The 144,179-nt window shown below is 40.2% G+C and overlaps 4 protein-coding genes and 2 pseudogenes across 6 annotated transcripts; 4 read left to right on the forward strand and 2 right to left on the reverse strand.

The window, feature by feature from the left end:
- Positions 1 to 33,349: 33,349 nt before the first annotated feature.
- On the forward strand, positions 33,350 to 35,474 carry TCEAL2 (transcription elongation factor A like 2). The gene is made up of 3 exons (XM_012758783.3): positions 33,350 to 33,529; positions 34,064 to 34,136; positions 34,458 to 35,474. The coding sequence occupies exon 3, from the start codon at positions 34,486 to 34,488 to the stop codon at positions 35,212 to 35,214; it is 729 nt and encodes a 242-aa protein (XP_012614237.1). The 5' UTR covers positions 33,350 to 33,529; positions 34,064 to 34,136; positions 34,458 to 34,485; the 3' UTR covers positions 35,215 to 35,474.
- Positions 35,475 to 45,310: 9,836 nt separating this feature from the next.
- On the reverse strand, positions 45,311 to 49,378 carry TCEAL6 (transcription elongation factor A like 6). Of its 3 annotated transcripts, none has more exons than XM_012758782.3 (3): positions 49,191 to 49,378; positions 48,579 to 48,651; positions 45,311 to 48,252 (listed from the first exon to the last, which is right to left on the reverse strand). In XM_012758782.3, the coding sequence occupies exon 3, from the start codon at positions 48,228 to 48,230 to the stop codon at positions 47,643 to 47,645; it is 588 nt and encodes a 195-aa protein (XP_012614236.2). In that variant the 5' UTR covers positions 48,231 to 48,252; positions 48,579 to 48,651; positions 49,191 to 49,378; the 3' UTR covers positions 45,311 to 47,642. The 3 variants fall into 3 exon arrangements, with proteins under 3 accessions (XP_012614236.2, XP_012614235.2, XP_075855494.1); XM_012758781.3 differs by having other exon boundaries at positions 45,315 to 48,257; XM_075999379.1 differs by lacking the exon at positions 49,191 to 49,378 and adding an exon at positions 49,078 to 49,099 and having other exon boundaries at positions 45,315 to 48,257.
- Positions 49,379 to 66,727: 17,349 nt separating this feature from the next.
- Positions 66,728 to 69,052, reverse strand: BEX5 (brain expressed X-linked 5). Its single transcript, XM_012758778.3, has 3 exons — positions 68,914 to 69,052; positions 67,757 to 67,821; positions 66,728 to 67,314 (listed from the first exon to the last, which is right to left on the reverse strand). The coding sequence occupies exon 3, from the start codon at positions 67,282 to 67,284 to the stop codon at positions 66,943 to 66,945; it is 342 nt and encodes a 113-aa protein (XP_012614232.2). The 5' UTR covers positions 67,285 to 67,314; positions 67,757 to 67,821; positions 68,914 to 69,052; the 3' UTR covers positions 66,728 to 66,942.
- A 15,114-nt stretch (positions 69,053 to 84,166) lies between these two features.
- LOC105868184 (E3 ubiquitin-protein ligase BRE1A pseudogene) lies at positions 84,167 to 87,216 on the forward strand (annotated as a pseudogene).
- Positions 87,217 to 88,534: 1,318 nt separating this feature from the next.
- On the forward strand, positions 88,535 to 94,434 carry LOC142865799 (rho GTPase-activating protein 19 pseudogene; annotated as a pseudogene).
- Positions 94,435 to 125,241: 30,807 nt separating this feature from the next.
- LOC105869383 (nuclear RNA export factor 2-like) lies at positions 125,242 to 136,430 on the forward strand. The gene is made up of 20 exons (XM_075999365.1): positions 125,242 to 125,412; positions 125,639 to 125,792; positions 126,094 to 126,177; positions 126,289 to 126,393; positions 126,514 to 126,594; positions 126,715 to 126,784; positions 126,932 to 127,020; positions 127,126 to 127,233; positions 127,412 to 127,521; positions 129,259 to 129,295; positions 129,765 to 129,833; positions 129,919 to 129,974; positions 130,114 to 130,221; positions 130,341 to 130,399; positions 130,523 to 130,638; positions 130,734 to 130,776; positions 131,358 to 131,430; positions 131,974 to 132,156; positions 136,054 to 136,114; positions 136,252 to 136,430. The coding sequence occupies exons 1-20, from the start codon at positions 125,378 to 125,380 to the stop codon at positions 136,294 to 136,296; spliced, it is 1,686 nt and encodes a 561-aa protein (XP_075855480.1). The 5' UTR covers positions 125,242 to 125,377; the 3' UTR covers positions 136,297 to 136,430.
- Positions 136,431 to 144,179: the final 7,749 nt, after the last annotated feature.

Genomic DNA, 144,179 nt, shown 5'->3' on the forward strand with positions numbered 1-144,179 from the left:
AGGTACATAAAATTTTCAGAGTCAAACAGCTACCCCTTGCCCTCTGCACAAGCCAAACAACAACCTCCCAAAGCCATTTAAATGATGGCTTTCTAGAGTTTAAGGACTGATAGTTGAAAACTCCCCCAATATGGAACCTGGGATGTTTTATGCCTCCATTTGTAATCAACCACCTTTTGTTGGTGAAGAGGATGGTGTGGATGAAATTCTGCCCTCTGGGCCAAGAGGCTTGGATATGGTTGCCACATGGACTGGCTGATCCCTAAAATGTTGAATTGGACCCAGGAAGCAGCACAAGTTGTGGCCCTTCGGAAAGGGAAACTGAATGGTAGGCTATTAACATAGCCTAGTACATGACTACTATATGAGGGTGTTTTACATTTCATCTCATTTTAATCCTAAGAACCAGGACCAATAATTATCCCCATTACTTGGATAAGGGAACAGAAATTGAATATTACTTAACTTGACCTAGGAAAATCACCTTATGAATTATTGTTTCAGGATGCAAAATGAAGGATTATTCAAGACTAAGATTTCCTCCCCTCTGTCCTTTGAGTTGACATTTGATATAATTTAAGGAAGTATGATTCAGTAGTTCTTTTGAACAATGTGCTTAAGTACTTTTAAAATGCTTGCAATCATTATAAATGCCATGTTCATAGCAAAAACTAAAAATGTGTGTGAAAAGTTGGAAAAATTATTTACCACCTACATTCAAGCATATAGTTTACATTTTAGATGTACAAAATACTCTTAAGCAATAGAGAAAGGTCAATGATAACCAGAGATAATGCACATAAAAAGCAATATGAATGTACAATAAATACTTAGAAACATACTAAATCAAATAAATGAAAATGAATCACAGTGAGTGAAATAATGAAGTTTTAAAACGTATGTAGAATATAATCTCATTTCTATGAAAGAATACACATTAACTTGGGTGAATTGATATTTGTGTGTCATCAAATATGTTAGTGTGTTACATACAGAGAAAAATCTGGTGAATAGGCAGCAATAAATTAACAAAGATGATTTCTGTATTAAGATAGGCATAAAGTGAGGGCAAGATAGAATAATTTCAGCTTCTAAACATACATTTCTATATTGTTGTTTCTATATTGTTTGATACTTTTAAACAACAAGAGGTATTAACTGATAATCTGAAAATACTATTAAAATAAAGCTTTTCACCATCTGGGGGATGGACACACTTGAAGCTCTGACTCAGGTGGGGCAAAGGCAATATATGTAACCTAAACATTTGTACCCCTGTAATATGCTGAAATAAAAAAAAAAGACATAAAAAATAAAAAATAAAATAAAGCTTTTTAAAAACAAAACTCTATAAACCAAGTTATAAAATGATAATGTAGAAATATATTTATTGACTTAGAAACATGTTCATATGCTATTGAGTGAAAATAGCAAGTTAAGAAAATTTTTTGCTAATAATTCAAAGTGTGCATGTTGGTGATAGAGGATACTTTCATTTTAAAATTTTGCATTTCTACAGTGTTTTAAATAATTGTGAGCTGATTACAAATATGATGTTCATATATTCATTGATTTGGGAATATGTTCATGGTATACTGTTTTATGGGTAAAGGAAACATAAAAACAATTTATTTGACACTACTTATCTATGTGCATGTGGGTTTCTATATCTCAAACTTCTTTATGTCAATTATTCATACACTAACTCACACAGCTTTCCATTAAGCTCACATGGGGCTGAACTTCTAGACCCATCACTTGAAGATCCCAGGGTAGACATGAATATAGAAAGATCATCACCAGTGTATGGAAAATTCCAGAAAGCTGTAGCCTATAGGATGGAATCTATTCACCTCTCTCACCCTCCCCCATTACCTTACCGTTTCCCAAGCTCTCTAGTTGACATTTCCACACCTGCAATTCTGACTTTGACCATTAGGTAGTATCTTGTTCCATTTTCTATAAGTTACTTTTTTCCCATTGAAAACACACTATTCTTATAAACAGAAACAAAACTTTCTCAAAACAGATGATGAAACAATAAGTATAGTGTGACCCCAACTCTCTTGGAAAAATTCATACATTTATGAAAAGACTGAATGAATATATAGTTTTGTTTCCTGCTCACCCCTACATCTACAATTGAATTAATTTATTAAATATGTAATGGTTGTCTACTGTAATCTAGTCACTGTCAGTCCAATGCTATATGTCCATCCCACATCTTCCCTCTCAATCTCTAGACCTGTATAACTGGAAGTGTCCACAGCGAGCAGTATGGATACTGGAGCCCACCCTATGGTGTATGACCTCAAAAGGACTCCATTCCAAGCAAGTTTAGTCCAACTTTCACCTTGAGACCTGGAAACTCAGCATCTAAACAGGAAATAATGTGGTTGAGTGGAGAGAGGTTGCTACTTTGGGAAACTGAGGCACCTTGTGACCCACATCTGTCCTCTTGTATAGCACTAATGGGCTACTACCTTCTGATCAGATCTCACTGTCAGACACAGAGTGAATATTATGGTAACCCCTGTGTAGTTTCACTCTTGGTTCTTCTTATGGGTGTAAACTAGAGGTTTTCCTTGCTTTTTAGTTCTTGAATATGTTAGAGTGGTAGACTTCTGAACTGGTTTTGTATTTACCTTATCCCTATAAGGGTAGTCCCTCCCATTTAGTTGCCTGAGGGGTCCATCTGAGAAACTATGGAGTTTCTACTTCACACAAGACCTCATCTCCCAGTTACAGAGGTATGAACTCACTAATTCTTTTGATTTAGTGGAATGGTTTTTATATATGTCTTGCATGATGATCACCTCCTCTAAGGGTTCCCTTTATGTCTAATACCCCAATATAATCCAAATCTCTCTCCTGTACACCCTAGTACACCCACAGAAAAATTCCTCTATAACCTGATAGTGGAGAAAACTTGTCTAACAATAATTTAAAATCCAGAAGCAATAAAGGAAAATAATGATATTTTATTAAAACATTTTTAATAATATTTTATTTAAAGAGAGTGATTTTATTTTAAAAAATGTAGCAGAAGACAAACCCATAAGCAAATTAAAATTAAAAATTAGAAAAAATATTTACAACTTAGATAAAAAACAAAGGGTTATATCCCTAATATGTAGAAATCTTATGAAAAAGTGAATGCAAAACCCAACAACCTGAGATAAAAAGGGGCAATAAATACAAGGAAATATTTTACCAAAAAATCATCCTTAAACACAAGAAAAATGCTCAACCTAACGTATGGTAAGTGCTGTCAGGAAAAATAACTATAATGAAATATCTCTTCTCACCAATTACATAGTCTGTGAGAAAATAGGCATTCCCATTTATTGATGGTGTTCATGCAAAATGATACTCTCCTATAGAGAGGACTTGATATTATACTATCTAGCAAAATTAGATAGGTATTTACTCTTGGAATCAGTGATCTCTCTTTTAAGAATTTATCCCAAAGAAACAATTCAAAAATACAAAAAAGCTTAAGCACAGGCTAGTCCTGGCAGAACAATCTGTTTTGTTTGTGTTCAATAACACAAAACTAGAAATAAGACAAATGTTGGCTGAGTAATCTAAGGTACTCCTACATCCTAGAGTACTATGCAGCTATAAAAGCAATGAGGACTCCGTCTCTTTACTGCTATGAGTGATCTCTAGGATACGTTGTTAAGCGAAAAATGATATTCAGAGAAAAAGTGTTAGCTGTGGCTGTCCAATATAGTAGGTACACTAGACATAAGTGGCTATTTAAATTAAATTTAATTTAATCTAAATAAAATTTAAAATTTAGTTAGTCAGTCACACTAGCCATATTTTAGGTGCTCAACAGCCATTTGTGGCTAGTGGCTACCATGTTGGATAGTACAGAGACAGAACATTTTTATTTTTGCATAAATTTTTATTGGACAGCATTTGTGTAGAATGTGCCACTTTTTATAATACCTGTGAATGGAGAGAAAAGTAATATACATATTACATTTGCATATACAAATCTGGAGGCTTAAAACAAAAATTGACAAAAATAATTACCTGTAATGGGATGGAGAAGCAGCCCAGGATGGAAGCCAATGATGTACATTCTCTTAAAAATATAATACATATTTACTGGTTCCATGTACTGAAAAGAGCAAGACACAAAGACCAACCCAGTAGCAATGAGCAACTCTAGATCCCAGACTGGATCCTCTACAAACATTTACCACTAAAAAAAAAAAACAGCCTCCCTTGGAGAAATGGCTAATTCCAGCTCTGAGATTAGGATTGTACCAGATAAGTCTGAACCAAAGTATTATACAAGAGTGCATGTCAAAAAGACTCAGAGCCAACCTGAAGGGGATCCCAGAGGGCAAAGATGAAACAATTTGAAAATCAAAAATACCAATGACTGAAATGGATTAAAATACACAAAAATATAAGCATCAGTGAACTCAAGGTGACATCCTAAAAAGCAAACAAAATCAACTCACTGCTCACTTTTGGATACTCTAGGAAAACAATTCATTGTTCTGAAAAAGTTGAAATAGGGCAAAAGAATTAAACATTCATCCTATCCTTCTTATGTGTACCACAGTGCAGAATAACCTAATAGTTGATGAAAGGAAGTTTCTTTTGTAAAAGAATTTCAGCTTAAAACTGTAGAAGAAATTATAGAATTAGAACATCACCCTCTGCAACCTTTAATGAAATACAAATCCAGGCAGTGATCTTTAGAGGCTGCAAAAAAACACAAGATGAAAAGCAGATGGCAAATTTTATAATGCATGGATCAGGCTGACAGCACTTGAATGCAGTAATCAATCTCAACATCACAGGAGAGACAAGCAGATCCCATGAGCCTCCTGGTATAACACTATAGAAACAAACACTACCACATCTGAGATACATATGCCAAAAAACCAAAATCTAATTAAGCCTCTAAAGCTACTTACCAATTTAAAAGAAATAATAGGGGCAGAGGAATACAATAAGGATACAGTCAGCAACATCCAGAATGCAAACTACATAGGACAAAACATCCAGTTTCTTAAACAAATAAACTGAAAGCCTAGAAAAAGAGGGGTCTTCTTTAGATTAAAACAAACTTAACATTTCAGAAAAATTAAAAGTAAAACCAAATGACATATCACCACACAACCACTAGAACACCAACATGGAAAAGAAGAAAAATTCCCAGTGTTGGCAAGGATGTGGATGGAGCAAGTGGAACTCTCACACACTGCTGGTGGGAATATGGATTGGCACAACCACTTTGGAAAACTTCATGGCAATATCAACTGAGCTGAAATATACCCTATGACTCAAAAATGACACTCTTGGGTACATGTTCAAGAAATGAAAATAAATGTTCATTTAAAAGGTATGTACAAGATTGTTCATACCATCAGTATTCATAATAAATGAAAAACTGGAAAATACCCATATTTCCATAGAAGATAAAGATATTGTGAAATATACACACGATGCCTTTTGTTTTTATAATTACTACCTTTTTTTTTTCTTAAATAAATATTTTCTGATACATGGCAGAATGGCTACTGAAGCATAGTTTTCACAGAGTGAGATATGGCCCCACCTAATATCAAGCCACTATGGGCTGACATAGTTCAACAAAAGTCTTTTTCTTCTTCCTAATTTTACTGGTTATAAGTGGGGGTTCTGGAGACAGGCTAGGGAAAAGCCCTTAGTTCTTAAAAACTGTGTGATTTTCAACACTTTTACATCACCTTACAGTCACTCAAATGCCTCATTTGTAAAATCAGAATTATACAGTACTTACCACAGAAGAAAAGTAAGTTTAAAAATATCACTTTGTGTTAATATTCAGGATAAATGAATGGTCAGGAATCACATTATATTAAAAATTCTACTGCAGAGACATTGAGATATCTGACTGTGGTCTTGGAAGAGTGAAAGAGCCTCTTTCTGCCTTATTTCCTCTTCTTTAAAATGAAGAAAACAATTTTTCCTGTCTCATGAGTTGTTCTTTTGAAATTACTTGAATTCATGCATGAAAATCCTTAGAACAGTGCTAGGCACACAGTAAGAGCCTATAAATGCCAGGTGTTTTTTTCAAATACTTACAAGTTGAAATGTTTACAGTTTTGATAGTTTTATAGTTTGCATCTATCTTTATATAAAGTTTAATGCTCTTGCAATTGAATTCTTTTTTAGGTATTAAAAACTGTGGTTTTATTTCTTTTAAAAGTGGTAAATGCATCATTTTCTTAAATTTCCTTAAAGATTCTTTCTAGAACATTGTATTTCTACAAAAGAATGATTTTTCTTTTTTTTAAATTGAGGATATTATGAGGGTACAAACATTTTGGTTACATGTAATGCATTTGCCTTACCCAAGTCAGGGCTACAAGTGTGCCCTTCCCCCATTTCCACTTACAATTGAATTCTATTCATCAACTGATGCATTTTTAAAGATCACTAACTTTCACTATAACCACTGTTGGATGACCTAACTATTCAGAGAATGTCTCAAAAGCACTGGAAACAATTGATCTCAGAAAAATATTTCTCCACATGGCTGACAAAGAGCCAAGGAGTCACCCTTGACTCTTCCTTATCCTTGCACACCCCACACGCACAGCCACTGCAGGTCCCACCTGCGCTACCTCCAAGCACGTCCCTGTCCTGCTCCACCCTCCGCACATGGCTGTAGCTCCAACACCATCCACCCTCCCCTGGACTTCTGCAATATTCTCCTAATGGCTATCATCACATGCTATCTTGTCCTTCTCCAGTCCATTCTCCACACAGAAGCCACAGTCACCTCTGACAACAAGAATCAGATCATACCATTCCCATATTCTAACCCTCCACACTCAATATAAAATCCAAACTCCTTACATGGCCCAAACCATGTGGCTCCTGTTTGCTATTTGGACCTCATCTCTCACCTGTCGGCACATTGTCTGCCAGGGTCCAGTCACTACAGCTTTTTCTCTGCTGCTGGATCAACTGGTGCCCACTCACAGCACAGGGACACTGACAAAATGGCCTGTCCATGTCTGGCATCTTCTTGTCATCCAGAACTCGGCTTAAATATTACTTCCTGAGAAAGAGCTTCATGAAGCCATCTATGATAATCTCTCTTCTGGTCATTTTCTACTCTATTTACATGTTTATTTTCTTTAAAGCACAAATCCCCTTATGAAATTGTGTGGGTTATTGATTCGTTTACCTGCTTATTGCCAGTTTTCCCAAGCTAGAGTGATAGCTCCAGGGACCCTGCCTATCTTGTTTTCTGTGTCATTTTCCCAGTACCTAGTTCAGAGCTTCACATAAGAATCACCGAATAAATGTTACTTAATTGAAGGAATTTTTTTTAAAACTATTTGACAAACCAGAGAAGACACAGATATTAAAAGTTCCATAGCAGGAGCAACTGACAATGAAATTAACATCAAAGGATTCAAAATTTTAAGAAAACCTCTTTGCAAATCCTCAGCAGTGCTTCTCAAACTTGGATGAGTACCAGAAACAACTGGAGAAATTATTCAAAATGTAGATACCTCCTACCCCATCTACCTGGCTTTGATTTGGCAGACCTAGGGTGAGTCCAGGAATTTGCAATTTTAGCAAGCACTGGCTGACAATTTTGATGAAGTGGTCCGTAGACCATACTTGGAAAAAGCCTGACCTAAACTGCTTGCATTTGATTACTACTAACTTAATGCCTCCACGCAGGGTTCTGGGATATCTGAAATGTCTTTGTTGATGTAATTACTCTAAAGTGCACTGGTCCTTCCCTTCCACCTAAAACCACAGATTGCTTTCACACATGGGATCACATTTAAAATCCAAAGTATTCTAGTGGTTGGGAGGATTGGGTATTATTCTTTTGTATAGACAATACTGTCTATACAAATACTTGAGCATATGCTTTGCTCTCTGGTTAGTGACTTACCTAAAGTGTCCCCATGACGGGGATCTCTTCACTCTTATTCCAGTAACCTGTCTAGGATACTTCACATTATACATCATTCTTCTCTATCAGCTCCTGGTTCTAGGGTGCAGAGCCCACACTCTTCTCTGATGTTATACTAGAAGAGAGAGTAAGGGGATAAGAAAGCACATGGAACAGGGAGGTAAGTAAGAGGATGGGAAAGCACATGATACATAGGGGATAGGGTGATGATGTCTTGCCTATCCTTTCTCAGTTAACAGGAAGCTGTTCATTGACACTTCTCCTCTCCCCCAGCTCCCTCCCACAACCCCTCTCCAACACACAGCAGTAACACTGAAGCTCACACATAACAGAAACGTGGGCTTATTTCTCTTTGCTGTTACATCTCCAAGTATTCTCCCTCGTAACCATGCTGCTATTATGTTAATGTCAGGGACATTACATTGACAAAATGAAGGAGGTAAACTTTGAATGGGCAACCAATATTTGTTGAAATCCTACTAAATGTCACATGCTGTAGATTGTTATTTTTGAACATTTTCTCTTCAAATAATCAAAGCATCACTTTGAGGTTGGTATCATTACTTTCTTTCTACAAGAGGGAGAGTAATCAGGCTCAGAGAACAAAGCACATGCTCAAGTATTTGACAGCACAACAGGGTGACTATAGTCAACAATAATTTATTGTATATTTTAAATAATTAAAAACGAAATTGCAATGTTCCTAACACAAAGAAATAATAAATGCTTGAGGTGATGGATACTCCAACTACCCTGATTTGATCATTACATATTGTATGCCTGTATCAAAACATCACACATATCCCATAAATATACACACCTATTATGGGCCCATAATAATTAAAAATTAAAAAAAGAAAGTCTAGGGAGGTGTCAAAGGGACACTGAGGCCAACTTGAAGAGGCTTCCACTGGCCAATTCTGCGACAATTTGAGCATCAGAATACATAATGATGGTAACAGATGGTAACCCTTTGAGCAAATTCGGGATCTATGAGTCATATTGACATAAATACATGATTGAATAAATATAAGAAAAGAAAGTGCCATATTACAGTCAAGTGCCAACTAATAATTCTGGAAAGAGTAACCGAATTGGAAAAGCAACACTTGACAATTATGATAGTAATAAATGATTCAGGCAAGAATCATAAACAAATGCTCTGTCTGCACCAAGTCCTATAGCAGTCACTGAGTTACCATGGAAACCATGGTGGCCAAAGAAAGCTGGGAAAAAGAAACAATAACCCTGATTTGGTTCTTAATATGTGCTAGGAACTAAATAGGACTGACGCGCGCGCGCGCACACACACACACACACACACACACACATACACATATGCTCTCTCCCTATCTCTCACCGTTCAACAATCCGTCTTATCCTCCCACGCCCCAGCCTTTAGACGGAATGTAGCTCCAGGACACCCCCAGAATGGGACATCACACTCACTGGAGCCAGAAGGGACCACGGGGACCCATCTTTCTCCCGAGGCAGCCTGGGCACCGAGTCCCTACGCAGGAACGTGGCGACTTAGATCTGCGATCCCTTTGTCTGCCCCCACCCCAGGGAGGTTCAACCCCCACCAGGTCACCCGTACCCTCAGCTGAGTCCAAACACCTGAAGACGTGATCTTGCTCTTCTTGCAAGGCCACGTCGGTCTCTATTAAAAAGTCGTCATGCTCGCCACAATGACGTCATGTTTCTATGGCAACCGCGATGCGCTGGCTTTTCCTTGACACCGGAAATGTCTCTGTACGAGTAGTCCTCCCCTCCCCTTTTGCTGAAAGCGAAACACCTTTACTCTTCAGGAGACAGACTGAGAAAGCTTACTAATTAGAGGAACTAGTTGGGGACCCAGGCAATTGGTGGGACTCTCCCCAGACTGGTGCAACAAAACATGTCTTTGTAGTCAGGAATTTTGTTTTCCTTAAAAAAAGACAGTAGCAGGACCGAAAAAAAGAGACAAAAGGGGAGTATTATAAGTACAGAAAGACATAGAGGGGTATTCTAAGGCTCTTGGAGGTGAGCTAGCCCTCTGAGAGGGAGCATGTAAAAATCACATGCCATACAAGGTAGTTAGCCATCTGTGGCAGTAAACTAAGACTGTTTATAATCATGTGACTGAATAATCTAGGAACACAAAAAATGGTTTTGTGCTCTTCCCTTACCACAAGTCTCTCAGCAAACTCATCTTACAACACAGAAATAACTTCAAAGCTTCATCCATTATGGTAATGTGTGTACATTCTACTCTTGATGCTACATTTTCTGATGGTTTCTATGGCAGTCATGCTGTTTGGTTTATGTCAAAGTCAACACTTCTCTGGTAGGGAGGAGAAAGGTGGGCCACGACAAACATTTACTGCAGTCCTACTACATACCATCTATTCTGTACAGGATTTCTCATTTTACCCCTCACAAAGTTCTGTAAGTAAAACATCATAGGTCCTTATTTACAGATGACCAAGGGCAGGCTAATAGAGGCTAAGAAATGATTACCACATCAATTTGTTGCCTTCATTACAATACACCATGCATTCTTGATGGAAGCAACATCACCCTCATAGCATTGAAAATTGGCTCTTGGGGATGAAGAGATCTTAGAGTATCATGGTTTGTAGCCCTCCAAAAACCCATTTTACACTCCCTCATGGATGCTCACTTCTAAATAACCACTCTTGGTGTTGATGATGATGATGGAAATGAAATCCTGTCCCTTATGCCAAGAGAGCTGGATATGGACATTATGTGAATTGAATGTTTTTTAAGGTGGTAAATAGGGGCTCAGTTAGAAGAATAGGTGTTTCCTCAGGGAAAGATGACCTGGAGTGTAGGATATTAATGTTCACAAAACCAAAGAAAGCAAGTGGTAATCTAAATTATATTTCCTTTGATCTTAACATTTATTCAAGTTATGTAATTAAATCCATAATTCAAATCGAGGTATAGGAAGTTATGAGATAGTTTTAGGAGATGGTTGAGTAAATCACAGAAACCTCTTCGTAAATGCCTGATTAATAGTGAAAGCTGAAATAACTCTAAAGGTTTTTCCAGTGTATCCTGATGCCTCCAGGGCTCTGAATACTCTAATTTCCCTGGGAAGTTGATGCTATCCAGGATATTGCTTTATTTCTTATAGTGAATTACACTACTTTCCAATTAAGATAGCATTAAAAATTCAAAACACTGTGAATTACAAAAAATAAGCAAAGCTCATCTGATAAAACTAGAATCAACATTTGCAAATTATATAGAGTTAATTCTCATGTTATATGGTAGATGTATATGACAAATGTTGTGGCTGACAGCCTCTAAGATGACTCCCAATGATTCATAACTCCTGGTATTCACCCCTTTTTATAATACCCCATCTTTGTGTGTGGTCTGATTACTTAGTTGCTTCTAATAAATAGTATACTTGTGAAGTGATGGGATATCACTTCCAAGATTAGTTACAAAGAGGCTGTGGTTTTGTTTACAGTTCCCTCTCTTGCTCACTCTGAGGAAAGCCAGTGGCTATACTACATGCTGTTCATGTGCGAAGGAACTGATGTCTCTGGTTAACAATTATTGGGGCCCTGCAGCCTGCCAATAGACATAAGTGTAAGCTTAGAAGGAGACTCTCACTCAGTTGAGCCTTGAGATGACTGCAGCCTCAGCCTATACCTTACCTGCAGCCTTGTGAGAGACTGCCAGAATCTCCCTGCTAAGCTACATCCAGATTTCTGACTTGCAAAAATGATGAGATAATACATTTTGTTATTTTAAGCTACTTTTATTTTGAGGTATCTGTCATGCATCAGTAGATAACTAATACCTAAACAGAGAATTCATAAAAGGAGCAACATACATGTTCAATAAACATTTAAAAACAGTTTAGCTAATAAAATGCAAATGAAAATCTTGAAATATACTATTTTGTATAAAAAGGCAAGTTGAAGAACAATATGAATAATGTGATTTTAATATTACAAAAGGATATATGTATTTTTTTGTATCTGTGGCTATATGATACCGTGTTTCCTGGAAAATAAGACCTACCCATAAAATAAGCCCTAGCAGGATTTCTAAGCATTTGCGCAATATAAGCCCTACCCCCAAAATAAGACCTAGTGATGGGCGTGGCTACTCAGCATATCTGCACAACCCATGCATTTCATCGCAGAGCAGTAAAGAAGACTAGCAGCCCTTCTCATCTGCCCCATGAGAGCTCTATTGCTCAACATGAGAGATTGGAGCCAATGGTTCTAAAGGAAATAGAGTCAGAAGAAATTCAGGATGGAATTTGGGGTTTAGAGAGTTATGATGATGTTCCAGAAGAAGACGATTTAACTATATTTGAATAAATGTAGATTGTTGTACCGTACTTAAAAAAAAATAACACATCCTCTGAAAATAAGCCCTAGGGTGTCTTCTTGAGGAAAAATAAATATAAGACCTTGTCTTATTTTCAGGGAAACATGGTAATAATTTACCTACAAAGAAATGCATCTGCAAAACATGCAACAACCTATTGATACTGGACAAATTTGGGTCAGAGGGTGGGCCTCAGGCAGGAGGAAGACTCAAGGTAATTTCATTTTATAAATATACATTTCTATATTGCTTGAAATTTTATAAATAAGAAAACATATTAAGATACAAATTTAAAAACAGAAATTATATTTAAATGATTAAGAAATAATGTACTCCTGATTTTGTTGTTTTGGAAATATATGTAAAGAACACCATTTTATTGAGAAAAAGGGGGTTATTAAAATTTTTGACAATAGATCTGTGTGTGGGAGAATGTATCAGTGTGTATCCCCGTTGCTGATTCTTTTTTTTTTTTTTTTTGAGACACAGTCTCACTCTGTTGCCCAGACTAGAGTGCTGTGGCATCAGCCCAGCTCACAGCAACCTCAATCTCCTGGGCTCAAGCGATCCTACTGCCTCAGCCTCCCAAGTAGCTGGGACTACAGGCATGCACCACCATACACCTGGCTAACTAACTTTTTTTTGTATATATATATGTTTTTTTTAGTTGGTCAATTAATTTCTTTCTATTTTTAGTAGAGACGGGGGGGGGTCTCACTCAGGCTGGTTTCGAACTCCTGACCTTGAGCAATCCACCCACCTCGGCCTCCCAGAGTGCTACATTGCTGATTCTTGATATTATCTGTGTACTTCTATGTCTAAAACTCTATCATTCTAAACATTCATAGACTTGGAGCCATGCTGATTTAAGGTCAAATCCACAATGTGTCACTTTCTAAGTGTTCAAGCTTAGGCAAAGCACCTAATCTCCCTCTCCCTGATTTTCTTCATCTATAAAATGAGGGTGAAGCACCTCACAATATAGTCATTAAACTTAAATATGGTTACTTGATCCAAAATAAATGTTAGCCAATTTTAATACTTTAATTTTGTACAGGCATTAGTTTTCTTGCAGGTACAAAAATCTATGATTTAGATGGCTGTTTATTGACATTGAATGACATTTAGTAGTAGTAAATAAAAGCAGGTTACAAAATTATAAGGAAGGCAATATCTTGTTTTTGAAATAAACATCATGACAGTATTGTTGAGCCAAAGTAACAGAAATGGTAAATATCTGGGTAACTATAATAGAGTTATTTATTTTTGAGTATTAATTAAAATTTTTACCTGTTGAAAGAAAAAAATATAATATTGTTGAAAGATATTTCAATGAACATAGATAAAATAAATAAGAAAAATGAAAAAGGCAGTCAGAAAGAGCTTTTTAATTATTTAATATTTACTTTTAAATGACATTATATATCCAAACAAAGTACTAAATCCTTCTGATATTCTTATTTTAAAAACAATCCTTACAACTCATTTCTTTTTATTACAGAAAATGTATTTAACCATTTGCTACTTCTTTTTGTAATTAACAACTTTATTTTTTAGAGTAGTTTTAGGTTCACAGCAAAATGGAACAGAAACTACAGAGAGTTCCCATGTAACCCCTCCCCTCAACACAAAGCCTCCTCTACCAATCAACATTTCATATAAGGGTGGTATATTTATTACAATCATCAATACCTTATTATCAACCAAAGTTCAGAATTTACATTAGTGTTCATTCTTTGTGTTCTACCTCTTTGGCTTTTAACAAATGTGTGTTATGTCCATCATTATTTTATAGATAGTTTTTCCTAAAAATTATCTGTAAGCCATCAATTCATCCCTCTCTTCCACTAAACCCCCAGGAAATACTGATATTTTTACTGTCTCCACAGTTTTGCCTTTTCCAGAATGTCATATAGTTGGAATCATACAGTATGTAGTATTTTCATGTTATTTTCTTCACTTAGTAATTGCGTTTAAAATTCATCTGTGTCTTTTAATGGCTTGAGAGCTCATTTCTTTTAATTGCCAAATAATATTCCATTGTCTGGGTATATCACAATATATTTATCCATTCCCCTATTGAAGGACACCTTGATTGCTTCCAAGTTTTTGCTATTATGAATAAAGCTGCTATAAATCTTTGTATGCAGGTTTTTATGTGGATATAAGTTTTCAACTCATTTGGGTAAATAATAAGGATCATGTGGTAAGAGTATGTTTAACTTTGTAAGAAACTGACAAACTGTCTTTGAAAGTGGCTTTACCATTTTGCATTCCCACCAACAATATACAAGAGTTCTGATCCACATCCTCTCCAGCATTTAGTGTTGACATTGTTTTTGATTTTTCACATTCTAAAAGATATATCTTGTTATCTCGCTGATGTTCTGTGTTGCAATTCCTTAATGACATATGATGTTGAATACCTTTTAGTACATTTATTTGTCATCTGCATATCTTCTTTGGTAAGGTGTCTGTTCAGATTATGTCCATTTTTTAAATTGGGTTGTTCATTTTCTTATTGTTGAGTTTTAAGGAATTTTTGTGTATTTTGGATATCAGTCCTTTATCATATGGGTGGCTTAGGAATTTTTTTCGGACTGTCACTTGTCTTCTTTTTTATTTAATTCATTGACATTTTATCTCTCCTTTTGCTTCTAATTGCTTGCCCTTGTTAATTGCATTGCATACTACCTTCCACACAACATCAAATATTACAGGAGATTAGTTAGCATGTTCTCTTGTTCTTATCTTTAGCAGGAAAGCCTCTGGTATTTCCCCTATTAAGCAGAATGCTGGCTTTTGGGCTGTAGTGTATAAACATTTTCATGCTAAGAAAGTGTCCACTGACTCTTAGGTTATTGTGATTTTCTTAAACATGAATGAGTGTTGATGCTTTTAAATATGTTTTACTGCATCAGTGGAGGTAATCATGTTTTTCTTCTTGACTGTTATTACAATAGATTGTAGTAAAGGATTTCCTGATATTGAAACACCTCTACTCTTAGAATAAGCTCCACAGTGTCATGATTTACCTTTTTATATGCTTTTGGATTGTATTTGCCAATATTTTACTTAAAAATATTCCTCCATATTCATATATGAGACTTTTCTGTAATTTTCATTTTTGGTGCAATCTTTATTTCATTTTGATGCAATTATTTTGATGTAATCTCCTGCTGAAAGTATTCCTCCCTTTGAAACTAAGACTTCTATGAGAGAAAAGCATAAGGTTACAGGGACAGGAAGGAAAAATTTTGCTAATGGATAAGTAGGGGTAATAGTGTGTTGTGTCACTCCCATTTCCACCCCTTGATTCCTGGATCCATGGATACTAGCTTTGGGAGAAACAGCACCATACACTGGACACTGATTCAGAGCACATAAAGCCTTCTGGAGAACCTTGCTCCAGCCCTGCAAAATATTGACACCTAGTTGTAACTGATTCTTCAAAAGGCATTCTACCATTCTATTAAACCAGCTGCTTCAGGATGATAAGGAACATGGCAAGACCAGTTAATTCTATGAGCATATGACCATTGCTGTACTTCTTTTGCTGTGAAGTGAGTTCTATGATCTAAAGGAAGCTTGTGTGGAGTATCATGATGCTCGACAAGGCATTCTCTAAGTCCAGGGATGGTAGTTTTTGCAGAAGCATGCCATGCAAGGAAAGCAAGCATGTATCCACAGTGTCTACTCTGGTAAGAACAAAATTTTTATTTCCTTTCCATGATGAAAGTGGTCCAATGTAATCAAGCTGTTACTAGGTAGCTGGCTGATCACCCTCGGGAATGGTGTCATATCAGGGACTCAGTATTGGACTCTGCTTCTGGTGGATTGGGAACTCAGCAGTGGCCATAGCCAGGTTGACTTTGGCAAGTAGAAGCACATGCTGCTGGAACAATGCCTAATCTCTATCCCTGACACTCATTACCTTCTTGTTTTTGAACCCATTGGGCAATGACAGGGGTGGCTAGGGAAACAGAGCAAGTCATCCTATAGATTTGATTATTAAAATGCTCCTCTATTGAGTGCACCTTGAGTTTATACAAATTTTTGCCAATTATACCTCCATAAAGCTGGAAAAAATATGAAAAAGATGCTCCCATGTCGAAGTCACCCTTCAGTTAACATTCACATGAAACACAAATATCTTTACATCTTTTGTCAATTCAAAGAAGTCTATTCACATACCTCTTTTTCTCAATTTCTTTGTCACTGGTTTTCCAATTATATTTCCTCCAAGTCCCTGACCATCTAGCCAAACCACTGGCCCACAAATTGGTGCAATCACACATCTGGCCATTTTTCCTTTCAAGCAAAATGAGTAACTAGGTGCACTGCTTGAAGTTCTGCCCCCTGGGAGGATGTCTCCTCACCATCATTTTTCAGGAACGTCTCAGAAAGCAGCTGTAGTACTTCAGCTCTCCACTTTCAAGTGGTGCCTCCATATTATTTAGAACTACCTGTAAACCAGGCCCAAGTCTTCTTTAACTCCATAAACTGATCCAGGGAATTCCCCATGAGGCCATAAGTTAAAGCTCAGAGAGAGAAGGCAGTGTAGCAAGAGTAGGAATCAAGAGCATTTGGGCCACCTCTCCATGTAACTTACTTCTACCTTCAGGGCCTGCTTGAGACCAATCTTATATATACAATTTCCATTTGATGATGAAGTATTGTTGTGTACACTCAACTTTATGGCTAGATGGGTTAGATTACATGCAGTTTATGATAAGTAGCTCAGGATGCATGGTAACTTGGTGGCTCATGATTAAACATTTAGTCTCTACTAAGGCCCAATAGCAGGCCAAGAGCTGTTTCTCAAAAGGAGAGTAATTATCTGCAGAGGATGGAAGGACTTTGCTCTAAAATCTTAGGGGCCTATGTTGTAATTCTGTAATTCTTCTATAGCAGACTGCCAAGGGGTCCAAACAGCATCCTTATCTGCCATTGACACCTCAAGCACTATTGGATCTGATGGATCATATGGCCCAAATGGAAGAGCAACTTGCACAGCATCCTGGACCTCTTTATTGCAGAGCCTTTTCTTGTTCTAGCTCACTCAAAATCTGCAGCTTTTTGGGTCAGTTGGTAAATGACCTGGAGTAACATACCCAAATGAGGAATATCTTTCCTCCAAAACCCAAAGAAGCGCCCTAGGTCCTGTGCCTCTTTTTTGGTTATAGGAAGAGCCAGATGCAACAACTTACCTTTCACTTCAGAAGGGATATTTCAACATACTCCACACTTCAGGGCTCCCGGAAATTTCCCTAAGGTAGAAGGTCCCTGAATTTTTATCAGATTTATTTCCTACCCTTTGATATGCAAATGTCTTACTAATATAATAAGTCTAGAGTAGTTGCTACTTCTTACTCCCTAGGTCCTATCATCATAATGCCATCGATGTAATGAACCAGTTTGACATCTTTTGGAAGGGAAAGATGATCAAGATCCCTATTAACTAAATTATTATAGGGTTGGAGAGTTGATATAACTCTGAGGTAGGACAGTAATGGTGTATTGCTGGCCTTGCTAACTGCAAGCAAATGGCTCTGGAAGTCTTTATTAATAAGTATTGAGAAAAATGCATTTGAGAGATCAATAGCTACAACGTAGGTAATAATTTACTCAAGCAATAAAAACACATCTAGCACAGCAACTGCTATTAGAGGCACCATCTGATTAAGCTTATGATAACTCACTATCATTCTTCAAGATAGATTTGTCTTCTCCACAGGCCAAATAGGCTAGTTGAAAGGGAGTCTTTTGGAAATCACCATCCTCCCATCTTTCAAGTCCTTGATGGTGGCACTAATCTTTGTGATCCCTTCAGGAATGCGGTTTTACTTTTAGTTTGTAATTTTCTGAGGTAAAGCCAGTCCTAGTGTCTTCCACTTGGCCCTTTGTACTATTATAGCCTTTACACCATGGATCAGGAAACCAATGTTGAGATTTTGCCCGCTGTTGAGTATATCTATTTCAATTATGCATGCAAAAACTGGGGAAATTAGCACAAGATTAGTTCAAGGATATACTGAACCCACTGTGAGATAGACCTGAGCTAAAACTCCATTGATCATCTGACCTCCATAAGCCCTAGTAATATTTTGGGTCTTTTGGTATTAGTGTCAGTTTAGAGTGAGTGTCTTGTAGTCCCCAAAAGGTCCGATTGTTTTCTATTCCCCAATGTATTAATACAGTTATCCTAGTAAAAGGCTGAGGTCCCTTTGAGAAAGGATTGGAGATATATTAATAGTATAAATATTTGGCTGTACCCCAGGGTCTTTCTTCAAGGGAACACAGCCACCCCTTCATTGAAGAAGTTCTAGGTCTGCAAACTGGCTCAAGTTTGGGAATTGATTTAGGAATTGTGACTGAATGTTTTTATGTATTTATATTAGACTTTTGTTCACTTGGCACAGAAGTCTTGTGCTTATATAGATGAAGTAAGAATTTAGTAGACTTCCTCTCTATTTCACTTCTAGGAATACCAAGATCAACTAAGCAATGCCATAGTTGTGCACAAAGTGAAATTACTCTGATTGCTGCATTGGCTCTGCTGTCTATCATGGTAACCATACCTACTTTGCCTTTTGTACTTCAGTGCTGTCACTTGGCCTCTACTACCCCTGGATCCAATTACTCCCATTGCATTTAAGTTTCTCAATTCAGTGATTGCAGTTCCCACTGGTAGGTCTGGCCTACTAGCAGAGTGATCATAGAGCTCTTCAAGGATGTTCAGACTCCCCTCACAAATTTATTTCTTACAATAGTAGTGAAAGTTGTGTCTTCTGAACCTTTCCAGTGTGGGTGAGTAGGTCTTAAATGACAAATCTACTCTAACATCCCATTCTGCCCACAGGGGTCCTCAAACTACGGCCCATGGGCCACATGCAGCCGGCCTCCCAGGTGTTTTTGCCTCTGCTGCCTGTTCTGCTTAGCAGCCGACTCGTCCTGGGCCCACAGTGCGCATGTGTGGAATGTGTGCCGGGCACTCTCCAACAGCCCTTCAACGGTCTGAGAGACAGTGAACTGGCCCCTGTTTAAAAAGTTTGAGGACCCCTGGAACCTTTGAGTCCCTTCCTCTACATTAAACCAAGGCAGGTCCAGCATTTCTAATGTGTTTACTGAGGGTTATCTTTTGGTACATGTTTCAGCCAACCAAACAAATGAACTGTTAGAGTTCTCCCTAACTCCCCAAGCTGCTACATTAAATGTAGAATCTGTTTAGTAAGCTCATGTCCATAAATTCAGCCTGATCCAAATTTATGTCCCTTTTACCATAATCTCGTGCCCTCAATATCCATTCCCACATGTATTTCCCAGATTTCTGTCTGTATAAATTAGAAAACTCAAATTGTTCTTTTGGAGTATAGCACATCTCCACATGGACCATACTTTGTACCTCATCTTTGGGGGCCTGCTGAAACTTGAGTCTAATTATAGGTTTAGATGCAAAGAGGGGTGGTGGGAATCAGTCCTGAGAAGACTCAGCATTGTCTTCCATGGCAATTGTCTCAGGGGAGGCCATTACAATTTCTTCAGATGGTGAGGGGATTACAGTCTCCTCAGATGGTGGATGGAAAGATCACTCCCATTTGAGGTGGGGAGGCCACTTCCACTGAGGATAGGACGATGTCTTCCACTGCCAAAGAAGACTCATCAGGATTTAGCTCAAAATCTCCAGTTTCATTGAGATCTTCCTGCATGTCCTCATTCCAACTTATTGGATCACACTTGTTTTTCTAATCATTGGCCCCACTTTAACAGTAGACACCCTGTGAGGCTGAGTTCAACTTGTGTTGTAATTCAGCCAATTGTAGGTTGGGATTCTGCATTTGATTTTCAGCAATCACAGTCCTGAGGCTGCAGAAGGTAAAGCTACTCTCCAGTGAACACAGTCATTTATGTAGTGCTTGAACCGGGAATCCTTATCCCCGAGGTCATTTTTTCCTTTTACCACTTTGTCCAGAGATATTAGGAGCAAACAAGAAATGTCATTATATTCCTTAGTTTTCAAAAAATATTCAAAAGTGTCATATACAGGGTCACCCATCTTCTTGCTTCTTATAAGTGGTTGACTTACAGTATCCAATAAAGGTATTTTGCCTATTTCTATTTCCAGATCATGTCATGGTCTATCAGTGCTCTCTTTACAACTAGAAATAGAGTCATGAGCATCTCTAAATTTAATAAGATTAAAGAATCAATTCCAGAAAACCCAAAACCAATTCAGAAAACTCATCCTTAAAATTCTGTTCTTCAAGAAACACTATTGGTACCAAAAATGTGTGTGTGTATGTGTGTGTATACACATTTGCTACAGTCATGTGTCACTTAATGACAGGACTATGTTTTGAAAAATGCGTTGTTTGGTGATTTTGTCATTGTTCAAACATCATAGTGTGTACTTACACAAATCTATATGGTGTAGCTTACTGCACACCTAAGCTATATGGTATAACCTATTACTCCTAGACTATAAACCTCTACAGCATGTTACTGCACTGAATACTGTAGGCAATGATAAGTACTTGTGTATCTAAACATATCTAAACATAGAAAAGGTACAGTAAAACTATAGTATAAAAGATAAAACACCATACACCTGTATAGGGCATTTACCAAGAATGGAGATTATAGGACAGCAAGTTGCTCTGGGTAAGTCAGTGAGTGAGTGATGAGTGAATGTGAAGGCCTAAACCCTTACTGTACACAACTGTAGACTTTATAGACATTGTACACTTAGGATACACTAAATTTATAACAAGTTTTTCTTTATTCAGTAATAAATTAAACTTAGCTTATTGTAAGTTTTTTACTTCATGAGCTTTTAATTTTTCATGTTTTTGGTTCTTTTGAAATATCACTTAGCTTAAAACACAAACACATGGCACAGTTGTACAAAAATATTTTTTTCTTTATAGGCTTATTTTGTAAGTTCTTTTATAATTTAAAAATTTATATATATATATGTATTTTACTTTCTAAACTTTTTTGTTAAAAACTATGACAAACACACACATTAGCCTAGGCCTACCCAGGGCCAAAATTGCATATAATATGTTCTCAATTTTGCAAAACATGTATACATATATATTGTTATATGCATGCTAAGACAAAGTGATAGGAGGAAATGCCAGATAATAATATATATTTTTAATTAGGGAGCTGGCAGGATTACTTTTTTTTGTCCAAGAGACAAACACAGCAGGAAAGAAAATGTACATGGAGAGCAAATATACATGAACGTCTCAACAGTGTGACCTGCATATATGTTATCCTTGCAATGTGTATACTCTTTTAGAGCTTCTAAATTGGACACACTCATTTTCTCAGTTTATATGGTGTAGGTAGCACTAACAGAATCTGAACATACTATTTTTTATTATTTTATTTTAGTTTTTATTTCAGAATATTATGAGGGTACAAACATTTTGATTATACGGGTTTTTTTTGTACAGTTTGAGTCAAAGTTATACATGTGCCCATCACCAAGGTAGCATGCATTGTACCCATTAGGTATAAATTTGCCTGTCCCCTACTCCCCCACCTACTTGGTTTCCACTGAGTTTTACTACCATATGTGCACATGGGTGTTGCTAAATTACTAAGCAAAGTATCACAAGAATGGAAAAACAAACACCACATGTACTCATTATTAAATTGGAACTAATCTACACATACTATTTTAAACACTTTTTTCCTGCTGATATGTTCAAAGTCTTATAGTTGCCCTGGTGCCAGCTATCCCAAAACAATGTCTCAGTCAATCTTGAATATGAAACATTTTTCCATTTGCCTGGGCCTAATTTTCTGTCGTTTATTCACCCTATTACTCATCTACATGTGTACACCTGGAACCTCATCTGGACCATGCTGATCAAAAAAGACAACGATTTCTGTGAGTTAGTTTCCATGTGTCCAGGCCAAATTCTTGGTTCGTTTAGAGATGCATCATTTGGAACTTGATATGATTTTGTATTGCAAACGCTGGGCATGTGTATGTTTTCCTTTCCTTTTAATATTTTTAATTGCATCAGGAAGGGACGGGTATATACATACATAATGAGTGACATGTGCACCATCTGAGGGATGGTCATGCTGGAGAATCAGACTTGTGGGGGTAGGGGGGAAAGGGCATTTATTGAAATCTTAAAATCTGTACCCCCATAATATGCCAAAATAAAAAAAAAAGCAAGACACATCAACTTATCATGAAAATATGCTTATATCAACGATATCAAATAATAGGTCAATAGCCATCTTAGGAGTATTTGAGAACCTCTTTTCCTTTCATAGAACCTAACTCTTAATTTTCATAATTAAGCTAAATTACTAATTTGATCTTATAGAAATAGCAAAATAAATTGTACCATTTTTAAGATGCTAACATGGAGGAAATAAAACAGAGAATTATCAATGAAAAAAAAAAAAGGAAGGTACTTCGCAATTGTTTTAATTCACATGTGTTGCTTTTTCCTCTGGCCCTCAATTGAATGACCCTGACTCACTCAACTTTTCCCCTGAGTACCCCTGTGTCAGGATTCTCCCCCTCTGGAAGCTGTGGTGCTGAGTCCTGGACGATTTCATGCAGCTTGTCCCTTTTTCCTTCCCCTGTGGAAGTCACTGCTACCTAGATGGGTAAACAGAGTAGCCTACTGCAGATTCAAGGGGATTCATTTGAGAGAGTACAGAGAGAAGCATACTGTGAAACTACTTTCATCTCATGACCTTCACTAAAATCCTAGGCAATGGAAACGTCATCAGACTGCTGAGTGTAAGGTTCATTTGAGGGACCAGCCTGCCCTTCCCCTAGGCATCAGTAAGTTTCCTGAAGCTGCCCAACTGGGACTGTCATGTGGGTATACTCGTACATAAGTTTAGTGCTAGGACTACCCTATACTTAATTCCTTTGGCTTAGGGATGTTCCCCATTTGGAAGCTGAGCCACTTTCTTAGGGGAAGGGATAGTTATTTTTATTTCTTACTTTTTTTTCTCTTCCAAAACCAAGAATTGAAACCCTTAATTACTCTTGGATCATGGATAAACACTGTTAACAGTTGAATAAATATATTGTTTTTTAGGAATTCCAGTATGCAAATATAACCATCTATATTTAAAAGTAGCAATGAGATGATATCCTACTTACAGTTTTGTGAAGTCATTTATTTAGACAGACATATTATGAAGGCCAATCTATGCCAATCAGTACAAATCCACATAATTAAAATGACATTAGAAATACTAATGGTCAATTCAGGTATAAAAATAATGATAAAAAGATTAATATTTATTTCTGGCATCCTCTGTACCCAACAGGGTTGTGAGTGCCAACCCTGTACTTACTAATTTAATCCTCATCACAACCTATATGGAGGTTCTATTGTTGCCTGACTTTATAAATAAGGGAACTAAAGCACAGTGATGACATAGCTAGCAAGCAGTCAGAGTAAGACATACTGTGTGGCTCCAGAGCCCCTACATCTAACCAGGATATGCCATTGTCTCTCATATAATAATAGCTTCTATTTTAATGTTATTAAAGGCAAAGCAAAATAAAACAAACTGAGGTACCATGCTTTTTCCCAGCTAACTAGGCAGAAATATAAAATATTGATGATATTGAATGGTTTGGAATTTTGAAGAAATGTATCTTATTACACTGTGGAAGTTTCCCCCCTCTTATCTCCCTTCCTGTGCTTCAGAGTTGTTACCTATGTTAAAGCTGAATGACTTTCCTGTTGGCAGGAGTGAGAATATTTATATTTCACTGCCATTTATCATTTTGTATTATTACAAGACCATCAATGTTTATCATAGGTACAAACATATAACATAGAAAGGAAATAAAATAGTATTACCCCAAAACATTCCATATAAAGATAAGCCCTAGTATATTAGTTAACTAAGGCTGCCATAGTATATATTACCACAAACTGGGTGGCTTAAAAAACAGAAATTTATGTCTCACAGTTCTAGAGGCTAGAAGTCTGAAGTCAAGATATCAATAGGGCCATGCTCCTTTTCAAACCTGTAGGGGACTCCTTCCTAGCTTCTTCCAAGTTTTTATAACTTGAAGGCAATCTGTGGTATCCACTGGTTTACAGATGCATCATTCCACTTTTCCACAACCTCAGATGAAATTCTCCCTCTCTTCATATTACCTTCCTTGTGCGTGTGACTTTGTTTAAATCTCTTTTTATAAGGCCACCACTCATTTTGAATTAGGGCCCAATCTAATAACCACATTTAAACTTGATTACCTCTATAAATACCTTATTTCTAATTAAGGTCATGTTCTCAGATAGTTGTGGCTAATACTTTAACATATATTTTTTGAGAAACACAATTCAACCTATAATATCTGCTATTGTTTTCATCTGCATTATTTTATTCCAATAGTTTTCTTATGAAGATATTTATATATTTAAATATATATGCATACATTTATATATATGTATAAACATAAGATCACATCTTACATTTAATTTTATAACCTACTTGTCCACTAATAACATCCCTCAAAGTCATTGGCTATGTAATATCCCTAATGAATACAGATGCAAAAATTCTCAACAAAATACTAACAAACCATACTATAGCACATTAAAAGGACCATACGCCATGATCAAGTGAGATTCATCCCAGGGATGCACAGATGGTTCAACATATGTCAGTCAATAAATGTGACACACCACATTAACAGAATGAAGAACAAAACCATATAATCATTTCAATAGATGCAGAAAATCATTTAACAAAATTCAACATCCATTCATGATAAAAACTTTGAACAAATTAGCTATAGAAGGAATGTACCTCAACATAGTAAAGGCCACATATGACAAGTCCATGGCTAACATCATGCTCAATGGTAAAAAGCTGAAAGATTTTCCTCTGAGATCAAAAAAAAGATAAAGATGTCTATGCTTACCACTTCTATTCAACATAGTACCTGCAGTCCTAGCCAGAACAATTAGGAAAAAAAGATATAAAAGTCATCCTCCAGAAAGGAGGAACTCAAATTTTTTTCTGTTTGCAGGTGACATGATCTTATATATAGAAAGCCCTAAAGACACCACCAAAAAATCTGTTACAAATATGCATAATCAGTTGTGTTTCTATACAAAACAACAAACTACCTGGAAGAGAAATCAAGAAAACAATCTAATTTATAATAGCATAAAAATACATAGGAAAAAATTAACCAAGGAGGTAAAAGATCTGTACATTGATAACTATAAGCCACTGATGAAAGAATTGAAGAAGATGGAAATAAATGGAAAGATATTCCATTTCTTGGCTTGGAAGAATTATTATAGGAAATATGTCTATATAATTCAGAGTGATCTATAGATTCACTGTCAATCTCTGTTCAAAATTCCAATGTCATTCTTCACGGAAAAAAAAAATCCTAAAATTTATATGGAACAACAAAAACCTCAAATAACCAAAGAAATTCTGAGCAAAAAGAACAAAACTGGAGGCATCACACTTCCTGATTTCAAACTACATTACAAAGCTAAAGTAATGAAAACAGTATGGTACTGGCATAAGAAACAGACACACAGACCAATGATATAAAATAGACAGCCTACAAACTAACCCACACATACATGGCCAAAGGCACCAAGAACGCTCAATGTGGAAAGGATAATCTCTTCAATAAACAGTGTTGGGAAAATTAGATATCCACAAGCAAAAAAAAAAAAAAAAAAAAAAGTGAAACCGGACATATATTTTACACTGCTTACAAAAATCAGCAAGTGAAGTAAAGACTCAAACGTAAACCCCAAATCATGAAACTCCTAGAAGAAAACACAGGGAGAAAACCTTGGCATTAATCTTGGCAATGATTTTCTGGATATGACCCTAAAGGCATCAGCAACAAAAACAAAAATAAGCAAATGGGATTACATCAAACTAAAAAGCTCTGCACAGCAAAGGAAACAACAAAATGAAAAGACAACTTATAGAATGAGAGAAAATATTTGCAAACCACATATCTAATAAGGGATTAATGTCTAAAACATATAAGGAACATATACAACTCGACAGCAAAGAATCCAAATAATTTGATTTAAAAATGGACAAAGGACCTGAATAGACATTTTTCAAAGAAGATATGCAGGTGGCCAACAAGTTCATGAAAAGGTGCTCAACATGACTAATCATCAGGGAAATGCAAATCTAAACCACAATGAGACATCATCTCACACCTGTTAGGGTGGCTATTATCAAAAAGATGAAAGAAGTGCTGATGAGGATGTGGAGAAAAAGTAATTCTTGCACACTGTTGGTGGAAATGTAAATTAGTACAGTCATTATGGAAAATAGTATGGAGGTCCTTTAAAAAATTAAAAATAGAATTAACATATGATCCAGCATTTCCTTCTTTGAGTACATATCCAAAGGTAACAAAATTAATATCTTAAATAGATATCTATACTCCATGTTCATTGCAGTATTATTCACAATAGCCAAGACATGAACAATTTATGTGTCCACTGGCAGATGAATGTATAAAGAAAATATGGTACATGTACACAATGGAATATTATTCAGCCTTTAAAAAGAAGGAAATTTTGCCATTGCAACAACATGGATGAACTTGGGAAACATTATGCTAAGTGAAATAAGCTATCACACAATGACAAATACTACATGATTGTACTTACATGTGGAATTTAAAAAAGTTGAACTCATAAAACAGAGAACAAATGGGTGGGGCACCAGGGATAGAAATGGGGAAAATATGGTAATGTTAGTCAAAAAGTACAAATGTGCAGTTATAAAATGAATAAGTTCTGGATACCTAATTTACAGCATGGTGACTATAGTTAATAATACTGTATTATATACTTGAAATTTACTAAGAGAGTAGATCTTAAATACTCTTATCACAAAGAAGGTATGATGTGAGGTGATGGATATGTTAATTAGCTTAATTGTGGTAATCATTTCACAATGTATACATGTTAAGTCAATATGTTGTACACTTTAGATATATACAATATTATTTGTCAATTATACCTTCAGTAAAGCTGAGACAAAGAAAAAAGTCATTGGCTGTGAATAAACATCAGTCTATACCACAGGAATAATATATATAGTAATGCTTAATAAAGATATTAGAAAACAGATTTAAATGACTGAAATGTATTATGTGCCAAGTGCTTTTTATGTATTGAGTCATCCAGTGCTCACGGCACCCTTATAAGATAGATACTGTATGGCTAATTCCCATTTTATAGGTGAAAAACTGAGGGACAGAGAGAATAAGGAATTTGCCTGAGGCTGCACAGTTAGGGAATGGAACAGCTTTGTTTCCAGTACATCATGCTCCAGAGCCTGGGAAACTAACAAAGATTTGTTGTTCAGTGAAAGAAGTAGTCTACACAAGTGTGCGTATTTTAGAAGGTTATTAAAAGTGATACTCAGCATGTGTTGATATATTTATACAAAATAGCTAAACCTGGCAACAAAAAGATGGAGTATGACCTTGTTGAAATCACATTCACTGGGGACAGAAGCCATAGTACAGTGGGATAAGGAGCAGTGGGAAGTGAAGTGGAGAGTATTAACAGGGAATGTAAATAACTCTATTGGAACTTGAGTTTGAAGGCAGAGAGAGAGAGAGGGAGAGACACAGAGAGAGAGAGAAAGAGAGAGAGAGAGAGAGAGAGAGAGAGAGAGAGAGAGAGAGAGAGAGAGAGAATGACCAGGGCTGATTGAGGATAAGGGGCTCAAGGAAGAATTTTTTAAAATTTTTGATTCCTTGAAACTTGAGCAAGTTTAAAAGTTAATGTGAAGAAGCTATCTCATCTCAGATTTGTCCCTTGAATTTTTTCATGTACTCTTTTTATTTCTTATTTATTTCCACTTTGGGGTTAATGAGGCATCTCTAGTGAAATAGTATTAGTGAATGGAAGAGTGGAAAATTGTGTGTCAAAGAAATACTAGTAACTATTGAAGTTTTGTCTGTCTAGGAGGTAGCAGATGACTGAAATCCTGGCCTGATGGGGCTGGATAATGCATTTTCTCAGAGAAGCAGAAATGCCTTTGTTAATTTTTATTGCATATTTTTTTGTATTGCTGAAGTTTTGGGTTGCTTCTTGTTTTATTTCTTGTTTTCTATTTCACACAATATTGTAGTGAATGTCCTCTTACCATCTTAAATTTGCACATATGAGAAAATTTCCCTACATAACATGTTTAAATATATATTCTCTAGGACTTGATCTCAATAATTTAAACTTCTTCAAAAAGTATATGAGAATTCTCATTTCTTCACTGCACTTGAAATCATATTTAAATTTATTTCTAACTGATAGGTGTATTTCCATGTCCTTGATTCATATTGAAGTTGTTTCCCTCTCTCTTTCTCTCTCTCTCTCCCCACACACAGAGGCAATTTTTAAATTTTTCTGTTAATTTTTTGGCCATGTTATTGGGCTATAACCACACTTAATTTTTGTCACATATGATAGGTGATAAAAGGCTATTTAGATGCTTTTATTTACATTCATTAAATTATTAATGAGTTAGATCTTATTTTTTGTCTTTATTTACCATCTACATTTCTTCTCCTATACACTATTTACAAATTTGGGCTTCTTTTTGCTATTTTATATAGGGTCTGTTAATGTGTTAAGGCTTATAACTTTCACTGATACATAGATTAATTATTTCAACAAATATTTATTGGATGTACATTATTTGCCAGACACTTTAACCAAAATCTATATTCCAGATCATTCTTTTCAGATCTAGATGCTTATATTTACTGGAAATGTCCACTTGGAGAAAGAAAAATATTAGTAATTATCCATTAACGCATGAATTGTAAAGGAGAACATCATACATAGGTTAAGAACACTTGACCCTAAGAGTTAGAGTGTTACGTGGAAGTGTTTAATGAAAGGGAAATGTGCAAGTTCCCATTATGTATTAACTTTATCATTTTTCTGTGCTAATGTAATTTCTCAGATAATTTAGGAAAAAAGAAAAAAATCACTGAAATAGTTTCATAGAGTTCAAAAAAGAAAACTATCACCCCATTTCATTTTATTTCATATACTTTCTCATCCCAGTTTGTATATTTGATGTTAATTTCTCAGGAATAATGTGTACAATTGACCCAGAAAGAAGAGGCTTTGCAGAAAGACTTTGCAATAGAATACCGGGGGCAAGCACATTGTAGACCTTGGGTCACCTATGCTGACCAACTTTTGAATAACACCTCTCATATCTAGGTAGGGGTTAATGAAATCCCACCTGGGAAAGTACATGTGATAAAATTGCATGTAACTAATAAACACACACACACAAATGAGTGCATGCAAAATGGTGAAATCCAAATAAGATTGGTGGATTGTATCAATGTTAATTTTCTGTTTTGATACTGTACTGTAGTTATATAAGATGTTATCATTGGAGGAAAACAGGTAAAGGGATAAGAGAGATCTCTATTATTTCTTAAAATTACATGGAAATCTACAATTATCTAAAAAAATTTTTTTTAGAAGAGGCATAGTCTTCTTGTCCAGGAAACTAGGAAAACTCACCCAATTGAACCTTTGCTATTTTCTAGTCACTGTGCTAGTGACCTTACATGAATTACCTCTAGGATAAAAATACCTCCTGATTTTCCCTTAGCAGTCCTAATTATTGCCTATTGGCCTAGCAACCCATCTAGTTTAACGTTTTCCAAAATTATTCATTTGTAAGCAGTGTACTACTGTTACTAATATTTATGTTAGAGTAAGCCAGAATGTGTTTAGTAGACCCTACATTAGTTTCCTAGTACTACTGTGACAACCACAAACTTGGTGGTTTAAAATAATACACATTAATTATCTTACAGTTATGAAAGCCAAAAGTCCAAAATCAATTTTACTGGGCTAAAATCAAGGTGTTGGCAGGATCTTGCTCCCTCTGGAAGCTCTAGGGGAAAATCCATTTTCTTACCTTTTCCAGTGTCTAGTGCTACATTCCTTGGCTAAAGGACCTCTCTTTCATCTTCAAAACCAGCAGAGTAGCAACTTGCTCTGCCTTCCTTTTATAAGGATACTTACTATTTAATTTAGCACCTACCTGGATAATCCATGATAATCTCACCATCTCAAAACCCTTAATTTAATGACATTTGCGAAGTCCCATTTTGCCATATAAGGTAAAATAAGATTCACAGGTTGCAGGGATTAGGACTTGCATATCTTTGAGGACCATTATTCAGCCTACCACAGACCTTCACATTTTACTTCCATTTTTGCCATGGTTTTGTTCAGTAGTGTGCTAGATGCATTTGCAGTGGGTAGTTCCCACTTTAACACTTGGTGACACCTATATAACATGGCTAATTATATCCAGTCTTTTTTCTTCTGGCCCTTTCTTAATTCACCATGATTAACAGATCCCTTTCAAGGACAACATACAGGGTACTCATTGCTAAAATGAAGTAGATAATTTGGGAACAGCTAGACAACTTTTTTCTCATGGGCAGCGGTGGGAAAAGTACTTGATGCTACTACCTCTGCCAGTTGTGATTAGCTAGTTGGGCCATGTCCCATGCAATGGACATCCAAAATGCAGGAAAGTACCAGACCCCCAGACAGCAATGTCAGAGGCAAACAGGAGAAATTATAGTTTAAGTGAAATATGTGTAGGAAATATAGGCTTAGCTGTCCAGCACGAACATTCTTGCTACAATATATAGGGTATTTTCTTCAATATCAACAACCAATTCTTCAATTCTCCAAACACCGAGTTGTGCAATATTTAACACAATTCTATCACTAGCTGCCTAGAGTTAGCATTGTATTCATACTATCCTCCCAACAAGTTGATGCACTCACAAACTCAGAAGCTTTGGGGGATTTTATGGAGGTTCCATTATGTAAGCATGAATGATTAAATCACTGGCCATTGGGGATTGAAATTCCCCAGCTCCTCTTCTCTTCCAGGAGATCTGGCACTGGGATTGAAAATTCTAACCCTTTTATCACATGGTTGGTTCTTCTGGAAACTAGCTCCCATCCTGAAGCTATCTAGGTGACCACTAAGAGTCACCTCATTATTGCTCAGGAAATTCCAAGGATTTTAGAAGCTCTGTATCAAGTACTGGGTACAAAGATCAAATACATATTTCTTATTGTATCACTTAATGGTTTTACATTGTAAATCTACATCTATATTTATTTTATTGCTGGGAATGATTCTTTTAACTTTGTAATAACAAAAGTGCACATTGAATGGTAAATTAAATAACTTCTACTTTTCTAAGAAAGTTGATGATAAACATTTAACTTGCAAAAACATGTTTGTTGACACATACTATGCATCAAGGGGACTGTAATAATAATACTGACTTCATGAAACCCCAAATCTACAAACCTGCTAAAGAAGGATTAATACCTACTTCAGAAGATAGTAATTCATTTAAGAAGAATGTATCAATTTAGTACATGCAAATGCAGAAGTTCTGTTGACTTCTCATTCTGTGAACAGAACTTCTAATGAAGATAAAATAACATTTCTTCTAATTTAATTACACTAATTTTGAATTCCAAGTTTTTGTGTACATGTTTACAAATAGGAGTGACAGTTAATATGCTGGCTCCGTTAGCAAAAGAACTTAACAAACAATTATTGATGACAGCTTAAAATCAGTATTATCAAATGATTAAAACAGAAAATTGCTTCTTTTCAACAATGATTTGATATTTTTATCAAATTCATGGAATAATAATTTTATAAAAGTTTGTACTTATGAAAAAGAAACACTCAGCTTTGAGAATTCAGTTAAAAATTCAACATTGAGGATAAAATTATTTATGGGGTCATAATGCCAATACACATTTTGGTGAAGCAGAGTATTGTAGGAAGATTGATGTTTTACTGAATTAAGAAAGCTATGTAGCAGAAATATATCAGAATTGGTTGTATTGCTCACATAATCCATGCTCGTGCAATCAAGATACGGCATTTTGCAAATCAAAATAAAAATAGTAGTTGCCCAAATTTATACACAAATACATTAATATACACACATATATGTGTGCATGTATATATATATGTATAATATATGAATGACACTACACTGTAGAAACTACAAGAATGGTTATATTTTAGTTTTTGTGTTGGGTGGTGGTTTCACAAATATAAAAGTAAAGGGAAGAAGGGAAGGGAAGGGAAAGGAAAGGAAAAGATGGTAAGGAAAGGGAAGGAAGAGGGACGAGCATGGGTCAACTATAACGGTGTGTTATGAACCAACATTTATGATACCTCTGTGCATCTGAGATCCATATTTAAAAACGTCTTAATGCTTTCTTTTCTAGCTTTCTGACATTCTCTATGGAAACAGGTCAAATGTTGGAGGGTAAGTTTCAAGTGAGGAGAGAGGTCAATGGAAATGGTGAGAAGGAAGTTAGTGAAATCAGTTTGGGGTACATGGACTTTGAAGTCCCTCAGGGACATTCGAGTAGTGATGTCCAGTAGACAGTTGGCAAGGCTAATCTGAGATTTGGAGGAGTAAATATCCTAGAGATGTAGATTTGGGAGTCAGTGGTGTTTAGAGGGAGGCCACGGAGATCACCCAGGGAGAGTGAACATGGGGACTTAGGAGAGAGGAGGCCCAGGACAGAATCCCAGGAGCACCAGCACTCAAGGTGGCAGCTCAACTCTCTGGCTGGCAGGCACCAGCACCTGGGCTGGAGTCAGGCAGAAGCAGCTTTGAAAGAGGGCTGTGGGGCTCAGGAGCTGAAAGCTCTTGGCAAAGTAGGGTACCCTCTCTGATCAGCTGTCACACCTGGTGATAATGGGCATCTGAAAGGGATGTTGTGCGATGGGTTAGGTAAATCACCTGGGATCAGAAAGCCTTCCCCTCCTCCTCTTATTCTCGGTGACATGTCCCCCCTAGCCCCACCCCCCCACCCCCGCATACTAAGCCCCCCACATCCACAACCTCAGCTTCCTGGTCTCTCAGGGATGGGGGATGAAGTGGGTTGGGAAGTGGGGGCTGAGCTCCGGTGACGCGGTGCTCACGTGACCCACCAGGCACAGACGTGGGCACCAGCCCCCGCGCCCGCCCTGTGGTCCGGTCCCAGCGCCGGCGCCGGTGTGGAATCACCTCTCTGAGCTGTCCCAGCTGCGGGAGAGCATCCAGCGGGCTTCCGCGAACCCAAGGAGGCGCAGGCCTGTCCCGGGTGCCCGCAGGTCAGTGTGAAGGCGGGCGCTGCCGGCGGACCCGGGGCAGGGGGTGGAGTGGCTGGCAATAGGATCCAGGAGCAGCGGGAGGGGGCGGGGAAGGGATCTGGGGGACTGGTGAGGAGGGGGGCGGGAGGACCCCGCAGCGGCCCCAGCTAGCCTTCTCATCCCCCCTCTGAGCTCTCCATCCATTTTACATCTGGAAATTGGGGTGGGGGGGACGCCCCTGCAGTGCGACGGCGAAACGCAGACATATTCTGGAAATCAGCCCCTCTCACACTCTGCGCCTATGAAGACATGCTGACCTCCACGAAAAGGGGGTGTGATGGGGCAGGTTGCCTCCAGGAGAGGGGGACACAGGGACCCAAACGCAGTTTGGAAAGCATCCTGGTCTGGCGCCCAAGGCCTGGAGAGAAATGGCGGCTGGGGTGCGGGGGAGGTGGGGGAGGAAAACGCTGGGTGAAAAGGGCCTGGATTCAGGAAAGGGACACCTGTGAGCCCCCTGAGCGCGCAGCCCCTGCCCTGTCTCCTGTCTGTCTGCAGGTCTGCGTGTCTGTCGTTGCCAGCACTCTTCGAGGCCTGAGAAGGAGGAGCAACCTGTCCAGGATCCCCACAGGTCCGTGAAGGGGTGGGCGGCAGGGACAGGGACCCAGAAGGGTTGAGAGTGTGGAGCGCACAGCTTGTGCAGATTTGGGGCCCCACTGCCCAGGCGGAGGGAGTGTGGAGAAGGTGGCTGGGAATTCCCGCCAGGGAATGGTGGGCTCACGTGTGTGGGAGGACCGGTGGGGTAAGGGGCGGGCAGAAGGCACACTTGGAGGTCGGGCCAGGGTAGGGGAGCCATCAGCAGGGGCAAGATGCAAGTGTTATCCGGACCTGCTTTCCGCCCCATGCCCTCAGTCTCCCATGTCTCCTCTTTCCTCTACTCCTACCCACCCAGGACAGGAAAAAGAGGGGAAATCTCAACGATGGAAAAACTCTACAATGAAAATGAAGGAATGGCTTTGAACCAAGGAAAGATGGAATATGAGGAACAGCCACAGCATGAGGGAAAACCAGAACGTCTGGAAAATAAGAATTTAGAAAATGAAGGAAAGACAGAAAACAAGGGAAAGACAGAAGATAAGGAACTAGAGAATAAAGAAAAGCCAGAGGATGAGGGAAAGGCAGAAGAAAAAGGAAAGCCAGAGGGTGAGGGAAAGTCAGGGAGTGAGGGAAAGTCAGAGAGTGAAAGAAAGCCAGAAAGGGAGAGAAAGCCAGAGAAGGAGGAAAATCCAGAGAGCAAGGGACAGCTGGGGTGGGAGGGAGAGCCAGAGAGGGAAGGGGAGCCAGAGAGCGATGGAGAGCCAGACAGTGAGGAAGAGCAAGAGAGTGAAATAAAGGCTGCAGGAAAGCGCCCAGCTGAGGATGATATACCCAGGAAAGCCAAAAGAAAAACCAACAAGGGGCTGGCTCAGTACCTCAAGCAATATAAAGAGGCCATCCATGATATGAATTTCAGCAATGAGGATATGATAAGAGAATTTGACAATATGGCTAGGGTGGAGGAGAAAAGGAGAAAAAGCAAACAGAAGTTAGGGGCATTTTTATGGATGCAAAGAAATTTACAGGACCCCTTCTATCCAAGGGGCCCAAGGGAATTCAGGGGTGGCTGCAGGGCCCCACGAAGGGACACTGAAGACATTCCTTATGTGTAGTGTCCCTGACAGGCATATACCAGGCCCTTTAACCTTATGCTAATATTTTGCTTTAGGTGTCCCTCCTGTTACCCTTACCTGTAGCCTTTTGACCCAACTGCAGTGTTTGCTCTAGGTTTCAGTAGCAGATTTTCACCCATGTGCATTGCAAAGATGTTATGATTCTTGAAAAAATAAAGCAGCTTATACTATCATCTACAGAATCTGTCTGTTTTGTGGGAAAAAAACCTATAAATTTATGTAGTACATCTATACAGGCAAAATAAAAAGTTTTGTTCATGAAAAGGTTAACAGTGGTTTTCTGAGTTGTAAGATAGTGGATGATTTCATTTCTTTGTTTTCTTTCTGCTCATCTGTTTATTTATTTTTCCTAGAGAATACAGGTGAATCTTCACACACAAAAATATTTGAAAAGTCAAAAAACAATATATAAAAAGAAATGAGAAGAACTGTTCAGTGAGCTTATGAAGATAGTGGAGACACTTAAAATGATAGGTAAAATTCACATTACCTCTGGGATTCATATCTGGAGGAATCAACCTGTGGTTATTACAGATCCATTGCTCTAAGGAACAGTCTTTTCATCTGTCAAATGGAGGTAATCCTTGCTTCCTAGAACTGCTGAGTGGATTAGATGACGTACAGAGTATGTGAGGTGTGTTGGCATTTACCTTCTCCCCTGCACTAGCAGAAACAAGAGCTCATCACACACTTGGAGAAGGACTGGAGTACATCTTATCTGTACCCAGATTAAGACCAGGAAGGTAAAATGTGGGTGCCATCCTCCCCTGGATAATGTCATGTCTGCTGGGCACCATAAGGGCTCATGCCCTTGTCATAAGTCCTGCACCCTCCTAAGGCTATCACTTCTGCTGATATGCTGACATCCTCAAGGTGACAAAGCCCAGTTGATTTCACTGGAGTCACTAATGAGCCAAAATAACTCACCCCACCCCATAACAACTATAGAAGTGTAGATAAAGCCCTTTTCTTCACTTTAGAATTATATGTAACCAATAGGGTAAAAGCTCAGTGATCCTTCAGGCCCTGAGGGATTTCAGATTTTTTAACAAAACAATCGCTTCTGTGTTATTGGTTTGTAATTGTTTTTCTGCATACAGCTGTCTCTCCACCAGATTCAGATATGGGAAGCTGCGATAAAATTTGAGTGGCACTTTTTCCTTAGAGGAAATTCTCTTGTGGGCAACTCCTGACAGGTCCCACTTTACCAGTTTAACATATCTTCCCAAATTTGTGATTTTTACAGTATTCATTGCTACTCAAATGGTGGCCCATGAACCAGCTGCACTGGCATCACTTGAAAGATAAGTTAGAAATGTAGAATCTGAAGTCTCCACCCTAGATCTACTGGATCAGAATCTTTTCTGATTTTAATAAGAGCTGTAGGTGATTCCTGTGCACATTAAGGTTTGAGAAGCACATATTTGCAAGGAGACTCTTATCTTTCCCACTTCCACCTTTTCATGAAATATATGCCTAGAAGGATAAATATATGTGCTACATAGGATTTACATCACAGATTGTTAAATCTGTGTTTGTCAAACTGCAGTTTCACTTCTCTACATTAGTAGAGTTTAAAACAAATTCAGTGGGTCAAGACGTGTAATATTTTTTAATGAAATAGAATAGAATAAAATTGATCAGAACCGGATAGTAAATATTAGGTTGTCTTACAGGTAGGTAGAATGAGTATTGTTTTGTGAAATTTGTGTTTCAGTTATGTATATATGTACATGTATATACCTGAATTGTGATGACTATGGGCTGCAGTTTTTAAAAGTTGAGAAAAATTGGATTTTGCTTCTCAAAGCACAGCTTGTTCTTTTCCTGGTACCCCCTAATGCCTAGCACAGTTCCTGACAGGTAATAGGTTCTTAATATTAATAAATGTGTAAATAATGATAGCTGAGTCAAGATTTCTTGTCCCAGATCATTCTTTACATAAATAACTGTGGACTCTACTTCTCTGCCAGCATTTACTTGCAGTTCTAAAAGGAACACTGTGGAGAAGTGTCTGCACCACAAATTTAATCTTATCTCATTTTATTAATGAAAATTTCTTTAATTTTTTTATTTCAGGATATTATGGGGGTAAAAACATTTTGGTTACATGTTATAACTTTGCTACACCCAAACCATGCTTTGAGGCATGCTGTTTCCCCCCTACCATGCTCACTGTGTCCTTTAGTTGTGAGTTTACCCACCCTCAACTCTACAATCCCTAAAGAATATTACTGCCATGTGAGCACCTTAGTGTTGATCAGTTAATTCCAATTTGATGGCAAGTACATGTGGTGCCTATTCTTCCATTCTTGTGATATCTATTCATGAATTTTTAAAGTGTGCTGGTTTGCCACATATCAGAATCACCAAAGGACTTTGTTGAAAATGTGAACTTCTGACCTCCAACTTGGATCCACAGAGTGGAGCTCTAGAACCTCCATTTTTGACAGGCTCCCTAGGTGATTCTGATTCACACTAAAGGCTAATCACCACTGATTTATATATTCATTATGATCTTAGTCATATTAAGTGTAAACCATAAGGTAAGCAGAAGAAAAAGTTACAGTGTCTCATTTTTTTTTGGTAGGGGGAAATAAAGGCCTTTCTAAGTTATAAAACAAAGGTCAGGAGTATGAATCCATAAAGGTAAGGATTAATATATCTATTGCATATATCCTGAAAGTGTCTTTAGAGAAAATCATGCCTGTAAACAAAGGCAAAAGCAAGGTATCTCACGGTATGGTGTATTTCTTGCTCTAGATGCCATGATAACTGTGACAGCTATACAGTTCTATTGCTAAAGAAGACTCATGGGACCTCAAATGGCGATGATTGCAAATCTACAGTTTATTGCAAAAAAATAAATGTGATATAGTGACAGCATTAAATATGTATATCATAACCAAAACCTGTCTCATAGTGAGGAATCCAGAGTGGCCGGCTATGAGCTTCAGTTGTTTTTTCCTCTCTATAAGAGCTCTGACAAGATTCACTTTACCCTTCAGGTCAGGAAACATTAATGTATGTATAGAAAACCAGATGATGCAAAATGGAGTCTCAGTCCAGGTTTCTGGTATACTGCTGATTGTGTAGGCATATTCTTGCTCTGTAGACAGCCTCAGTAGCAGAATTCTTGGTAGACAGGTTCACCAAGACAAGATCAATCTCACTGTTATCAATGAAGTTGACAATGAAGTTGAAGTTGACAATGAAACCCCTCAGACCCATGGTTATAAAACAACACTCTTAACCAGTATGTTTTATGCTTTTACTATGGGTCGGTGCCATGAGGGTGCATTTCTTATTTCAGCTCAGGCAAATCTCAGTCTTGCTAGAGTTAACCCTCCTAGAACAATATGCCTTTTACCCTCCTCCTCATGTAAATAAAGCTGCAGGCACAATTCCTGGTCAGTACTACTAGCATGGCCCTCACCCATTTGCTGGATATCTCCTCATCTTCCAATCCTAATTCACTTTCCACACTTCTCTACCCTGCTCTGTGTCCCAGGGGAGTCTTACCTATATGGACCACATCAAAGGGCTCCTTTGTGCTCAGAAACCAGCAGTAAAGAATGTAGTCAGAAAATTTTGCCCCCCTCCAGCTTGTCCCCTGCTGTGTCATCAGATCCTGATGGAATCTCTTCTATCAAGGTTCCTAAAAGGTGGCCCTCTTCACATAGGCTCTGTATCTCCAAGTTTTAGTAACCTGTCTTTGCCTTTGTCCCTAGGCTTACTGCTGGCAATCCCACTTTTATTAGCCATGCTTTATTACACTATCTCTGTAGTTCTCTAATATCCTCCCCAATTTTTATGTATTCTCTTTTGTTAAAAACTCCCCTCATAATTTCCAATGTGAATGTGACCCCTTTTTCATGCACTTCTTATATACATAAGCAGACATAAGAAGTTACTCCAGGAATTGGGCTGCTCATTTATTTGAGAAAGGAAAGAATCACCTCCTTATAATGGAGGTCAGGAAAGTGGAAGGCGGGTGTTAGTAGGGGTTCACAGGTACATGGCATGTAGTAGCATCATGATTACTCAAACAGCACTGATGGCACGAGATGAAGTGCAGGTAGAACCCAAAGCTTTGGGAAATCAAGTGGCTATGTCACTTAAGCATTGAGGCCAAAATAATTATGAAAAAGGTTGTGGAGTCACCTGTGTTCATCTCATGACCTTAAAGAGTATGCATAGAAAAAGGACATTGGAAGCTATGAAAATAAAATAGAGAACACATATAGAGCACCAGAAGGCCTCCATGGCAAGTTTGAAGGAGTCCCTCATATTAGGGTAGATATGGCTGAGAACCAAGCCTAGGTCCTCATAATGTTGCAGTTTCACTGCTTATTAAATGCTCCACCTATAGTAGCTTTTGCAATCAAGTAAGACACTAGTAGGGGAGGAGTGAAACCCTTATATATGGTTTAGGGGCATTTGTGCAGACATACTCCAAGGCATTAAGAAATGCACTGGTGAGAGGGTCACCAGCATACTTGAAGATTTCTGTGGGCCTGTGCTCTGTAGGCTGGGAATGATAGAGGAGAATTCTGCAGTGGAATTTGACTACCTGATCTTAATGTGAATTATGCGATCTCAGAGCAGTGAAGTTCAGGTGACAGGGCTTAATTTTCTGAAACAAGGCAAGTGCAACTTACTACAATAAGCCACAGGAATTAAATGGTAATTTAAAGATTTTTGAACCACAGGGATCTTTGTTGATGGCTAATCAGAGCAATCCTAAAAATGAAATAATTGAGAAGCCTATCAGATGCTGCCTGCCATATCTAGGTAGAAAAAAATTCTAGGTCTGCTAGAAAGCCTAACTTGAGTTGCTATGGTGGGGTTTCTCAACCTATTGCCCAGCTTAAGGGAAAGTAGGCTACCTCTAAGGTATGATCCTGCAGCCACTGGTGTGTGCTATGAATCTTCCATCATACCTTCCCCAGTAGGACCTACAGATGCTTTTCAGAGTTTGCATAAGGAAAAGGAAATACCAAGGCTTCCTATGAGTTATTAGCTAAAGCCTCTAAAGTGATGCTAATCTCTGGAGACCCTGAACTGTATCATAACCAATAATCAGATTGAGGGGCTTATGGAAATAAGGAGATATAGGAAATAAGGCAACAATTGTTCTCTATTTAAAAAGTAGCTCCTAGGTGCTGGCAGGTACTCAATATTTGAATATGGAATTCCAAGTAACTATGTAACCCAAAATGCTTATCATGGACTGGGCACTATTTGATTCATCAAACCACAAGACTAGACATGTGCAGCAGCTTTACATTTTAAGATGAGAATTATAAATAGCAGATTGAACCTAAACATGACTACAAAGCACAAGAAAACTGCACAAGCAGACTCTCAAGGAGCCTTCTCCTACTGTTTGGCCACCTCTCTATCAACCCACATTTGTGGCCTAGTGGGACATTCTCTGTGACTGGAGAATAAAGGAGTGTGGGTCTGGTTTATAGATGGATGTGCATAGCATTCTGGAACCTAGTGGAAGAGGAAGGCTGCTGTACTGCAATCTCACTCAGGGGTAGACAGTGGCAAAGGGAAATCTTAATGGGCAGAAAATCAGATGACATATTGTTTACCTGGTATGGAAATAGAAAGCCTGATTCATGAGCAATGGCAAGTGGGTTGGCTGGCTTCTCAGGGTCTTGGAAGGAACAAAACTTGGAAACTTTGTCACAAGGAGGTCTGGAGGAGAAGTATGTGCATGGACTGCTCACAAGGTGGACAGAGTGTCAAAACATTTGTTTTTCACTTAAGTGATCGGCAGAGGGCATCTATTAAGGGAAATGTTCTTAATAATTAGGGGGACAACAAAAGTTAGGCTTTTAGTAATGGCAGATTAGCTTGTTTCAGAGCAAACCTTTCCATGAAGAACTACTAGAAAAGCTGGACAAAACCGAAACAATCTGTTTGAAGACATTGGAAAGATAACAAGGCAGTGAAGACTTGTGACACCAAAATCTTGAAGAGAAAAGTAGCCCACAGAGAGGAACCCTACTCTTGACACACCTTTTTGCCTTGAGGTATTCATTGATAGGAAAGTTGAGGGTATCAGGATGAGAGGTGAGTAAAGTTTTCAGCAGTCTCAAGAGGCTGGGACACAGAAATTGAAGTTCAGTTTCCAAATGAGGACGAGTCCTGGTATACATTCTTGAATTTCAGTTGGGAACAGATAAGGTTGTGCTTTAAAAATAAAGATGAATGGAAAATAAACCTTCCCTCACAAGGTCTAAACCCCAGCTTTAAATAAAATCAATCCCAAATTGGATTAAGGTGATCTGCTTCTATCCTAACTGGGGATCTCAGACTTACAGTACAAAACATGAATTTTGCCAACAAAAATGAGCTTGGTAGTACATTGTTTCCCAAGACCTCCAGATAAGAACTAAGTTCTGCTGACATATTTATTTTAGCCTTGTGAGACCTTGAACAGTGAATCCAGCCATGCTGTGCCAAATAAGTAGGTATTGTTTTAAGCTGCTAAATCTGAAGTAATTTGTTACATAGTAACAGAATACTATTACAGATTTTGGTACTGAAAGTACTAAATATCTAGAAAGGTGAGAGTGGCTGGGGAAATGGGCAGTAGAAGGAGGCTGGGAAAATTTTGAGGAACATGATTACTTGATCCAACTATAAGGAAAAATCTATGCCTTAAAGACCCTGCTGGTGAGGGGTCAGCAAGATGTGAGGAGCATATTACTGGAAACTAGAGAAAGAGAGATGTTTATGTGTAGTGGCATGAAGATTAGAGAAATTATTAATATCTCCTAAAGTTAGGTGGAAAGTAGAACTTGTTACAGACTTGAATGCTTAGCTGAGAAAATTTCCAAGCAAAGTTCTGAGTTGTAGCCTAATCTTGTTGCTTATAACAAAATGTGACAAGAAATATAAATTGAGGGAATATCTGTTAAACATAAAGGAAAGAGCTTAATGATTTGGGAAATACCCATCCTATCCAAATGGCAAAATTCACTGAAATTAAGAGATTCCTTCTGAAATTATGACATAAAGAAAAAGCTGAGAATGTGCTTGACACAACCTTTTGCTGAAAGCTCAGAAAGATAAGAAAGTGAGAGCATTCAGTCACACAAAGGTCATTTTCAAGATTAAATGTATGACTTACACATTCTCTCAATGAAACCAGAGGGGCTGAGTCTATAGGTCAGAGACAGGAAAATAAAAGATTCAAAGCACAGAAGGATTCAATGTGCCACTGCTGGTTTGGAGCTGGAGGGCACCATGTGGCAAGGAATGTGCACAGCCTATAGGAGCTGAGAACAGCCACACTCAGCCACCTCAGCAGAAGTCAAAAATAGAGAAAGATGATTTCAAAAATATTTTTGAGTGTGGATTTTCTTCAATGGAGTAAAACCCAGTGAAATTTATGCAAGACTCAAAAGATTCTTAAGAAAATTGTATCAGCAGAAATACAGTCAGCTTGGAATGAAAGAGACAGGACAGTATAAAATGAAAAGAAAATGCCAGACCCTTAAAATTCTCCTTATGGGAAATGGCCTGATAAAACTACTCAGCTGGGAACACATTCTACCTTTAATGAAAAAGGAAAGATTATTCAGATACTACAACTAAGAGCTCAGGGTATAGAACTGAGAGTCCAGAGGATAGAGCCAAGACCACAGAGGGTAAAGATTCCCAGGCCTTGAAACTAATAAAGGAATTTGGGGCCAGTGACCTCTTTTTATCTTCCATTTTACCCATTTTTTTTCTAAAATTGTTATCCTGTGTCTGTCTCATCATCATATTTTGGGAGTTTTGTGGGCAGAGAATTTGTCTCCTTGGTTTCACAGATTCACAGATGGAGAGGAATGTTTTCAGGAGCTTTACTTAGTGGATTATGCCCAAGATACTCATTCACATTTGGTTTAGCTAGTTTAGACAATGCTATTTTAACTTTTGAGATGATGCTATAATGGAGTGAGATTCTTGGGAATCTTAGGAGGAGTTAAATGTGTTTTGCATTTGAAAGGGACATAAATTTGGGGACCAGACTATGGTAGACAGAATTTTAAGATGACTTCCTCAAATCACCAGCCATGGTATATATATATATATATATTTCCAGTCACTCAATAAAATACTAATCTATGTCTTGAAGTGAAGAGATTTTGCAGATGTCATTATGGTCCCCAATCAGTTGATCTTAACATAGGAAGATTATCTAGGTGAGCCTGACCTAATCATATCATCTCTTTAAATAAGGGTCTAGAGTCAGAGACAAGAGAAGTCAGAAATTAGAAGCATAAGAAAGAATCAATGTGCCATTGCCCAGTGGACATTGGAGGAGGCCACATGGACGTGGACTCTAGGATCTGAAAACAGCATGGCTGACGGCCAGCAAAAAAGAAAAAAAAAAAAAGGACTGCAGTCCTACAGCTAAGGAACTGAATTCTGAAAATAACCTGAATGATCTTGGACGAAGATCTTCTCATTTTCCCCTAGAGCCTCCATATGAGAATTCAGTCTGGCTGATACACTGATGTCAGCTTTGTGAGACTCTAAGCAAAGAACACAATTATGGCATGCCAGACTTCTGGCCTACAGAACTGTGAGCTAACAAATGTGTGTTTTTTAAGGTGCTCAGTGTGTGGTAATTTGTTATGTAATAGTAAACCATTGCATTATGGGACACAAATATCTTTACTAACTGTGTCCTTCATGAGTGGTCTATCTAAAAACCTATTTCCCAGACCTCTTCATCATTAATTTTCCAGTTTAATTTTCTACAAGTCCCTGACCAGCCAATTTTTTTAGTTATTGCTCATGAGGCAGAGGAAATCCATATTTCTAGCCATGAAAGGTTTTACACAAAATGGATAACCATATGAACCACACAAAATCCTACTCACTGGTAGCTTGTCTCTTTTCCACTGTGCTTCTGGGTTATGCCTGAGTGAGAATACGGTGAAGCAACCATCCATTTGCACCTACTATCAATATATGAAAATAGTAACCCTGAAATCGAGACATTGTTTTACCCATCATTTTCTAACTGGGCATGAGGATGAAGAACACCCCACAAGGCCAAATATGATATATATAGGTTGAGAGGAAGACAATGAAATAGCAGGATTAGTATCAAGAGAGTCTGATCCAACTGCCCATTAAATTTACTTATGCCTTCTTTGCTTACTCAGGCCTGATCTTTTAAGACCATTTGCAATTAATGGTGGAAAGCTGATGCTCACACCAAATGTTATTATTCAACAGAATAGACAGAAACAAGTTCATTAAGTGTATCTCAGCTGTGCAGAAAATTAATACCTTGTGGTCAGGTGTTAAGCCTCTACCAAGGTCTGGTAGCACACCAGGAGCAACTTCTCAAATGTAGACTAGATGCCAAGAAAAGATAGCATAGTTTTGCTTTAAAACTCCAGGGTGTATACTTTAATTCTACTACTGGGGCTTTCTAAGACTTTATGGAGCCTCTCTATGTAGCACAGACATGATACAATTGTATCTACAGGGTCATGAGGCTGAAGTGTCAAAGAAGCTTGTGCTATAATCTGGACCTACTGTAGGCCTTCTTCTTGCTCTGGATACCACTCAAAACTGGAAACCATATGAATTCCAAGCAGAAAACAAATAGGATATATGTTGTCTCTAAAAGCCAAGACCTTAATTCCCTCCCCCCCCCACCCCCAGCTAAGTGGAGCAAGATCATCCCCCAGCTAAGTGGAGCAAGATCATTGAGGCATATACTCAACTGCTACCACTCTAGGTCAGCCCTCTATCCACTGTTCTCCCACCCTGGCAGGCATTCTTCTATTCCTTGTGAGGCTGTGCTCCTGTGGCATATACAGAACCCTCCATTGGGTTCTTTTACAACACAGATGCCACAGTTGTTTAGTTTGCTTTTACAGAGCCTGCCTGACTGGAGTTGAGAAGTTTCACCCTCTACAGCCCAGGAGCTCTCCTTGGTGCTGCTGACTATGTATTCTTTATTAATGGCAGCTTTACTATTAAGTACAACAGGCCCTGTTGAGCCTGTGAAGCCCTTGACTTCCCTATCCTTCGGGGACTGTAAGTAAAGCCTGCTAGATAATTTATTTGTTCAAGGTTATTTATATAGACAGGGGCTAAACTTGGAGAAGAACATGTGGTTCCTGACTCATTATTATTTACACTTTTATTAAGTATGTACTACTTGTCAGGTATTTGTATTGGGCACTAGAAATACAAGTATTAAATGGACAGGCTATACTTTAAGATGTAGAGTCTAATGTATGTTTGTCAATGTTTTTAACCACAGCCCACAGTCAGAAATACATTTTTTATCACAACCCATGGTATACACGCATACAAGCATACGTAACTGAAATACAAATTTCACAAAACAATATTTGCTGTAATTGAAATGCAATTTGATATTTTCTATTTGGCTCTATTCAACTCTATTCTATTATATCTCATTAAAAAATTTCAAGTCTTGACCCACTGAATTGATTTCAAGGTCTACTTTGCATGGGGGAAGAACAACTGCAGTTTGGCAAACATGGGTATATTAATTTGTGATGGGGCTTATACAGTGTATATATTTATACTTGAGGCACATGTTTTGCATAAATGTGGGGGTAGGGAGCCTGAAAAGAGTCTTCCCCTAAGCTGGTGCTTCTCAAATTTCAATGTGCATAGGAAACTCCTTGGGATTGTGTTAAAATAAAGATTCTAACTCAATAGGGCTGAATTAGGGCCTGAGATTCTGCATTTCTAGTTAGCTTTCAGGTGATGCTGATGCAGCTGGTCCATGGACCACAGTATGTTCACTACTAAGGATTTAAAACTCAAATGTATTGATAGGTCTGCTGAACTGCTAAGGTGGGGCCTGATGAGTTTCCTGAAAATGAACGCAACCTGAGAAAGTCTGCAGACAAAGTCTGCAGACAATTAATCCACGTGAACAGCACAGAAAAAAATATCACACAAATATGTCTAGCCTGCAATATCTGAATTTTGTGATGGGAATATTTATGTATGCAAAAAAACACAAATAAGAAATTACACATAAATGATTGTTTTGCAAAAAAAAAGCATCTGAAAGGTATTAATAAGGGGCCCAAGCAGCACTAGGGTGGAACCCAGGGGTAACTGGTGAAAGTAATTCTAAAGTGGGGAGAGAATTTTATCCACTTCTGTGAAGGAGGGATCCCTTCTATAGAGGAGGGATCAAGGGTTTTGTGGACATTGACTCACCAGTGACTCCAGAGAAATTGTCAGGGCTTTGGCACCTTAAAGGCTCTGTTAGTAAAGGGTGCAGGACACAGGAGAAAGGGCACAACACCCAGCAGACATGGCAGTACCCAGGAGAGAGTGGCATCTACCTCTCAGCTGCCTGGACTTGTTCCTGGGCATGAGTGAGACCTCCTTCAGCCCTCCCCCAATTGTCTGATTCCATTCATGTTCTTGCTACTACATGGGAATGGTGCAGGAGCCATTCCTCCCCCAAGTGCTGCTGGGGGCCAGCTCACAAAACATCTCACATATTCAGCACCTCATCTGATATACTGGGCAGTCCTGTGAAGCAACTATTATCCCCATTTCACAGGTGACAAGACTAACCCTTAAAGCAATAGATCTATTATAATTACCAAGTTGATTCCTCTAGCTATGAGTCCCAGAGATAATATGAGTTTTACCTGTCATCTTACTTTCTGAAAACATGAATTTTAAGTGTCTTCATTGCCGTCAAAAGCTCACTGCACAGTTCAAATGCTTATTATGTATTGTTTTCTGATTTTGTTTATTTTTATTATGACAAATGTAATCCATATCCTTTAGGAAGAAGCAGAGATGAATGAGTAGAGAAAAGAAAAAGAATTACACATAGGGGGAGTCATAAGATGGTAGAGGACTCAGGAGAAGGGGCAGCAGTGCCCGCTGACCTGGTTACAAACAAGGAAGACATAGGGATGGGCACAACAGCAGAGGCCTGGCATGGAGGTACCTACCCATCAGGTGATTGGACTCATTTTTAAGTACATGCTATACCTATCCTTGGCCACTATACAGGAATAACCATTGCCTACTTTTAAGCATACACACTTTCAGAGTTTTCTCTGTGCACAAATACATTATGCAAACATATTTACAGTTTTACAAAAGTGGGCTGATACTGTGTATGTGGTCCTACAAACTGTTTTTTCTTTATTGTTATTTTACAATGTACTATGAACATTCTTTCATGCACATGGGTGAAAATCCTCTACCAAAAGAGCGCTGTCATTGGATCAAAAGGCTGCTGGTAACAAGAGTGACATCTAAAGCAAATGATCAGCTTAAGCACACAGCCTGGCAAAATCTGCCAGGGAAAGCAGGGCCAGCAATATTCTCATCAGAGACGTCAGAATTGAAGGCCAAAGGCGTTAAATGTATGGAATATCATGTAAGCCCCTCTGGGCCCTACCTCCGCCCCTCACTCCCCTGATGCCCCGTTGGCCCCTTGTGGCAAACGGATCGGGTACATCTCTCTGCATCCAATGAAAACCACCCATTTTCTGCTTTTTCCTTAGCTCCTCCTGGGCCCTTGACAGGTCTCCATACTCTCTCATCATCTCCTCACTGCTCAAATGCCTTTCCTGCAAGTCCTCCTGAGAGTTCCTGGGGGAATCGTCCGTCGTCCCCCTGTCCGTTTTCCTCTTTGCTTTCCGGGGCACATAATCCTCAGCTGGGCGCTTTTCCGCGGCCGGCGGCTGGCTCTCTGGCTTTGCCTGGGATTCTGGCTTGCGCTCACCTTGTGGCTTGCCCTCACCTTCCGACTTTCCCTGCTTTTCTTGCTTTCCCTCATCATGTGGCTCTCCCTTGTCCTCTAGCTTTCCCTCATATTTTGGCTTCCCTTCCACGTCCGGCTTTTCTTCCTCTTCTGACTTTCCTTGATCTTCAGGCTCTACTTCATCTTCTGGCTTTCCCTTGTTTTCCGGTTTCCCTTCATTTTTATTGTAGGGTTTTTCCATGTTGAGATTTCCCCTCTTTTTCCTGTCCTGGGTGGGTAGGAGTAGAGGAAAGAGGAGACATGGGAGACTGAGGGCATGGGGAAGAAAGCAGGTCCGGATAACACTTGCATCTTGCCCCTGCTGAGGGTTCCCCTACCCTGGCCCGACCTCCAAGTGTGCCTTCTGCCCGCCCCTTACCCCACCGGTCCTCCCACACACGTGAGCCCACCATTCCCTGGCGGGAATTCCCGGCCACCTTCTCCACACTCCCTCCGCCTGGGCAGTCGGCCCCCAAATCTGCACAAGCTGTGCACTCCACACTCTCAACCCTTCTGGGTCCCTGTCCCTGCCGCCCACCCCTTCACGGACCTGTGGGGATCCTGGACAGGTTGCTCCTCCTTCTCAGGCCTTGCAGAGTGCTGGCAACGACAGACACGCAGACCTGCAGACAGACAGGAGACAGGGCAGGGGCTGCGCGCTCAGGGGGCTCACAGGTGTCCCTTTCCTGAATCCAGGCCCTTTTCACCCAACGTTTTCCTCCCCCACCTCCCCCGCACCCCAGCCGCCATTTCTCTCCAGGCCTTGGGCGCCAGACCAGGATGCTTTCCAAACTGCGTTTGGGTCCCTGTGTCCCCCTCTCCTGGAGGCAACCTGCCCCATCACACCCCCTTTTCGTGGAGGTCAGCATGTCTTCATAGGCGCAGAGTGTGAGAGGGGCTGATTTCCAGAATATGTCTGCGTTTCGCCGTCGCACTGCAGGGGCGTCCCCCCCACCCCAATTTCCAGATGTAAAATGGATGGAGAGCTCAGAGGGGAGATGAGAAGGCTAGCTGGGGCCGCTGCGGGGTCCTTCCGCCCCCCTCCTCACCAGTCCCTCAGATTCCTTCCCCGCCCCCTCCTCGCTGCTCCTGGGTCCTACTGCCAGCCACTCCATCCCCTGCCCCGCGTCTGCGGGCGGGCAGTGCCCGCCTTCACACTGACCTGCGGGCACCAGGGACAGGCCTGCGCCTCCTCCGGCATGCAGAACCCCGCCTGCAGCTCGCCCACCACCCGTGCAGCCCAGGGAGCTGGTTCCGCTCGGGCGCCAGGACCGGACCGCAGGGCGGGCGGACAAGCGGGCGGCTGGGCGCGGGGGCTGGTGCCCACGTCTGTGCCCGGCCAGTCACATGAGTGCCGCGTCACCCGAGCTTGGAACTTGGCCACCCCCGCCCCGCCCACCTCATCTCCCTATCCTGGAGGGGCCGGGAAGCTAAGGACACTGGGAGGGGTGTGTGTAACAAAGAGAGGAGTCCCAGAAGAGAAGGAGTGGCTTTCTGACCCCAGGTGCTTTACTTGGCACATCGCACAGCACAACATTCTTGCACAGCATCCCTTTCAGATGCCCACTATAACTAGGTGTGACAGCTGATCAGAGAGGGTATCTTACTGTGCCAAGAGCTTTCAGCTCCTGAGACCCACAGCCCTCTTTCAAAGCTGCTTCTGCCTGACTCCAGCCCAGGTGCTGGTGCCTGCCAGCCAGAGAGTTGAGCTGCCACCTTGAGTGCTGGTGCTCCTGGGATTCTGTCCTGGGCCTCCTCTCTCCTAAGTCCCCATGTTCACTCTCCCTGGGTGATCTCCTTGGCCTCCCTCTAAACACCACTGACTCCCAAATCTACATCTCTAGGATATTTACTCCTCCAAATCTCAGATTAGCCTTGCCAACTGTCTACTGGACATCACTACTCGAATGTCCCTGAGGGACTTCAAAGTCCATGTACCCCAAACTGATTTCACTAACTTCCTTCTCACCATTTCCATTGACCTCTCTCCTCACTTGAAACTTACCCTCCAACACTTGACCCGTTTTCTTAAGAATGTCGGATAGGTAGTAAAGAAAGCATTAAGACATTTTTAATATGGACCTCAGATGCACAGAGGTATCATAACCCTTGATTCACAACACACCCTTCACTGATTCTTGCTTCCTTAATTCCTTTCTTCACCTTTCCTTCTCTTTTGTTCACTTTTCTTCCATTCTTTTTCTCTTTCATGTTTGTGGAACCACCACCCAACCCAAAGAACTAGGAAACTGCCAATATTGTTGTTACTGCAGTATAGTACCACGTATTTGGGTTTTGGCAAGATGGTTATGATGTGTTTTGGTTTGATTCTCTTTGAGATTATCCTCCTTGGAGTGCATTGAACTTCTTGGATACACAGTGTCTTTCATCAAAGTTGAGTAATTTTCAGCCATTATTTCTTTAAAAATTCTTTCTGCCCCTTTCTGTTTCTCTTTTCCCTGTTGAATTCCCATCATGCATGTTAGTACACTTGATGGTGTTCTGCAGGTCTCTTCAACTCTGTTTATTCTTCCATGTTCTTCTGTTTTCTGCTCCTCAGATTGGATAATCTCAATTGACCTATCTTAAATTCACGTATTCTTTCTTCTGCCTAAGATCTAATGTTGTATCCCTCTAGTGGGTTTTTCATTTTAGTTTTTGTACTTTTCAGCTCTAGAATTTCTATTTATTTTATGATTTCTATATCTCTTTATATTTCTATTCCTCTAAAGACATTCTTCTCCTCCTTTCCTTTAGTCCCTTGTCTATGGTTTCCTTTAGCTCTTTAAACATATAAGATACAGTTGACAAAAAATCTTTATCTAGTTAGTCTAATACATGGACTTCCTCGTAGATAGTGCCTAGTAACTTATTTTTGTTCCTATGCATGGGCTATACTTTCTTCTTTGTATAGCTCATAAAATTTTGTTGGAATATGTAGATTTTTAATACAATGTATAGACTCTGGAAATCAGATTCTCCCCTTCCTTTCGGTTTTGTTACCACTCTGTCTTGTGGGTTATTGTTTACTTGCTTAGTGACTTTTTTATCTCAGCATATTATGGGGGTACAAATGTTAAGGTTACATATCTTGCCCTTGCCCCCCTCCCCCCTTGGATGAGAGCTTCAAGCGTGTCCATCCCCCATACTGTGCACATCACACTCATTATGTGTGTATGTACCCATCCCCTTCTCCCCCCTCCTATCTGCCCGATGCCTGATACATGTTATTCCTATATGTCCACTTAAGTGTTAATCAGTTTATACTAATTTGCTGATGAGTACATGTGGTGTTTATTTTTCCATTCTTGGGATACTTCACTTAGTAGAATGGGTTCCACCATTTCCAGGAAAATACAAGTGGTGCTATATCACCGTTGTTTCTTATAACTGAATAGTACTCCATGGTATACATATACCACATTTTATTAATCCACTCATGTATTGATGGGCACTTCAGTTGTTTCCACATCTTTGCAATTATGGATTATGCTGCTATAAACATTCGAGTGCAGGTTTCTTTTTCAGAGAATGTCTTTTGTTCTTCTGGGTAGATGCCCAGTAATGGGATTACTGGGTCAAATAGTAGATCCACTTGTATTGCTTTATGGTATCTCCGTATTGCTTTCTACAGAGGTTGAACTAGTTTGCAGTCCCACCAGCAATGTAGGAGTGTTCCTATCTCTCCATGTCTATGCCAACATTTGTTGTTATGGGACTTGTTAATACAGGCCATTCTCACTGGAGATAAGTGATATCTCATTGTGGTTTTGATTTGCATTTCCCTGATGATTAGAGATGTTGAGCATTTTTTCACGTGTTTGTTGGCCATTATTCTGTCTTCTTTTGGAAAGTTTCTGTTCATGTCCTTTGCCCACTTTTTGATAGGGTTGATTTTTTCTTGCTGATTTTCCTGAGTTCTATATAGATTTTAGTTATCAGCCCTTTATCAGATGTGTAGCTTGCAAAAATTTTCTCCCATTCCGTAGGTTGTCTGTTTGGAAAACAGACATGGAGCCATGTAGGTTCCATGTTTCCAAGTGACAGTTTCTTTGGCTGTGCAGAAGCTTTTTAATTTGATCAGGTCCCATTTATTTATTTTTGTTGCTGCTGTGATTGACTTTGGGGTCTTCTTCACAAATTCTTTGCCTAGGCCAATGTCTAGGAGAGTATTTCCAATGTTTTCCTCTGGGATTCTAATAGTTTCACACCTTAGGTTTAAGTCCGTTACCCAGCGTGAGTTGATTTTTGTGAGAGGTGAAAGGTGTGGATCCTGTTTCAGTCTTCTACATGTGGCTATCCAGTTTTCCCAGCACCATTTATTGAATGAGGACTCTTTTGCCCAGTATATGTTTTTGTCTGCTTTATCAAAGATGACATGGCTATATGAGACGGTTTCATATCTGGGTTCTCTGTTCTGTTCCACTGGTCAATATCACCATTCTTTTGCCAGCAAAAAGCTATTTTTAATACTATAGCCTGGTAGTATAGTTTTTTTTTTTCCTTTTTTTTTTATTTCGGCATATTATAGGGGTACAGATTTTAAGGCTTCAATAAATGCCCATTTCCCCCCTCCCCCTAAAAGTCTGAGTCTCCATCATGACCATCCCCCAGATGGTGCACATCTCACTCATTATGTATGTATACACCCGCCCCCTCCCCCCTCCCACCTGCCCAATACCCTATTACTGTAGTACCTATGTGTCCACTTAGGTGCTACTCAGTTAATACCAGTTTGCTGGAGAATATATCTGGTGCTTGTTTCTCCATTCTTGGGATACTTCACTTAGTAGTATGGGTTCCAGCTCTAACCAGGAAAATATAAGATGTGCTATATCACCATTGTTTCTTAGAGATGAATAGTACTCCATGGTATACATATACCACATTTTATTAATCCATTCTTGGATTGATGGGCACTTGGGCTGTTTCCACAGCCTTGCAATTATGAATTGTGCTGCTATAAACATTCGAGTGCAGGTGTCTTTTTTGTAGAGTGTCCTTGGATCATTTGGGTAGATGCCCAGCAATGGGATTGCTGGATCAAATGGTAGATTCACTTGCATCACTTTAAGATATCTCCATATTGCTTTCCACAGAGGTTGAACTAGTTTGCAGTCCCACCAGCAGTGTAGGAGTGTTCTTCTCTCTCTGCAACCACGCCAGCATTTATTGTTTGGAGATTTTTTGATAAAGGCCATTCTCACTGGGGTTAAGTGAAATCTCATTGTGGTTTTGATTTGCATTTCCCTGATGATTAGAGATGTTGAGCATTTTTTCATATGTTTGTTGGCCATTCTTCTGTCTTCTTTAGAAAAATTTCTGTTCAAGTCCTTTGCCCACTTTTTAATGGGGTTATTTGATTTTTTCTTCCTAATTTTCGTGAGTTCTAAGTATATTCTAGTTATCAGTCCCTTATCGGATGCATAGGATGCAAAAATTTTCTCCCATTCTGTAGGTTGTCTGTTTACTATCATGACTATTTCTTTGGCTGTGCAGAAGCTTTGTAGTTTGATCATGTCCCATTTATTTATTTTTGTTGCTGCTGTGATTGCCTTTGGGGACTTCTTCATAAACTCTTTGCCCAGGCCAATGTCTAGGAGAGTGTTTCCAACTTTTTCCTCTAGAGTTCTAATAGTTTCATACCTTAGGTTTAAGTCTGTTATCCAGCGTGAGTTGGTTTTTGTGAGAGGTGAAAGGTGTGGGTCCTGTTTTAGCCTTCTACAGGTGGCTATCCAGTTTTCCCAGCACCATTTATTGAACAGGGATTCTTTTCCCCAGCGTATGTTTTTGTCTGCTTTGTCAAAGATTAGATGGCTATATGAGGATGGTTTTATATCAGGATTCTCACATCTGTTCCACTGGTCAATATTCCTGTTTTTGTGCCAATACCATATTGTTTAAATTACTACAGATTTGTAGTATAGTTTGATATCTGGCATATTAATACCTCCCATTTTGTTTTTGTTGCCTAGAATTGCTCTTGATATTCGGGGTCTTCTTTGGTTCCATACGAAGCGTAAAATTATTTTTTCTATATCTGTGAAAAATGCTGATGGGATTTTAATAGGTATTGCATTGAATCTGTAGATCAGTTTGGGTAGTATAGACATTTTGATGATATTGATTCTGCCGATCCACGAGCATGGTATGGATTTCCATCTGTTTACATCCTCTGCTATTTCCTTCCTCAGTGTTTCATAGTTCTCCCTGTAGAGGTCTTTTACGTCCTTGGTTAAGTATATTCCTAGGTACTTTAATTTCTTTGTTGCTATTGTGAAGGGAATTGAGTCTTTGATTTGGTTCTCAATTAGATTGTTGTTGGCATATATGAATGCCTCTGATTTCTGTGTATTGATTTTGTATCCTGAGACTTTACTAAATTCATTGATCAGTTCCAGGAGTTTCTTGGTTAAATCTTTGGGGTTTTCTAGATACAATATCATATCATCAGCAAACAGTGAAAGTTTGATCTCTTCTGCCCCTATTTGGATACCTTTGATTCCATTTTCCTGTCTGATTGCTGTAGCCAAGACTTCCAGCACTATGTTGAACAGAAGTGGAGATAGTGGGCAGCCTTGTCTGGTTCCAGTTCTAAGTGGGAATGATTTCAATATTTCCCCATTCAGTATGATGTTGGCTATGGGTCTGTCATATATGGCTTGTATCATCTTTAGGTATGTCCCTTCTATGCCTATTTTCTTAAGTGTTCATATCATGAAAGGGTGTTGAATTTTGTCAAAAGCTTTTTCTGCATCTATTGAAAGAATCATGTGGTCTTTGTTTTTGCTTCTGTTTATGTGGTGAATTGCATTTATAGATTTACGTATGTTCAACCATCCCTGCATCCCTGGGATGAAGCCCACTTGGTCGTGGTGGATTATTTTTTTGATAAGTGTCTGGATTCGGTTAGCTAAGATTTTGTTGAAAATTTTTGCATCTATATTCCTTAGGGATATTGGTCTGTAGTTTTCTTTTTTTGTTGCATCCTTTCCTGGTTTTGGTATCAGAGTAATATTCGCTTCATAAAAGGTGTAGGGGAGGTTTCTGTTCTTCTCGATGTTGTGGAATAGTTTCTGCAAGATAAGTACTAGTTCTTCTTTGAAAGTTTGGTAAAATTCAGGTGTGAAGCCATCTGGACCAGGACTTTTCCTTTTAGGGATATTTTTATTGCTGTTTCTATTTCAGCTGTTGAGATTGGTCTGTTCAGGGAATCTATTTCTTCCTCGTTGAGCCTAGGGAGGCGATGTGCCTCTAGAAATTTGTCCATTTCCTCCACATTTTCTAGTTTGTGTGCATAAAGATTTTTGTAGTATTCATAAATTGTATCTTGTATCTCTTTGGGATCAGTTGTGATATCTCCTTTTTTATTCCTGATGGAGCTTATTAGAGATTTCTCTTTTCTGCTTTTCGTTAGCTTAGCCAATGGTGTGTCAATTTTGTTTATTTTTTCAAAGAACCAACTTTTTGTTTTATTAATCTCCTGAATAGCTTCCCTGTTTTCAATTTCGTTTAGTTCTGATTTGATCTTGTTGATTTCACTTCTTCTGCTGGGTTTGGGGTTGGTCTGTTCTTCTTTTTCCAGCTCTTGGAGTCGTTTCATTAGATTGTCTATTTGTGATCTTCTTGTCTTTTGGTTATAGGCATTTATGGAGATAAACTTTCCTCTCAGAACTGCTTTAGCTGTGTCCCAGAGGAGTTGATAACTTGTCTCTCCATTGTCGTTTTCTTCATAGAACTTTTTTATTTCCGTCTTGATTTCTTCATTTATGAAGTAATCATTTAGTAGGTGGTTGTTTAATTTCCACGTTTTTGTATAGAAATGTGAGTTTCTGTTAGGGTTGATTTCTACTTTTATTCCACTGTGATCTGAGAAGGTACATGGTATGGTTTCTATTTTTTTAAATTTCCTGAGATTTTCTTTGTGTCCTACGATATGGTCAATCTTAGAGAATGTCCCGTGAGCTGATGAGAAGAACGTATATTCAGTGGATTTTTGGTAGAATGTTCTGTAGATGTCTGTCAGACCTAATTGTCCTAGAGTTTTGTTTAAGTCCATTATTTCTTTATTAATTTTCTGTTTGGAGGATCTGTCTCGTGCCGTCAGTGGGGTGTTGAAATCTCCGGCGATTATGGAGTTGCTATTAATCCATTTGCTTAGCTCCAGTAAGGTTTGCTTTATGAATCTGGGTGCACCTAATTTGGGTGCATATATATTTAAAATTGTTATATCTTCTTGTTGGACTGTGCCCCTCACCATTATATAATGACCCTCTTTGTCTTTCACTACTTTTGTTGGTTTAAAAACTAAATCGTCTGAAATTAGAACTGCCACACCAGCCTTCTTTTGGCTTCTATTTGCTTGGAATATTGATCTCCACCCTTTTATTTTTAGTCTATATGCATCCTTGCAGGTTAGATGTGTTTCCTGAAGACAGCATATACTTGGCCTGTATTTTCTTATCCATTCAGCCAGCCTATGTCTCTTGAGTGGAGAGGTTAAGCCATTCACATTTATTGAGAGAACTGATAGGTAAGGTAGATTACGGATCATTCTGTTGTGTTGGATGTTGTTGCTATGATTTCTCACTTGAGCCATTGTAATATCTGGCCTTTAATATCTTTGGGTTTTGGTTGTTTTTATATTCGTGGGTTATTATTAGATGTTCTGTGCGTAACGCTGTTTTAAGTACTTCTTGTAGGGCTGGTCTTGTCTTGGTGAATTCTCTGAGCCTTTGCTTGTCTGAGAATGTTTTTATTTCTCCTTCATATATGAAGCTTAGTTTTGCAGGGAATAATATTCTAGGTTGGGCATTGTTTTGTTTCAAAAGAGTGAGAATGGGGCCCCAGTCTCTCCTTGCTTGTAAAGTCTCATTAGAGAAGTCTGATGTTATTCGAATTGGCTTTCCCTTGTATGTTACTTGCTTCTTTTGTCTTACAGCTCTTAGAAGGGCCTCTTTAGTTGATACTTTGGTCACTCTGATGACTGCATGTCGTGACGTCTTCCTGTTTGCGTTGAATCTCCCAGGGGTCCTCTGAGCTTTTTGAACTTGTATATCAAGGTTTTGAGCAAGGCCTGGGAAATTTTCCTCTATTATATATTCAAACAGCTTGTCCAATCCTTGAGTGTTGTCTTCTTCCCCTTCTTGTAATCCTATGACCCTCACATTAGGTTTCTTCACATAATCCCACAGCTCTTGTAGGCTTTGCTCTTTTCTCTTGTTTCTCTGCTCTATTTCTGTGACTGATTTATTTAATTGGAGGGTGTTATCTTCAAGCTCTGAGATTCTTTCTTCTGTTTGATCTACCCTGTTCCTGAGACTTTCCACTGTATTTTGTACTTCCTTGAATTGATTCTTCATTTCCAGGAGTTCGGTTACACTTTTCTTCATTGTGTCTATTTCTTTTCTCATATCCTGGAGGCTTTTTGTGGTTTTTTTGTGTTGGTTATTGAGTTGTTGTTGTAGCTGGGTGAGTGTTCTTATGATCCACATACGAAATTCCTCTTCTGTCATATTGGTTGCCTGATTTTGGTTGGTGTCCGTTTCTAGGGGGCTGGTGGTCCTCTTTGGGGGTGTGTTTTCCGTTTGGTTCTTCATATTTCCTGAGTTCTTTCGCTGATTTCTTCCCATGTCGATCAGTTGTTGTTTCTTTCCTTAAGTTATTGTTTGGGTATTCACACACCTTGTTTAGTTTCTGAGGCGTTAGGTGGTGTCTGTGGATGAAATTGGACCACTCCTTGCATATTGAGTCAGTGGGTGCCGTGGAAAGGTTGTGCAAGATGCCCTCCTTGTCAGTTGGTGGCGTTGGCTTGGAGGAACAGGCTATACTGTTGATTTTGTGTCCTGTTAACAGCTCTTGTTCTGGGTGGAGCTGGATTGGGTAAGCCTGCCCTCAGGCCATTAGCAGGGGTCAAAGTTCTGTTCTCTGCTTCCAAGGAAATCTGTCAGGGCGGGGCTGGAATGGTCCCGCTCAGCCAGGAAGTCTGCATGTGGGGGTGGGGCTGTCTGAGACCCGCAGTCTGGAGTGGGCCTCGCTTCTTTCCACCCTCCCCAACTCCGCAGCTACTCTTGGGCCTCTGCCAGCAGGCCAGACCACAAGCCACCAGGCCTCCCCAGACTGTGATACCGGCGCGGAGGTTCCCTGCACAAGAACACCACCTGGGTTGGGCGCACGGCCTCCTCCTGGGAGGAGGGTTGCCCTCTAGGACGCCGATCTGTCCCTGGAGGCACACACACCTCAGTAGGCTGTTCACGTATAACCCTTCTGTGCCCCGGGCAATGCTAGCCCTGAGTGCAGGGGATCTGGTCTGCAGGTCCGACCTCTGGGTCCCAGAGTTCAAGCTGTATCCCCACCAGGGAGAGGATTTCCGGTCCCAATTCACCCACAGGGAGCCCAAGCTGGGTCTATGTCTCTCAGCCTCTGAGTCGGCACCATTCTCCTGGGAACACTGTGCCAGCAGCACCGGGGAGGGCGGGCGGGTAGGTAGCTCACAGTCTGAGTTCCCCTGAGTCAGGTGTAGGGTCCCGAACGGGAAGGTCCTGTTCCTCGGAGGTGCCTCCAGCTTGTGGCTGTATTGTCTCTGTGGGCAACCGCGGGTAGGGTCGGCGGAGTGGAGGAGGAGGCAATATGTCGCCTGCTGCGCGGCTCGGGTCTGTGCACACGGAGGTGCCTGGAGGAAGTTGGGAACCTGGTGCCATGTCTGCTACAGGCTCACCGCTGGCTGGCAGCGGCGGTCTCTGGGCTGGTGTCCGCAGGTCTCTCCACCTGCTGGGGAGCCCACCAGCATTCCCAGATGCAGGGGAGGGGAAACAGCAAATCCACCTACCCTTGCCGCTGGTCTCCGGGCTGATCCGGTGGTCTCAGCCTCCAGTTCTCCTCCTCAGCGTCCTCCCGTGGAGTCTCCCTGGGTGTCAGGTACCCCTCCTTCCGGCCCTTGTCCGCTGTATGCTCGTCTTCTTGCTTATTTCCTCTAATTTCTGCTAGAATCTGTCTTTTCTGCAGAGACACTCTGTCTGGCGGTGTTATTCGTCCACCATCTTGCTCCGCCCCCCTCTAGTTTTAAGTCTGGTAAATTGATATCTTCCATTTTTTTCTTATTGCCTAGGATTACTTTTGCTATATGGGACATGCATAACTTTGGGAACTCAATATTCAGCCTGCTACACTTTTATATTTACCTATTAGGTTACCATACAGTGTCCTTTATTTCTTCATGTGGATTCAAGTTAACATTTAGTGTTTTCTAATTTAACTTTGAAGGACTCATTAGTATTTTCTTGTAGGACAATGTTGCCAGTTAAAAAGTATCTCCTTATTTGTTATTTGGGAATGTCTTAATTTATCCTTAGAGTTTTTTTTTTTTTTTGAGACAGAGTCTCGCTTTCTTGCCCAGGCTAGAGTGAGTGCCGTGGCGTCAGCCTAGCTCACAGCAACCTCAAACTCCTGGGCTCAAGCGATCGTCCTGCCTCAGCCTCCCGAGTAGCTGGGACTACAGGCACGAGCCACCATGCCCGGCTGATTTTATATATTATATATATTAGTTGGCCAATTAATTTCTTTCTATTTTTATGGTAGAGATGGGGTCTCGCTCAGGCTGGTTTTGAACTCCTGACCTTGAGCAATCCGTCCGCCTCGGCCTCCCAGAGTGCTAGGATTACAGGCGTGAGCCACCGCGCCCGGCCCTATCCTTAGAGTTTTGAGGAGAGTTTGCTTGCAAAGCAATCTTGGTTAACAGTGGTTTTCTTTCAACCTTCTGAAGATGTCAGCCTACTGTCTTCTGGCCTCCATGACATCTGATAATAAGCAAGTTGAAGTTTAGTGTTTTTCATTACATTTGAACATTTTTTGTCATTATTTCTTCAAATATATTTTTCTGCAACTTTCTCTTTCTCATATCTTTATAGAATTCCCATTGTGTCTATTCTGGTATGCTCAATGATATCCCAAGGGTACTTATGTTTATGTCTCTGTATATTTTTCTTCATTTTTTCCTTAGTGTTTTGTTCCTAAGACTCATTATTTCCATTTACCTATCTTCAAGTTTACTGATTCTTTCTTCAGTCACCTCAAATCCATTATTGATCTACTTTAGTGAATTTCTCATCTAGTTGTTTTCCATTTGATGGGGGAAAAGATAGTCTTTTCAACAAATGGGAATGGGAAAATTGGATATCCACATGCAAAAGAATGAAGTTGGAACTTTACCTTACACCATTTAGAAAAATTAACTCAAAATGAATCAAAGACCTTAATATAAGAGATAGAACTATAAAACTCTTAGAAGGAAATATAGGCAAAAGCCTTATGACATTGGATTTGGCAATGGTTCCTTCCATATGACATCCAAATTGTAAGCAACAAAAGAAAAAATAAGTTGGAATTCATCAAAGTAAAATGCTTTTTTGTATCAAAGGACACTATCAAGATGGTTAAAAGGCAAACTACATAATTGAAGATATATATCTTATGTGGGATTAATATCCAGAGTATTTATAGAACTCCTATAAATGAATGACAACAAAAACTTCCATACAACCCAATTTAAAAATGGGCAAAGAAATTAAATAGATACTTCTCCAAAGAAGATATACAAATGGTCAATAAGCATGTGAAAATATGCTCAACATCACTAATCATTAAGGAAATCCAAATCAAAATTATGATGAGATACTACTCTATACCCATCAGGATGGTTATTATCACAAAAATACATAATAAGTGTTGGCAAGTGCTATGGTTTTAGTTTGTCCTAACCAAAACTCATGTTGAAATTTGATCACCATTTTTGTGGTGTTGGAAGGCGGGGCCTAGTGGGAGGTATTTGTGTCATGGGGGTGGATCCCTTATGAATGGTTTGTTGCCATTTTCATGATAGTGAGTGAGTTCTTGCTCTGGTGAGACTGGTTCTCATGGGAATGGATTAATTCCCTTGAGAATGAAGTGTTACAGTTAGGCTGTCCCTTGGGTTTTATCTCTTTGCAGATCTCTGCTTCCCCTTTGATCTTCTCTGCTATGTTTTGACCTAGCTTGTAACCCTCACAGAAGAAGAGCAGATGTGTGTTGCATGCTTCTTGTACTTCCCAGACTGCAAAATTGTGAGCTAAATAAACCTCTTTTCTTTATAAATTACTCAGCTTCAGGTATTCTGTTACAGCAACACAAAATGGACTAAGACAAAGACAATGTGGGGATATTGGAACCCTTACACATTGCTGGTGGGAATGTAAAATTGTACAGCCACTATGGAAAAAAATATGACCTTTCCTCAAAGAATTAACATAAATTACCTTATGTCCCAGTAATTCCACTTCTAGGTATATACCAAAAGTAATTGAAAGCAGGGACCCAAATGGGTATTTGTACATCCATGTTCATAGCAGAATTATTGACAATAGCTAAAGGGTGGAAGTAACACAAATGTCCACTGAGAGATGAATGGATAAACAATATGTGACATATACATGTAATAGAATATTTTCAGCCTTAAAAAGTAATAAAATTCTGATATATGCTACAATATGGGTGAACCTTGAAAATATTATATTAAGTGAAATAAGCCAGACACCAAAGGGCAAATACTACATGATTCCACTTACATAAGGTACCTAGAAAAGTCAAATTTATATATACAGAAAATAGAGCAGAGGGTATGGGAGGGGAAAATGGAGAATGGGGAGTTATTGATCAATGTGTACAGAATAAATCCCACTTGATCATGGTGTATTATTCTTTTAATGTACTATTGAATTCAGTTTTCTAGGATTTTTGATGATTTTTACATCTATGTTCATCAGAGATATTAGTGTATTTTCTTTTATTGTAGTGCCATTATCTGGCATTAGTATATGTGTAATGCTGATCTCCTAAGATGAGTTTGAAAGTATTCCCACCTCTTCATTTTTTGGAAGAGTCTGAGAAGGATTTTCATTCGTTCTTCTTTAAATATTTGGTAGAATTCAGCAAAGAAGCCATCAGGTCTTGGGCTTTTTTTATGGGTGAATTTTATTACTGATTCAGTATCTTTTCTCATTGTTTGTCTGTTCAGGTTTTCTATTTGTTAATTTTTCAGTCATGGTAAAGTACTTGGTAAGTTGTATAAATTTAGGAATTTATTAATTTCTTCTAGGTTATTTAATTTGTTGATTAATAGTAGTCTATTATTATCATTTGTATTTCTGTGATATAAGTTATAATATCTCTGCTTTCATTACTGATTTTGTTTGAATCTTCTTTCTTTTTTCCTTAGTTTAGCTGAAGGTTTGTCAATTTGGTTTATCTTTTTTAAAAAGCCAATCTTAGTTTTGATGATCTTTCCTATTGTCCCATTGTTTTTTCTAGTCTCTATTTCATTTATTTCTGCTCTGATATTTATTATTTCCTTCCTTTAACTAACCTTTGGCTGAGTTTATTCTTCTTTTTCTAGTTCCTTAAGGTGTAATGTTAGATTGTTTATTTCAGATCTTTTAAAAAAATTGATGCAGACATTTATTGCTATAAACTTCCCTGTTAGAACTGCTTATGCTCCATCCCATAAGTTTTGGTATGCTGTGTTTCCATTTTAGCTTCTCTCAAAATGTTTTTAAATATTCCCTTTAATTTCTTCTTTCATTCATTGGTTGTTCAGGCATATATTGTTTAATTTCCATGTTTGTAAATTTTCCAAATTCCTCCTATTACTGATTTCTAGTTTCATACCACTGTGGTTAGAAAACTTAGTCCATATCATTTTAATCTCCTTAAATTTGTTAAGATTTCTCTTGTGGCAGAACATACGATTTATCCTGGAGAATGTTCTGTGTATACTTGAGAAGAATGTTGAACAACCTCTCCCCATCCATTGACCCCTACTTTTGCCAGCCTTCTACTCTATATTTCTATGAGATCAACTTTTTCAGGTACCACATATGAGTGAGATCATGTGGTATTTGTCCATCTGTGCTTGGCTTATTTCATTTAACATAATGCCCCCTAAATTAATCCATGCTGTTGTGAATGACAGGACTTCATTTCTTATGGCTGAACAGTATTCCATTGTGTGTATATACTACATTTTTATCCATTATCTGTTGATGGACACTTATGTTGATTCCAGATCTTGGTTATTGTGAATAATGGTGCAGTAAACATGGGAATGTACATCTCTATTCAACATAATAATTTCATTTATTTGGGATATATATTCAGTAGTAGGATTGTTGGATCATATAATAGTTATATTTTTCATTTTTTGAGGAACCTCCATACTGTTGTCCATAATGGCTGTACTAATTTACATTCGCATCAACAGTCTTCCCATTTACTAATTTACATTCCCATTTACAGTTTTACTTTACAGAAGATCTAATATGTTTTACATAGTGAATGTCAGTCTTTCTTTTGATGATTTAATCTTTTTATTATTTTTTGGTGTTCATATAACTCTTCTCCTTGATGATCTTTTCCCTGAATGCAGACTAACATTTATCTCTATTTTTAGTTACCTTATTGGTTTGTCCTTAATATACTCAAGGTAAAAAATGTGTGCACAAGTAATCCTCAAACTCTAGTGTGCAACAGAACCGTCTGTGAGCTTGTTAACAATGTAATTACCTGAGCACCATTGACGAAGAGTGAATTTTGGGTGTGGTGCCAGAATTCTGTATTTTAAACAAGCTCCACATGGAATTCTGAAGTATTTGATAGGCTAGCAAATTTGGAGGAACACTGGCATATATTATCTTAAAAGAATCTCATGTGCTGATTTTGGAGTACAATTTCTCCTTTGTGGTATTTCTTTCACAAGATATAAATTATAGATAAATGAACTGACTTGCTTAGTGTTGCAGTCAGAGGTAGTGTGGAGAAAATAAACCAAAGATATTTTAGCCACAAATTTCACTCAGTTATTCTCAACTCCACATGTATATAAGAATGACCATGGGATCTTTTACACTGTAATGATCCCTTGGTCTCACCTTTAATGAGTGTGATTCAATTGATTAGAAGTGGGTCCTGAGCTGCACTTTAAAATTTTCTCAGGTGACTCAAATCTGCAGCCATGGTTGAGAACTTATGCACTAAAGACACGAACATTAAAAAGCAAAAGACAGTTGTCTTTTAAAGAAGAGCACAGACTAGTGGGGAAATAATGCCTTGTGTAAGTAGATTAATTAAGGTCTTATACAGTGCTTTCACAGGTCTTAGATCTATCCAACTAACTGTTTATTTATCATCTATCTTTCTGTACATACTATGTGATGGGGAAGGGAGTGTCCAAACTTAAACTAAAGCTGGGGTCTCCACTTTAATTTATGTAAGTCCAGCGATGTCTTGATTAACTAGAATGCGGTGGGTGTAGAATGAAACAGTTTTCTGATTTTTTAGCCAGTTCTTTAGGTGATTTTAATGCAGCTGGTCTATATAGCACATGCTGATAAACACTGACATTTATAATACTATGATAAGTCTATGTGTTGAAATTGGTGTATGATACTTTCTCTGCTGCGTTCCTTTTTAAATTGGAAATTGCAGTCTGTAGGAAAAAGCAGTTACTTGCCCATAAATGATCAGAGGCAAACCTGAGTCTAGATTGCAGGACTATTGACTCAGCTGTAATTAACTGTTATGCCTTACAACTTACCAGGCCCTGTGGTAAACACTGAGAGTACCAGGATAAATGAGACAAAATATTTATTATGAGAAGGGCACAGTCTAGTGAGGAGCAGTGATGACTGTGGAAAATGTTCTAAAACCAGGATCTACCTACTAGGTCCCCAGTCTCATCCATTAGTTCTCATCAGTGTTTGAGTACAGGTTTATTTGGCACAGCAAATCTTGAAGCAAAGAAAGAGGGAAACTCCTCTGGATGGAGTGTTGGTTAGTGTGAATAAAGGCTACTGGGGACTCCAGGGGTGAGGATGGTGTGACTCAGAACAATCTTGGAGATATAAAGTCGCTCCTAGATCACATGTGTATGTACAGAGTGAAACCTGTAGCACTGTTTTCACAGAGAATGGAGAGTCAAGGAGACTGGGCCATATTCATCAGAGGACGGAAGGGATAGTCCAATTCTGAGCATAGTCACTCAGATTTGTCTAGGGGAGGATGAGAAAGGAAGTGTGAGAAAACCATAAAGGCCTATTTGCATCCCTAAGCAGCACTGGTAAAGTATACTTAAACCATTTAAACCTGGTATAACTCTAAAGCAGGGAGGGGCATTCTTTACATTTATGAAAGGGTAAAATGCAGATTCAAACCACTGAGGATTCCAGAGAAATCAGTGGGTTTTTGTCACCTTTAGGAGTCTAGCATATCAGCAGTAGTGGAGGCCAGTGGAGGAAGCAGAAAGGGAAGAAATACCTGATATTCACGGCATTGTCTACAAAAGGAAGGCAGAACAGCAGAGTAATAGGAAATCCCAAATCTGAAGTGCTCCAAACTCCAAAACATTTTGAACATGACATGATGCCATAAATGGAAAATTTCACAGCTGACCTGATGTACACAAACTTTGTTTCATGTACAAAATTATTTAAAACATTGTATAAAATTACTTTCAGGCTATAGGTATAAGGTGTATATAAAAGTTAAATAAATTTCATCCTTAGACTTGGGTCCCATCCACAAGATATGTCATTATGTATATTGCAAATATTCCCAAATTTGAAAAGATCCAAAATGAGAAACACTGGTCCCAAGCATTTTTTTTTTATTTCTGCATATTATGGGGGTATGTTTAGGTTATGTAAATTGCTCTTCCTCCTCCCCCCCTCGGAGCTTCAAGCGTGTCCATCCCCCAGATCAGGGGTCCTCAAACTTTTTAAACAGGGGGCCAGTTCACTGTCCCTCAGACCGTTGGAGGGCTGTTGGAGAGTGTGGCGCACATTCCACACATGCGCACTGTGGGCCCGGGACGAGTCGGCTGCTAAGCAGGACAGGTAGCGGTGGCAAAAACACCCGGCAGGCCACATGCAGCTCACTGGCCGTAGTTTGAGGATGCTTGTCCCAGATTGTGCGCCAAGATATCTCATTATGTAATACTCATCCCCTCCTCCCCCCTCCAATCTGCCCAACACCTGATAAATGTTATTCCTGTATGTGCATTTAGGTGTTGATCAGTGAAACCAATTTGCTGAGAGCATTTTGTGTAAGGGATACTCAACCTGTACCCATGTGACTGTTGATTGGATTTTCTGGTAGGCACACCTTTTGGAACCTTCCCCCCAAATGAAAGGCACCTAGAGGGTTGGGGCTTTGCATGTGTGGATACAGCCAGACACAGGGTTCACTCATTACCTCATTTGATTCCAACAGCAGCCCTGTAAGGCATATATTATCCTCATTTTAAACATAATAGGCTGACTTTAAGGAAATGTATCTATAATAATTACCAGATTTGTGCTTTTAAATAAAAAATCCAGAGGTAATACAAGATTTTTATGTCTTTAAATTGTGTTTTAAGTATTTCTTAATTGCCCCCATTCCATTTATAAGCTGATTGGCAGTTTCCTAGTTTCCTGTTTTTGGACACATGTAAAACACAATATTCATTTTGGAAAAATGAGAAAAACAGATAATCAAGAAAAAATAAATTAAAAAGTACCAATCACTATACTACATAGAAAAAAACATATTCTGTTTTTAATATATATATTTTGTATATATTTTATATATAGTAAAAATATGCATGCTTTAAAATGAGATAGTATACCTATAGAGTACTTTTTAAATTGCTTTATTAACTTTACAACATGTAGTAAACATCTTTCCATGCAAGTTGATGAAACTCCCCTGCTGACAAAAAACCTTACAGACTAGGTCAAAATGAAATCTTCAATCAGAAAATGGCAGAACACCAAAAGATTCACACTAAAGTTATACCAGGGAAGTACAAGTTTGGAAAGCAGGGGGCTTATAATTATTAACCTTAAGATTCAAGGCATAAGGCAAAATTCATCATGATGATCATGGTGAGGGGGGTCCCCTATGAGAATACGCAGACTGTACCTCAACTGAAGCTCCCTAATTTTCCTCCTTAGCTCTCTCATCTCCTCCATGAACCGTTCCATATCATCTGCATCTCCATCTATCATATCAATGTTATTGACAAGCCTATTAGGCACTTCCTCTCCAAAATCCTGTGCAGGTGGAACCCAATCCCCTCTAATATTTCCTCCAGGCTCCTGGCCTTCACCACCTTCCAAAGGACGTGCTGCTTCTTCATTCTGCACTGGGGCTTTCTCCACAACTTTGTTTTCCTGCGGGGCGTTTTCCATGTTGAGGGGTTTTCCCCCCGTTTCTTCCTCCTAGGAGATAAAAAGCAAGAAAAGTGATTGATACAGGAATCAGAGGTCTGTCTGGCAAGTTTTCCTACCTGGGAAACTTCGTTCACCCTCTAGGGGGCGCCCCAACCCAGCCTTACCCTAAAGCTCACCATTTTCCCTGAAAATCCTTTCCCAGGCCACTTCCTCCACCAAAATGTATGACAGGTGGTAGGCGGGGCAGCATTTGAGAGACCAGGCCTAACCTCCTGGGGATACTGATAAGCCCTCAAGGGGCGCACTAGACCTCGCCCTTTTACTCCCTCCTTCCTTCACCAGCCACAGGTTTGTTGTTTTGTTCAGACTCTGCCAGGTTTCTTCTGCACTTAACTCGGACGGGGGGGGGGGGGGGGGGGGCTGTGAGTCCCCCAGATTCTGCTTGAATCCCTGATACTCCTACATCACAGTGCCTCAGGGAACTTCCTACCTGCAGGGATCAAAGGCAGTCTTTCTCTCAGCCTTGAAATCTGCTACGCCAACGCACTTAAAGACCTGCAGACAAAAATATGACAATGGCCAGAACTGATCACTTGATTAAAGGGCTGGTACTGGGAGCACCAGGTCCGTTGTTGATTTAGTGCTCTCCTAGTCAAGCGTCACCACCTTCTGTTTCTCCTCCACCTTGTCTCACAGCTTCTTTTCTCACCTGTGACAGGCTACTCCACCTTCCAGAAACAGGCACTGTAATCAAAGGTAATTATTTCCAAACCATCTTAACCTCTTCTTTAGGACCCCTATCCCCACTGTCTCCTCCTACTCCTAAATGGTCACTTAATTACCATTTCTTGAACGTTGATGGACAACTTGCGGGGCGGGGTAGTTAGAAGATCTTGTTGGGTGGAGGCGTAGTTTACAAAGAATTTCAATCTGGCTATCCCCCAAGCCCCTATGGAACTCACTGCCCTCTCTCCAGCCCACTCCCTCCCTTGCCCACCATTTTGTGCATCAAGATGGTGGATGGGCGAAAAGGTGTGTGGGTACTGCATACCAGGCCCCGCTGTGATGTAAGCGCTTTGTCATTCTTATCCCAGGGTCCCAAGCTTACACCGACCTGCAGGGAGGAGAAACCGTTTCTCGCTCCCCGCCTCTATCCCTCAGTCAAAAGCTCCACTCGCTGCTCAACCGCCGCCATAGGAACCTGCTTCCCAGACCTAATCCCTGTTCCTGTCCTCTGCAGCAATTCCTCTTCCTGGCCCCCACAGCCCACCATTTCCGGCTCCAAAGGGACTGAAGGTGAAGAAAAGATACCAGGAACGCAGGCCTAAAACCGTGGCAGGGCCCGTCTTCCTCACTGGCTAGTCCGCAGCTGCATCCACTCCCGCGGCCCTGCAGGAATCAGGCCTTTTCCTCGCCATGCCCTCCCGCGGCCCCACTCCATCAGACATTACCCGATAGCTCCTTTCTTAGGAGATTCCTACTGGCACCCCTTCACAACCCGGGTCCCCTCTAGAGATCCTCCCCGTAAGCCCTCCATTTCTTGCACGAAACGGTGGGTGTTGGGGAAGGAAGGGGTAGATAATCCAATCTTGTACCCGCTCTGGTCTTTGCATTCTGCCATCCCCACCCCAGTCAGCGCCCACCAACCTGCCACGGATCGGATAGAGGTCAGCTTCTATCACTTTCCTCCTTTCCTGGGCAGCCGGCTCGTCCCCCTTCAGGGCAATAACTAGCCGGCGCACAGTCACCAACGACTACCAGACCGCAACCAGGAGAGACCAATCCACGCTTGGCTTTGGGTCTGGTAAGGGCCACGTCACTGTGAGCTCAGATTCCCAATTACCATTCACACCTGCAGTGCGGCAGGAGGGTGGGGGCGAGTGCATGGGCGGGGCCACCTTTTTCATTCTTGCCTTCTCCACCACTACCGCAGGCTACTGCACACCCCTCTATTTTTTTCTTATTTAGCGATCCCTAAAACCAAACGGGCCACATAATATTTTGTCGTTTGTATTTGTCTTTTCCTGGTTTGTGCTGGAGCTTTAAAAATATTAGTTCTTCCTCTTTTGTAATCCTAAACGCCGACTTCTCTCCTCTTCAGTTCCCAGCAAGTAAAACCCAGAATTTACACTAAAAGTCTTGCAGGTTTTGTCCCAGATTGGAAACCGGGTGTGGGGTGAAGAGCACGAGGCTAGGAAGTCTAGAAAATAGGTAGAAAGTAGCATTTAATTTTTTTCACCTTATTTTACTTACTTTCTTTTTTTTTTTTTTGAGGTTGAGAGGAGATGGTTGTTTTCATTTTGTCTCCTATCACCATATATTCATTTTTCGATGTTCTAACGAGACAACATAATTATTTAATTGAGAAAATAAGGTTCGAGTTGTAAAAACATGGCAACCTGTTTCTGCTGCTGAATCATATTATAAATATAGACCCTCCAGACGGTACGCCCCTCCCCCCTTTAAGGACGTTGAAATGTAAACCTTAGCCAGTAGTTCCCCTTGTGAAGGGTCTCTATCAGTGTGTCCTTCCATGAGATAATACGCTGAGTCTAATAAAGCTTGGCTGGTGGATTTTCAGATCTTGAAAGACTGTGACAAACCGATGATCTCCTCTAAATTGTATTAGCGTAACTTCACCTTACAATAACACTCCAGCTTCCTCTCTGAAGTAGAACACCAGTGAAGTCTTCCAATAATTCAGAACACTAATTTGAGGCAGCTACCCTGACAGATGAAAAGTATTATGAAACTACAATATTAAACCCGAATATAAACTACAATATTATACCCGAATAAATGTAGAACAAATCAACCAAAAGAGAAAGCCAATTGTCAAATCCAAATATGGAGAAAGGCTACTAAGCTGACTGAAATATTCTGAATCAGTGGGGAAAGGTTAGAATTATTTAAGAAATGGTGCCAGGATAATTGGCTATTTTGAAAACTAATGAAGTGTCTTCTTACTCTCATATACTTAAAATATAGACACTAAATGTTTAGATAAAAAGACATAAAACCATTAAAATAGAACATGATATGTTATTTTGTATATAATCTTCAGATGGAAAAGTTCTTTAAACATATATCCCCAGAGACTGACATGACCAAAAGTCAATCAGCTCAATCATGCTGGGGACCCTCTAAGTCAGTATATAATGCTCCTCAGAATCATCCCAGCTAGTGATGGGAAGCTGGGGTATCTGTTCTCAGACTTGGGTCCTTTATTGGTGGATGTTACCCTGGTATGTTAAAATCTCCGGCACTTCTAGGTTGTTCTAAGCCTGGTCTAAGCAAGATCCCAAGGTGCCAGAAAAAGCCATGAGCAAAATTACAAAATAGAGATAAGATAGAAGGATAATATCAGTGTCACCCACACCCCAAGAAATATACCGTTTTATTCTAAATCGGTCCAAGTATTTCCCTTCAAAACAAAGATAATACACATTCATTTCTGTTTTTATGGACATTTGGGCTGTTTGTAATTTTCACTATTATAGGAGATGCTGATTGAACTTCTGTGTACATAGAAGTTTGGTACTAATATCAGAGTTTTAAATTCCTAGAACTGTCATTGTTGTATATAAATGTGAATGTTTTTCATTGTTATAGAAATCAGTCTAGAAAAATATTGTCCAAATTTAGTGTCTATGATGTATGAACATTCCCATTTTCTCATATATCACCAATACTGAGTATTGCCTGGTTTATTTTATTTTTAAAATATTATTTTATTTTAATTTTTCTTTCATTTTGTTTTATATTTCAAAATCTTATTGTCAGGTCACCAGGTAATGTTTTCTAAACCTGCCATATCATAACAGATACCTGATGCTAACATGCCTAGACTTCTTCTCTAAAGATTCTAGTTTAGTAGGTTGGAGTCCGTTCTGAGAACCTGCATTGAGGAATTTCCTTGATGTAATTCTTAACATCAGATAGAACTTGGAAACCTTGTCATAGGTGAAAAACAAAAACAAAACAAAACAAAAAACCAAAGAAAAATCTCCCATTGTTATGTAAGTGGTCTTTTAAAAAAACGTTATTATAAAATAATTTCAAACTTACAAAATGGTTTTGAGAATAGACCAAAAAACCTTACATTCTCTTCACTCATTTCTCAGTTCTCAACATTTTGTTACATTTGCTTTGTCATTCTCTCTTCATATAGAAAGGAGGCATTATTATTTTCTCTCAACCATTTTGGAATCAGTTGAAAACTAAATGGTCATTTAAAAATATTTTGTGCAATTGATTCCATATAAAATTTTCTTAAAGATTAGTCTATTTTTGCCTTTAGAAATTTCTCATGTAGAATTTTAAAAATATATAAACATGTAACATATAAAAATAAATATTTTAGCATATAATCTTACTAAATATTCTTTGTTTCTTTTTTTGGAAACAGAGTCTCACTCTGTTGCCCAGGCTAGAGTGCTATGGCGTCAGCTTAGCTCACAGCAACCTCAAACTCCAGGGCTCAAGTGATCTTCCTGCCTCACCTGTCCAAGTAGCTGGGTCCACAGTTATACACCACTATGCCAGGCTAATTTTTTATATTTTTAGTTGCTTAGCCAAATTTCTTTCTATTTTTTTTTTTTAGTAGAAACGGGGTCTCACTCTTGCTCAGGCTGGTCACGAACTCCTGAACCCAAGCAATCCTCCCGCCTCAGACCAGAGTGCTAGGATTACAGGCATGAGCCATCACACCCGGCCTAAATATTCTTTACTTACTATCATACTATCATAATTTATTCATGCATCTATTTTAATGGAATTATATACCATAAACTGTTCTAGTTGCTTTTTATTTCTTGAAAATATTTTCAGGTTAGTGAATATTAAACTATTCTACTGTTTTTAATGTCTTAAGAGTGTTGAAATTATCATAATTTATAGCCAATTCCCAATTGATTCATATTGGCATTATTTCCATGAATATTGTTTCAATAATGTATATAAACATGCAGATTACCCCCCAGAAAGTCTGTTTGTTCACACCCTCATCAATACAGGTTGTAATCAATCATATCAATTTGTGAAATATTTCAATGATACAAAATAGAATAGCAAGCAACCATGTATTTATATATAGTATAAAATATATATGCATAAATGTATGTATGTGTACATATAAACAAATACAGAGTTATTTTGTGTTTTAAATGTGTGTATACATATACATATATATGAACACACACATGAACTGCTTTTCTTACAAATCATGTTTTTGAGATTCAGCTATGTTGATATATATAGATGTAGGTCATTTATTTTTATAGCAGTATAGTATTTCATTGCATAATTGCATCATAATTCATGTTTTGTTTTCCTATTGATGCACATTTAGAGTTTTTTCCTATTTCTTCTATTACAACCGTAGTTTCAGTGAATGTTCTATTGGATAGCTCCTTTGCATTTCCTTAACTTAAACAACAAATTTCTTTTTTTGTTTTGTTTTTTGTTTTTAGGGATTTTTCTGATAAGTCTCATCTTCCAGGATTTCCTAAACCTATCCTTTCTTGGATGACATACTAGATATGTAAATAACACTTAGATTCACAGGTTCATCCTCTGGAGGCTTTAATTTTGTAGGCATAGGCTGAGACATGAGAATTTTTACTTTTAAGAAGTACCCAAGATAGCAGCACAATTAATAATTGCAAGGCTGTGGAAACAGCCCAAGTGCCCATCAATCCAAGAATGGATTAATAAAATGTGGTATATGTATACCATGGAGTACTATTCAGCTCTAAGAAACAACGGTGATATAGCACATCTTACATTTTCCTGGTTAGAGCTGGAACCCATACTACTAAGTGAAGTATCCCAAGAATGGAAAAACAAGCACCACATATACTCACCAGCAAACTGGTATTAACTGAGTAGCACCTAAGTGGACACATAGGGACTACAGTAATAGGGTATAGGGCAGGTGGGAGGGGCGAGGGGAGTGGGTATATACATACCTAATGAGTGAGATGTGCACCATCTGGGGGATGGTCATGCTGGAAACTCAGACTTGTGGGAGGAGGGAGGGAAGGGTAATTATTGAAACTTTAAAATCTGTACCCCCATAATATGTCAAAATAACAAAAAAGAAGAAGTACCCAAGGTAATTTATAATATCAGGCAAATTCATGAAACACTTTTATGGGTTACAAAAAATCATCTTATTAACTTTCTGATTTATTTTCTTTAATTCTTAGTGTAGTTCAACCTCTATTTTAAAATATCTTTATTGTCTTTAATGATTGGGTTTTAAAAAGTAATATGTATATATATATAAAACGTAGAATGTGAATGAGTTTCCTATATATTCTTATGAAGATTTTATTTTGTGTTTATTTATGTGAAGGAATATTTTCTTAGCTCAAGCAAGGATGAAATAATAATTAAAATTGTTTTTTAATATTTAGCATGGTAAATAGCTTCTAAGCAGGCTAGCACTTAAGAAAAATATCATAAGGTGAAGAGAGAAATTTCAAACTGAATACATTTCCTTAAATTTTCTTCAAAAGCCAACAATCTATTTTGGTAAATCCTGCAATTAGTCAACACACACACACACACACACAAAAAAAAAAAAAAAAAAAAAAAAAAAAAAACACCCCTCATTGATCTGTAATTTTCATCTGTCCCATTTTTATTGCAATCTCTCTGTTGTTAAAAATGTTTTATTATTTTAGCAATTGAGTTGTTTTCCAAAAATAAAACAATAAAACCATCCATTTTGCTGTATATTATTATAAATTATTTTCTATGCATACACTTATGTAAAGGAAAACTTAATTAAATCAAGGAAGAATTGCATCATAAACATGAGTTTCTCCTTTAAGGATGGTACAGAATTATGCTTAGTAGCAAGATGAAAGTTTGAAAAAATGTTTTAAAGTCACTACACTTTCCCATTTCATCTACACAAGAAACTTTTGTTCACTACTCAACTAACTTTTTAAAAAATGCACACAATATTTTCTAATGTTAAAAATGGTAAAAATTTTATGGTCATAAAAGATCGTCTTTTAGTTATGTCTAATGTTTATGAGTCATAGCAATGACTAATGGGAAAATGATTGTTATTTTTAAAATTCTATCAAGTAGGCGGTGGAGCAAGATGGCAAACGAGAAACACTGCCAGACAGAGTGTCTCTGCAGAAAAGACAGATTCTAGCAGAAATTAGAAAAAAGAAGCAAGAAGACGAGCATACAGCGGACGAGGGCCGGAAACAGGGGTACCTGAGACCCCAGGAGACTCCACAGGAGGAAGCTGCAGAGAAGAACTGGAGGCTGAGACCACCGGAGCAGCCCGGAGACCAGCAGCAAGGGTAGGTGGATTTGCTGTTTCCCCTCCCCTGCATTTGGGACTCCTGGTGGGCTCCCCAGCAGGTGGAGAGACCTGCGGATGCCAGCCCAGAGACGGCCGCCGCCAAGCAGCGGTGAGCCTGTAGCAGACATGGCACCGGGTTCCCAACTTCCTCCAGGCACCTCCGTGTGCACAGACCTGAGCCGCGTGGCAGGCGCCATATTGCCTCCTCTTCTAATCCGCCGACCCTACCCGTGGCTGCCCAGAGAGACAATACAGCCACCAGCCAGAGGCACCTCCAGGGAACGGGACCTTCCCTTTTGGGACCCTACAGCTGACTCAGGGGAACTCAGACTGTGAGCTCCCTACCCACTAGGTCTCCTAGGTGCTGCTGGCACGGTGTTCCCAGAAGAATGGTGCCGACTCAGAGGCTGAGAGACATAGACCCAGCTTGGGCTCCCTGTGGGTGAATTGGGACTAGAACTCCTCTCCCTGGTGGGGATACAGTTTGAACTCTGAGACCCAGAGGTCGGACCTGCAGACCAGATCCCTTGCAACCAGGGCTAGCATTGCCCGGGGCACAGAAGGGTTATATGTGAACAGCCTACTGAGGTATGTGTGCCTCCAGGGTCGGCCAAGCATCCTAGAGGGCAACCCTCCTCCCAGGAGGAGGCCATGCGCCCAGCCCAGGTGGCTTTCCTGTGCAGGGAACCTCCCCACCGGCATCATACTCCGGGGAGGCCTGGTGGCTTGTGGTCTGGCCTGCTGGCAGAGGCCCAGGAGTAGCTGCGGAGTTGGGGAGGGTGGAAAGAAGCGAGGCCCACTCCAGACTGCGGGTCTCAGACAGCCCCACACCCACACCCAGACTTTCTGGATGAGCAGGACCATTCCAGCCCCACCCTGACAGCTTTACCTGGAAGCAGAGACCAGAACTTTGACCCCTGCTAACTGCCTGAGGGCAGGCTTACCCAACCCAGCTCCGCCCAGAACAAGAGCTGATAACAGGACACAAAATCAACAGCATAGTCTGTTTCTCCAAGCAAACGCCACCTACTGACAGGGACGGCATCTTGCACAGCCTTTCCACGGCACCCACTGACTCAATATACAGTGAGTGGTCCTATCTCACCCACAGACACCACCTAACGCCTCAGAAACTAAACAAGGTGTGTGAATACCCAAACAATAACCTAAAGGAAAAAACAACAACTGATCAACATAGGAAGAAATCAGCGAAAGAACTCAGGAAATATGAAGAACCAAATGGAAAACACACCCCCAAAGAGGAGCACCAGCCCCCTAGAAACGGACACCAACCAAAATCAGGCAACCAAAATGACAGAAGAGGGATTTCGTATGTGGATCATAAGAACACTCACACAGCTGCAAAAACAACTCAATAACCAACACTAAGAAACCACAAAAAGCCTCCAGGATATGGAAAAAGAAATAGACACAATGAAGAAAAGTTTAACCGAACTCTTGGAAATGAAGAATCAATTCAAGGAACTACAAAATACAGTGGAAAGTCTCAAGAACAGGGTAGATCAAACAGAAGAAAGAATTTCAGAGCTTGAAGATAACACCCTCCAATTAAATAAATCAATCACAGAAATAGAGCAGAGAAACAAGAGAAAAGAGCAAAGCCTACAAGAGCTGTGGGATTATGTGAAGAAACCTAATGTGAGGGTCATAGGGTTACTAGAAGGGGAAGAAGACAACACTCAAGGGTTGGACATGCTGTTTGAAGATATAATAGAGGAAAATTTCCTAGGCCTTGCTCAAAATCTTGATATACAAGTTCAAGAAGCTCAGAGGACCCCTGGGAGATTCAACGCAAACAGGAAGACGTCACGACATGCAGTCATCAGACTGACCAAAGTATCAACTAAAGAGGCCCTTCTAAGAGCTGTAAGATGAAAGAAGCAAGTAACATACAAGGGAAAGCCAATTTGAATAACATCAGACTTCTCTAATGAGACTTTACAAGCAAGGAGAGACTGGGGCCCCATTCTCACTCTTTTGAAACAAAACAATGCCCAGCCTAGAATATTATTTCCTTCAAAACTAAGCTTCATATATGAAGGAGAAATAAAGGCATTCTCAGACAAGCAAAGGCTAAGAGAATTCACCAAGACAAGACCAGCCTACAAGAAGTACTCAAAACAGTGTTACGCACAGAACACCATAATAAAAACTCATGAATATAAAAACAACCAAAACCCAAAGATTAAAGGCCAGATAATACAATGGCTCAAGAGAGTAATCAAAGCAACAACATCCAACCCAACAGAATGAACAGTAATCTACCTTACCTATAAGTTCTCTCAATAAATGTGAATGGCTTAAACTCTCCACTCAAGAGACATAGGCTGGCTGAATGGATAAGAAAATACAGGCCAAGTATATGCTGTCTTCAGGAAACACATCTAACCTGCAAGGATGCATATAGACTAAAAATAAAAGGGTGGAGATCAATATTCCAAGCAAATAGACACCAAAATAAGGCTGGTGTGGCAGTTCTAATTTCAGACGATTTAGTGTTTAAACCAGCAAAAGTAGTGAAAGACAAAGAGGGTCATTATATAATGGTGAAGGGCACAGTTCAACAAGAAGAGATAACAACTTTAAATATATATGCACCCAACTTAGGTGCACCCATATTCATAAAGCAAACCTTACTGGAGCTAAGCAAATGGATTAATAGCAACTCCATAATCACTGGAGATTTCAACACCCCACTGATGGCACGAGATGGGATGAGACAGATGAAAACAGAAAATTAATAGAGAAATAATGGACTTAAACAAAACTCTAGAACAATTGGGTCTGACTGACATATACAGAACATTCTACCCAAAAATCCACTGAATATACATTCTTCTCATCAGCTCACGGGACATTCTCTAAGATTGACCATATCCTAGGACACAAAGTAAATTTCAAGAAATTTAAAAAAATAGAAATCATACCATGTACCTTCTCAGATCACAGTGGAATAAAAGTAGAAATCAACCCTAACAGAAACTCACATTTCTACACAAAAACGTGGAAATTAAACAACCTCCTACTAAATGATTACTTCATAAATGAAGAAATCAAGACAGAAATAAAAAAATTCTATTAAGAAAACAACAATGGAGAGATAAGTTATCAACTCCTCTGGGACACTGCTAAAGCAGTTCTGAGAGGAAAGTGTATCTCCATAAATGCCTATAACCAAAAGACAAGAAGATCACAAATAGACAATCTAATGAAACGACTCAAAGAGCTGGAAAAAGAAGAGCAGACCAACCCCAAACCCAGCAGAAGAAGTGAAATCAACAAGATCAAATCAGAACTAAACGAAATTGAAAACAGGTAAGCGATTCAGGAGATTAATAAAACAAAAAGTTGGTTCTTTGAAAAAATAAACAAAATTGACACACCATTGGCTAAGCTAACGAAAAGCAGAAAAGAGAAAATCTAATAAGCTCCATCAGGAATAAAAAAGGAGATATCACAACTGATCCCAAAGAGATACAAGATATAATTTATGAATACTACAGAAATCTTTATGCACACAAACTGGAAAACGTGGAGGAAATGCACAAATTTCTAGAGGCACACAGCCTCCCTAGGCTCAATGAGGAAGAAATAGATTCCCTGAACAGACCAATCTCAACAGCTGAAATAGAAACAGCAATTAAAAATATCCCTAGAAAGAAAAGTCCCGGTCCAAATGGTTTCACACCTGAATTTTACCACACTTACAAAGAATAACTAGCACCTATCTTGCAGAAACTATTCCACAACATCGAGAAGAAGGGAAACCTCCCCGACACCTTTTATGAAGCGAATATTACTCTGATACAAAACCAGGAAAGGATGCAACAAAAAGAGAAAACTACAGACCAATATCCCTAATGAATATAGATGCAAAAATTTTCAACAAAATCTTAGCTAACCGAATCCAGACACTTATCAAAAAAATAATCCACCACGACCAAGTGGGCTTCATCCCAGGGATGCAGGGATGGTTCAACATACGTAAATCTATAAATGCAATTCACCACATAAACAGAAGAAAAACAAAGACCACATGATTCTTTCAATAGATGCAGAAAAAGCTTTTGACAAAATTCCACACCCTTTCATGATACGAACACTTAAGAAAATAGGCATAGAAGGGACATACCTAAAAATGATACAAGCCATATATGACAGACCCATAGCCAACATCATACTGAATGGGGAAAAACTGAAATCTTTCCCACTTAGAACTGGAACCAGACAAGGCTGCCCACTATCTCCATTTCTGTTCAACATAGTGCTGGAAGTCTTGGCTACAGCAATCAGACAGGAAAATGGAATCAAAGGTATCCAAATAGGGGCAGAAGAGATCAAACTTTCACTGTTTGCTGATGATATGATATTGTATCTAGAAAACCCCAAGGATTCAACCAAGAAACTCCTGGAACTGATCAATGAATTTAGTAAAGTCTCAGGATACAAAATCAATACACAGAAATCAGAGGCATTCATATATGCCAACAACAATCTAATTGAGAACCAAATCAAAGACTCAATTCCCTTCACAATAGCAACAAAGAAATTAAAGTACCTAGGAATATACTTAACCAAGGACGTAAAAGACTCTACAGGGAGAACTATGAAACACTGAGGAAGGAAATAGCAGAGGATGTAAACAGATGGAAATCCATACCATGCTCGTGGATCGGCAGAATCAATATCATCAAAATGTCTATACTACCCAAACTGATCTACAGATTCAATGCAATACCTATTAAAATCCCATCAGCATTCTTCACAGATATAGAAAAAATAATTTTACGCTTCGTATGGAACCAAAGAAGACCCCAAATATCAAGAGCAATTCTAGGCAACAAAAACAAAATGGGAGGCATTAATATGCCAGATATCAAACTATACTACAAAGCTGTAGTAATTCAATCAATATGGTATTGGCACAAAAATAGGAATATTGACCAGTGGAACAGATGTGAGAATCCTGATATAAAACCATCCTCATATAGCCATCTAATCTTTGACAAAGCAGACAAAAACATACGCTGGGGAAAAGAATCCCTTTTCAATAAATGGTGCTGGTTAAACTGGATAGCCACCTGTAGAAGACTAAAACAGGACCCACACCTTTCACCTCTCACAAAAACCAACTCACGCTGGATAACAGACTTAAACCTAAGGTATGAAACTATTAGAACTCTAGAGGAAAAAGTTGGAAACACTCTCCTAGACATCGGCCTGGGCAAAGAGTTTATGAAGAAGTCCCCAAAGGCAATCACAGCAACAACAAAAATAAATAAATGGGACATGATCAAACTACAAAGCTTCTGCACAGCCAAAGAAATAGTCATGAAAGTAAACAGACAACCTACAGAATGGGAGAAAATTTTTGCATCCTATGCATCCGATAAGGGACTGATAACTAGAATATACTTAGAACTCACGAAAATTAGGAAGAAAAAATCAAATAACCCCATTAAAAAGTGGGCAAAGGACTTGAACAGAAATTTTTCTAAAGAAGACAGAAGAATGGCCAACAAACATATGAAAAAATGCTCAACATCTCTAATCATCAGGGAAATGCAAATCAAAACCACAATGAGATATCACTTAACCCCAGTGAGAATGGCCTTTATCAAAAAATCTCCAAACAATAGATGCTGGCGTGGTTGCGGAGAGAGAAGAACACTCCTACACTGCTGGTGGGACTGCAAACTAGTTCAACCTCTGTGGAAAGCAATATGGATATATCTTAAAGCGATACAAGTGATTCTAGCATTTGATCCAGCAATCCCATTGCTGGGCATCTACCCAAAAGATCCAATGACACTCTACAAAAAAGACACCTGCACTCGAATGTTTATAGCAGCACAATTCATAATTGCAAGGCTGTGGAAACAGCCCAAGTGTCCATCAATCCAAGAATGGATTAATAAAATGTGGTATATGTATACCATGGAGTACTATTCAGCTCTAAGAAACAATGGTGACATAGCACATCTTATATTTTCCTGGGTAGAGCTGGAACCCATACTATTAAGTGAAGTTTCCCAAGAATGGAAAAACAAGCACCACACATACTCACCAGCAAATTGGTATTAACTGAACAGCACCTAAGTGGTCACATAGATACTACAGTAATAGGGTATTGGGCAGGTGGGAGGGGGGAGGGGGCGGGTATATACATATATAATGAGTGAGATGTGCACCATCTGGGGGATGGTCATGATGGAGACTCAGACTTGTGGGGGGAAGTGGGCATTTATTGAAATCTTAAAATCTGTACCCCCATAATATGCCAAAATAAAAAAAGAGAAAAAAATTCTATCAAGTAATGTAAAACAAATCTTTGTTAAGGTTTCTAAGATTTTGTTAAAATAGTATCATATTCAAATACTATTAAAACTCAATTTTTCTTCATAATATCCATAAGAATGGTTTAAAATTAATCTCCATTCTGCTGTTAGAAATAAAGGTGATTCTAATGGCTTTCCTAAATCTTAAACACATCACAAAAGCTTGTTTGCTTCATTAAAATATGTTACTAAAATAACACATAATATATATGCACATATTTTAATTGAACTATATATTATTTTCAGAGACTTGCTTTTTTTTACCCTAACAATATATTTGGACATGTTTCCATATAGCAAATAAAACAAAACCTATATTCGTTTTAATTGCTGTTAACACGTTACCACAAACTTAGAGGGACAAAACAACAAAATTTATTTTCTCACAATATCTATAAGTCATAAGTTAGGCACAGCATGGATGAGTTCTCTGCTGAGAGTATCACAAGGCTGAAATCAAGGTTTTGGCTGGCTGTGTCCTCACCTAGTGGCAAGACTACAAAAAACCTGCCTCCCAACCATGATTCTTTTATTGGCAGAAGTCAGTTCCTTGGGAATGTAGAATTGAGGTCCCTGTTTTCTTGCTAGCTGTCAGCCAGGGACTCGCAACTGGAGGCTGTTCTCACATCTTGCCATGTGTTCCCCTCAATCTCAGCAAGAGAACTGCCCTTACTTCATGACAAGCACACAGCTAATTTTATACTGAATGGGAAAAAATAGAAATGCTTTTCACTAAAAATTGGAAAAAATAAGATGCCCACTTTCACCACTTTTATTCAACATAGTACTGAAATTTCTAACCAGAACACTTAGGCAAGAGAAATAGATAAGGGCATCCAAATTGTAAAGGAAGAAGTCAAATTATACTTGCTTGCAGATGACATGATCTTGTATTTAGAAAAACCTAGACTCTACCAAAAAACTCTTAGAATTGATAAATGAATTTAGTAAAGTTGCAGTATTCACAATTACAAAAAAGGGCATTTCTATACACTAACAGTGATCAATCTGAAAAAGAAACCCAGAAAACAATTCTATTTACAATAGCTACACACATACACACTTAATACCTAGGAATAAATTTAACCAAGGAAGTGAAAGCTCTCTACATGGAACACTGTAAAATACTGATGAAAGAAATTAAGAGGACACACAAAAATGGAAGGATATCCCATGTTCATAGATTGAAGAATTAATATTGTTAAAATGTCTATACAAAGCGACCTACAGATTCAATGCAATCCCTATCAAAATACTAATGACATTCTTCACAAAAATAGAAAAAAAATCCTAAAATTTGTACATAACCACAAGAGACCCCAAATAGCTAAAACAATCCTTAGCAAAAAGAACAAAGCTGAAAGCGTCACACTACTTGATTTCAAATTATACTACAAAACTACAGTAACAAAAACAGCCATACTGGCATAAAAAGAGACACACAGACCAATGAAACAGATTATAGAATGCAGAAATATATCTATCCGCTTACAGCCAACTTATTTTTGACAAAGTTACCAAGAACATATACTGTGGAAAGAATAGTCTCTTTAGTAAGTGATGCCAGGAAAACTTGATAACCATATGCAGAAGAATGAAACTAGATTCCTATCTTTCACCATATACAAAAATCAACTCAAAATATATTAAATACTCACATTTAAGATCTGAAACTATGAAACTATGGGACAAAAACATTGGGGAAATGCTACAGGACATTGGTCTGGGCAAAGATTTCTTATGCAAGACCTCTAAAGCACAGGCAACAAAAGCAAAAATAGACAAATGGGATTATATCAAGATAAAAAGTTTCTGGACAGCAAAGGAAAGAATCAACAAAGTGAAGAGACAACCTACAGAATGGGAGAAAATATTTGCAAACTCTCCATCCAACAAGGCATTAATAACCAGAATATATAAGAAACTGGTACAACTCAATAGCAAAAACACAAATGATTTCATTAAAAAATAGGCAAAATACATGAATAGACATTTCTCAAAAGAAGACATACAAATGGCCACTAGGTACATGAAAAATTCTCTATATCATTAATCATCAGGGAAATGCAAATAAAACCCAAAATGAGATATTGTCTCACCCTAGTCAGAATGGCTATTATCAAAAAGATAAAAAAAAAAAAAATAACAAATGCTAGCAAGGATGCAGAGAAAGGAGAATGCTCTTTCACTGTTGGGAATATAAATAAGTACAGTCATTATGGAAAAATAATATGGCAGTTCCTCAAAAAACTAAAAATAGAACTACTATATGACCCAGCAATCCCACTGTTGGGTATACATCCAAAGGATGGGAATTTAGCATGTTGAAAGGATATCTGTACTTCTATGTTTATTGCAGCACTATTCACAATAGCTAAGATATGAAATCAACCTAAGTGTCCATCCAAAGCAATGGATAAAGAAAATGTGGTATATATACATAATAGAACACTATTCAGCTATAAAAAACAATTAAATTTTGTCATTTGCAGCAACATGGAAGACAAATATTGCCTTTTCTCACTCTTATGTTGGAGCTAAAAAAATAGATTTCATGGAAATAGAGAGTAGATTGATGGTTACCTGAGGCTGAAAAGGGAATGGGGGAGGGGAAGATAAAGAGAAGTTGGTTAGGCCGGGCGCGGTGGCTCACGCCTGTAATCCTAGCTCTCTGGGAGGCCGAGGCGGGCGGATTGCTCAAGGTCAGGAGTTCAAAACCAGCCTGAGCAAGAGCGAGACCCCGTCTCTACTATAAAAATAGAAAGAAATTAATTGGCCAACTGATATATATATATAAAAAATTAGCCGGGCATGGTGGCGCATGCCTGTAGTCCCAGCTACTCGGGAGGCTGAGGCAGAAGGATCGCTCCAGCCCAGGAGTTTGAGGTTGCTGTGAGCTAGGCTGACGCCACGGCACTCACTCTAGCCTGGACAACAAAGCGAGACTCTGTCTCAAAAAAAAAAAAAAAAAAAAAAAAAAAAAAAGAGAAGTTGGTTAATGGGTACAAAATTACAATTAGATAGAAGAAATAAGTTCTAGTATTTGATAGTACAATAGGGAAATTATAATTAACAATAATTGTCTTCCCTGCGGGTCAGGCGTGAAATGTGGGACGGCTATGTTGGTCTTGGTGAGCAACTGCTGCATGTTCTGCTTCCTGGCGGCACAAGTTAAAAGAACCCAGGAAAACAGCTATCATCTTATGCCAAGATGTCAGGAATTGGAAATAAAGACCAGCAGGAGAGCCAGGCACATCCATACCCCTGGAGAAGAAGACAGCTATTGAAGATTCAGGGACCACAGTGGAAACAATTAAGCTAGGGGGTATCTCTTCAATGGAGGAGTTAAGACATTCAAACACTGCAAACCAAAAATCACAAGCTGGCAGAAATGCTGGATCAACAGCAGGCCATTGAAGTTGAACTCCGTGAGCCCATTGAAAAACTGGAACAATGACAGACCACTGATGATGCCTCACTATCGATTGTCAACTGGTACTGGAGTCAGTTTGATGAAAACATCTGTATCATCCTTAAACGTTATGATCTAGAGCAAGGTTTGGGAGACCCGCTAACAGAAAGAAAAGTCCTGGTTGTGCCCGAACCAGAACCAGACTCTGATAACAATCAGGAATGCAAAGATGTCCTAGAGAGAGGGGAAGGGCAAGAACCAGCTTTCTCTTTTCTTGCTACTTTGGCCAGCAGTTCAAGTAAAGAGATGGAATCTCAGCTGCAGGAGCGTGTGGAGTCCTCCAACTGAGCCCTATCCCAGATTGTGACTGTCTATGATAAATTGCAAGAAAAAGTGGAACTCTTATCCCAGAAGTTAAATAGTGGAGATAATCTGATAGTGGAGTAAGCAGTGCAGGAGCTGAATTCTTTCCTTGCCCAAGAGAATATGCAGTTACAGGAATTGACAGATCTCCTTCAGGAGAAGCATTGCACCATGTCTCAGGAGTTCTCCAAGTTGCAGAGTAAAGTGAAGACAGCTGAGTCATGAGTATCTGTCCTGGAGTCCATGATTGATGACCTGCAGTGGGATATTGACAGAATTCGAAAGAGGAAGCAGTGACTTAACCGACACTTAGTAGAAGTCCTAGAATGGGTGAATTCAAAAGATTATAAGGTGTATGGAGTGGGGAGCAGTCTCTATGGCAGTACAATCGCTATCAATGCCAAGAAGCTTGAGGAAATGAATGCAGAGCTTGAGAGGAAAAAGAGTTGGCTCGAACCATCTCTGAGAGCTGGAGGAACTTCAGCAAGATTTTGAGGAAGTCACTACACAAAATGAAAAGCTGAAGGTGGAATTGCAGAGCACAGTGGAGGAAGTGGTTAAGGAAACTCCAGAATATCACTGCTTGTGATCATAGTTCTCTGTCCTATACAATGAGAATCTACAGTTGAAAGCACACTTGGATGAGGCTTAGACTCTGCTTCATAGCACCAGGGAAACCCATCAGCGCCAGATTGAGCTCATTAAGCTAGGAGGTTAGTCTTCATAAGAAGCTGAGGACTGCAGTGATCTAGCTAGAAGATACACTGGCCCAGGTCCACAGGAGTATGAGATGCTGAGGATAGAATTTCAGCAGATTCTTGCTGCCAATGAGCCAGCAGACCCTATAAATCGGGAGACGTGCCACTTCATCAATAGCCTCCAGAATCACAATCACCAGCTGAAAGGGGAGGTCCTCAGGTATAAGTGGAAATTGAGAGAAGCCCAGTCTGACCTGAACAAGACATCTGTGTAGTGGCAGTGCCCTATTGCAGTCTCAGTCTAGTACTGAGGATGCTAAGGATGAGCCTGCAGAACTAAAACAAGATTCTGGAGACTTATCCAAGCAATCTTCAGCATTGAAGGCAATGCCTTCAATGGGCATTCTTCAAATGGGATGAAGAAGAGTGAGAAAGGAAGGAGAAAGAGAATTGGAGCAGGAAAAGGAGAGAGAATGAGAGAAACAGAAACTAAAAGAGTCAGAAAAAGAGAGAAATTCTGCTAGGAATAAAGAGAAAGGCAAACATGATGATGGAAGGAAAAAGAAGCAGAAATTATCAAACAATTAAAGATTGAACTCAAGAAGGCACAAGATACCCAAAAGGAGATTAAACTGTTGCTAGATATGTACCACTCTGCCCCAAAGGAACAGAGAGACAAAGTTCAGCTAATGACAGCTGAGAAGAAGTCTAAGGCAGAGTTCAAAGATCTAAGGCAAAGACTCAGGATCTAGAAGATAAGGAGAAGAAAGAGAACCAGAAAATGGATGATAAAGATGCCTTGAGGAATATCTGGGCAGTAGAGAAGCAGAAAGAATATCTGCAGAAGAAGCTGGCCATGGCCAAGCAGGAGGAAGAAGCTCCCCTCTCTGAGACAGATGTCACAAGCCAGGCCTTTGAAGACATGCAGGAGCAAACTATTCGTTCGATGCAGCAGTTGCGGGAGAAGGCTGATACAAATTTCAATCTCATGTCAAAACAGCGTATCAAATCCAGTCAGATCCATAAGTTGCTTAAAGAAGAGAAGGAGGAGCTGGCAGACTAGGTTTTGACTCTGGAGACTCAGGTCAATGCCCAGTTACAGGTAGTAAGGAAACTGGAAGAGAAGGAGCATCTGTTACAGAGCAACATTAGCACAGGGGAAAAGGAGCTAGGTCTTAGGACGTAAGCCTTAGAGATGAATAAATGCAAGGCAATGAAGGGAGCCCAGTTTGCAGATGACCTCAAAACACAATTGGAGTTGGTCCAGAAGAAGCTACTTGATTTTCAAGATGAGATCGTGGAGAACAGTGTCACCAAAGAAAAAGACATGTTCAATTTCATACAAGCCCAGGAGAACATCTCTAGACTTCAAAGGAAGCTGAAGACCACTAAGAAACCAGACAATGTACCCAAATGTGATGAGATTCTCCTGGAGGAAGCTTAAGGATTGATTACAAGGCATGCCTGACTTGTCCATGTAACATGTATAAAAAGGATGCTGCACTTACCAAATGTTTTCATGTTTTCTGCTTTGAGTGTGTGAATACATGCTATGACACCCACCAGAGAAAATGTCCCAAGTGTAATGCTGCTTTTGGTGCCAATGATTTTTATCACATCTATATTGGTCGACCAAGTCAAGAGAAGAAGAGGAGCTGGCTAGACAGGAACTTATTCATTAAGCACCAACCTTCTACCTCTTCTCCCTTTGACAGTCACCTTCAGAAGAGTTTTTTGTCAACTACCTTTCTTCCACAGACTTCACGTCAAGGCTTTCCTCTCCAGTAGGTGGATGACTTTAGCAGAAAAGACTGATATACGCAAATCTTGGGTTTTAGGATGAATTAGAAACAAACAACTCTTATTTGTCTTCCCTACCAGCTCTGTCTATTTCCTGCTTTTAGTCTTTCCAACATTTTCTTTTTCTGGCCCACTGTACCCATTGCTCCTGAAGAAATCAAGATCGTATTTTTGACATGGAGAAGGAAGCAAAGAGTGGAAACATGACAATTTGGGGGGAGTGATTTTCTAGAAATAAGGTAGCCATAGACACAAACTTTTCTTGATTTGAGTAGTCAATTTTTTGTAAACTTGTATTATAAAATGGTATAATTGCACATTCTTTCCTGGATGGTTTGAAGCCCTAATGAAATTATGTCCAGGATGATTCAGTCCATTTCCCATTTACTAGCAAAGTAACTTGTTAAGGTCAGCTGGATTCCTCGTTAAAGTTATTTAAGATTTGAATGTTCTACTTAAAGTCTTTAAATTTCTTGATTCTAGAATAATTTCAAATAATATAGCCCCTTTTCTCTTCCAATGAAATCAAGATTTGAGAGGGAAGGGAAAGGCCTGAGATGGTAAATAGGTCTTGTGGGTACTCTGGGAACTTGATGCCTTGGTGAGCTATGAACTACTCTCATAACTACTCTCACCCTTCTTTCCATAGGGGTTTCTGTGATCCCTGTTTCCAGAAGATTTTCTGTAATATTTCTGTAGGACTTTATACTCCACAAGCCTCAATTAAATCAGGATTCAGTTTACTTTTGTGTTTGTGGTTTCTCTTTGAACCTTTGTCTTTGTAATTACTAGTTGAATTTATACCTGCTTTTCTGTAATCAAATTCTCATGAGGAGAAATAATTAGCTTAGATGAAGGGGATGGCTGTGTTAAAGTATTTAGTTCTTTGATTAATTGAAGCACTTTTCTCTGAGTTGTCTTATTGAGTCTGTTCTAAGGAGACATTATGCCTAAAAGATGATGACTTAGAACTTGGGGATAGGTGGTTAAAAAAAAAGATGATTTAACCACTCAATTCTTTTCCATTGTTCACTATGAGGGGTGGAAGTAAGAGATTGTGATTATTTTCAAGGAGTACAATGCTGCCTGGTGCTTTAGTTTGAGAGTTCTTGCATTATGTTTATAGTAACCAGCAAACCAGAGGTTTTCTATAACTCTGGTAAGAGTTGTGTAATGTGGATCTTTCTTAATCACCACCTGTCCTAGAAGATGGGTAAGGGCAAATTCCATGTCCTTTTGTGGTCACCAGCTATAATCGGTAGGATTTGTGATGAATTCCACAAAGTGGTGTGGTGTGGGTTAAGAAATGAGTCTAACTGGAGAACCTTACAAGGTCATCAGAAGAGGTCAGGGATCCCTCAATCCCCCTGCCCAGCACAGACACATGACCATGATGGGATTAGGCCCTGCTCCTAAACACAAGTGAGTTTACATTTAGTACAGGACACTTTCTCTTTGCTACTCACTCTTCTTACAGGGCAAATTTGAGCATAATTTTGTTGGCTTGGGGGTAGACTACTTGGGCAGCAGATGTTTTGGGTTTATGACAATTGGATGGGAAAGTGAGCTACCCAGCACCAGGGGCCCACAGGCCAGTGGAATGTTGTGGAGGAAAACCATGAGATCCATGGCAAGCTAGATTTAAAGGAAGTTCCTCTAGTTGAGAAGAGCAGGGAGGAACCCCTGATCCCAACTAGCTTGAGGTCCAGGAAATACAAGGTGAGCTCACAAAGTCATTTTTCAATTTTTCAGATAATAATCAAAACAGTGGTGAGTAATTTTTTGACAGTCAGCTTCTGTCTCTACAGAAGAGCTCAATTAATAGGCTTGAAGAACACCCCCAAATAGCATACCAAATGTTGTTTGTGTTGTTGGCACACTATTAATAGATTTTTTCATATACTTAAAGGAATTTTGAAACCTCACAGATCTTGATCCCACTTTAAAAGGCAATTTCTTTAAAGTAATGCAAGGGCATCCAAATGGGGGCAGAAGAGGTCAAACTATTACTCTTTGCTGACGATATGATCTTGTATCTAGAAAACCCCAAAGATTTTTCCATGAGACTACTGGAATTGATAAATTCAGTGAAGTCTCAGGTTATAAAATCAATGTACAGAGAAATCAGTAGCATTCCTATATGCCAACAACAGTCAAGCTGAGAACCAAATCAAAATGTCAATACCCTTCATAATAACAACAAAGAAAATAAAATACCTAGGAATATATTTTACTAAGGAAGTGAAAGACCTCTACAAGGAGAATGGTGAAACACTGAGGAAGGAAATAGCAGAGGATTTAAACAGGTGGAAAACCATACCATGCTCATGGGTCAGTAGAATCAACATTGTTAAAATGTCTATACTATACAAAGTGATCTACAGATTCAATGCAATACCTATCAAAATACCAACATCATTTTTTACAGATCTAGAAAAAATAATTCTATGCTTATTACACAGCCAGAGAAGACCCTAGATAGCAAAAGCAATCTTAAGCAAAAAGAAGAAATTGGGGGCCATCAATTTACCAGACTTCAAGCTATACTACAAGGCTATAGTAACTACAATAGCATGGTATAAGCACAATAACAAAGACATAGACCAATGGAACAGAACTGAGAACCCAGATATAAAACCATCCTCATAAAGCCATTTAATCTTTGACAAAGCAGACAAAAACTACACAGGGAAAAAGAATCCTTATTCAATAAATGATGCTGGGAAAACTGGATAGCCACATGTTGAAGACTAAAACAAGATCCGTACCTTTCACCTCTCACAAAAATCAACTCACGATGGATAACAAACAAACCTAATGTACTAAACTATAAGAATTCTAGAAGAAAAACTTGGAAAAACTCTTATAGACATTGGCCTAGGGAAGGAATCTATGAAGAAGACCCCAAAGACAATCACAGTAACAACAAAAATAAATAAATGGGACCTGATCAAATTAAAAAGCTTCTGCACAGCCAAGGAAACCATCACGAGAGCAAAGAGACAACCTACAGAATGAGAGAAAATATTCACATGTTACACACCTGATAAAGGGCTGATAACTAGAATCTATATAGAGCTCAGAAAAATCAGCAAGAAAAAATCAAATAACCCTATCAAAAAGTAGGCAAAGGGCATAACCAGAAACTTTTCAAAAGAAGAAAGACTAACAAACATATGAAACAATGCTCAACATCTCTAATCATCAAGGAAATGCAAATCAAAACCACAATGAGATACCACTTATCCCCAGTGACAATAGCTTTTATCAAAAAGTCCCCAAACAATAAATGTTGGTGTGGATGCGCAGAGATAGGAACACTCTTACACTGCAAGTGTTGATAGAGTTCTACTCAGCCACAAAAAACAATGGTGATCTAGCACCTCTTGTATTATCCTGGATAGAGCTGGAACCCATTCTACTAAGTGAAATATCACAAGAATGGAAACAGAAGCGCCACATGTACTCACCATCAAATTGGTATTAATTAATCAACACTTATGTGCACACATAGCAGTAACATTCATCAGGTGTCCGGCATGTGGCAAGGGGAAGAGGGGAAAGATATATTCACACCTAATGGGTGCGGTGCACACCATTTGGGGGATGGGCACACTTGTAGCTCTGACTCGGGTGGGGCAAAAGCAATATATGTAACCTAAACATTTGTGCTCCGTAATATGCTGAAATAAAATGTATATTTTTAAAAATCGGGCGAAGATGGCGACTGAGGCGCAGGGTGAAGGGGAGGTGCCAGCCCGCGACTCCGGCAGGAGAAAAAGAAGTGGTATTTGGATCCCCACTGACGGAGGAAGGCATTGCCCAGATATACCAACTGATCGAGTATCTGCACAAGAACTTGCGAGTAGAGGGTTTGTTTAGAGTACCAGGGAATAGTGTCCAACAGCAGATTTTAAGGGATGCTCTCAATAATGGAACTGATATTGACTTGGAATCAGGGGAGTTTCACTCAAATGATGTTGCCACTTTGCTGAAGATATTTCTAGGAGAGTTGCCGGAGCCTCTGCTGACACACAAGCATTTCAATGCACACCTCAAAATTGCTGATTTGATGCGGTTTGATGATAAAGGAAACAAGACCAATGTACCCGATAAGGAGCGGCAAATTGAGGCTCTCCAGTTGCTCTTCCTTATTCTCCCTCCTCCCAATCGTAACTTGCTGAAGTTATTGCTTGATCTCCTGTACCAGACAGCAAAGAAACAAGACAAGAATAAGATGTCTGCCTATAACCTTGCCCTTATGTTTGCACCCCATGTCCTGTGGCCAAAAAATGTCACTGCAAATGACCTTCAGGAGAATATCACAAAATTAAACAATGGGATGGCTTTTATGATTAAACACTCCCAGAAACTTTTTAAGGCTCCTGCTTATATTCGGGAATGTGCCAGATTGCACTATTTGGGATTCAGAAATCAAGCATCAAAGGATGACCTTGATCTGACAGCTTCATGTCACACTAAGTCCTTCCATCTGACAAAATCTCAGACACAGAGCCAGGTAGATTCCTGCTGTCATCAGGAGGAGACCCAGCAGCGTACGGAGGAGGCACTGAGAGAGCTGTTCCAGCATGTTCACAATATGCCAGAGTCAGCAAAGAAGAAACAGCTTATCAGACAGTTTAATAAGCAGTCTTTGACCCAAACACCAGGGCGAGAACCTTCCACCCCCCCGAGTACAGAAGAGGGCCCGTTCACGCTCCTTCAGTGGGCTTATCAAGCGGAAGGTCTTGGGAAATCAGATGATGTCAGAAAAGAAAAACAAGTATTCTACCCCAGAATCTGTGGACATCGGTGAATTGAAGAGAGCCAGCAAAGAAAATATGAACTTATTATTTTCTGGCTCTCCAGCTGTCACGACTACGCCAACAAGATTGAAATGGTCTGAGGGGAAGAAAGAGGGGAAAAAAGGATTCTTCTGAAGGATCCAGAGTTCTCCTGTCATCCACCCAGAATTTTATTTTCAGGTGTTATTACTACTTACAGCAAAGTTTGGACTTGCAGTTTGCTTGCTGCATTTGGAATTGTGAAAGCCAACTAATAGCATGACCTGACTGATACCTCTAATCCCACTCACTGGATGATATTGCAAGCTGTGCCTTCTGAGCGAGTGCAAGGCACGCACTCTCTCTCTCTCTTATTTAATATTACTATGGGGAAACCACTAACCAGCCAACCAGCTTACACAGCACAGTAAATGAGCAGAACCCAGGTGGGCTCCACTGCTCATTTAGTGTGTTTAGGTAGATTCCATTTTTTTTAAAACATGAAATTTGTGCTCAACTGCCAGTTTTTTTTGTTTTTGTTTATTTTTTTAAGTACTCTCAGTCATAGTGGTTGATGTTATTTTTCACGGATAATTTGGGCTTTTATCTGTTTTGACAGTGTTGGGGGCTATTTGGTTGTTGTTTTTGTTTGTTTGTTTGTTTGTTTGTTTTAAAAACCATTTCTTTGTTTTAAAATACTCTAAGCTAGATGCCTTTCACCTTGAGCTCTTTATCTCATGAGGATGTATTCCTCAATAACTTATTCGTGTCCAGAGAATTTATACCTTTCCAGGAAATTTTTTATTATTTCTTGGGTCTGAGATTGAAGGGTATTTGACCTGAGATATTGAAAAAGAATTCAGAACGCTATAGTATTTTAGCAAATTTCAATTATTAAACTGTTATCCCTTCCTCCTTCCATTCCTCCCTCTCTTGTCCATCCCTCCCTTTCTTCCCCTTTTCTCAGTGATGCAAAAATAATTGTGTGGTTGCTGAACTTGTTTCCTTCATTCAATTTCCTCTTGACTAAAACATCTCTGGTGCCAATGTAATACTTTTGTGCCAAATCACTGTGACTCAAGAAAAGTCACTGACAGCTTAACAGAGGTTTACTGAATTATTTGTATGTAGTGGGAAGCTCTGGAGTGTGCATGGGAGGGAGCTGGCTGCTTTTATGTCCCAGGATGCTTCTTTATGGGTGGCATTGTATTGTACCTTCCAAGGGATCAGTATTCAGGGTATACTATCTTCTGAGAGCATGTTGGAATCAGAGGAAAGGAAGTGAGCAGCAATCTCTGCAGGGCTGACAGGACTTAAAGGAGAGAATGTTCTTATTTGGAAGCAGCTGTGGCTTATCACCAATATTCAGGGAGTAGTTGCTGCACCATCTCCCTCCTTGTCAGAGTAGGCAAAGGTAGTAATTTGGAGATGGAGATGGGGCCGGAGCTTTTAGCTTGTGGGTGGGGTGTGTTCACATATGTTGGAGGTGAGCAATGGCATGGCTTTGATCTAGTACGAAGTAGTCCCTGCCCAGAGAGCAGCATGTGGCAGGTGAGAATGTTCAGGTTTGTGCCTGGCTCTATTAAGCTGTATAACCATCCTCACTCTGTGGGGTGAAGCTGAGTCAGGCCACTATGGGGAAGCAGTTGCCCAGCATAATATGGCTTGCTGACCTATTTTTAAACTATGGAAAATGCTGCATTATTGCTGAAATGAAAGATGACTGGGGCAGCAGAGTTTGGCTTTGTTTCTGGCTGTCAGCCCTCTCTTCATGCTTTCTGTTTCTTTTGTTGCTATAACAGCAATAGTGAAGAAAAATGTAAAATTTGGCTTTCCAGTGTGATAGACTGTGAACAATAGATGGTTAGAAGTATAAAACTGCTTAAAAGCCCTTTTCTGTAGAGCAGTTTTATGTCATTCTTAAAAAAAATACTCATTAGCAAATTCATTTGTGTAGATTTCTATTTGACTTTTTTTCTTATTAAGAAAAAAATAAAATTCCTTATACCAGATATTGGTAATTCAATCAGAAATTCCTTTTGGTATCACTAAATTGAAATAGTATTCTTCCTTAACGCAATACTTCCTTTCTTTATTCGTTTAATGTGTGTCCTGGAGTGGTGGTGTGGTCTGTTAAACATGGGCTGGCATCAAGTAGAGAGAGCAGAACAGTGACCTGATGCCTCCTTGTCATTGACTTAGTTTTGTGGTTTTATTGGAGGGAGGTAGCTGAGATTTAGGAGATGCTTTTTCGGTGAATGGACTCAGTATAACAAGGGTTGTGTTCTGGGGTGAGAGTGGTGAGAGGAATGTTTATCACACTCACATGCTTTTATACAGCTGGTCCCCTTTGGGCAGTTGATGTTTGTATTTGGGTATATGTGTTTTGTTTATTTATTGAATATGATTTCCCTTGCTTTAAGCGTTTTGTAGGTCCTTATTCTTTTAGAAGCTATGATCCAGTTGGAATCCAAATTTGAGGAGTAAGCAGCATAACCTTCTACCTTATAATATATAACTATTTTAATCCTGTGTAATCTTGTGGAAAACTCAAACAAAAACCTTTTATCATTTGCCACAGTGAAATGCTGTCTCCCTTCCAACTTGGTGGGCAAGTATTATTTTTGAGCCAGTATTCAACAAGTTTTTTTACTCTATAAGATTTTTAAAAATATGCTTTGTTATGTTTATTTTTCATGTTGCAACAATCTCTTTGGAACTGCCTCTTCTTGTGGCTTTTAAAATTTCATTTCTTCTTGGGGGTTAACTGCAATTGGTTTGGATATAGTATCAATATGTGGCATTGCATTTGTGCCAGTGGGATTCAAGGTAAAAACAAAGACCACCTCCTTGATTCAGACCTGCACTTGGTGAGCTACACTGGTTGAATTAGTGACAACCATATGCACTGGAGTTTCTCACCTTTTACAATGGTGAACTTTTGCCCAGGACGAGTGAATCTGATTTGAAAAACCCTACTGCAGCAGTGAAAGAGGATCAGGAGATATTGATTATACCTGAGTTTCAAAATACATTAAAAGAACAGGTAATGAATCATAACTGAAACCACAGTTGATCCTCCACAAAGGAATGCTCTTTACCCTGAATGTCCTTCAGAGTCATTCAGGAATGAGGAAGGAACACCCTTGGGAAATGAGGTATTGCAGAGCTGTTGACTGGTGACCACTGGGTGCTCCAGAGGTGGTGGTTTTGTTTTCCTATAAGAAAACCAGTGGATCTCAGAGTGTCAGAGCAGAGCCATTCTCTCCTCTGAAATAGCAGTGTTTCTGTTCAACTTCCCTCACAGGACCCTATGTTAGCATACGATTTAAAATACTGCCTTCTAAGAGAACCTGTGGTCATTGGGACTGTGCGCCACAGTGACTGGCTGTGTGACCATGCATAACTGGGATGCCATCTTTGGGAATGGATGTTTCTAGATTTTCTGCTTCCTTACTTCCTGCAGGGTCTCACACAGATGCTTAAAGCTAATGGCTCCCATTCTGAGGTCGTTTCTATGGGGAACTCCTTTCCCCAGGAGAGAGCATCATCCCTGCCCTTCTCCATCCTAAAGACTTTGTATTGAAGATACAACCTAGATCTAAATCTCGATGTGAGCATTTGGCAGGATTGCCCTAGAATTTTGGGAAGATTTGGGTTCCTAAGATGCACAAGCTTTATAAACCAGTGGTAATTAATTCAATCCAAAACTCACTATAGAATGTTAGGTTTCCTAGACAGCTAATGCTGAGATCTTCCCACCAGTGTAGAGTTGATAGAGGTAGGCTGGTGAGGAGGTGGAGTACATAATAGCCAATCTCCATGGAAACTGGAGTGTGTGAGGCCACAGCCTATGCTAAAGAGCCATTGAACACTCCCCCAGAGATGTTTGGGGACCAGGAGAACCTGTCAGGAAAAACATTCCCTTACCCCAGGGTTCTTTCTTGATAGCAAGTGTTGCCTTTGTACTATCCCTGAACTCAACAAGAGAAACAGGGTTTCTTAACTATTTCACCATTTTAAATTTTTTATTCTTATTCGACTATATATATGTAATTGTAAAGAAACAATCATATGTGTTGTCTTTCTTTTATATTCATGTAATATTCTGAAATTAATTTTTTTGCTTCATAAAAAAAAATAAATAAATGAAAACCAATAAAGTAATGCCTATAAAAAACAAAAAAACAATAATTCATTGTGTATTTCAAAATAGCTAGAAGAGGAGAATTATAATGTTCCCAACACAAAGAAAAGATAAATGTTTTAAGTGATGGATATCCCAGTAACTCTGATTTGATCATTACACATTATATACATGTATCAAAGTATCTCATATACCAAAAAATATGTACAAACATGATATCTCAATAAAAAATACAAAAGAAAAAAGAAATTTCCTTTTTAAGTCTATTGATTTCCAATTCTTTTCTTTTGGCATATTGGGCTAATGGCTTAAATGACTTGTTAGCTAGGGAATGACTAAAAATAATTTTTAAGGATATGATAAGACATTCAAAGAATTAACTGCTAATTCTACAACAAAATTCCTGTATTACTATTTGTTAAGGTTACAAAAGCAGACTGGCATAAGTACAGGAATTACTTTCATTTGCTTCCTGCAGGAGGCCTGATTCCTTAGGATTCATTTTAAAAACATGTTCCTCATACATACTTAGTAACCTGGAGCTGTTTCACTGCTTCCCATTAGAGCAATAAAGTAGAATAAGAGAGTGTCAAGGATAAAGAAGCTTCATAGTGAGGAGTTTCACTTTCATCTAAGGTACAGTAAGCTGGAAGAAGTATAATTCCCTTCCTATCAAGGAGAAAAAGCCAAATAAACTAAATAATCATAATTTTATTTCAACTCATCTGAGAGCTGACGTCATCATAGGGCAGCTATGTTGATTGACTATCAAGGAGGGTTAGGGCTCTCCAAAGAAAGACTGTATACCTAGACCAGTGGCACAACACAGGAAGAAGGGTCACTAGCTGCATACAAGTGGATGAGAAGAAATTAACTGAATTTTCAATGAATTGCCAAAGATCAAATGTGAGCTACTGTGGCAGTATAAAACCCCTTAGAGTGCCAGACACAAAGGGAAGGTACATAAATTTTCAGCATTTTTCTCATGGACCTCTACCAGATGCAAAAAATATTGGGAGCAAAGTGGGAGATCAGAGAGTTGTTCTGGGTGGTGCAAGCCTGAAGGAAGGGATAAGTCAGTACCGCAGAAAAATCATGAATTCTCAACCCATACCCTTCTCTCATACAAATCAAAAGTATTGAGCAAACTTTATCACTCACAGGTCATGGGTAAACACATATTGCTACTGTGGAAAAGGTAAAGGAAAAGAACCTTCTATCATTAGGAGAAGGTAAGGAAAGAGTCCTAAGTTCATATCCTTTACCAATAGCATTAGAGATCTCCTACCACTGAGTAAATAGAGGCAGGAAACTCTCTCCAGTTTACAATCAATCACAAATACAATGTCTGCATTGTATTTGACTGTTAAATAGAGGAAAGTCAGGAATGCTGAGAAGACCCACTCCACAGAAATCTACACACACAAGGCTTGCTTAAGATTGACTCAGGACTAAAAGAAGGGAGAAACCAACACCAGGTTAGCAAGTACCACATAAAAAGCAGCAGAATTTTACTACTGGGGGGAGGTATGAAACTGAGGAAAGAGAACATCTATAATACATGTAGGGATGGCTGAAAGCAGAGGATGGAGCAGGAACATCCAAAAAGAAATAAAAAGAAAAAGAAAAGAAAAACCTCTAGCAGCCAAACCACCACTCTAAGAACAACTTAATACTATAGTAATCTGAAGTCTGTGGCATACTAAAGATATTCATATCAATAGTAAAATAAAACCTAGCTCAACTCCTGATTAGGTTTGACTCCAAACTATAATATGAATGAACATCAATGGTGTTACAAGATTTCTTCATGAGTCTCTCACATTTATGTGTTTCTTCTATAATGGACCATATTTTCAATGATTTTTCCTTTCAGTGAACAGTCTTAGAAAAGCCATGTAGTGTTTTCTTCCAGGGCAAAGAACAGTTTTGTTTGCTCTGTAGGATAATGAAACCATATCCTATTTTTGGAGCAAAATATAGACATAATTGTTAGTAGTCCCTTTATAAAAGATTAGAGTTTCCTAAACTCAGGGTCTCTCATCCGTTATCAAACCCACTGTGTACACAGTTTTCAACTGAGACACTCAACATCACTCTTGTGGGACTTGGGGGAGTGGAAAACAAGCAGTAACAACACAAACATAAAGCTCATGCGGCCTGCTGTGCTGTGGGTAATAACATACTGCTTCCCTGACCCAATAGTCTCACAAGATTTGCCAGCATCTACAAAACTGTGGCACGCTAACTTTTAATGTACACGGAGAATAAAATCGCACACCCATCATAGTTCAAAATAGTTTTGATGATGAGGATGGGATGTTGACAAAGGCATGGTTCTAAGGAGGACAGGTTGTTGTGGGTTAGGGGATATGAAGAGGCTGCCTGGGAACCAGTAGTGAATTCTTACACCAAGGGGTAAGTGGAGTGATAAGGGTCCCCAACTGTCCTTCCTGTTAATGAATGCATAGAAACTGAGTGGCAAGAGGTAGGGTTGAAACAAGCTGCAATGAATAATTTGTTGATTGCTGTTCACTCTTCTCCAGGGGAAGAGCTGCTATGATGGTAATGGGGAAGCAAGCTCTGCAGCCCCATTCAAAAGGCAGCATGACTGTGGCTGCCTAGTCAAGGGGCCTCAAAGTTGAACTAGTTCCTGTCAACAATGAGGGCTTAAGAAGATTGGGTAGACCAAAATCAAAAGTTCATATGCTGAGCCTGGGCAATCACAGGCAAGTTAAAAATAAAAATGCAAAGCCTTGTTTACTGGTGGGATGCTACTTACTCTCACTCTTCCCTACATGCCACTCATTTGTCCCTTGTCCTCAACCCCAATCTCAGTTGCTTTACTGAAAAATCTGAGTGTGCTGAGAAACTATGGGGAAGGAAAGGACTCAAAGTTGTTTAATGTGGTAAAATATAACAATATAACATTTACAATTTTAACCACTTTTCAGTGTATGATTCAGCGCCAGTAAGAACATTCACATTGTTATGAAGCTATCACCACCATTGATCTCCAGAATTTTTCATCATCTCAAGCTGAAACTCTGTGCCCATTAAACAATGACTTCCCATTTCCACCTCATTCCAATCCCTGATAACCACGATTCTACTGTCTCTATTAATTTTTCCACTCTAAGTACCTCATATAAATGGAATCATACAATATTTGCCATTTTGTGTTTATCTTATTTCCTTTAGCATAATGTTTTCAAGGTTGATTCATGTAGCATAACTTCATTTTTTCTAAGGTAGAAGTATTACATTTTATGTATATTTTGTATTTTGTTCATTCATTCATCCATAGATGGAAATTTGGGTTATTTCCACCTTTGGGCTTTTGTGAATAATGCTTCAATGAATAGTTGTGTGTCACCGCTTTCAATACTTTTGAGTATATCTCTGGAAAAGGAATTACCAGATCATATACTAATTCTATGTTTAATTTTGTGACTAATTGTCATACTTTATTCCACAGTGGATGTGCCATTTTAAATTCCCATGAGAAATTCATAAGGTTATCAATTTCTCCACATTATCATCAACATTTGTTATGTTGAGTTGTTTTTATTGTTGTTGCTGCTTACAACAATGGCTGTTATTTTGAATAACAGCCATCCTAATAAGTGTGAAGTGGTACATCATTGTGGATTTGATTTGCATTTCCCTAATGATTACCAATGTAGAGTATCTTTTTATGTGCTATTGGACATCTGTATATCTTCTTTGGAGAAATATCTGTTCAAGTACTTTGCCAATTTTCTCTTTGGGTTCTTTGATTTTTGTATTTTAGTTGTAGGAATCCTTTATATATTTCAAGATATCAATACCCCATCAGATATATAACTGGCAAATAATTTCTACCTTTCTACTTTCTACTTATGTAAGATCAACTTTTTTAGATTCCACATGAGTGAGATCATACAGTATTTGTCTTTCTGTGCCTGGCTTATTTCACTTAACACAATGTTTTCCAAGTTCATCCGTGTTGTCACAAATGGAATACTTGAATTACCAAAATCAAAAGTGAAAGAGGGGACATCACTACCAATTTTCACGAATTCATAAGAAGTATTATAAAAGAATTATTTGAACAACTGTATACCAAGGAATTAGATAAATTAGACAAAATGGACAGATTCTTAGAAAGAAATGAGTTCATGAAGCAAATTGAAAAGAAATAGAAAATAGAAATAAGTCTGTAACAAGTAAAGAGATATGCTTAGTAACTAACAAAATTCTCATAGGACAATTGGTCAAGGAAAAGAGTAAAGGTACCAATATTGTAAAGGAAAAAGTGAAACCATCTCTATTTGTAACAGACATTCTTATGTAAAGAAAAACCTAAATAAACCACAAAACAGTATTATAGTTAATAAATGAGGCCAGTAAAGGTTCAGGATAAAAAAACCTTTACAAATGTAAACTTTAGTTATCCACACTAGGAATAAACAATGAAAAATAAAATGATGAAGAAAATCCCATTTACCATATCATCAAGAAAGAATACTTAGAAATAAATTTAACACAAGAAGTGTGAGACTTGTTCATTGCCCAATATATAATATTGTCAAAAGAAAGTAGTGAAAACTCAAATAAATGGAAAGACATTCATATTCACAAAATGGAAGACTTTATTATATTATCATGGTAATAGTCCCCTAACTGATGGACAGATTCAACGAAATCTCTAGGAAAATTCCAACAGCATTTTATCAGAAACTGACAAGGCAATCCTAAAATGCATATGACAATGCAGACGTCTTCCCAAAGACTTGAACATAAATGTACAACTGAAATATCCATCATTTTGGCAACTGGAAAAGCAATTTCAATGTACTACTCAGCAATAAAAAGCAGCAAAAAACCGATAGCTACACTCAACAACATGGAAAATGTCAATATAATTATGCTTAATGAAAGAATCCAGAGGAAAAAGGTACAAACTGTATGATTCCACTTATGTAAAGCTCTAGAGCATTCAAACTAATTTAAAGTAACAGACAGCAAATAGGAGATAGTGGGAAGGTTGACGGACAGGGTGGGAAGTAACAAGGTGCATGAGCAACTTTTTGGGATGATGGATTTGTTCATTATCTTTTAGTGATTTTGATTTCATGGGTGTATGCATGTGTCGAACCTTATTAAATTGTACAATCTAAATGTATATAGTTTATTGCATGACAATTTTACATTAGTAAAGCTGTTAAAATAATTTTTTGAATAAAAGGATGAACTCATAACCAAGGACAATAGTTTGTGGGAATTCCCAACTTAAATGCATGTGGTCTATTCTGTATTTCACAATCCAGGATCCAGGTCCCTGAATGTTCACTCTCCTGGGTTCATAGGAAAGGACTTAAGGACATGGCTACTCCCACAGACCTCATGCTTTGTACACAAGACAGAACAGACTGGGTCGAAATCCAAACTTCAACAAAAGTGGTACAGAAGTTAGGCTTTTCAGATAAGCAGCCCTGATCTGGCCAAAACTAGACTGCAATAAACACAATTGATCTGTGTGTGTGTCTGTGTCTGTGTGTACAAAAAAGGGAGTGGCTGAAATTGTTGGCTGAGGCAGTAACCAAAGTTCCAGCTCAACAATCCTGTAGAAAAGATACATTATGGACCTTGGGCTCAAAGCCCTATAGTAGGAAGTTCTGAGTAGGATGTGAAGAAAACAATCAGCGTGACAGTTACAAAAGAAATCATTATATACAACTCTCCTACATCCTACAGAAGAGGGATATGAATAAGGATCCTTGATGTGCTGATCAGGGTAATGACAGCGAGGATTCAGTCATCAGAATCTCTCGGAGGTCAATGGCTCCACACAGAAAAGAGATTTGGAGGGAAGGAGACTGTTCAGGAAGGGCAGGAGCTGATGCTCGTCCATCTCATGAGGGTACAAGGAAGAGAGGCAAGATTGTCTAATGAAGACCGTTTGATGAAGTTTCACTGAGCAATGTGCCATTGAGCTTCCCCGTGAAGACGACAATAAATGTGCATGGAGTGTTTTTGTAACTCGATTTATCATTGGTTTGGGTGTGGGCGTGGATTTCAGCATCTACCCTCAAAAGCGGGGCAAGAGCAAAGGTGGCTCTAGGTGCCCCAACAATATTCTTCTTCAATACATTAGCAGCAGCCATTGCAAATGATTTCTGCAGAAGTTGAGTGGTTAAATATAGCCTTTACTTTCAGAGAAATGGAAAAATTCTGAAGAAGATGTGAGGGAAGATTCAAAGGTGTCACAAGCATACATGCACAGGCTCTTCAGTCCTCTTCAGAGGGCCTTAGCTGCTGAAACACGTGTGGATTTGGGAAGGTGCCTGGTGCTTTCCACTCCCACCCTGTCCTTGAACCTCTGTCCTGATTCTTTGATCAACTGCTCAACAGTCTTTAGACTCAATACCGATATCTTAGGTCTAGATTAGTCTGTTCTTATTTGGCAGTTTGATTGTTGCAATGAATAGTTTCGTACCTCCTCTCACCTTGATACCCACACAATGGAAAAATAAACTGTTGTAGGATGAAGTGCAATGGCTGTTACAAGGGCCAGTAAGTAGAGCAGAATGAGCATGTGAAGAAAACTGTGGTTTATGTGGAGCTTGAGGTGGAAATCCTGACTGTTAAGGATGGTGGATGAGCCCTTGTCGGTTGCGGGAAAAGGAAGGACACTATCACTCCAGGAACCTTAAGCATGGCACCAAGTTGCCTGCTCATCACTGTTGTCCAGCCAGGGCACCACACTTCCTGCTCCTGACCCTCAAAGGTACCGATGTGCATATCCATGGCAGCCCATTTCCTAGGAATGGATTATGAAAACAAAAAGGGAGGAGGAGGAGAGGATCGGTTTGGTAGTCACCTGCTCTCACAATGCAAAACCACTTAGCCCCTATTCCATGCAGAGCTATGTCTACATTTCATTTAATTCTCACTGGACGTTAAAGGTAATGACTGTTCATTTTCTCCACAGCTAGTAGGTAGGCTAAAACTAAGAAAGGTAAAGTATCATGAAGCAAAAGGAAGATTTGGATTTCAAGCTCTGTGTTGTTTTTATTTATTTTTAAATTGCATTGACTTATTTTTTATATTGACAAGTGAAAATTGTATATATTATATTTTAGTGAGCAACATAATGTGTCTTAATTGACAGATACTAGTTGTATATATTTGCGGAGCACAGGGTGATATTTTGGTACATGTATATTATGTGGAGAAAGATTAGTTCACGCTAGTTAACATATCCATCATCTCACTCACTTACCATTTTTGTGGTGAGAACATTTGAAATCTACTTTCTTAGTAATTTTGAAATATGCGATACATTATTCTTAACTATATTTGTAGGGCTGTGCAACAAATCACCAAAACTTATTCCACCTGTTTAACTGTGCTCTAGCCACACATCCTCATGAGTGATTGAACCATCTCTCCTCAGTGGAAACCCTCTTGATTAAGAAATGTAGTCTTACTGTAGTTCTATCTGGGATCTAGTAGTCTCCGATCTCTTGGCCCTTAGAGATTCTTCTGAACTTGAGAAGCTGCAGGATTATGAAAGCCCAGCATGCCACCCTCATGCCTGCTCTTTGCCCTTCTATGACTTTGGGTCTCTTGCCTCTCACAGAAACATCTTATCAAAATCCAGCATCATGAACGTAATTTGGCCTGTCATAGAAAAGAAGTAAATAAAGTGATGGCAAAAAAAATACCAATTGCCAGACAACCAATGAAAACTGGTACTTTTTATTACCAGTCAAAATAGACTTTAAGACAACAAGAAGTATTTGGAAAAAAGAAGGCTACCATCTAATCATAATAGAACAGTTATCAAAAAGCTAAAATATCTAAACTTACACGCACTCGATAACACAGCGAAAAACTACATGAAGCCCAATATAGAGAGTTACAAGGAGGTTGCCATAATAAAGCATAAAAGTGTATGATTCCAGAGTTGGAGCAGTACCAACAGGTAGCAAGATCCAGGGACTGACCAGGAGCATGGCAGGTTATATGGGAGTAGAAGTCAAGTTTACAGGATCATTGAAGAGGTCTTGCAACCGTTAGGCTTGGCACCACATTGGCTTTCTACATGGACATTGAAATCACTCAGGGTCTTGATAAGGCTAGGTATAGAAACTCTGAATTAGATGTAAAATCTTTGACTAAAATATCAATGTATTGTTCTTGTTTGAGAAAGCCATCTTTGTAAGATGTCCAAAATGACCATAAAATTGTATGTGTATTGGTCAGGGATATTTCAACTACAGTCGGCTTCATCCCAGAGATTTGGAGACAGTTCGACATATGCAAATCTATAAATATAATTCAACAAATAAACAGAAGTAAAAATAAAGGATGCATGATCCTCTCAATAGATGCAGAGATATCATTAGAGAAAATTAAGTACTCTTTGATTGTATTATCCTGGATAGAGCTGGAGCCCATTCTACTAAGTATCACAAGAATGGAAAAACAAGTACTACATGTACTCACCATCAAATTGGTATTAACTGATCAACACTTATGTGCATATATAGTAGGAATATTCATCGGGTGTTGGTCAGGTGTGGGGAGAGGAACAGTATATTCACACCAAATGGGTGCGGTGCACACCGTCTGGGCATGGACACGCTTGTAGCTCTTACAGGGGAAGGGCAAAGGCAATATATAGAACCTAATCATTTGTACCCCCTTAATAGAGAAAAGTAATTTTAGAAAGAACTACAGGTTACAGGAAGTGCAACTCACCTTGACTTACCCAATAAGGAAATGCATTCGCTTACATAACTGAGAGTTCAGAGGTAGGGTTGGCTTCATGGTTAGCTGAGCCAGTAACAGAAAGGTGTAAAGATTCAGGCTAAATCTTTACTCAACCATGATGGCCATGTGTGTGGGATCATAGGAAAATGGAGCTAGGAAAGTGGCCAGATATACACAAACACGTGACTATATGGGGAGGAGATGTACTAATGGAAGCCTGAGTCTAATCAGGAAGGTGAAAAAAGTATAATGTGTAGGTAAATAAAAATGTAATCTGTAGGCACTGCCTCAAAGCATGTATATCAAATAAGAGCGTAAGACCCACAATATTTAGTTCTATTAGTTTTCAAATAGCCACTCTTCAGATAGCAAAGACAGATACTTTCCATTTAGAAGTCATCTAGTTTAAATTAGTCCACCCAATAAGTAGTTACAAAGAGAATACTCATGTCTCAGTATATGTGTTAGAAGCAGCTCAAAGAACATCTAGCGTGGCATGCTTAAATGCCATTACAACCCTTTTACAATTTTTTGTTTTTGGAAGTCTTCTATTTGATGTTGTGTTGAGATCTTGTGTCAGAATAGTTTGTTTGACTAGAGGTAGATGAATTCTTCATGTTTACTGGTGTATCAAGTTTTATCTTCTTGTGAAAAGACAACACAGACTTCATAAAGACATGAAAGTTAACAACAAAGGGAATTGTCACCATTTAAGGTCATCAATAGTGTTCTTTAAAGAATTTCCTCAGATTTCAATATGAAACATCTTTAAAAACGCTGGGCCTTTAGAAGACAGTTAGGTTCATATCATGTATCAAAATTAAAGAACGTTTTCCTCTAATGCACACATTTATTCTTAATGCTTCCAAAAGAATAATTATCTATAAAAATCCCAAACATGCATCTAAAGGAGTTAGATAATCACGATAATCACCCAAGCTGCAAATATGCAGACCTGAAATTAATCATCAAGATATAAATGGAAACTGTTAAATAAAGATGTGTTAGTATGGCATAGACAAAATGTGCAATGTATTTTTTCCTCATGTTTTGCCATAGTCTGCATCTATGCTGTCAAACTAGCTTGATCACGTTCACTGCTTTACCATTTGCTAATCCCTTGATTGACTTAGCCAATTGAGCGATCTAGCCACTGAGTCATTTTATAAATGTCAATAAACTTTGTGATGCATTAAGTACAAGAATTTAAAACATAAACATTGAACAGCCTGCATTTTTTCACAGGATCTAAATACTGATTATGATATATTGATTACAAGAAAGAAAGTATAAACATTTGATGTAGTAAAGAGAAAATAGTGTGGCTGCCTATCTAATAAGAGGACCTGAGAAGACTGTCCAGGAGAGTACTTAGAACTATTTTTTCAGTCGCAAAATATAATTGCCTTGAGCGGATAACAAAAAGCAATCTGAGAAAATTCAAATTCTCTCCTTTTTATAATTTAAAAATCCTTGAACCACAATTGTTTACTTTTTTAATGGTCTTCACACGGAGGGGGTTTGCCCACTGCACCGGAGAGACATACCATCACAAATGATGCAGCTCCTGAGTAAATGCCCGCTATAGAATCCCTAGCTTCTAATGGCCCTCCATTCTTTGGCTGAGGGAAGTTCTCAGTGTGGATTTAATTTTGTATTTTCCTGCTGTGGTAGTTCCCAAAGAGTGAGTGTATTACCTAGAGCAGTTGGATTTCATATTGTGTCTCCGGATGGGCACATTGAGCCCTCTGGCAGGAAGCATGATATGAAACTGTATCTCCTTTTTCTCATTGCTCGACACTGCCATAAAGCTGCCTAATTCCAGCTGAGTTCATGAATTTCACAAAGGAAAAAAGCAAAATACGTTTTTAATACTATTTGCGTAACGATACAGACCCATCTGACGCTAGGTAAGTCACTTTTGCTTTCTGAAAGTAAATTTGCATAGGGCATCCAGTTCAGTTGTATATGTTTGTGTTTGGACCGCAAACACTTGAGTATTTACATTTAATTTAACAGCATCATAACTGTTCTGGTAACTCCCCTTTCTCACTTGATTTGTGTTACATAAGGCTATTCCTCCTAAAGCCACTTAGCACTGACCTTCAAAATGTCCATCACAAAAAGAAAAGGTAAAAGACGGAAAAGTGGTTCCCGTTAATCCTGCCAAAGCACACACAAGAGAAATGGCATATCAACCTGCTTCAACTAAACAAATGCAGCCTCTGATACATTCAGTTCCTAAACTAGGTCCCAGCCTCACGAATCTTTGTCCATAGAGTTACCTTCCCCACAACTCACGTGTGTGTTCATGAGTGCTTGCGTGGTCTGGTGGAGGGTAAACAGGTGGCAAGGGAGTGGCTAAGGGTGGAGAGCGGGAACGGAATTGTACCAAACTGCACCCTGCTGCGAAGGTACATGGTAAAATGTTCCTAGTAATCTTTAACTCACCTAGAGCTCATTACCGTCTAATTAGCAGGATATGGGTGGATTTCCGTGAAGGATTCTGGGGAAGATGCGCCAGCACAAAGGGAAACTGTGATATAACCTACCCTGTTATGTAACCTGCCATGTGATCTCTGATATAACCACAACCTGTCAATCACCCACAAAGGTGGGAAATGGCAACCAATCCTGCCAGGGGTAAGACGGGACAAACTAGTGGGCGTATAAAGGGCAGCTGTGCCCAGCCTTCAGGGTCTTTCCCCACTGGTGGAGACTGACCCATTCTACTCTCTCTGGAACGCATCTTTCACTTTGTGTAGCTTCCTTCCTTCCTTCCTTTCATTCTTTCTTTCACGTGATAAACTGTATAAAATTGTTCTGTGTCATTGGCTCAACTCCGTGCCAGTACTCATTCTTGACAGTGGGAAGCAGGGGACCAGGGAACAACCGCACAGACAAACCTAACATGCTGACAGGCCTCCATTGACAACAATTCTTTAAAAATCTTAACAAACTCCTGATAGTTAGCTCAGAGAGGGAATGAATGATATGAGTAACAGGTCTGATAGGAGCACAATCTGACTTAGAGAAGATTCATAAATAGGATTTGTCTTTTGGTGAAAGAATTTGACCACACTCGCGGTCCATATCGTGTAAGTCCCAGTTGAGCATAGGTGGGCTAGATGTAATTCTGCTGTGTCTTTCACCAGTGATGTCTTCATCTGTATGTGCTCATGGGAACTAGGGTCAGGACAGATATCAGGTCTTGAAGTAGGAGACCATCCTGTGACTGTATCAGGATGCTTCCTAAATGCAACTTGAAATTTCATGATAGGCTCTAATGTAAATGTGTGGCTCCATTCTATATCCTGTATTTACATGTGTCCCATAAATAATTCCCCCAAATTATGTGAGACCTAATGATTTGCAGCAATACTGTCCTGTATTTCTAGTCTTCATTTTAAAAATCATGAATGCTTTTGATAATCTTAGAACCACAAACACAGTCTGTTGTCCTCACTGGTATATTCATCTTTCACTGCGGTGGAAAATTTGGTCTGTTGAGTTTGCTTCTGCTTATTTATGTAGCCATGCCACATTGCAGAAACCTAGCAAAGTAATCCCACATTGTTCACCGGTACAAGAAAACCAGGAAGACCGCACCCAATGTATTTTGGACAGCCAGGCTAAGCTGCACTTTCCCTTGTGAATCAGCAAAAGAGGCATTTGTGGAATTGTAATTAAAAAAAACAAAAAACCACACACTACAATGTATACTCTCCTTGTCTTTTCTCTGTCCTGTCTGGGGAAACAGAGACAGAATGTACCTACAGTAAAATCTAATTGATTCAGATTCCAATCATTTGTAATTGCTATAATTCAAGCAAGGGCCAGGTATGATGCTTAAACTTTCTCACGTTTCTCTTTTCAGTGAATTTTTTTAAGGAAGGAAATGTTTTCAACTCACATCAAGTATTTTACTCCTCTTATATATACACATATTTCATATATTAAGGGTACTCTTATGTGTATACATTAAATAAGTCTTCTGAGGTTCTTAATTAGATTCAACATTGACTAGTGCTAATTACCGATAGTACTTGACATTACTGAGGTTATATTTCAGAGAGAACTTCCATGACCTCAACTCTTCAGCAACTGGGGCTGGCTTCCAATGTCTGTGAATCAGTAAGGCTGAAGTAACATTAATTTCCTTTGGGAAACCTGATGGGTGATCAGAACAGAGTCTGGAGCCAGACTGCCTGGGAGAGACAGTTGGCTTGCCACCTACAAATGTCTGTGACCTATCAGGCAACTGATTTTACACCTCTGCACTTCCATTTTCTCATCTGTAAAATTCTGTAATAGTACCTATTCCATGGAGTTCCCACTCTTAAATGCGTTAGCCCTTTGGAATGTGTGTGTCACATAGTAATCCTTATACACGTTCTCTTTTTGAGATGAATGGCTAAAATTCATTAGATGTGCTTTAATTTCTTTTGGACCCATATGTAATTAAGTCAACAATGCTTACCTGAACCCACTGCTTAGGCTCTTGGTGTAGTTTCTATGCGTATGATTCCAAGGAGGAGCTATTACATTGTTATGTATTGTTATGTTATGTATTATTAGACAAAAATACAAAACACATGCCATTTATTCAAGAGGGGTGTGGGTAGCTAAAGCCCAAGTTTATGTGATGTGGAAGGCCACCTGGAGGCACCACCATCACAGTGAGGCGGGCAATCTCAGATCTCCAGGTCTCATGAACACAAATGGTCTCCTGAAACGCGCCCATGAGGAGAATCCTACTGTCGTGGGACCCTACTGTCAGAATGCTGACCCAAGTTGACCCAACCCTTTTGAATCCTGGAATATCCTGTGTTCCCAAGGCTGTGGGTTACTTGGATGCTGCCATCATGAGGACACCAGGATTACGAGCCTTACAGGTCATATGGGCACTCGGGTTCTTAAACCCTGAGGTTGTGTGGTAGCTCTGGTCACGTTGTCGCTATGGGCATGGGGTGAGGGGGAGGTCCAGCTCTTCCAGTCAGGTAGACTCCGGAACCCTGCCCCACTCATGTGGATTCTTCCATCACCTGACCGTTATTAGCTACCAATCAGCAAGCGGAAATCTCAGCCCTTCAATTCTTATAGGGGACTTACTGTTTAGGGTCCCATGGATGCTATGGTCACCTAGACGTTCCGCACACGACAGCCCCTGCTCCTGCCCCACCCTCGCTGCCACCATAACTGGTACAGTGTGAGGCTCAACCCTCTCCATGGCATGAAGATTGTGAGCCAGTGAACTCTGCAGATCCACATGTCGCGTGCCACATGGCTCCTACTACCACGCGGCAGGCAGAGCGCTTTCAGTCACGTGAGCACTTCAGCTATCCAATGGCTGTGGCTCCTGCGGTCACGTGCCATGCTGCGGTCATGTGAGGTTCTGCAAGACACGTGATGATTGCGCCTGCGCAGAAGACAGGTCAGGTCGTTCCCTGGCTTTTTTGATCTCTCCTACGGTGAAGTACCAGGACCAGTCTTTAGGTTGGTGAAAAGTCTCCTTGGCTCTCTCAGAAATTGGCTTTCTGAGAAGTCATGTCTACATGTGTAGAAAACCTTTACAACCTGTGATCTGGGCCCTGGCTCAGGCCCAAGTTTGACCAGACTCTGGGGCGGAGCTCAACTTCTTCACCACTAGCTTTTATATCCCGCTGAGGTGGACCGTACTTTGGTAGGAGGGGCACTAACCAGTACTAGAAGTTTACTTGGGAAATTAGTTGGGCTTTCAGAGGAGGCGCAGCGGTCTCCACATAGCAGATGGCCTGAGAGGGCGTTGGGTGGACGTTGGGGGAGGAAATTTCGAATGTGGCCAAACGTTTGTACACCTGGCAGAGAAAGCGTGCGTGTGTGCGTGCGCACGTCCATCGGTGATCCTGGGCTCGCAAGAACTCTTGTTGGTAGAGAGTGAAGTGGAGGAGGAGAAAGTACTGGCGTGGAAGCCAGGGCTAGGGGAATGGGGGGTGGGATAGGATAGGATGGGGGCGGCGGGGATTCCTGGACTTGTTAGTCATCTCTCAGGGGCAGGGCTCCGGGGCGCGGGGAGACCCTTTCCCACCCACCCCCTGCCCCCACACCAAAGCCCTAGCCTTGCCTATCACCCTGCCTGATTTACTGACTGTGCCGGATGATCCCGTCCTCTGCCCATCCTTTGATCATGTTGTTACTAAGGGCACCAGAGACTTCCTAGATGTCAGTTCGTATACGCGATTCCAAATACAGTCTTAATTCCTGCCTCTTGTTTGATTCTGTTAAGATTGTCTTTGTTTCCATGATTTATCTTTCCAGTGAACATTCTAAACATACGGTCAGGGAGGAAGCAAGGGAGGGAGGGGGTGGGAGAAGAGGGAGAGAGGCAAAGAGGGAATTTTTACAACACTCGAGGTGGGAAGGGGGCATCAGCAATATATGTAACCTTAACATTTGTACCCCTATGATATGCTGAAATAAAAAATAAATAAATAAAAAGTTTGATATTTCAGTGAAAGTGTCAAAGTGACCGTGAGGTGAAGTTTCAGAATTTATTTTTATACTTCATTTGAAGTTCATTCATTTCACAAAGTACATTCGGGAGTGGTACCACAATCTTTCTGTGCTTAGGATCGCTACGTGGCTGAAAGTAGTATAGCCAGATACTATTCGTTTCTGATTTCCCCCATGGCTTCCTAATGATCATTTCTTAGATTCCTTCCCAAAAACTCTCTGCTTTTCTTCAGGTGGAAAATTATGGTGAGTAGATTTAAGAAAAAATATTAAGTAAAATAGTCGGTGATACATTTGGTGCATCTTGAAAGTGGTATTGGATGAATAAAATTGAGCAAATAGTGAAATTGTTCTTACACTTTTGGGGTTTTAAATATTGCTTGATCGATTGTTAACGAATACTGTCACTTGTGATATTCTATATTACGTGTCGCTAAAATGATTATTTTTCTTTCATTTCAGCATTTCCAGGTTTGTTCTGTAAAGCAGTAGGGTCAAGAGCAATCAACAATGAAAATGTGCTCTGTCATAAAGAAGCACGGGATGTACAGAACCCAAGGTAAACTAACATTCATATTACAGGAATTTTTTTAGATAATACACTCACTCATACACAACATGAGTCTCAAACTCTCTTTGGGGCGGTTTCCCCAACCTAGATGGAAATGGAACATTTTCCCACAGAGCATTTGAGGTGCTGGTGTTCTTCAGAAATTATTTGGGGAAACCCTGTTCAAACTAAATCTTTTACCACTTTCAAACATTGTGCCATCGTTTACTAAGAACAATGGAATGCGGGCTTATAATAATTATAATCTATTCTGTTCATTAAGAAATTACTTATAACTCTTTATTGATTTTTATGTTATGTTATTTGCCAGTCTCTCCTGCTTGAATCTTTTCACTTGTTCATTCTTCAGAGATAACCGCAGGTTCTAAGCATGCTTCTGGTATCATGGTGGCAAAACATAAATGCATAAATGCAAGTCATCAGGAAGTGTTATCTATGGCAACAAGTAAAGTGCCCCACTCTGGAAATCAGGGTGCAACTTACCTGTCAGTATGAGAGGATGCAATAACTCTTGTTTTATCCAAACAATCCACACTTTCCCAAAAGCATTTTATTATTATTTAATCATTACAGCTGCCATATTTTGAGTCCCTATTCTAAGTCAGGCACGGTGATAACCTTGTCATATAAATAATATCACATTGAACCCTCAGGAAACTCCTGAGAATGTCTTATTTTAATTTACACAGGAGATATATGAGCCAAGAGAGGCCTGTGTACTGCTGTGCTTATAGGCAACCCCCAACACTCACTGGCTTATTTCTCACTCCTATCAAATATCCGTGCCAGGTGCAGGCCCTTCAGGGGATGGCAGATGCTGGGGTCTGAGCGATTCTTATTGGAACGATTCAGAGAACCAATCTGACAGAGCAGCCACCATCTAGAAAATGGTCGGTCACCATGCTGGAGGGGAAGAGAGCCCTAGATGGCCTCACCACAACGAAATGTCCTGGCCCACATAAAACGCATGTCACTCACACCCGTTGGCCAGATCTAATCACATATGCGGCCCTGTCCAAGCCAAGGCAGTCAGGAAGCAGTTCTACCAGGTGCCTGGTACAGAGGAGAATGGAAACACCTAGTAAACAGCAGCTCTGACTACTGCATGAAGGAATCGGAGTTTGGAGAGATTAAGAACTTGCCTAAAATCATGTAAGCTGTAAGTGACAGAACCAGGATTTGAATCTCTACCGGTGTGATTTGGAGTCGATGTCCCTTTCTGCTCCTTTCTACAATGTACTCTATTCTCTTAAAGGAAGTTCATATATATTTACACCGGAAGTTCCTTTCCTTCAATGATGCGATTCCCTCTTCCTTAATTATCTGACATTCTAGCAGTTGAATTGAATAGACCCGTTGGCATTGTTAGAAACACCAATTTGATAAGTGGAAGGTCTTTTCCAAACAAGGAAGTTTATTGGATGTTAGCAAGTCCATTGTATTCAAGGATAAAAATTATAAAAAGTAAAACCAGGTGGTAGGTGAAAAGACTGTTCATGGATCATTTACTTAAGAAAATTAATCTTCAGTGAGAAATCACTCCATAAATTCATACCAGCGTTAAGAAGAAAAAGGAAAGTGAGTGTTATTGACTTGTAAACTGGCAGCAAATGGATGCTCAGTTTACTGCTTCCTTACAAACAACTTAGAAACACATTTCTTCCTGCGCTGAATGTAGTTTGTATATTGCTCAAAACTATTATGGATCTCTTTCACTAATGAATATAGTATATCGCTAAGAAAATGAATCTTCACGTCCACCGCGTCAAGGATAATTAAGAAAAATTAGAACAGATATTAATGAAACTGAAAACAGATGTGATAGAGGTAAACAAAGATGCTAGATGTCAGTGTTTTAGAAATACAAGATAATGATAAAACCTCTAAATATGGGTTGAGAAAATTGGGGAGAAGGTACAAATAAACCACTTTTGGAATGAAGACGGTGTCACGCTTGCAGTTACAGAAGACTTTGAAAAGGTAATATAATATTATGAAAAAAGATATGCTGATGGTTTGAAAATTTAGATGAAATAGAAAAACTCCAGGAAAAAATATAACTTTGTAAACTGGAGAAATAGAAAATCTTAACATTATTGAAAGTATTCTTGACAAGGAATACATGTGAAGGCCAAATGACCAGCCAATCTCAATTAGTAACATAAATACAAATTATATAAATAAAGTGATAGCAAACTACATCCAACAATAGCTGGAACAGATAACACAGCATGACAAAGGTGTGTTTGATCCCAGGCATGTAAGGTGGGTTTAACATTTCAAGACATCCATAATGTATTTAACACACTAGCTGAAGAAAGGAAGGAGGAAAGGACAACTATCACAAAAGATCCAGGGAAAAGGTATGCAGTGAATTAACCAACCAGGATTAAACCACAACACTAACAATAGTTCTCAGTGAATCAGTTCTAGAAAGCTGTTTCTTTAAACTGACCACAAGTATTAAAACAATAAACCATATCACACACCATCCTTAATAGTGAAACATTAGAAGCATTCTGGTTACAGCCAGAAAAGAGACAAAGATGACTCACATGACGAATTCTGTTCACGGTCATACCGCAGCTAGTGCAGTAAGCTATTGATGTATACATTGTACTAGGCCCAGAAATAACACATGTCACTCACAACCCGTTGGCCAGAGCTAATCACATACACGGCCCTGCCCAGGGAAGGGGAAGGGGAGTTCTACCAGGTGCCTCGAACAACTACTGCAGGTAGTTTATGCAGTGAGCTATAATAACATACATACGCACATAAGTTAATAAATGTATACAAGTGAAAATAAAGCTGTCAATATGATTATCTTCATATAGAACTCGAGAAGCTACAGAAAATTAAATTTAGTAATACAGATGAACAAGTTTGTTGGATGTAATACTAACATACACAGAATCACTGTCACAAATAGAAAGTACCATCTTCACTGTGAATATACCATTTACAATAGGAAACATTATGTTTCGTGAAATATACGTGGAATGAGCTCACTTGTCCAACTACTACAACACTCTTCAACACCCCTAAATGCTATCCTGTACTATAGAGACTGGAAGGTTAAAACATGAAAGGAAGCCGGGCGCGGTGGCTCACGCCTGTAATCCTAGCTCTCTGGGAGGCTGAGGCGGGCGGATTGCTCGAGGTCAGGAGTTCGAAACCAGCCTGAGCAAGAGCAAGACCCCGTCTCTACTATAAATAGAAAGAAATTAATTGGCCAACTAATATATATATAAAAAAAATTAGCCGGGCATGGTGGCACATGCCTGTAGTCTCAGCTACTCGGGAGGCTGAGGCAGCAGGATCGCTTGAGCCCAGGAGATTGAGGTTGCTGTGAGCTAGGCTGACGCCATGGCACTCACTCTAGCCTGGTCAATAAGCGAGACTCTGTCTCAAAAAAAAAAAAAAAAAAAAAACCAAAACATGAAAGGACACGCACGTTCACACGAGTGCCCGAGCATCTACACACACACCCCAGGTGTGTAAGGTGGGTTTAACATTTTAACCCCAGAGCCCCTTGCAGGTAAAGTCCCAAATTGGATCGGAGTCGTATCAAACGTATGCACCGACGTGAGACTCTAAGGTGGAACTGAATAACGTGGGAGCCCCATTTGGGGTCAGCTACCAGTGATGGGTGAGGTCTCCGGTTTTCATGGGGCAGCCATTGCAGAGTTTCTAGAATTCAGTCTGTGTCGTGCCTGTCAACTAACGGGCAAGGAACAGTGGTGTTTTCAGCTATAACATTCCCATAGCATGGGAGGATGTTCCTTGGCTGGGCAGCATCCAAGCCTGCTTTCCTGGCCCTCCCACAGAATTTTTGTAAGCTACGCGATGTATTTTATTAACGGTATATATCTTGTTTTTTATAAAATAGCTAGAGTGAATTCTACCATAGGCAAGTTGGGACCTTGATTAATACAGTACTTGACACCAAAATGGATTGCAAGGAAAGGACCCTGAAAGAAGCGGGGATGAGGGATAGATTATCAGACCTCAGTAGGTCTGAAGATAACAAGGATCCAATTCATATTACAGGAAGAAATATTAGTATTCCATGATATGTAACGGGGAAACAGTTGCAGAAGTTATCATCTGTGGTCTCTTGAAATGAAGTGCCTCTGAAGTTAACACACAGTGGACCAAGCAACTGCTGATGGGGACTCCAAGCCACTCCTTTCCAACGGCATGGAGAATTCTATTGGTGAGGAGGTGATTGTCATCTTTGAAGTGTTCTGAAGTGCCTGACTTCTGTAGCCCCCAGATGAGAAGTGAGATTCTGCCATTGACACGATCACCCTCATTTCAGTGGGGATGATGGGATGCTGGAGCCAGAGGCCAAGTAGAAGCACTTAACCTCCCGGGTCAAGGTGAATGCTGTTCACCTTGATAGGCAGCAAGGCCAGAGGATAGTCATAATGGTTTGACCCTCTGTGTGATCTTTGAATGTGACTGTTTGATCAAAGGATTCCTGGGGTCTTGAAACACCCTGAACATCATCTAAGGTTGTATTTTGATCAGTTGAAAAGTAAATAAAATATAAATGGTATTTATTTATCGTAAAATACAAGCAAGCAAAAAAAAAAAAAACAACAAAAAAAAACCAACAACCTCTATATCTGGTGACCTGAGCCATCATCATGGTTCCTTACTGTACTCCTGCACCTGTCCCAGAGAACCTTGAATGAAGGGACTCCTGAGGAAGAGCCTACTACAATGAAGTCACAAGGAACCACAGTAAATCTTCTTCCTGGGCTTAGCCAAAGGGACCTGGCCCTCCAGGCACTTACCAGAGTTACTGTGCACTTGCTTTAAGGACACTCACTCCAAGCCAGAGCTCAAGAAACTTGTCCTGGAAAGGGCCAGATCATAAATATTTCAGGCTTTGCAGGCCATTTGTTCTCTGTTGGAATTACTCAACTTTGCCATCCTAGAGCACACACAGCCGCAGCATTACTGTGTTCCAATAAAACTTTGTTTATGGACACTCACGCATGAATTTAAAATAATTTTCATGTGTCTGGAAATAATCTTCCTTTGTCTTTTTGCAACCACTTATATATGTAAAAACCATCGTTAGCTTGCAAGGCCACACGGAAACAGGCCACGGGCCACGGGCCACATTTGGCCCATACCCGTAGTTTGCTGACCCGTGCTCTAAGCTAATAGACTCATTAGGTCCCCAAAACAGCACTGAGTGGAAAGACAGCAAAATGAGATGGCAGCTATCCCTAGAATCCTCTGGCAAGCATAGACCCAAAGCTGTGGCTTCAACACAGTTGTTTTCACCCTTGATTGCACGCTGCAACTCACGTGGGAAGTTTGAAACCAGCCGTTGGCCTGGATCTGCCCCCAGTTCTGCTTTAATTGTTCTGGGTGTGGCCTGGTGCTATGATTCGTTTTCAGTCTCCCTGGGTGGCTCTGATGTGTAATCATGGTTGAGAACGACCTGAGCAGTTTAAATGACGAGAGTGCAAACATATTACAATGCTTAATTTAAAAATTTTATAATTGCGGTTTTGGAATAAGGATATTACAACGACAATGATAATATATACATAGCCACACTGGAAATATGAAATGAATATTGCTATGTAAGGAATCGGGAAGAATGTCTTTAAAAGACAAGGGAGTGGGAAAACACGGTGGTAAAACAGAGGCCACCGCAGGTTGTGTCTGGGATGAAGCCAAGCTGCTGGCAAGGCCAGAACAAGGTATGGATGAAAGCCAAGCATCTGTGAGCCCAGGGCTGATTTAGCAGTGAAACCTCTGCAAAAGACAGTCACAACCCAGGGTCAGCATGGAAGGGACAGCACAAACTCAACAAATCCAACAGTTGGCACTGAGGGGATAAGAAAAAATTAGAAAAGAGTGGAAAAGACTTTAATATAATACTCCCCCAGAGCGATAGAGGAGTGATAAAGGATGAACTTACATCCACTGTAAAAGAATAGAAGACTGTCCAAGAAAGCTGGCTTATTGAAGGCAAGGATCTACTTTCCTTTCCTCCTGAAACTTCATTAAGACAACAACAAATGTAAACAAATTATGCTATCTCCATACAATGGAATATTACTCAGCAAGAAAAAGTCAAGGACATGGATGGATCTCAAAAACATCCTGCCGAGTGAAAGAAGCCAGATACAAAGCAGTGCAGGGTGTATGATTTCATCTATATAAAATGCTAGAACAGGAAAAGTAATATATAGCAGCTGAAAGCAGATCAAGGTTCGTATGGGGCCAAGGGATGATGAGATCAACTGGGAGCTTTTGGCGTGTGGTGTGGTATATGTTCTGCATCTTGATTGAGGTGGTGGTTAGCCCTCATCCCTGATTTTTACATATAAGGAGCCTGGGATCAGGAGAAGTTGGGTGAATCGTCAAAAGTGATCATCTTACTAATCAGAGAGAAGATACATCTGAGTATAGATAACAAATTGTTTCTGTTATTCTGTATAATGGATCAATAGGAAAAGTGCTTCTCCCCAGGCACCTGACAAAACCCCAACCTAGCTGCAAGCATCCTTTTTACAAGTAAAGCATAGGTACGAAAGTATAAAACTATTCTTCATTCCAACAACGCACTTCCACACATGGTTAACATTCTCAAGTGCTCCTTTACCTGGACTTCTTTATGTTTATATTAACACAAAAAAACATAGTATTTCATTAACATTTAATTCTGAGGAATCATAACGTAAAATATAGTTGTATAACCTTTTTTCTATCTCTTTGTATCATGTGGTGTGACAAATATGCTACCTTGTTTCTTGTAGTCTTCCACTTCAACCTGAACCGTTTCTTCAACAATATTACATTTTTTCCCCAAAGACTGGGAATAGGAACTTAAGCACCATCCCCGTTGAATCCTTCCATATGCCTGTGTCAGTCTCTGAGTTTTTTAGTTTGGTTCCCTTAATCCATATGTCAGATTATTGCCCATCGGGGCTACCCTGTTTCACTGCTGCCACGTTGTAAAATACAGGGTGACAGGATAACTAGTTCCCATTCACCCTCCTCTTTTCCTTCTTATTTCCAGGAGGACTAATAGCAACAAATGCAACTAACATATATTCATCCCTCACTAAATGCCAAATGTTGGCACTTAATCACTCGATCTGGCGATAGTCAACTAATTTATAGTGCTTCTTGGGTCACAGTTGTTTCTCCGGGTGCTTTGCGTGTATTTCCGTATCTTATTTAATTTTTCCAATAATGTCATGAAGTAGAAACTATTACTATCCTTGATATAGTGTGTGGGGGGGGGGGATGGGAGAACATGAGTCACAGTGAGGTCAAAGTTACTTGCCCTGGACCATGGAATTTAGCACCAGGATTCACATCCTGATGGATCTGACCTCACATCCTATGCCCATAACCAATAATGTGCGACTCTGTCTTAGAGCTGAAGCGTGCAGGGGGACAGGACTCAAAGTCTGGTGGGCAGTGTTGAGGGTGTGGTGTCTGAAACCAGCGTCCCCTAACTCTGTCCAGCCTTCTGCCCAGAAGACCCATCATTGCACACTGTCCCCCTGTCCTGTCTCTCCTTTCTTGGACTGTGTGGGAACTGTTTCTTTGGTGTTCAACTTGAAGGTGAAGTAACACAGACAGACAAGGTATACACGGAAAGAAAAGAGGGTTTCCAGAGGGGAGCATATCGCTAGGGTGAATTCAGTTCCTCAGAGGCTTTTTCGCAGTGTGTTTCATTCTCTTCCCAATACTCGCCCTCCTCCTTATGACCCATACACCCATCCCTTGGCCTCTTTACTCTATATATCAGGTACTCACACCCCTTCTTTCCCATCTGTATGTGGCGCCAAAGACAATCATTTCTACCCCTGTCCCAACAACATCAGCCATCCTCTGGTCCCTTCGTCCTTCCATCCCAAAGAGACTGTAAGGTGCAGCCATATAATTAGATGTATACATTTAGACAGAATATTTTGTATGATACATTCAGAACGTGAAATGTCTGGGTCAAAGTTTAAGAACGACTTTTGAACGGTTAAGCGTATTGCAGGCAGTTAGACTCGCACATGGACAGTGGAAATGTATATTGGAGTAAATGTCATTAGGTATCTTTGGGAAAATATCTCTGATGTTTGAAGATATTCATATACTTTTCCCGGGACGCTGTCGATCAGGGACTCAAAATCTCGGACGCACTCTAAAGCCCAAGCTGTGCTCCACTGGGTTCTTTAGCCTCCACCCCTGGAGATGCTCTGTAATCCTGGCAAACCCGTGGGTATCATTCCATTACTTTTTTGTACAGAGAGCTCTATTCCTTTCTTATTTATGTATTTATTATTTCAGAATATTAGGGGGTTACAAACAATTTGGTTACATATATTGCCTTTGTATCGCCCAAGTCGGAGCTACAAGCGTGCCCAACCCAAAGACATCACGCACCGTACCCATTAGGTGTGAAGTTACCCAACCCTTCCTCCCCGACACGCTATGAATGTTACTTCCATATGTATTACTTCTTTAATTTGAACAATCATTCAAAAATTAAAACACCAAATTGTAAAGGGAAAAAAAAAGCACTGGAAATGGTTGAGATGGATGTATTCTCAAGAGTGGTTCTGTTGATGCTCCCAAGTCTGTGTCACATGCTTTCTTTCGACAAATATCCTTAGCCCCTCCCCATTCTATGCCAGACACTGCCAGCCCAGAGTGACTCCTAATCTGCAAACCCTGAGACCCAAACGGATTTCTCCCACCTGGGCAAGACACCTGGTTCCCACCCCAACAGGAGTGACTAGCACAAAATACCATCCCTGGCCTGCTCACAGAAATCTGTCCATGAGACCTGAAAGCTCACCCTTAGTAGCGAACCAGTGCAGGTGCTGGAGGAGCACTGAGGGTGTGAGCGCAGACCAATAGGTGAGGACATAAATCCTGTTCTGCGACTTCCCTGGCTGAGAAATCCTGGGAAATGTACCTAATGTCTGTGAGCCTAATACTAGTCATGATCTGAAAAGAGATTGTGGATACAATTCTCATGGGATTTCTGTGAGGAGGTCAAGAGAAACCTAGTGAGCTTGCCCACAACTGAGCAAGTCGTCGCTTGCCATTGTCTCGCTACCACAGCAGGGATGCTGTTTCCATGTACTCAGTGGCATGGCAATGATGTAGGCAAAATTCCAAATGACACAGGAAGTACCAGCAGGAACGCAACATGATGTCATAAAGGATACTCACTACTGTGTCTATGAGGGAGGATCAGCCAGGACATGGTGGAGCCTGAGTGGGGACCCAGGCTGTCTGTGTGAGAAGCACTAGCGGCTTTATACTGCTCCTGTTAGTGCCTTTGATTCTGACAGCACAACTGCGAGGCAGGGATTGTGCTGAGATGCGGGAATTCAGTAAGTGGACGTGTGCCTGTGTGTTTTGTCCTCAGTGCCTCTATCCATCGGGCCCCCTCTGTGGCCTTTTCTCACACGCGGGCTCTCCTGTGGGGTTCTCAGCACGAGGCTTTGCCCAAGATTGTAGCTGTGGCTGTTGGCTAGCTCACTTTTACGCTTTCCTCTCAGTGGTTTCCAAAGTAATGTCGGTTCTCAAACATACTCTGACTCTTTCTGTACACCATACATTGACCATGCACCCTTAACCCTCACTTCAGCATTTGTTGTTTTTTTTTTTTCTTTCATTTATGAGCTTTTGTGAAAATGAGTTGGTTCCCTGGTGTCCTCCAAATGATACCAGTAAGGATCTGTTTGTTGTTGTATTTGAGTATCTTATGGACTCATGGCTTTGTAACATATCGGTGGGCTCCAAACCCCTATTGTAGGATTTTGAGCATAGGAATGACAAGATGTGACTTACATTCTGAAACATCACTCTGCCTGCTGTGTTGAAAATAGATGGTAAGGGAGCAAGTTTAGCTAAATGTGATATATGTGTGCCATGGAATACTACTCAGCCATGAAGAAAGATGATTTAATGCCTTTCACAACAACATGGATGATATTGGAGACTGTTATCCTAAGTGAAGTATCAAATAATGGGAAAAAAACACCACATGTACTCACTATTAAGTTGGAATTAACTGATCAGCACACATGTGCACAGAGGGGAGTATAATTCAATGGAAATCAAAACAGCGAGAAAGGGAAGGGGGGATGGGTGGAACCTACCAAACGGTTCAACTAACACTATATGGGTGATGGGCACACTTATAACCCTGACTCAAGCATTATGAAAGTGATCCATGTAACCAAAAATATTTGTACCCCATAATACTTTGAAATAAAAAATAAAGTCTGTTCAGATAAAAAAAAAAAAAAGGCAGAGGGAAGAGTTGGAAGGCCACATAATCCAGAAGATAGGTGTTGGTGACCTGGCCAGGGTGGTAGCAAGGGAGGGAGTGAGAAGTGGCCAGACTCTGGATATATCTGGATATATATATTCTTTATTTGAGCATATCATGTGGTACAAATGTTAAGGTTACGTATATTGCCCTTGCCCCCCTCCCGCCTCAAGTCAGAGCTTCAAGCGTGTCCATCCCCCAGATAGTGCACACCACGCTCATTATGTATGTATATACACACCCCCTCCCCCCTCCCACCTGCCTGACAACTGATAAATGTTATTCCTATATGTCCACTTAAGTGTTGATCAGTGAAACCAGTTTGCTGGTGAGTACATGTGGTGCTCATTTTTCCATTCTTGGGATACTTCACTTAATAGAATGGGTTCCAGCTCTAGCCAGGAAAATACAAGAGGTGCTATATCACCATTGTTTCTTAGAGCTGATTAGTACTCCATGGTATACATATACCACATTTGATTAATCCATTCTTGGATTGATGGGCACTTGGGTTGTTTCCACAGCTTTGCAATTGTGAATTGTGCTGCTATAAACATTTGAGTGCAGGTGTCTCTTTTGTAGAGTGTCTTTTGTACTTTTGGGTAGATGCCCAGTAATGGGATTGCTGGTTCAAATGGCAGATCCACTTGTATCGCTTTAAGGTATCTCCATATTGCTTTCCACAGAGGTTCAACTAGTTTGCAGTCCCACCAGCAGTGTAAGAGTGTTCCTATATCTCCATGTCCATGCCAACATTTGTTGTTTTGGGACTTGTTAATAAAGGCCATTCTCACTGGAGATAAGTGATATCTCATTGTGGTTTTAATTTGCATTCCCCTGATGATTAGAGATGTTGAGCATCTTTTCATGTGTTTGTTGGCCATTATTCTGTCTTCTTTTGGAAAGTTTCTGTTCATGTCCTGTGCCCATTTTTTGATAGGGTTGTTTGATGGATATATTTCAGAGGTAAAGCCAAGAGAAGGTGTATCCATCCTGATCCATTGGATGTGGAGTGTGAGAGAAAGAGAGCACTCCAGGCCACCTCCAAGTTTTCGGGAATGAGCGCGTGGAATGTCTAGGACAAATGCTCTACCCACGCTTAATTTCATGTTCAGTGCCACACAGGGAAAGTCCCAAAAGTTGTGAGTAGCAAGGCTGTCCTGACAGTAGATCATATACTGAAAGTAGATCTACTGACAGTAGATCATACCCTCACCCCACTAGAAGTATTAAACTGAGGCCTGGCCATGATCACCACATCCTGGAAAGATCAGCAGTGAACGAATTTTTATTCGCAAGTGTGCCCCGAGAGAACGTGTAGTAATTAGTGTATGACATGTGTAACACAGAGACCTAGAGAACCTTAAATGTTAGCGCCCAAGAGGACGCTGGTTTCTAAAGGTCTAATTGCCTTAATCCCCATACCCTACCCACCCCCAGGAAAACCCCAGCAGAATTACTGTCTGCCGGTATATTGTTTCAGTTGCCCATGGTAAAAATAAAATACCCTAAGTGAAGCTAACTGTGGGAGAGAGGATTAAGACTATCTTACTTCTGTAGATTAAAAATAAATCTTGCCACATGGTGAATTGGATATGTTTGTGGGTAGTGGGGGCTGGGGAGGGGCGAACAGCCACGCCGTTCGTAAGAGTGAATACAGGGTGATATATAACTGAAACACTTCGTAAGCATGCCCAAGGCGACGTTATCCAATAAACTAGATGTCTGAGAAAAGAAAATTAATGAGAGACAAAGATGGGCCTTACGTAACGATGAAAGAATCAATCCACCAGGAAGACATAATGATCCTAAGTGTGTACCTGCTGAACAGCAGAGCCTCAAAGTACAGGAAGCAAACACCGATGGAGCCGAATGGAGAAATAGCTAAATCCACAGTTATGGCTGGGGCCTTCAACCCCCTCTTCTCAGCAAGGGATAGAATTATTAGACAGAAAGCCAGCAAGGATCCAAAAGATCTGAATAATACAGTCAATACAGTAACAGGATCTAGATGATACAAATAGAATGCTCCACCCAACAACAGCAGAGTGCACTTCCCCTCCTTCAAGCGTCTTGTAGTGTTCATTAAAGCAGACCATCTCCTGGGCCATCAAACAGACCTCAACAAATCTAAAAGAACTGAAATCATACAAAGTGTGCTCTCTGATGATAATAGAATAAAAGTAGAAAGATAACAGGGAAATCTCCAAACATGTGGAAATTGTAGTTGATGCTTGTTACTCCAGTTTGCCATTCAGACCCTTGTTATAGAAGAGCTGAGTTTAGGAGGCCTTGTCTCCTGGACTGAAAGCATTTCAGGCTGGGCAAAAAGAAAGCTTTCTCTCGATATTTCAAACCGAGCATTGCTGGGGACAAGACTGGAGGCAGGTGGATGGTTTAAGGAAGCCGTCACATCAGTCCCACGTGCCATTAGAGCTTGTACTGCATCGGCAAAGGAAGTGCAGCTTGCTGACGGTTCACAGAGTCAGTCTGGTGGCTGATTGGATGTGGGAGGTGTGAGAGAGGTTGCCTCCCAGGGATTGATGTCGTTGTTAGATAAGAGAAGCCTGAGAGGAGGCAAGATTAAGACAGCTTCCTGGTGTGTGGCTGGTGTCTAGTCTGACCCATGGGACGCACACACACCTCTGTTCTTTATAAAACCTGCTCCATTTTTAAAAAGGTTCAACACAGTTGCTTCCTCTTCCAAGATTTCTTCCGGGATCGTGCCACCTGTGAGATAAGGCTCTCTTGTCCAGACAGGCAGGCAGAGGAGTTTGCTTTCTGGGGTTTGTGTGATTGGTCCCTTGGTGCAGGTTGGCACTTTGCTTGCCTTATCATGAGGTTAGCTTAAGATGTAGTACTTGTTAGGTGGACCACTGATGTGTCTTCAGACTTTAATTTTTATTCCTATTTTAGAACACAATGATGGTGGTTGCCATTCTCAAGGAAGGAAGAAAGGTGGGAGTTATTTCCGGGGTGATTTTGGCAAAAGGAACCTGCATTGTGAACATGGAGGATATGAGCGTCCGCATTCCCACCGCAAGGAGGGTGATGGAGACGTGGAGATGAGGGATGTCCACGAGGACCCCCAAGTAAGACAGTAAGTGATCAGACAGCCTGGTTTGCACGTAGTAGCCCCTGGGGCAGTGCAACTCGTTCGCTCTCTGTGGCTCTCTCTTACTTTTCTGACTGAAAAAGTGAAGGATGATAGAAGTGGAATGATGGCTGAGCAATCCTAACTGTAGCCCTGGTGTCTGTGAGGGGAGGGTGTATGGAAGACTTCCTTAGCATTCATGGACCCCCTCCTCCTCTCCCCATCCCCACAGCACTCCTTATACCATCCGACGCAACAGGAGGAGAGTGAAATGCCATCACGAAGACCAAATCCATATCACTGTGTGGAGAGATAGAAAATCTCCAGAGAGATCAGTGGGGGAGAACACAGGAGGCAGAACCATGGAGAGCTGGTTCAAGGTCACAGTGAGTGTCTTGGCAAGATCTACATTAGATAGAACATTCTGGAACCTTCCAGAAGTAAGACTACATTAAACACCTTAAGTTGATTATTTGGAGGAGGGCTTCTGAATGGAGAGTAAGGGGGCTTAGGGAATCCATGTTTGGCACAAAAATAGGAAATCCTGTCAGCGGTCCCTTCTTTAGAAGCCCAAGAAAGAAAGCTAGGTAGAACGTTGGAAGAGAACTGCTGGCTGGGTGTGTTCTTTCTCCAGGCTTAATTCCGTGGTGTCTCTCTTCTCTCCTATTTTCTTCTTTTCACCCTTAGATTCCTTACGGGATAAAGTATGAGAGGACATGGCTCCTGAACTCAATCCAGAGCCATTGCAGTGTCCCCTTCACACCGGTCGATGTAAGAGAGGATGGTGAAGCCAGTTGGGTGGGCACATGGGAAGGGGAGAGGCCTGGCTCAGCAGGGGCTGTTGGCCTCTGACACTGTTGCTCTGGCCTTCACTCCCCGTAGTTCCACTACTTTAAAAATAGGGCCCAGTTCTTTGTCCAGGATGCCGGTGCTGCCTCTGCATTGAAGGATGTCAGCCACAAGGTTTGCGATGAGCAGAACCGAAAGGTGCGTGTCCGGGGCATTCCCTGTACCTAGTCTCAGGGCAGGAGGACAGGCCAAGGGCTGGTCATTTATTTTCTGTGGGATTAGCGGTCCTGGAGCTTACCCTGCCTCTCCTTCCTGCAGATATCTATCTTTGTCGGTCCTTCTGTTGTACCCTACTCTGTGCAAAATAAGTTGAAGCCAAAACAAATGGAGCAGCTAAAGGTAATGCAGACTCAAGGCACGTTGTATGCCCATTTCCCTGACTCACCTCTTCTTGCCCCGATTCCCCCGTCACCACCGCCAGCACAGCCTCAGAGTCACTCACCACCTCTGTCTCTGCAGCTGACCGTGAACAAACGATATGATGTCTCCCAGCAAGCTCTTGACCTCCAGAAGCTCCGTTTTGACCCAGGTATGGCTGTCGGCAGTGACTCTAGGGCAGGTGAGGGCAGAGGGGTCTGCCTGGGAGGGAGACTCAGGGATGGCAACTTGGGGAGGGGTGGGTGCTGCCGCTGGTCCAGGCGAACCCCTCTCAGCCTTCCGATTCCCTTTTCTGAAGACTTGGTGGGGCGTGATATGGACATAATCCTGAATCGAAGAAACTGCATGGCTGCCACCCTGCAGATCATTGAGATGAATTTCCCTGAGGTGAGGCCTTAGGTAGAGGGCTGGAAGAGGTTGGATGAAGGGCAGGTTTTACTCCGAGGCCCTAGAGAGTAAACATCACTCTAATTAACTGTTCTTCCCCCAAAGTTATTGTCCTTGAACTTGCGCAACAACAAACTGTACCGGCTGGATGGCCTGTCTGACATTATAGAGAAGGCTCCCAAAGTCAAGATCCTGAACCTCTCCAAAAATGAGGTGAGAGGAGGGATCCAGGACAAATTTGGGTGGAGGGTAGGTGGTAGTGCACATCGGGGTGATGACAACAGGCAGGCAGAAGTACCTGAGGGTGAGGGAGGGAACTGAGGGGACCAGGGTCCCGGATGTCTCTCTTTCCCTGAGACTCTCTTTCCGGTTTTCCCCTCATACTTCTCAGCTGAAGTCGGCATGCGAGTTGGACAAGATCAAAGGGCTGAAGCTGGAAGAGCTGTGGCTGGAAGGGAACCCCTTGTGCCGCACCTTCCCAGACCAGTCCACATACATAAGGTCAGTGGTAACCTCTGTCACCTTTCCTGGTCCCCTTCGCCCCCTGGGAGGCTGAGCTGCCCCTGACAGTGCCCTTCTGCAGGGAGAGGCAGCCTTGGCCCTCGGGGAGGATCACAGGCCCTGCCCTCTCCTCTCTGTCTGCGTCCCTCAGTTCTGCTCACAGGTCTCCTTCCCTTCCCTGGCCTGCTCCCCTTTTGCCCTGTTCGGGGGTGTGTTTTCCACCTCTCTGCAGCCAGCCTCCTCCAGGACGCCCTCCATGAGTGTGCTCCAGGAAGCAGGGCTCCCCGCCTCACCAGGACCAGGGTGCTCAGCCTTGGGCCAGATCCTGGGGCCCTGGACTGAGAAGGGTCCTCCTGCCCTGGACCCCACGCTGAGCCAGGCCTTCCTGGCTCCGTGCTGACATGGGCCTCCCCTCCCCCCTTCTGAGAGGGGCCCTCCTTCCCTTGCTCCATAAAGGCCCGCCCACCTGTCCTGGGCTGAGGTGGTGGCTTCCCTGCCCCAGGCTGAGGGCTGAGGGCTGAGGCACTGGGTGTCTGCCGTGATGACATCCGTTCCTCTGGCACAGTGGCAGGAGCTGGGTCCTCCTTGGGGAGGAACCTGGGTTCCCTGCATCAAGGAGCCAGAAGTGAGCCACCGCCAGGGAGCAAAGGGCTTCCCGAGGCAGGAGTGGGAGGCAGAGGGTGGAGGACATAGACAGAGGATAGGCCTCTCAGGGTACTGCCTCTCCCTGCCCCCGCACCTCCCACCATCCTGCCTGGTCCTTCAGAGAAGCCCTGGGTATCCCGAGATGGGAATGACACCTCAGACATGGTGCCAGCTCAGATGTGCACAGCTGGGTCGGGACCATCAGGACAGAACGTGGTGATCCTGAGAGGGGGTCCCAGACCCTCAACCCCATGCTGAGCTGGAGCCTGACGCTTCACTCCTTCTGGGGAAGGTCTCCTGTCCCCGTGGCTGCTCTGTTTCCCATGCCCAGCTCAGACTGGGCTCACCCAGGTGACAGAGGACCCACCTGCATCCAATAGGCCCTTGTCCAACGGGTGTGTGGTTCCCATTGCTGCCTCAGTTCCCAGGGCCAGCCAGGGGCAGGTGAGGGAAAGGGCAGCCGCAGGGGAGCCCTTTCCTTCTCTCTTCCTCCCTGACCCCCACCTCCATGGGAGAGCATCGTTTCCTTCCTTCTGCTTTGCTTCTTATTTCTCCTTGGCCTCTCCTGTGTCTTCCCCATCTCTCCCTCTTAGATCTTCATGCCCCTTCCTGCTATCCCCCCACCTTTCCCTCCCTGCCTCCTGAGCCTGGACTCGCTGGCCTCTCTGCCCCAGCATCTGGGGCCATCCCTGGGGGGTGAGCTGCTGTCAGCCAGAGCCAGACCCAGCAGAATGGTGGACACCCAGTGAGGTAGCAGAGACCTGGGCTCCCACCCCATTCCCTGCTCCCTGCGGAGCCTTTCATGGGGACCTGCAGGAAGGAAAGGGAGGCAGGGAGAGCAAGGAATCCCTGGAGCGTAGCTCAAGTTTCTGCTTCTTGTGGCACTGGAGAAGGATGTCAGGGCAGTCCGGGTGGGGGCTTTCCAGGAGGAAGAAGAGGGAGGAGAGCCAGAGGTGGGGGAGGAGAGAGAGAGAGAGAGAGAGAGAGAGAGAGAGAGAGAGAGAGAGAGAGAGAGAGAGAGAGAGAGAGATTGAGATTGATTATGCAAGCCTGAACTGTCAATCATTTCATTTTGTTTTTCATTTTGGACAGTGCCATCCGGGATTGTTTCCCCAAATTGTTATGCCTGGTAAGTACCTACCTACCATCATCCTTGTCTCCTCTTACTCTTACTCACATACGTGACCTCCGCACCTGCCCTCAAGCCCTTTGAGTCTTGCCTAGATTACATGTTTCCATCAGACCCTCATCCATTTTGGAGCACGTGGATACTTGAAAAAGGCAAGAATATTCTCCCTGAAAGAGATATCCAAAAACAGAGGGGGGTGGAGAGAGAGAGAGAGAGACAGAGAGAGAGAGAGAGAGGGAGAGAGAGAGAGAGAGAGAGAGAGAGAGAGAGAGAGAGAGAGAGAGAGAGAGAGATTGGCATATAATAGTAGAGACTTCCAGCACCCTGTAATGAAGATGCCCGCTGGAATTTCTAGAGTTATTTCACAATTGGCCTCTGACTCTTGTTCTCCTCTGGACCTGTTCGTCTCATTGGTCCTCCAGTGCCACCTCCCTGGTCTCCACTGCTGACTCTCTCTTCCCTTCTGCAGGATGGCAGAGAGTTATCTCCACCAATTATCACTGACACTGAAGTCCCTGAGTTAGTAAAATCCTGCCAGGTGAGGAAGAAGAACCAAGCAAGATGTGGTGTGCTTCAAGGGATGTTTTATCATCTGTGTAGTCTAAAATGTCTTTTAATTCCAGGAAAGCCATAAAGGATCTGAGACCCTAAAGAGTCTAGTCCTGCAATTCCTGCAGCAGTAAGTACCCCTGGGACCACAAGGAAGGGGAGGGCTGGGACAGGCTGGGCCACCCAAGCACAGGCCTACTCATGGGAGATTTCAAATCTCATTTGGGAACCAGACTACAGAGGTAGCCTACGTCATTGCTCCCCTACAGGTATTTCTTGATCTATGATTCTGGAGACCGACAGAGTCTCCTGGATGCTTACCACGAGGAGGCCTGCTTCTCCTTGACCATTCCCTTCAACCCCGAGGACCCAGCTTCGTGAGTATCACAGCTGAGACTCTGCTCCGGGGCCATGTGGCTCTCCAGCAGACACAGGTTGGCTCCTGGAAAACCTGTACTGGCTGGACCACCACTTCCTGTTCCTCTTGCTGTCCTAGGAGCAACTTGTGCGAGTACTTGAAGGAAAGCAGGAATCTGAAAATGCTCAAGGACCCCTGTAAGTGTGCAAAGGGGAAGACTGGGCAGGGTAAGGCGGGGGGGGGGGGGTGAAGGGGACAGTCACAGGGGCCCAGGGCCAGGGTGAGGCAGCCCCTGATCTTTGCTTCTCCTCCCCTCACAGACCTGCGGAGACAGCTGCTGAAGCACACAAAACGTGACATCGTGGACTCCCTCAGCGAGTTGCCCAAAACTCAGCATGACCTCAGCTCCTTCCTGGTGGACGTGTGGTTCCAGGCGGTGAGTGCCTGCTTCCTCCCTCGGGCAGGCCCAGAAAGCTGGAGGTGGGTAGCAGGTTAAGGAGGATGCCGAATGCCTGGGCTCTTCCCTTTCAGGAAAGGATGCTCTGCTTCTCTGTCAGTGGGGTGTTCAAGGAAGGTGAGTGTCTCAGAGTCCCCTCCCAGGTCCCACACTGCCCCCTGCCTCGGCTTCCTCTCAAAACTCTCCCAGCTTCCCCGATTTCATTCCTTTCGGTCCTATTCTTCCCTCTGTGTTCTCCGGCCCCGACTCTGCCCACAAATCATCACATTCTGACCTAGGTCCATGCCTGTCTGCCCCGCATGGCTCAGATGTTAAGGCCACAGGCTGTGGGGCTTGATGGCTTTCATCTCGAGTCCTTACTCTGCAAACTTGGGGTGGTCACTTAACCCTTCAGTTCCCTCATTTGCAAAGTGGGGCTAATAATACCCATCTCTTGGGCTACTGTGACACAGGAATCAAGTGAACTTGGGAAGTGGTTTTCACAGGGCCCTGCACATGATAGGGGCTCTATCCACTGGGAGTGGATTCTTCCTATTACTCTCCCCATTCCCACCATACCCTCCTGACTCCAAGTGAGCAGTTGTTCCGGTCCGGCTTCCTTCAGCATGAGTATCAAGTAAGACGCTGCCTGGGTAACGCCTTGTGAGCAAGTAAAGCATGTGCAACTCTGAGGGGGTATTTTTTTGTTGTCTTTGAAGTGGAAGGAAAGTGTCAGGATTCTGTTCTTGCTTTCACCCGGACCTTCATCGCGACCCCTGCCGGAAATTCCAGGTAAGTCCTGTGTTGTGGGTGGGAACACCCATCCCAGCCTGGGGCCAGTGGTGTGGCGATGTAGTGGTGTAGTCCTCGAGGCATTCTCAATATTGTGGAAGGCCAACAGATAGATCCGAGGAGCAGTCTAGCCTAGTGTTTAAGAGTGTGGGCTCTGGAGTCCAAATACGGGTTCTCTTCCTGACCCCCAACACTCACTAACCATGTGACCTTGATCAAGTTACCTGACCTCTCTGTGACTGACTCAGTGCCTTCCTCTGAAAGTGGGGATAAGCACATCCACTTCCTTGGGCTGTTGTACAGGGTAAATGCAGTTGGGTTAAATCTACACATGCAGAGAAGCTGGTAGACAATCTCTCCTCTCTCCAAAGGTGGGCTCTGTGAGAGGGTTAGATGGTACCAGCCAAGGAAGCTGGGAGCCAGGCACAGTCAGGATATGGAGGGAGTTTGGTTGCTGAGGGGCAGTGGCTAAGGAGGGTCGCATTTTGGGGGGCGTGGGGTTGCCTATATTTCCAACTGTTTGAGGGTTCATTTTTCCTCCAGTGTGTGCATCGTGAATGATGAGCTGTTTGTGAGGGACACCAGCTCCAAAGAGACCCAGAGCACCTTGTCCATTCCACTGTCCACACCCTGCTCCCTCCCTGTGCCTGCCCTCTCCCAGGAGCAGCAGGAAATGGTGCTGGCTTTCTCCACCCAGTCTGGGATGAAACTCGAGTGGTCTCAGAAGTGAGTGCTGGGTGTGCACAGGGATAGGGGGGAGTTGGGACAGCTGGGGAGTAGATAATGGAAACTCAGATACAATGTGGAAAAACAACTATGTGGATATTTTGCTTCCAAAAACAGTGGGCCCATGAAAAATGTGCCATACTTTTATACTGATATGTGTGAAGAATTTTTAAAGTTGTATAATGCTCAAACGACTTTACCTTCCATATGTAAAATCTGAAAGAATCCACCACAACAAACTACTAGAACTAATAAACAAGTTCGGCAAGGTTGCAGGATACAATATACAGAAATCATCAGTATTTCTATGTACTTTCAATGAACAAACAAAAAAAATAAGAAAACAAGCGTGTTTACAATCGCATCAGAAAGAGTAAAATACTTAAGAGCAAATGTAACAAGAGAAGTGCAAACCTTATACTCCGAAATCTGCGAAACATTGCTGAAAGAATTGAAGAAGACCTAAATAAATAGAAGGACATCTAATTTTCATAGATTGGAAGGCTTAATATCGTCTAGATGGCAATACTACCCAGAACAATCTACAGATTTAACGCGATCCCTGTCAAAATCCCAGCTGGCTTCTTTGCAAAAATTGACAAGCTGATCCTGAAATTCATACGGAAATGTAGTGGAGCCAGAATAGCCAAAATAATCTTGAAAGAGAACAATAAAATTAGAGGACTCACACTTTACGATTTCTAAACGTGCTACAAAACTACAGTAATCGAGACTGTGTGGTACCAGCATATGGACAGATGTAAGAATCAATGGAATAGCGAGCTCACGAATAAAACCATATAGATACTACCAACTGATTTTCAACAAAGCAGACAAAACCATACACCAGAGCATACAACAAAGCAGACAAAACCATGCAGGGTGGGGAAAGGACACCCTCTTCAACAAATGGTGCTGGAAAAATTGGATAGGCACATGCAGAAGAAGGAAACAGGATCCCTATCTCTTACCACATACAAAAGTTAACTCAAGATGGATTACATACTGAAATGTAAGACCTGAAACTATAAAAACTCTAGAAGAAAACGTAGGAAAAACTCTTCTAGACATCGGCCTAGGCAAAGAATTTATGACTAAGACCCCAACAGCAGATACAGCAACAACAAAAATAAATAAATAGGACTTAACTAAATTAAAAAGTTTCTCCACAGCAAGGGAAATAATCAACAGAGTAAATAGCCTACAGAATGGGAGAAAATATTTGCAAACCATACATCTGATAAAGGACTAATAGCCAGAATCTACAAAGGAACTCAAACAAATCAGCAAGAAAAAGACAAATAACTCCATTAAAAGGTGGCCAAAAGACATGAACAGAGTTTTTTCAAAAGAACATAGACAAATGGCCAACAAACATGATAAAAACGCTCAACATCACTAATCATCAGGGAAATGCAAATTAAAACCACAATGAGATACCACCTTAACCCCTATCAGAATGGCCATAATAAGTCACAAAACAATAGATGTTGGTGTGGACGTGGTGAAAAAAGAATGCTTATACACTGTTGGTGGGACTGTAAATTACAGTGGGACTGTGGAAAACAGTATGGAGATTCCTCAAAGAGCTAAAGTACACCTACCATTCGGTCCAGCAATCCCACTACTGGGTATCTACACAAAGGAAAAGAAGTCATTACATCAAAAAGGCACCTACACCCAAATGTTTATCCAAGCACAATTCACAACTGCAAAGGTGTGAAATCAACCTAAATGCCCAGCAAGTGAGTGAATAAAGAAAATGTGGTATGTTATATGTATACACACACACACAGACACACACACACACACACACACACACGCACGCACGCACGCACGCACACGCACACGCACCCACCGTGGAGTTCTACTCAGCCCTAAAAAGGAATGAAATAATGTGTTTTGTAGCAACTCGGATGAAAGTGGAGAACATTATCCTAAGTAAAGTATCTCAGGAATGGAAAAACAAACACACCACATGTTCTCATTAAGAAATGGGAGCTAAATGATGGCAACACACGGTCATATAATGGTGTAAAGGACTTTAGAAACTAAGAAGGAGAGAGAGCTGGAGAGGGGTGGGGGATAAAAACTTACCTGTGGGGTGCAATGTACACAACTCTGGTGATGGGCACACTGAAAGCCCTGACTTCAGCATTGTACAATTCATCCATATATTTAAAAAATCACTTATACCCCCTTAATATATTGAAATAAAAATTTTTTGAAAAGAATTGAGAGTCCACAAATGAACCCTCACATTTACGGTCAATTGATTATCTTTCAGGGTGCTGAGAATAAAATCCAATGGAGGAAAAATAGTCTTTTCAACAAATGGTACTGAGACAAGTGGATATCCACATGCAAAACAATGATTTTTGAACCCTATCTCACACCATATGCAAACATTGACTGAAAATGGATCAAGAATCTAAACATAAGAGCTAAAGCTATAAAACTCTTAGAAGAAAACTTAGGTGTAAACTTTCCCGACCTTGAATTAGGCAATCAGGTTTTATGTATGAAACCAAAAGCACAAGCAACCAAAGGAAAAAAATAGGTAAATTGTACTTCATCAAAATTAAAAGCTTTTGCATATCAACAGCCACTATCAAGAAAAGTGGCAAACCTGAATGGGAGAATATATTTGCAGATCACCTATCTGGCAAGAATATGTGAAGAACCCTTACAACTCAATAATAAAAAGGCAAACAACCCAGTTAAATAAATGGCGAGAGGACTTGAATACGTATTTTTCCAAAGAAGATATACGAATGGCCAACAAGCACATGAAAAACCATGCTTTTCTTGGTTTCTCAACATCATTCGTCATTAGGGAAATGTGAATCAAACCCACAGTGAGTTACCACTTCACACCCACTAGGATGGCTTTAATCAATAAAATGAAAGAGTACAAGTGTTGGTGAAGATGTGGAGAAATTGGAAATCTCGTGCATTACTGGTGGGAATATAAAATGGAGCAGTTGCTGGGGAAAACATTTTGGCGGTTCCTCAAAATGTTAAACGTGGAGTTACCATGTGACCCAGTAATCCCACTCCTAAGTATATGCTGATAGAAATGAAAATACATGTTGATTCAAACACTTGTACATGAATGTTTACAGCGGCATTCTTCATAATAGCCAAAATGTGGAAACAACCCAAATGTCCTTTAGCTGATGAATGGACAAATTTATGCGGTGCATCCACAGAGTGCAATATTACTCAGTCAGATAAAAGAATATAGTTCTGATATATGCCCTGATATGGATGAACCTTGAAAACATCATGCTGAGTGAAAGAAGCTGGTCACAAAAGGCCACATATATGGTTACATTTATATGAAATATTCAGAACAGGCAAATCCATAGAGAGTGAAAGCAGAGTAGTGGTTGTCAGGGTCTGGGGGAGGAGGGAGAATAGGGAGTGATCTCTAAGAGTTAAGTAGTTACTTTTTGAGATGATAAAATATTTTGGAATTAGATAGTTGTGATGGTTGCACAATCTTGTGAACTTACTTAAAAGCACTGAAGTGTACACTTTAAAATGGTGCGTGCTACAGTATGTGTGTTATACCTCAGTGAAAAGGAAACTTGTATTTTTTTTTTAAATTTGCCATCTGTTATTTCCTCCAACATCTTTCTTTATCAACATGTCTTAAACTCCCTTGTCCATTTAAACACTGCTGTTGTCCTGCTTCGAATTCTAGTGGACATGAATGTCAGCGATAGACGTGTTGGTTTTCACTAGGTTTTTCTTTCTTCATAATTACAATAGTGCTCACATTGGTACATGTGTCCCAGCAAAAAAGTAGCATAGGTGAAGTGGTGGCATTGCATGGCCAGCATGTCCATCCTTGGGTAGTAATGGAGATCACCTGTTCTTCTCCCACCCCAGGTGCCTTCAGGACAATGAGTGGAACTACACCAGAGCTGGCCAGATCTTCACTCTGCTCCAGGTGAGGTCCAGGAATCAAGCAGGTAAAAGATGGATATCCCTGGGCCATCAGGAAGGCCAAGAAGATGGAGGGTGGGTGGCCTGGGCATGGAACTCAGGACACCTGACTCTTCTGACGTCCCAACTCCTTCCCTTCAGGCCGCGGGCAAGATCCCAGAGGAGGCCTTCCAGCAAATCTCATGAAAGGAGTCCTTGGATGTCGTCTTCGTCTCCACATCATTTTCATTTCTATTTTCAACAGCCTCAGGGCATGCCCATAACTGAGGTTGGAGGCCAGGCTGACCAAGAAGCCAAAGTTAACTTGTAGGCCAGGTCACATAACCACCCAAAGAGCCAATTGTTCTGTATATTTTCCCCACTCGTGATCACTGTTTATTTTTATAATAAAGAATGATGTTGCACGTTGTACGTTGTGTTTCCTAGATTGCTCTTCCCCTACCCCAACCAGAAGCCCATGGGGCCAGGACTGAAAGGCCCTGCCACCCCCATTCGCCCCTGGCTGGCCTTAGCAGGTACATCAGGCTTGCCTTCATCGACAGTTTGCCAGTGAATCCTGATGAGAAAGGTCAGGCGCTGCTTCCAGAGATTGGCCTTTGGAGACAGCAGGACTCTGTCAGACACTCTCCCTGGAGGCCTGCAGAAGCAGGCATATTACCTGGTACAACAGGGGCTTTGCAAGGGATGCCTACTGGCTAGTGAGGGGTGTGGAAGGCAGGCAGACAGGCAGGAAGGAGAGGACTCCCACATTTTGCTCCTCATTCATCATTTGAACAGTTTTCAAAGACCATACCATGATCAGTTTTATGATTTGCATGCAGGTAAATAATGGGAAATGGGCCTTCTCACAGCTCTCGCCATTCTTCCATCTGTCTTCCCATCCACCATCCCACCTCACCCCCCACCCCACTTCCTGAAGGTGCACTGTTCGAGGAGTCTCACGTTAGCACCTGCAGGGTGAGGGAGAGTCAGCCTGTCTGCCCAGCGCATTCCTCAGAGAGCTGACACCAGGTGCTCCATGCCTATGTTCTTGAGGGGGTTGACCACTTGTTTTCACTTCTAACCGAACAACAGTAGCACAGAAACTCACGTTATGGGCAGTTCTGTGGGACCTCTCTCAACAACTGACAATAAGCAGTTCCGAATTGCAGGCAAGAGTTGAACGGGACATTCTCACAACTTTCCACGCTTCTTAATGCTTGCACTTTAGACAATAAGCAGGCATAACTTTTGAAATTCAAATAATAGCAGTACAAAGTTTTCAAGCTACTGTCCTATAAATGATGACAGAGGTGACGTATCACCAGTTTACAGATTATGCCTCCACTCTTATGTTTGTCATAAGTTATTTCCTACCACTTGCCACTTTTCGATTCTTTATGTACATGTACATTAGGGAGCCATATGTTGGAGTGTGAATTTTTATTAAAACTATGAGCTGGGGGGGTAGTTGCCATTACATAGAGAATGATGCCAACCTTGTTCTTCATGTAGTGCCTCCATGGCCAAAGAGAAGTTCCCAAACCTCTTTAAGCCTCAGTCCTCTCACTTAGGGAACGGAGAGCACAAAGCACACTTCTCAGCCTTGTTGTGTGGACGAAAGACAGTCACACATGCTATCCACCAATTTCAGCATCTGCCCCAAATCGGGTTCCCTGAGTTGCTTGGGTTCCCTTGCAGTCAAGAACCATGGACTTCACCCCTCACCCCATCGCGCGGCTCCTGTACTTTTTCTCTCTACGTGATTAGGGATGCCACGGTTTTCCAGTTACTCATCATCCCGCCAATTCCCATGATTCCCTTTGGTCCCACGCTCTGAGCAAATGCTAACACTGAAGTGTCTATCTCTATCTCTGTCTCTATCTCTGCATGTGTGTGTGTGTGCATAAAGAGAGAGAGAAAGTATATGGATAGTGATGGATGTGTTCATTTAATTGTGGAAATCTTGACACATATACATATATCAAATCATTAAGCTGTACATCTTGAATATATACAATTTTATTTCTCAATCATGCCTCAATATAGCTGGAGAAGAGTATTATAGGCAATGTAATGTCAATGGATTTGACAGCTAAAATGAAATGGACACAAAATGTATCTGCATTATGGTTCCATTTATATAAAAATGTGTGTACATATATATTTATGTGTGCATTCATAATTGAAGTGTTCCAAATTATTCTAATGAATGATTATGCCAATTTAAGTGCCCAGAACAATGCATGAGAGTACCCGTAGGACCCTCCAACCTCAGAAATCATCTTGGAAACCAAACACTTTGCCTCATCATTTATAATTCCAAGAACTTGTGCCACAGGAAAAATTTGCAGACAGAGAAGTATGTGTATGTGTGTGTGTGTGTGTGTGTGTGTGTGTGTGTGTGTGTGTGGCGAGGACATTTGAAATCTCTCTTATCAGATTTCAACTAAACAATATGATTTTATTTACTGTAGTCACCGTGCTGTACATTACTCCACGGAATTTATTCATCTTATAACCGAAAGCTTGCACACTTTGAGCATCTCCCCATGTTTTCTCACTGTCCCAACACTCACTTACTGTCTTTGAAGTTTTGTGGGATTTATAATGATGTCTTTTAAATGAATTATTATTTTTTTTTAATTTCATAATTTTATGGGGGTACAGGCATTTTGGTTACATATATTACCTTTACATATCCCAGGCCAGGGCTGCATGTACGCCCATCCCTCAGACAGTGTGCTCCAGACCCTTTAGTTATGAATTTACCCAACTCCTCCACTGCTCTCTCAGCTTTCTGGCACCCAATTAATATTACTTCTATGTGTGCATCTAAGTGTTGATCTGTTAATACTAATTTGATGATGTGTACATGATTTTGTGATACTTCACTTTGATGAATGGGCTCTAGCTGCAACCAGGATAATAGAAGATGTGCTAGTTCACCATTGTTTTTTTATGGTCGAGTAGTACTCCATCATATACATATACTGCATTTTATAAATCCAGTCATGTATTGATGAACACTTGGGTTGTTTTCACATCTTTGCAATCGTGAATTTTGCTGTCATAAACATTCAATTGCAGATGTATTTATTATAAAATGACTTCATTTCCTTTTGGTAGATATCTAGCAATTGGATTGCTGGATCAAATGGTATTTCTATTTTAGTTCCTTGAAATATCTCCATGTTACCTATATAGAAGTTGTACTAATTTGCAGTCCCACCAGAGGTGCAAGAGTGTTCCTATCTTTCCTATCCACACCAGCATTTGTTGTTTTGATACTTTTTGACAAAAGCCATTCTCCTTGGAGTTAAGTGATATCTCATTGTGGTTTTGATTTGCTTGTCCCTGATGATTAGAGACGTTGAGCACTTTTACATATATTTGTTGGTCATTATTCTGTCTTCTTTCAGAAAGTTTCTCTTCATATCCTTTGCCCAATTTTTAATGAAGTTGTTTGATTTGTTCTTGTTAATTTTCTTAAGTTATATATTGATTATAATTATCAGCCATTTATGGGATGTGTAGCATGCAAATATTTTCTCCCATTCTTTAGGTTGTCTATTTGCTCTAATGATAGTTTCCTTGGCTGTGCACAAGCTTTTTAATTTGATCAGGTCCCATTTGTTTGTTTTTATTGTTGTTGTGATTCCTTTTGTGGTCCTCTTCATAAATTCTTTACCTAGGTCAATGTCTATAAGAGTTTTCCCAACATTTTCTTCTAGAATTCTTATGGTTTCATGTCTTAGGTTTAAGTCTGTTATCCACCATGAGTTGACTTTTGTGAGAGGTGACACGTGCCGATCCAGTTTTAATCTTCTGCTTGTGACTATTCTGTTTTCACAGCACCATTTATTGAATAGGGATTCTTTTCCTCAATGTATATTTTTGTCTCCTTTGTCAAATATTAGATGACAATATGAGGATGGTTTTATATCTAGGCTCTTATTCCTGTTTCAAATGTCTATATCTCTATTCTTGTGCCAGTATGATGCGGTTTTGGTTATTATAGCCTTGGAATATAGCTTGAAGTCTGGTAGACTGATGCCTCCCAATTTGTTCTTTTTGCTTAAGATTGCTTTGACTATACATGGTCTTCTCTGGTTCCATATGAAGCATAGAATTATTTTTCTAGATCTGCAAAAAATGATGTTTGTATTTTCATAGGGATTACATTGATTCTGTAGATAACTTTAGATAGTTCAGATCTTTTAACAATATTGATTCTGCCAATCCGTCAGCATGACAGGCTTTTCCATCTATTTACATCTTCTATAATTTATTTTTCTCAGTGCTTTGTAGTTTTCCCTATTTAGGCCTCTCACTTCCTTAGTTAAATGTATTCCTAAAAATACAAGTTTCTTTTATGCTATTGTGAAAGTGTTTTGTCTTTGATTTGATTTTCAGCTTGACTTTTATTGGCATATATGAAAGCTACTGATTTGTGTGCATTGATTTTTTTTTTTTGAGACAGAGTCTTACTTTGTTGTCCGGGCTAGAGTGTCGTTGTGTCCGCCTAGCTCACAGCAAGCAACCTTAAACTCCTGGGCTCAAGCGATCCTCCTGCCTCAACCTCCCGAGTAGCTAGGACTACAGGCATGCGCCACCATGCCAGGCTAATTTTTTCTATATATTTTTAGTTGGACAATTAATTTGTTTCCATTTTTAGTAGAGATGGGGTCTCACTCTTGCTAAGGCTGGTTTCAAACTCCTGACCTTGAACGCTCCACCTGCCTTGGCCTCACAGAGTGCTAGGATTACAGTCGTGAGCCACCATGCCCAGCCTGTATTGATTTTGTATCCGGAGACTTTACTGAATTGATTTAACAATTCCAGGAGTCTCTTGGTGGAATTTTTGACATCTTCTAGATATAAGATCATATTGTCTGCAAAAAGTGATAGTTTTACCTCCTCTTTATGACTTTGGATACTGTTAATCTCTTTCTCTTACATGATTGCTCTGGCAAGAACTTCCAGCACTATGTTGAATAGAAGTGGAGATAGTGGGTATGTCTGGTTCCAGTTCTAAGTGGGAATGCTTTCAATTTTCCCCATTCAGTATAATGTTGGCCGTGTGTTTATCATATATGGGCTTAGTAATTTTGAGGTATGACCTATCTATGCCTATTTTGTTAAGAGTTTTTATCATAAAGATATGCTGAATTTTGTCAAATGCTTTTTCTGTGTCTATTGAGAGGATCATATGATCTTTGTTCTAGCTTTTATTTATATGGTGAATTACATTTATAGATTTGCATGTGTTGAACCATCTTTGCATTTCTGGGATGAAGCCCACCTGTTTATGATGAATTATTTTTTGATATACTGTTGAATTCGGTTTCCTAAGATTTTATTGAGAATTTTTGCATCTATATTAGTAAGAGATTTGGTCTCAAGTTTTCTTTTTCTGTTATGTTCTTTTCTGGCTTTGGTATCAAGGTGATATTGGCTTCATAGAATGAGGTGGGGAGACTTCCATCCTTTTCAACATTTTTTTTCATGTTAGGTAAGCTTTTCTTTAATGTTCTCTTTTCAAGATTTTTTTTTTATTTCGGCATATTATGGGGGTACAGATTTTAAAGTTTCAATAAGTGCCCAATCCCCCTCTCCCCCCACAAGTCTGAGTCTCCAGCATGACCATCCTCCAGATGGTGCACATCTCACTCATTATATATGTATATACTCGCCCCCCTCCCCCTCCCATCTGTCCAATACCCTATTACTGTAGTACCTATGTGTCCACTTAGGTGCTGCTCTATTAATACCAATTTGCTGGTGAGTATATGTGGTGCTTGTTTTTCCATTCTTAGGAAACTTCACTTAATAGTATGGGTTCCAGCTCTAACCAGGAAAATATAAGATGTGCTATATCACCGTTGTTTCTTAGAGCTGAATAGTACTCCATGGTATACATATATCACATTTTATTAATCCATTCTTGGATTGATGGGCACTTGGGCTGTTTCCACGGCCTTGCGATTATGAATTGTGCTGCTATAAACATTCAAGTGCAGGTGTCTTTTTTGCAGAGTGTCATTGGATGTTTTGGATAGATGCTCAGCAATGGGATTGCTGGATCAACTGGTAGATTCACTTGTATCACTTTAAAGTATCTCCATATTGCTATCCACAGAGGTTGAACTAGTTTGCAGTCTCACCAGCAGTGTAGGAGTGTTCCTCTCTCTCGGCATCCACGCCAGCAGTTATTGTTTGGAGACTTCTTGATAAAGGCCATTCTCACTGGGGTTAAGTGATATCTCATTGTGGTTTTGATTTGCATTTCCCTGATGATTAGAGATGTTGAGCATTTTTTCATATGTTTGTTGGCCATTTTTCTGTCTTCTTTAGAAAAGTTTCTGTTCAAGTCCTTTGCCCACTTTTTAATAGAGTTATTTGATTTTTTCTTGCTGATTTTCGGGAGTTCTAAGTAGATTCTAGTTATCAGTCCCTTATCGGATGTGTAGGATGTAAAAATTTTCTCCCATTTATGCAGGTTGTCTGTTTACTTTCATGACTGTTTCTTTGGCTGTACAGAAGCTTTTTAGTTCGATCATGTCCCATTAATTCATTTTTGTTGCTGCTGTGATTGCCTTTGGAGACTTCTTCATAAACTTTTTACCTAGGCCGATGTCTAGGAGAGTATTTCCAAATTTTTCCTCTAGAATTATAATATTTTCATAGCTAAGTTTAAGTCTGTTATCCAGCGTGAGTTGATTTTTCTGAGAGGTGAAAGGTGTGGGTCCTGTTTTAGCCTTCTACAGGTGGCTATCCAGTTTTCCCAGCACAATTTATTGAAAAGGGATTCTTTTCCCCAGCGTATGTTTTTGTCTGCTTTGTCAAAGATTAGATGGCTATATGAGGATGGTTTTATATCAGGATGCTCAGATCTTTTCCACTGGTCAATATTCCTATTTTTGTGCCAATACCATATTGATTTATTTACTACAGCTTTGTAGTGTAGTTTGATATCTGGCATATTAATGCCTCCCATTTTGTTTTTGTTGCCTAGAATTGCTTTTGATATTCTGGGTCTTCTTTGGTTCCATAAGAAGTGTAAAATTATTCTTTCTATATCTGTGAAGAATGCTGATGGGATTTTAATAGGTATTGCATTGAATCTGTAGATCAGTTTGGGTAGTATAGACATTTTGATGATATTGAGTCTGCCGATCCACGAGCATGGTATGGATTTCCATCTGTTTACATCCTCTGCTATTTCCTTCCTCAGTGTTTCATAGTTCTCCCTGTAGAGGTCTTTTACCTCCTTGGTTAAGTATATTCCTAGGTACTTTAATTTCTTTGTTGCTATTGTGAAGGGAATTGAGTCTTTGATTTGGTTCTCAATTTGATTGTTGTTGGTGTATATGAATGCCTCTGATTTCTATGTATTGATTTTGTATCCTGAGACTTTACTAAATTCATTGATCAGTTCCAGGAGTTTCTTGGTTGAATCTTTGGGGTTTTCTAGATATATATCATATCATCAGCAAACAGTGAAAGTTTGATCTCTTCTGCCCCTATTTGGATACCTTTGATTCCATTTTCCTGTCTGATTGCTGTAGCCAAGACTTCCAGCACTATGTTGAACAGAAGTGGAGATATAGGTAGCCTTGTCTGGTTCCAGTTCTAAGTGGGAAAGATTTCAGTTTTTCCCCATTCAGTATGATGTTGGCTATGGGTCTGTCATATATGGCGTGTATCATTTTTAGGTATGTCCCTTCTATGCCTATTTTCTTAAGTGTTCGTATCATGAAAGGGTGTTGAATTTTGTCAAAAGCTTTTTCTGCATCTATTGAAAGAATCATGTGGTCTTTGTTTTTGCTTCTGTTTACGTGGTGAATTGCATTTATAGATTTACGTATGTTCAACCATCCCTGCATCCCTGGGATGAAGCCCACTTGGTCGTGATGGATTATTTTTTTGATAAGCGTCTGGATTCGGTTAGCTAAGATTTTGTTGAAAATTTTTGCATCTATATTCATTAGGGATATTGGTCTGTAGTTTTCTCTTTTTGTTGCATCCTTTCCTGGTTTTGTATCAGAGTAATATTCGATTCATAAAAGGTGTCGGGGAGGTTTCCG

The sequence above is a fragment of the Microcebus murinus genome, chromosome X (assembly GCF_040939455.1).
Source record: "Microcebus murinus isolate Inina chromosome X, M.murinus_Inina_mat1.0, whole genome shotgun sequence".
In the NCBI taxonomy this organism is placed as follows: domain Eukaryota; kingdom Metazoa; phylum Chordata; class Mammalia; order Primates; family Cheirogaleidae; genus Microcebus; species Microcebus murinus.

Bases quoted from the DNA above. Each gene is read 5' to 3' on its own strand.
- BEX5 (XM_012758778.3), bottom strand. From the start codon at position 67,284: ATGGAAAACGCCCCGCAGGAAAACAAAGTTGTGGAGAAAGCCCCAGTG.
- LOC105869383 (XM_075999365.1), top strand. From the start codon at position 125,378: ATGAGGGATGTCCACGAGGACCCCCAAGTAAGACA. The intron at 126,785-126,931 runs GTATGGCTGTCG...CCTTTTCTGAAG, and splicing joins GAAGCTCCGTTTTGACCCAG to ACTTGGTGGGGCGTGATATG. The intron at 130,222-130,340 runs GTGAGTATCACA...TTGCTGTCCTAG, and splicing joins AACCCCGAGGACCCAGCTTC to GAGCAACTTGTGCGAGTACT.
- TCEAL2 (XM_012758783.3), top strand. From the start codon at position 34,486: ATGGAAAAACTCTACAATGAAAATGAAGGAATGGCTTTGAACCAAGGA.
- TCEAL6 (XM_012758782.3), bottom strand. From the start codon at position 48,230: ATGGAAAAACCCTACAATAAAAATGAAGGGAAACCGGAAAACAAGGGA.